At 40.0% G+C, this 144179-nt stretch overlaps 2 protein-coding genes across 4 annotated transcripts; one reads left to right on the top strand and one right to left on the bottom strand.

The window, feature by feature from the left end:
- Positions 1-23849: 23849 nt before the first annotated feature.
- On the top strand, positions 23850-130184 carry SLC22A23 (solute carrier family 22 member 23). 2 transcript variants are annotated; one of them, XM_063298829.1, is made up of 11 exons: positions 23850-25178; positions 49809-49912; positions 53990-54144; positions 99762-99930; positions 104596-104723; positions 107141-107263; positions 110290-110392; positions 113095-113327; positions 118078-118110; positions 119311-119434; positions 124549-130184. In XM_063298829.1, the coding sequence occupies exons 1-11, from the start codon at positions 24603-24605 to the stop codon at positions 124982-124984; spliced, it is 2184 nt and encodes a 727-aa protein (XP_063154899.1). In that variant the 5' UTR covers positions 23850-24602; the 3' UTR covers positions 124985-130184. The 2 variants fall into 2 exon arrangements, with proteins under 2 accessions (XP_063154899.1, XP_063154900.1); XM_063298830.1 differs by lacking the exon at positions 107141-107263.
- On the bottom strand, positions 124631-135323 carry PSMG4 (proteasome assembly chaperone 4). 2 transcript variants are annotated; one of them, XM_063298832.1, is made up of 3 exons: positions 135067-135323; positions 132751-132826; positions 124631-124720 (listed from the first exon to the last, which is right to left on the bottom strand). In XM_063298832.1, exons 1-3 carry the CDS (start codon positions 135286-135288, stop codon positions 124680-124682), a joined length of 339 nt encoding a protein of 112 aa, XP_063154902.1. In that variant the 5' UTR covers positions 135289-135323; the 3' UTR covers positions 124631-124679. The 2 variants fall into 2 exon arrangements, with proteins under 2 accessions (XP_063154902.1, XP_063154901.1); XM_063298831.1 differs by lacking the exon at positions 124631-124720 and adding an exon at positions 132011-132186.
- Between the last annotated feature and the right edge of the window lie 8856 nt (positions 135324-144179).

The following is a 144179-nucleotide window of genomic DNA, read 5'->3' as shown; positions in this document are numbered from 1 at the left end:
GGGGGGGAGGCTAACAAAATTAAAACTCAGTAGAAACTGACTAATAACAGTAACAGAAAAAACCCAATGAAAATAACAAGAAAAATATGCAGAATATACACAGAGTGGCTGCTGAGAGCAACAATAAGCACTACAGTATAATGAGTCAGCCCAAAGCTGAGTCAGCCCGAAAGTTGGCTTTAGTCATTCAGATACAGACTAATATCATGGATTCATCTCTAATCCATCCCTCTGCAATGCCTTAGTATTGTGAGCTGCACCGACACAATCCATCCCCTTGCCCCAGAAGATAGTGTTAAGCCCTGATACTATAGCTGTAATAGTTTATTATAGTATTGCATTACTAATGTACTATGTCTACACTTCCTTTGGTGTTTCTCTTTGCCTGTTTGTGTGGATATTTTCAGCTGAATTATTTCACCAAGCTACTCAGAACATGTCAGCAGGCTGCTGATGGTCATTTCATCCACATTTCCCATCTATATTATATTCTCAGGTTGTTTCTTTCCTTGTACCATTTAAATAACAATAACTAGCTCTTAACATTATTTGTCTTAACAGTCATTTTTATTTACAACATTACATAGCAAATGCAGGCACAAATCTTACTGGCTTGACTTGCTGAGTATTTGAACATTACTGATCAAAAAGGCAGGGCTGAAGTCTATAAAACAAGCAGTAAACAGAGCACCCCACAAATTGGGCCCAGTGTCTTAATGCAATTATGTGACTCTCCCCTATAGTGAAAGCAGCTCATTTCTCCAGCTCATTTAAGATTCTTTATTGTTAAAAACATGGGAGGAAAAAATCAAAAGGGCTCCCACCCTCTGGAACATCCTTCCCTCAGAGATAAGACAGATTCCATCTCTTGTGGCCTTTCAAAAACAACTAAAAACCTGGTTCTGCCACCTTGCCTGGGGCGGGGAGGGAAGTAATCATTCCTGGAGATGGCTGGTGCCCTCAAGTGACCCTTTAGATATACATGAGTAGTATTACAGCTATCATTATCTGGATTTTATACTGTATTTATGTTTTTTATTGTTATACTGTATTTGATATTTATTTGTGTTTATAATGTCTGATGCTTTTACCATTGTTGTAAACTGCCCAGAGTCCCTCCTTTGGGGGGAGATGGGTGGTGGCAAAATTTAATAAATAAATAAATAAATTTTCCTTTCACTGAAAGAGAGGATCCTAAGAAACTGCTTGTACCAAATCAGACTACTAAAACCACAGATTCTAGACATTTCCACATGGGATCATTGCACCATTCCAGAATCAGCTTTGGAACTTAGGGTTGTCTGTATTCAACAGCTGAGCTCATTTAGCTAAAATGGGGGTGGGCAGAGGGGGAATCCTAGTTTTCTGTTTACAGGGGTGAAGTTCTACAGAGCGCTTGGGTGGTCTGTTTCTACATTAGTGGGTATCTTACCCTGCCATCTGGGTTTCAATTTACTTAGCATTATCTTCATAGGTTCTTCAAGGGGCAAGATGACTTGACAGGTCTCCTTTCTAGAACTGCCCAGATTTGTTTTCTGCATACAACAAGATGATGCCCTGGACTGATTTGGCCAGTTTTGACTGTTTGCAGATTTTTACAACTCTTTCCAAGGTAAAGCAAGCAAGAATGAAATCTTCTTTTAAGTAAGATCCATCGACCCAGGCCCGCAACTAGGGTCTGTGTCACCCGGGGCAAACATGGATTCCATGCCCCCCCATGGGTTGGTGAGGGGAGGTGTTAGCAAGTTTTATTATTCTATTATACATTAAATTAATAAAACATTCAGTATACAAATACTACTTTGTCATTTTGGCGCCCACCCCCCCTCAGCGCAGCAACTGGGGCACATGCCCCGCTTGCCCCCCCCCACAGTTGCGGCCCTCCATAGACCTTCTATGTTGGTCAGTTTGAGCACATGTAATTTGCACATCCAATAATCATACCTCACCTCAGTCCACAGAAGATTGTGGGAAACAAACCATTATGTCATGTTACACTAACACTTCTGCCCTATCTTTCTGTACAGGTACAGAATCAAGTCTTAATGGTAAGAAATAAATGAAGATGCCCCACTATTAAAAAGATTTCTCAAGGCAGCAAGAGATGTAAAGAACTTTATAAAACTTCCATTAATAAGAGCTACTGTATTTGATTGCAGCAATATGCCCCAATCAGTACATGTAGCCTTTTATTCCTCCTAGCAACCCGGCCCCAGGTTTTTTTAAGAGAGAAAATCTTGCTGGAACAGACTTATGGTCCATCTTGGCTCCCACAGTGGTGAACAGGATGTTCCTGGGAAGTTTACAGCAGGACATGAGGCAATAGACCTCTGTGTTTAGGGCCAACCAATAGAATACACATTGACATTTGCAAAGAAATCAAAGGATATTTCAAAAATTAAAACCTTCAGCCCTTGGACTGGAGGAGAAAAATAAGAAGGGGCCCATGCCAATAAACAGAAATATTTCAAGTTGTGCAAGAAGTTACCGTAAAGCTTTGGTTTAACAGACCTTGGTTTATAATTGATATCCTTCTTGGCTTCCTAATTTTGTCTTCCTTTCTGCTCTCCTGATTCCATTTCTGCCAGAGCAATTCCTTCCTATTTAGCAAGGACAAAATGTTTGTGAGTAAAGTGTTCCATGGCAAAATAGGGTGATATCAATTGTAGAAAATGTCAGACATCAGCAATGTTTTCTGAACAGGTTTCTTTAGGTTACCACATCGTTTCAAACTTTGATGCAGAGCAGGGGTCTGGAAAACAGCATTTAATGTCAATTCAATAATCACATCTTCCTGATCTTTGGGGTGGACTATCATTTGGAGGTCATTGTGCCAATGGCTATTAGCACTTTGTGCAAAAAATATAAGCAGATATTTCAGCATGAATTCCCTTCTTTCTTCATTTCACTTCTGATTTCACTCCTAACTATTCCTTTACTTTTTCAGTGAAAGAAACTTTCACTAAAAAGTCTCTGCCTTATAGCAATTTTGCAAAAATTAAATTATATCATTTTAAAATGTAAAATGGATGAAATAATCTATGCTCCCATGCATTTTGACTCTTATTATTTGTCTGTGATTGAAAATATCTCCTACCATTAGAATTAAGACTTTGGAGATTTCCATCTTTGGCTCTGAGTGGGATGGCACTGCTCTGCTAGGACTCAGTGCACAGTTGAGGGGACCTTCTGGACTCACAACTCCTGCTTGAGGAGCAGGTGACAGCTATGGCCATGAGGGCCTTTACAAAGCTTTGTGCTGTGTGCCAATTATGTACCTTCCTGTTCTGGGCAGCCCTGCTGATGGTAAGTCATGCCTTAGTCATCTCCCAATGCATTCTGCATGAGGCTGCCCTTGAAGAACATCCAGAAGCTACAATTGGTCCAGAATGCAGCAGCACAAGTAGTTATGCCCATGTGACACCACTTCCAGTTGGCTAGCTGAGAGCACTGGCTATTATGAACAGTGGAGCTACCTCAGGAGATCACCATTCCCTTGAGACCCCCAAGCCTGTTGCCACAGCCAAGTTTTGAGGGATTTCCAGAAGGATGGCAGGGAACGGGCCAATCTCACCTCAGGGGAGATAATGTTCTGCAGGGAGGGTGCCATGGCAGAAAAGGCCCGTCTCCTGGGTCCTGCCAGATGTAACTCCTTAGTAGACAGGACCTGCAATATACCTCTTCTGCCAGATCTGATGGGAAAGGTAGATGTAATTGGGAAGAGACAGTCCTTCAAATAACCCAGCTCCATGCTGTGAAGGGCTTTAAAGGTCAAAAACAGCACCTTGAATTGGACCTGGAAGCAAACTGGCAGCTCATGCAGGTTGTGGAGCAGAGGTGTAAAGGGTGCCATTCTCAGGGCAGACATAACTGCCTGCGCTGCCACATTCTGCACCAGCTGAAGCTTCTGGATACTCTTCAAGGACAGCCCCATGTAGAGCGTGTTACAATAGTCCACCCAGGACTGCAAAGAGAAGGCAAGCAAATAACAGAATAGGACTTCTCTGGATAGTCAGTCCAACCAAGAAAGTGTGCCTTGTAGGTGTTTAAAAAAGCTTGTACCAGGGACAATAATCTTCTTGTGGACAGGGAATGCAGATGATGATGATGATGATGATGATGATGATGATGATGATGATTTTATTATTTTCCCTACTGAGGAGATGCTAGAGAGAATGTTCAGTGATATTACGATGTCACCTGAGGAGCCAGAGCTGGACTTTCAACACATTCCACCCCTTCTCAGGTTTCTTTCGTGGGGAATATGCTTTAAAGGCATTGTAATAGGGCATTTATTCTACAGAAAATTGGTAGCAATCTGACACTGTTATTCAGCGTTCTGCAGCTACATTTGGGTAGAACAGTCTTGGGGAGCTCTAAAATGGCAAAAAAGGGATTATGGAGCTGCATATGATTTGTGAGCCACAAACTGCCTATGCTTGCCCTACAAGTAACTGCATGCTTTGAGGGACAGGAGTTTGAGGACAGGTGATGTAAAGACTTTGCTTTCTCTGACTCTTCTCACTTCAACTGTGTACAAAGGAGGTCCTAGTTGGATGACCAGATGTTGCAAAGAGATGAACAAGCTGGGTATTGTGATGAAGAGGGCACTGAGTTTAATGACTCAGAGTTTGTTGAGTGTACTGCTTTCAATTCATTAGGATGAGCAATTAACCACAAAAATGAACTTCCATTACTCTGTTTTAAAATATGTTTCTCTTCCACTGTCCTGTTTGGCTTCCTTCATGCTACCTAGAAATCAGTGGAAAATTATTTGATTTTGGAACAACAATAGCAGTGAAATAAACATGTCAAACATTATAATTTTTATGGATAATCATTGAGAATAAGATGTTCTTATTCATAAGTGTGACTATGGGCTCTGATGTTAGGATGAGGTGGTGGAGATTGGAGATTGGAGTTTAAGACCAGCACTTGTAACTGAGTTCAGGAGAATCCTGGCAGCCAGTTCTATAGATGTAAGATTAGTGGCATATGTTGCTGCCTTCCAAAATCCATTCCATCATTTGCTTTGCCTAACAGAATGGCAATACCATACCTTCACTGGCTTACTGTAAAAAAAAAAAGTATCTTTCCTCATTCTTGTGAGGGCATGTCAATCTTCAAAACAATGGAATGGTCTGTGATGGCCCCAAATGAAACTCACAAAAGGGATCTTATAGTTAGCCTTTTTCTCTTTTGAAAAAAATATACAATGGGGAGGGAGGAAATCTCTGTAAGCTGAATTTAGCCTTTACTATCTTGCATTTGTACAGCCCAATTTGAAATAATTGTTAAAATTAAACATTGAGGTCCCCTATGAGACCGACATAATCTCACACTTTAGGAAATGAGAGCATTTTACTGAATGCAAAAGACTGTGTGTGTGGTTTTGTGCCTGTGCACACAAACGTGTTTTCCTACTTTCAAAGACTGCTGGTATCATCTGTTACGTTTTGAGAAGGGGTGAAAAGAATAGACAGCAGTCAAAGCATATTTCTCTTTGCAGGGAAAAAAAACCCTTTTTATTTCTATTTTCCTTCTGGCAAAATTAAGCAAAATTAAATGCTATAACGGCTTGAAGCAAGTAGTCGACACATTTTCTTTTAACTGGAAAAAGGATCTGAACTGAAATGCTAATGAACATCAAAATATTGGGAATTTGTTTTATATGCACAGCTAAAATTTCTTGCTTGAGCCATCAATTTTAGAATGAAGAACTTCAAAACCGTATAGGGCGTATTAATGAAAAAACTGAAGGAAGGACAGAGAAAGAAAATTACTCAGTAAGCTGCTGCTTGTGAAGAATATAAGATCATTGTAACATAATTCAGTGCCATTTTCAAGTATTCAGCTATATTATTCACTACAAGGTTCATTTTCTAAAGAATTCTACTGATGTTCAGCAAAATGATTTCTCCCCCCCACTCCCTTATATTAGGTTTCCCTCTCCATTTGAGTTCTCTTTAAAACATCTGTTCTATTGAATTTTTTAAAACTAATCTTATGGAATTTTAGACCAGAATGTTTATTGTGCCATTCGCTATGTGTACTCCAGTCCACTTCATCACAAAAGCAAATTGGTTAGCCTTTAAGGTTGTTTTGTTAATTTTACTGCAACATACTAATGTGGGTGCCCTCCTAGAATCTTGTTGCTTAGGTAATACCTTCCACTGTTAATATTTCACAAGACATCACATTGCTTATATACTTTTAAAACCACCTTAAATGCCATAAGGGCAAGAAATAGCTTAAGAGGAATAACAGTTCATGATACTGAATTATGGGTCCAATAGCATATAGTCTGAGATGTTTGTATCTTAAGGATCATCTTTTGCCCACATGAGCCCAGCTGAAGTTAAAATCTCTGTTGCTCTCTGTTGCATATTTGGTGGAAATTTCCCTGGTAATCATTTAAGGCCATTCGTTCTTGGTGGTAGCAACAAAATTAGCAAAGTTGTTTTTCTTGGAGATCCAACAAGCTCCATGACTTTAAATCCCAGGTGTGTTTTGAGGATTTTTCTGTTCCAGAGGCTTTTAGCTTTGGACTCCACTTATGTTATTGCTTTACTATTTATGGTGGGAGCCAAGTAAGAGATTACAGACCATGTGCACAATTGTAGCTGCTTTATGCACCTTACATACTTGTGTCAGACTTCCTGACTCAAGTATGTACTGATGACATTTGTGTGATTACATGATTTTGGCATCATTTGGTTTGCTGTTGACACTGCTATTATTTTCTGCAAGCTCCTTAAGGGACATGTCTTTTTTCAGCTCTTGACAGTCTTTGTTCATTCAGAATTATTTTTTAGGCATTCCGTTTGACACATGCAAAGGAATCTATGGAAATATACTTTAGACTTTGTATGAGGAGAGCATCCTCAATGTATTTAGGCAGAACTCTATGCCTAGTGAAAATATTCCCATTCCATTCAGTCCATTATAAATGGCTTGAAAACACTGTTGGCATATGACCTATAATTGAGGGAGAGGCTAGCTTCTAGGACAGAGCTACTAATAACTGGCTTTCAAGGAAATACAATTCTGGGACTCTTCATGTTCCTCAGTCATCACAGGCTTCCATCATCCACAATGCTCCTCACGTCAGGTGGCTATAACACATAGTACATCAGCAGTTTTCTGAACCGTCTTCTTCATCGGTCCATTATTTCATTTGGAAATGGAAACTGTGTGGTAATGCAGGAAGGCTCTTCAATTCCCCCAGATTAGCATTGCATATAAGCTACCTTCCAGCAGAATGCAGTGGAAAAAGGAGAAAGATCCTTCAAGGTAGGGGTTTTTTTTAGTTGCTGAAATTTTGCTGCCCTGTATTGAACCATGAAATCTACCATCCAAATCAGGTTATCTCAGCCCATCCTGGAGCAGCTCTAACTCAGAGAGATCCACAGTGCCCTATCTCTTGAATGGCTCTATAGATCACATTGAGCTGTAGACTGTTTTAACCATAATAGGGTGAATAAGCTGCAGTGTTTGGGTTCACATAACAAAGCCAAAATTAAACCAAGTATATTAAGATGTGATACAGTGGATGAATCCAACCACTGTCTTTGCACTTGTTGCCCAGCTTGTAAATTTAGGATCCAGAAATGTTTGTGCTTTTCTTTTTTCAGTCTTAACTTCATTTTGACCCACTTCTGCATCAATTTGTGAATTATTTTTAAAAGTACCAAATAAAAAATATACACCCATTTTTGCATGTTTCATCTAATTCCAGTATTTTCTATGCAATTTTGCCTGTATTATGGATATTTGCAAGTATTTTCACGTGACCCAATGCATTTTACCCGGACCAAGGACAGACGGATTTTTAGCATGGAGTAATCCCAGGTCCAAATGAAATTCCTGCCTGGCTCACTGGAACTTGGTAACTGCCTTATGGGTCCCAAAGCCTGCTGCCTATAACTTAAACACAAGACCACCGCAATCCCTTCTCGGTGGATTATTGAGCTTAAACACTGCTTCACAATTGGCTCAGAAGGAGCTGGCACAGGCAGGGGCTTATCACATATTCAGAGCACAGCTCAGGTAAGAAATTATCTGCATGACATATCCGCAGCTTTGCTCAAGTTCTTTGCAGCAGAGCTCAGCTGAAGCTAGCCATGCCTGATGGGTGATTTACGAATGTTGAAAAGGAAGTGAAGGAGCATGGCAATCCCCTTCTCATACAGATTAGAAGGCTGAGCTGCCTGCACACAGGCACCAAGCAGAGTTCCACTCGCTCCAGCCAATCAGAAGGTTCCCTTGCCCTGAGTTGCTGGGTAGTGCTAACCATTCAAACACTGAATAATTGGAACCAAATAATAACAAGTACAACAAAAACAGGTTGTAGATACTGCAGAGCTCTCCTCTTTGGTTGAGATTTTAGAGGCATTCCCTCTCTTATTGCAGATGGAGGAAAAAGCACTTGGGTTGGGAATGGAATGAAAAGATGGGCTTAGAAGAAGAAAAGTAGGAGGAACAAATCTTGATTTGTTTGTGCATTTTGCAGTAGTCTCTGAGGACTTTTAATTGGAAATGTTAATGAGATGCAGGAGGGGGGGGGAGAACCAAAGGATGTTTGGAAAGGATGAAAAAGATTCCCTCTTTTTCTAGAATTACAGGAAGCTCTGTTGAAGCTGCAGCTGTTCTTACCACTAGCAGTATTATTTCTCAAACTTGTTAAATAAAACTAGCCTTTCATACCAGCAGAAAGTATCTCGTGAAGCCTTCCTCATCCTACAATTCCCTACTAGAATACAAAAAGCTTTCCATGTAGGTTTCTTCTTGTTGCAGAATTTGGCAAGTCTAGATTGCAAACATTAGGAAAATGGTAGCATCAGCAACCTGCTTATTGAAATAAGGAAATTATTTGGTTGATCTATACCAGTGTTTTGCAACCTCAGCAACTTTAAGCTGAGTGGACTTCAATTCCCAGAATTCCTTAGCTAGCATGCTGGCTGGGGAATTCTGGGAGTTGAAGTTCACTCAGCTTAAAGTTGCTGAGGTTGAGAGACGCCGATCTATACTGTAGTGCCCTTTGGATATGTTGAGAGCAACACATACAGAAAAAAAATCCCATCTATTGTAGCCAGGGTTGTAAGCTTTAGAAGTGGATTCTACTGCTATGTAACTGGTTTGAACAACAGAGCTGGTGATAATCTTGGCTCCCTTCCAAGAGAGCTTGATCTCATTTTTGGACATCCAAAGGTACAGTAGCACACATCTTTTCCTAACCAGTTGGCAATCCTATATGCAGCATAGACTGCCAGTCTTTTCTGAACAGAGCTTCCTTCTCTTCCAAAGCTATCCGATATCAAGAAATTCCACAGGGTTATCACTTCTTGGCATGCATATTCTGTATTTTTTTAAGGGAAAAAAATCTCCACCTTTTGAAATTCTGCTCATTATAGACTACTAAAGGAGGCTGGAGGTTAGCATCCCTAATTATAGCTGAACACATGCTAGTGATCAAACTGCAGAGAGGAAATGGAAGCTTGTTAGCTTTGCAATAAGAGCCTAACATGGGATAAATAAAAAGCTGAAATTAACCTGATTCAATTTTATGACTCTAATGAGAGCCTTAGACTGTGTTCAGTTTTCTGCTTACCTCCCAAATAAGCCAGAGAGCTTTGGGAAATGGTAGCACTTGTTGATTTTTAGAACTTGTCCTTGCTAAGCTTGACCAGTCTCATTAGGAAGCTTTGCAGCAATAGCAATAGGTCTAGAGTTCTATTTGAATGAGAAAATCTCTAAGTGCTGATAAAAAAACCTGGAGTTGTTCTAAAAAGCAAACAAAAAAACACCTTCCAGAAAATGAGAATATGTTACCACCTTGCCACCTCTCAGTGTCACAAAGAAATCTCTATGCATTAAATCCCCATGAATGTTAATAAATTTGATTTAGGTTGGTGGGGTGGAGAAGAAAGATTTAATTCTTTCCTCTCTGAGTATCCCTCCAGTACAAATTGGAGGGTCCTGCCTCCAATAAAGCAAACCATAAGGAAAGCAATTGTGGTTTTACTACTGTACGTCTTCTTTGAGTTAGTATCATGTACGCAGAACAGGCTGTAAACTGTGGCTACAATTTTAATAAAACAGGATTAATGACATGTTAAAGAACAGGTGTTGTTTAAAGGAGAAGACTGCCATTTTCTGTAAAATTGGCACTACTTCTTGTTCCTTTTACAAAAACTTGGCACAGAAGGAAGTTATTTTTTACCACTATTTCTCTGTGTCCAGAAAAGCTTCACCTATTAAATTACTGGCCTAAAGGCCTACAAAGAGGGCCCATAAGAATGATGAAGGCTATAGCCACAACTGCAATGTTAGCCTGAAAGAGAGAATTCACACATCACTCAGAGCCAGGACTGTTACTCATACAATACGCTAAGCCATAAATCATGGTTCACAAGCCACAAATCAAGGGTATTAGGACTTAGCATTTTCTTTGATCACAGCTGAATTCTTACATGTAATTTAAAAGAAATATTGGTCAGATTCATACATGATTATTATGATTTATTTGTTTAAATTTGCCATGGATTATTTAATGAACTATAAAGGTCCACATGATACACTAAGAAACAAACTATGGTGAATTTAATTAGATATAGACTACACCAGGAATTATGCCAATCATTCTCACATACACTATTTTATTCCCATCCTCCATCTTTTAATAGTCTGTGGCATGTGCTGTACAAATAGTGTAGCTCAGCTTTCTCCTACAAGGTGCCCCAGATACATTGGAACTATAATTCTTGAAAATCCCAACCAGCATGGCCATGAATTCTGGAAAATGTTGTTCCAGGAAGCGGCATCCATAGCAAGCCACAATGAAAAAAAAAATGATGGCAGGCATGTGGTAATGTTATGATGCAAAACCCGCCCTTACATACTTGTGTCGTAATGTCAGATACAAGTATGTAGATCATGGAATTTGCATCATGGCACATATTTTTTCATTTGCCTCCCTCTCCCTTGCCCCATGGTTCCAGCATATACGGAAGCTATCAGGTTGAAGGAAGTTGGCATAGTGGAACGGCTCAAATACTCATTTTAGTTTCAAATGTCAATGAAATAATTAATTTGCTTATCATAATTCTTAAACTTATGCCTTATTCATGCTTCGTGTTTCCATGCTTGCAATTTACATAAGGACACCAGCTTAACATAAGCAGGAATACTGTTTCACTTGCCTCAATCACAAACCAGTTTTTCCATATGATGAAGGTGCAGTACATCCCAGCACAATGGAGTAACTGATGCAGAGAAATGCTTTCTACTAAAAAGAAAAGGTTTCCTAGCAGTCACTTATGAAGTGATCCTGCTAGGAAAATGACAAGTGGAAACTCCATAGCATCTTTCATGAAGGTGCATGTCAGATCCTTTTTTTTTTTTAAATTAACCTGGTACAGTCTTGTTGCAATTCTAGCTGATCAGCTTTATGCCTGTTGGTTTACTCTGAGCCAAGTAACCAGAAATAACTTTAATTTTGAATGTCAGGATATGAGAGCTTGATTTAAATATGGTGTCAGGCATGTTTTAAAAACAAATCCTCATTGCCTATGTGCTATTCTATGTGGCTGGCCTCTTATTTAAATTAGGTCACTTCACCTACACATGTATGTTCATATGCAAGAAAATTGTAGCTCAGGTGGGCACAGCACTGACTTTCTTAATGACTTTCATCTAATCAGTAATTATTTTCCATATAAATATAAAATCCAAGGGGGCAACAATATTTAAATACAATTTTAAAAGACATTGAGCTAAAAAAAATCATTTTTGCAATAAAATGGATTTCATTGCTCATTTCAATATTGCCTTCGAGGCAGAAGAATTTCAGAGCAGATGTTCAGGGTCTCATTCAGTGGAATGGACAGAAGGGCCTTTAAGTCCAACAGGACTGGCTTACTACATTGCGAAGGAATATACAATTAGCATCTAAAGAACATCCTTCTTCAAAAAGTCTCATGTCCAGATTTTAAAATGACCTGCTAAAAGAAAATCAAAGATGGGATCTTGTTTGGAGCTATGACTGACTCTGTCTTTCAGACCAAGTTAAAGCAGATCAGCTAGCCAGGAATGGTGGAGCACAACCTCCATTATCAGTGTCTGTATTGGGGCAGATTCATATGGGAGGAAATCCTGACCAAGGACCTTGCAGAGCAGCGTTCATCAATTTGATTCTTCAGTCTCATAGTTTGGCTTGGCTCTAGGAAAAGATAGTGTTGCAGGTAGGAAAGGGGGAAAAGAGGAACAACTGACCACTTTAAATAGGGGGCCAGCTCTGTGGATCAATCCATGGGTATTACGTATTCAGCATCACATTTCACTGAAGCGAAGAGGACAGGGGAAAAATAGCCTTCAAGGTCTGCTTTTAAGCAGGCTTATTTTAAGAGCAGGAAGGGATAAATATCCTTTTCTGTTGGAATGAGAGAATATGAGCTTTCCAAAACTGCACAACTCCTGCATTTAACAATCTGATATTAGATAACATTAATATTAATCTTTAACTTCTGTTAAGTATTGGTGAATATGTGTTCAAATAATGGGCCCTGGGTTTCAAAATTTAACTATATTAGTTGATCATACTGAGAAAGAGAGAGGTATACAGTTGGTCATTAATCAGTTTTGCATTCATGTTGAGCAATAAACCACATACTAAATGACATGAAATGTTTCTTAATAGTCTGCTGCTGTGGCTTTTTAAATAACCAGCCATACAAAACATCACCCAATGAAGCTTTTCCTGATGTAACAACAAAGTAAGCCATGCCAAAATCATGAGCTGTTAAGTCAGGTTGCTATCCTAGTCACAAGAGCAGAGTCATGTGAGGTTGAAGATAACAAAATCCAGACTCCTGAAAATGGGTCTCTTTCTTTTCCAGTTGCAGAATCCTGATATTCAGACCCTGACTATATCCATTGACTCATAGACTGATTTACTGCCCTAAAAAGCAAAAAAATATATAATACAGTACACTGAACTTTACTATGCATCTAGCTGCAACTACATCAATTGAAATCAAATGATCAAAAGTGGACCAGGGGATTATTTTTTATTTTTCAAGTTGAATTTCAATAACTATAACTCCCATATGTGCCACTTTATTTGTTTGTTTGTTTCAATGTATGTGACATTCTAGACAGCCAACATTTAAAATAGAAACCCCCAATAAGTAGAAATAAACTTCAAAAGTGCATATTAAAAATAATAAAAATTAGATAATAAAATAATAGAACATCAAAAAGTAGTCAGTTAATCAGTATCTTGAGCATAAAGAACTACTGGTCTAATTAAGACAATAAACTGTGCCTAAATCAAGAATGGAAGCAAAGAAAAGGAGGGAATTTAAAAGCTGGGTGCAGCCACTGACTGATTCTCACATCACCACTTAACCATGGTTTCCTTAATAGTTTGCGACATAATCCATAAATACTAGTTTTACATAGTTTACTAAGCTATGAATTGTGGTTTATAACCCTATGGCTAGGTTCATACAACATGCCATGCCAGAACCAAGCAACCATTATGACTCAGCACAAACTATGTCCCAACTAGTGATGAAAATATATTTCACAAATGATCCCAAAATTTAACATTCCTGAAAAGTCACAAGATTCAGGCTGGCTCAAAGGAAGAAAAGCAATCCCTCAGATAATTTGATCCAAGCTAATTTGTACACATATCCCTTGTCATCTCTTCTTTTAACATTAAAATGTTTGCGCTTAGGGAATAAATTAAAAGACATTTAATTAGCCAATACCACTTCTGCATCTGATAGGTCCAATTTGCCTGTCTGCTTATTTCTTCCACATTTCATCTAAGACTAATAAGATGTATCTTAAACATCAATCATGTTGTTTTTTTCTCTCCTGTCTTCCAGATTTTTTTTGTAGGGGGGAGTAATCATTTTGACAGACGAGTTCTCAGAAATGTGAAAGTTTGCATGCTTTTTGCGAACCTTCTGTTGGTCTAATAAATCTATTGTTGACATATGAGTTCCTCCCCCACCTACCCACCCACCCACCCTCAGAACATAACTGGCTGTTCCTTTGAACTTCTGCTGGAATCATATTACTGTAGTTACTAATCTTTCACCAATACTTGGTTGTTTGCTAAGGATTTATAGGGCAATAAGAATCGGAAGGCCAAGGCAAACATTTGCCCACATAAGGCCCCCACCCCCATAAGATAACTGGCTATAACATGGATTGGATAACTGGCTGGCATGGACTGGATTCATGTTAGTGCTCTCATTATGTGTACAAAATCTATCAAAAAGGGATTTAAAGCCAGTCACTGGTCCTTGAAGGATGAGCAGTACATTATTTCTAACAAAATCTTGTAACCAGTATATAGTGAACAGGCCTACTCCAACCTGCTGCTTTTCCAGATGTAGCACGCTAGGACTTTTGCATTCTCCAGCAGCTGAGGATGGTAGGAACTTTACTGCAATGCATCTGGAGAGCACCCGGTACAGAAAGGCTGACCATCACACATCAGGAATTTTTGCTGTCTATAAGCCTATGCTTTTTTATATTTAAAATACAACTAAAATGTAACTTCCTTTTGCAGAGCACAGTATTTCAAAAGTGCTTTGCAAAGTTACATAACTCTTTCCCCTCCCCTAAAGAGTGGACATCATTCCTTGCATGCAACAGTGCAGGGGTGGCCAAGGGCCACTCTTAACATAGGGAGTCTGGGGACTGCGAAGTATGCAGGGCCACATCACATATGTGGTTAGAGCTGGGCTTGGGGGGGGTTATATGCTCTTAATTTTTTAACTGATTCATGCCTACTTTAGGATTTATGCTGCATGCGTTTTGCATTTCAAAATGGGAAAACTGCAATTTCCAGAGGGGCTCCTGCGGGCCACCAAAGGGGGGTGGGGTGGGGGCTACCTGTGGTTTGGGATTATATATAGCCTACTCTTGCCTGGTGTGACGCAGAGTGGTAGGCGGCAGTACTGCAACCGAAACTCTCCCCACGACCCGAGTTCGATCCCAGCAGAAGCTGGATTCTCTCTCGGGTAGCTGGCTCAGGACTCAGCCTTCCGTCCTCCCAAGGTCGGTAAAATGAGGACCCAGCTTGCTGGGGAAGGTGACGACTGGGGAAGGCAATGGCAAGCAACCCCGCTATAGTCTGCCAAGAAAACGTCACAAAAGCGGCGTCCCCCCAAAGGGTCAGACATGACTCGGTGCTTGCACAGGGGACCTTTCACTATTTTTTATTCACCCTTGCAATAGTTTAGATTTCTAGTTAAATCTGTAAGTTTCAACAGTTCTGCATTACACCATCATTAAGTTCACATCCTATGAATGAATAGTGCTGAGATATTACTTACAATGGCTAATAACAATTAGTCATTAACCATAAAAAATCACATTTTGGTACAGCATGATGTGCCAGACCATCATGGCTTAAGGTATTGCACTGCTTTAAGCCATTATGATGTAGTCTATAAATTATACAATACCAGAATGTGGTTTATTGTGGTTAATGACCAATTTTTTTTAGCCATTGTGACTAATAACCAATACTATTAAAACTTACCTTATTGTGCAAACCCAGCCAATTATTATTCAGCAAATCATGGCTAACAAAATATGGCTTAGTATATGCAAACCAATGATTTACTCTGTGTGTGTTACTTTGGAGTACCCCAAAATTATTGAAAAGCCACATCCCGTTTATATTTATTTACAAGTCCAGAGAGGATTATTACCAAGGCACTATATATAGAACTTGAGTCATTAACTCTACTGTACTCTAAAATTAAAAAAGACAGTTCAGCTGCTTAAACCTTCTTGATTTCATTAGGTTGTGCAAGCCTAGCTGTGGGCAAGGTTGCAGCTTCTCAACTGATGACTTTGCTCATTATTTAGACACCAGGTGCTGAATCACATTCACCTGTGTAAACAACTAACAGGGTTCCCCCCCCCCTTCCCAGATTGTCTGAAAGGGAAATTGCTTTTATACCTGAAATCAGTCTAACCATAGGAATGCAGGGCAAGGAGAGTGAAAACTCCTGTTACCCAAATGTAAATTTATGTTTGAGAAGTGATGGTGCTTCTCCAGAAAGTCCACACTGCTTCTCTATCTGTTGGAATGCTAAGCATATTAATCAAGAGAGGAGCTCTGTAGACTTCCAGGCATTTTTGAGCTAAAACTTTCAACATCTCTCATCATGTACACCACACTGACCAGAATTGTTGCAGGCTTCCAGGTCTGGGCTGAAAAATCTGGATGGCCAGTAGATGGTGGCAAAGAAATATGGTGTTCTATTATCTCTTTGTTGCCACTGAGTCTGCATTTGGACTTTTGCAGCCCAGATCTGGTAGTCCTAGTTGATAGAAATTGAACTTAAACAGCATTTAAGGGTTATTGTTTCACCATCTCTGATTAATAAAACCTGGCCCCCAGATAACCTGGTTCACAGAATGAGTGAAATATATGGTTTGTTTTAAACATGGTTTGTAGAACAAGCCCCAGTTGCTTGGTTCACACACAACAGGCCATAAATAATGGTTTCCAAACCACAGTGGCTGAACTTGCACAGCATGATTATCCAAAAGGAAACACATTACTGTTAAGGAGGCTGTGTCCTAGAAAGCAAAGTATTTTCTACCTTGAGAGGTTAGAAAGACAATGTACAGTATCTTTAACTGTACTTGTGATACAGTTGCAAAAAAAGCAAATGCAATCCTAGGTTGCATCCACAGAATTATAGTATCCAGTTCAAAAGAAGTAATTGTTCCTCTAGCAGTCTGTTCAGAATGACCAGAACATTCTGCGTATGATTCAGACAATATTCCATTCAGTTCTGGGCACCATATTTTAAGAAGTGGAGCATAAAGAGGACAGCAACCAATGTAATAAGGGGCCTGTAATGTCCCTCCAAAGGGTCAGACATGGCTCGGTGCTTGCACAGGGAACCTTCCACACAAAGAACCAGCTAGGAGTAACAATTGGAGGTGCCGAGAAGGTTGCAGGGAGACATCTGAAAGGCTGACGTGTCGATAATGATCAAATTGTTTCAGAAGAAAGAACCAGAAGCAATGGGTTTAAAGTGCAAAGAAGTAGATATTGATTAGACATCAGGAGGACTTTCTTAATGGTAAGAGCTGCTCAACAAGGGAACAGACTGCCTTGGCAGAGGGTAGACTCTCTTTCACCATGGGGATGCTGCAGTAGTAGATTCCTACACTGGGCAGGGAGTTGGACTAGATTGTTTCTGAGGTTCCTTCCAACTCTTACATTCTGTAATTCGATTTTCTGCTGGGAGAATGGGACCAAAGCATATTAGCTCACCAGCCTTGGAAATAACCGTAGAGAATCTGCCTCATACCAATCTTCTCATAATTTTGATTCAAACTGTCAGTCAAGTTGGTGAGACATTTTGTTCTATCGACCAAGTTCATGCAAATATAATAGTTTACAATTATATTTAATTATTTATAATAAATTATGTTTTAATGTATTAAGAACAAGATGATTGCTGAACTTTTAGTATTGATTTTCAAAAAATAATGATTTCTCAACCTTAATGTTATATTAGATTGCACCTTCGTTTCAGAGAATGAAATGACAATTCTTATGCTTTGAGTGGAAGTGATTAAAATAGTTTTACTTTCAGCAAATTTTACACTGCAATCGCATTATTTGTTTTTCTAAGGAGAAATTAAAAGAGTGAATATTGGTTCTATTTTTATTCCTTTAATTACATTTAGTGCATTTTAAATCACCAAAGAACAAAGTTCTCTGGGCAGTGTGTAAATTAAGAACATAAAATACAGGGCAACAATACAACCAGGATGGTAACCCAGGACAGTAACAACTAAGAACACACAATAATGCCAAGCAAGAAAGACAACAGAAAGTTTAAAACAATGCAGAAATTTTAAGAGAGTTCCTAAATGCCTCAGGGAAATAAAAGCAAGGTTGTTTTTTTTAACAATCCCTAATTTGGAACAAGTAGTGAATCTCCCTCTTAACAATTTTGTTCCTGTTCAGTGTTCCATTCCCCCCAGGTGGGTCCCTCTCTTCTCCAGATTTTCCTTTTCTGTTTTAACAGATTATCAGTAATCTGTGGCTACCAGATATGCTCTATCTACTTCCATTGTCCTTGATATGCTCTCCTTGCTTTGTTTTTTTTTAATTATTATTTCGGCCTTAGAAATAACTCCAGAAAAATTATTAGCCATTTAACCAATTATGTCAAGATCACTACATAGGCATACACTGGAAAACAGAAGGCATGGCTGTAAAAAGCGTGGCTTGCAACACTGGTTATACATCTAACTAGACATACGATGGATTTTGCACTGTTTGTCTGCAATGTTACGCATACCTGTCTGAAGGTCAGATATAAAGGAAGTGAGATAAAGAGTATACTGTTTGCCTTTTCTGTTGCTATAGGAGGGTATGGAGAAATGACATCCACCCACTAATAAATCTGAAATCCATCTACTACTGTTTGACCAAGCCAATACTGTCCACTGTTATAGAATTAAAAAGCTACAGGTTTACATCTAATTGCTGTACACTTAGTTGCTCTCATGCTAGCATAAGCCTTACCCAAAGGAATTTGACCGGCTTGTACGACTTGCAGCCTTCTGTTACAAATCCATTCAGATCTCTAGATTGTTACAGTAAGACTACTCTTACCTATTGCCTTAAACTGTGGTTTGTTTTAATGCTGGTTTGTTAAATAGAACAGTCAGTTGGATTGATACAAGACACTAAGCCATAAACAATTTTAAGAAGTCACAGAGTCTGGGCTCACCCAATACATTAACCCAAAAGCAAAGGATCACCTTGTGGCTTAATGTGATGGGTCAACTCAGCCAATAATATCCTAGTGTACATCCTTCTCTCCCAAAGTATATTGTAATGCCCAGTTTAAAGCACAAAAATTGGTGAAGAGCTTTCTCCAACATCAGGTCAGATGGGAAAATGGAGCACTGTATTATGTCTGATCACCCTTTTTCATCTGTGAAATGCAAGGCCTGCTTGAAGGTCTGCCTAGGAAGGTCTTCCTGTTTGAACAGGAGAAGAGGCATGGTCAAGAGCATCCATCAGGAAATCAATTATCACTTGAACTTTAAAAAGCAGGTCTGACTGGTTTAGGAATTAGCTTTCAGGTGGTGCTGCAACTACTAGGATGACTTTCAAAAGCAATACTTAGCAGAAATCTTCTGCCCACCTCTTTTGGAGAAGCCTCCAGTGAATTAAATGAGGAGGGATGAATTAGACTGTGCCACAATGGGAAGTGTACAGTTCAATCTCATTCATTTCCTTAGAAGTGAGTTCCGCTGTGAGTTGCACTGTGCCCAGTGGATTTTGTTTCTAGGCAAATGGTTATTGCACAAGGGAATTAATTTACACATGTATAAATAGCTACAAATAAGCAACTATCCATTTATTATTTTCCCTCTCTAGATGGGATTGTTATTTTATATTAATCTTCCTCCTGCAGAAAACGAAGTGGTGTACACAAGAACAATACATAAATTCACCAATCATAAAAGGCATTAAACTATAACAATTTTAAACAGAGTCCAGTTTAAAAAGCTGTCCAAAATTGCCATCTGGTTCAGGACAAACTGTAATCCAAAAGTGCCAAATACAACTGGCTTACCTTTAATTGTCTTTTAAAACAAGAGGAAGCAGTTGTAATTTCTTTGGGATAGAGTTCCATAATTGGACTGCTACCACTGAGAAGGTTCAATTCCAGGTCACTGCATTGTGAGTTGAACTCACTGGTGGACCACTTTGTATATTTATTTGATTTATATCAGGAGCTCAAGGTGGCATATGTAGTGTTCCTCCTTTTGTTTTCCCCCACAATAATGGCTCTGTGAGAGCCAGTTTGGTCTAGCGGTTAAGGTTCTGGGCTAGAAACCAGGAGTCTCTGAGTTCTAGTCCCCTTTAGGCATGAAAGCTGGCTGGGTGACCTTGGGCCAGTCACTCTCTCTCAGCACAACTTGGTGCAATGTAGACTGGCCTCCTCATGGTGCACCCCGGGCAACATGACTTGTCACAGCTGAATAGTCTACACATCTGGCTGCTGGACCTCACAAAGATTTCCCAGCAAGAAAAAGCAGCATGAACACCGAACTGCTATGACATACGATTTTTTAAAAAAAATGGCTCTGTGAGGTAGGTTAATCAGAGAGAACATGAGTAGCCCAGAGTCATCCAGTGAGCTTCCATGGCTGAGGGTGGACTGAAACCTAGATCCAACACCTGAACCACTGCACCATACTGGCTTTCTACAAAAGCAGCATCTTCGCAGCTGACATTAGAATATAGATTGGATGGTGTGGGCAGTGATCTTTTAAATAGTTGATCCCAAGCCATTTAGGACTTTACAGATTAATGTTGACACCTTAATTTGAGATTGGTATCTGACAGATTACAGCTACAGTGATTTCATGATTGTGCTATTTGGTCTGATTTACCTGTCCCAATTAACAATCAGTAGTTGTGTTATACATCAGTTGAAACTTCCAGACTATCTCCAGGGTAGCTCCATTACAGAGCATTACTGTAATCCAGCTGAGAGGTTTTTAAGTCATGGATCACCAAGACTAGGACACCACCAAAGTTGAAGATAGGCCCATCTAACCACTGAAGCTATTGTGTTGATAGACTAGAATCAAAAGGAGCCAGGAAGCTGTGCCCCAGTTCTTTTTGGAGGGAGTGTTAGGTTGCCGGACAGGTCTTTCCTAGACCTGAGTCTAAAACCTTGCTTGAGACCCAACAACTCAAGCAGCATGGGGCTAAACAGGAATCTCCTCTTGTGACTCTCTGATAGTATATTGAGAGTATAAAAAGAACCAGTGTCGTATATGCCTCCAATTCCCAACCCAACCAAGCTTCTTCAGCAGTATCTCATGATCAATAGCCTATGATCAAAGGCAGCTGAAACCTCAGAAGAACCAACATGGTAGCACTCCCCTGTCCCTTGTGTTCATACTGGTAAAGTTCATCAGTCAAATTCAGGGCAACTAAATCCGCTTCAATTTCCAGACCAAAAGTGATGCTAAAATAGATCTAGATAATCAGTTTCTTCCAAACATGCCTGTACTTGGATGGGCACTCCTCTCTCCATTACTTTGCCCAGTAAATTAGCACCTGGATAATAGTTGTCCAAAACTAAGTGCGCACACACACACACACACACAGAGTGTTGCAGAGACAGATCTAAATTAAAACATTCAGCATAAATATCACCTGATACTGTAAGAAATAATATGATCAGATTTATAAGAATTAATTTTAATCTTTTGTTGTTCAATATCTATGAATTATACAAGATAGCTAGATTCTGAAAAAATAACTTAATCTATCATCACCTTTTAAAAGACAGTGTTTACTATCTTCTTTCTGATTGTCCCAACTCTGTCCTTTGCTATCTTGTTCAGCTACAGTTCCCAGCACACTTAGTTTTTCATATTTATTTTGTGGCATCTCATGCAATTTCTCCAAACTCATTCCACCCATAAATTCAGTGTTAATGTATTAGCAGACAAAGTTAGTTTATATAAGCATTTACAAGGAGAGTCCTGCTATCAAGAGGCTGGGTTCACACATCCTGCTAACTTTAACGAGGTTTGTTTGGTTTGGTTTTTGGATATTGGATATTGCCAATGTGTTTGGTGAAGCATTGTTTAGAGATGCAATGTGCATTGTGGCTTATTCAACAAATCATAGTTTAAACATTCTGGCCTAATGTAATGTGTGAATCAAGCAAATGAAATTTTCTTTTCAGCAAGCATGTAGAGAAGTGCACTGTATAAGACCTCTCTGCATATTTTCCTGAGAGTTAATCCCATCAAAACAGTATTAGTCAGACTTTAAGGAGGGCTGTGTAATTCTCCGAAGGTGTTTTTTCCTTCCATGAGGTTTCATGCCAAACACCCCTCTGAAGCAGCTTCACGAAGCAACGTGGCTGCTATTTCTAAACCGCAGAGCAACCACATTACCAGAGAAGACACTGACTAAAGAAGCACCTTAGAATGTGTTTCTGGTTATGTACAGCACTTTGAAGAAGGTCTCTCTCCAAGCCTCATCAAGAGAGAGCATATTATCTCTGCAGTATAAATAGCCTCATTAGGTATCACCCACTTTGCACATCCCTATCTCTGGGTTCACTTGTATAAAACCCCAGTGTCATGTTGATATGCATGTCCTTGGAAGTCAAAAGTTGACTTTTTATTCAATTAATGAATCGTCCATTGAACAGGAGGCACAGGTAGTGTTAAAGTTCTTTCATCTATCTAGGCAGCGAAGCAGAATATTTTGCAGTGTCTTTGCTTCATTTCTCTTTTGCTTCTGCTTCAGTAAGGAAGCCAGTGAGTGGTGCTGCCCTTACTATTTTAAGGCAGGACAAGTTAAGGCAGTGTTTCTCAACCTTGGCAACTTGAAGAGGTATGGACTTCAACTCCCAGAAATCCCCAGCCACTTTTGCTGGCTGGGGAATTCTGGGAGTTGAAGTCCACACCTTTTCAAGTTGCCAAGGTTGAGAAACACTGAGTTAAGGATTCTCCCCCAACAGCCATACTTGGAAGTAGCATGCGAAGTAGGTAGAATAACACCATTCTCCCCCAAATAAAAATCCTAAAAAGCCCCTTGTCAGCAGAATAAATAGAAAATGCACTCCAACAACAAAACAACAACATACGGCTGGTAGAATCTAGGAGCTTTTTCCTAGTAGAAATCAATGCAGCAGAAGAGAATGCTAGTGCTGTTTTTTTGTTTTGTTTTAAACAGGCCCAGCACTTTCAAAAGAGCTTTAAACCTGTCTGTACCTCATATGAAGTCTGACAAGTGCTTTGCAAGGTGCTGGGGTCAAGCATTATGCAGGCAGGGGCCTCTGCAGAACCAGGTGCCCTGTCTGGCCCTGCAGCCCAAACAGCCAAGCAGGGCAATGCCTGGAGGGAAGGGGCTGTGCCTGCAGCAGCCTGATGTGGCCAATAGGAGATCCCCTCCCTTGACCACGTCATCTACCACCTATTGATGAAACGTGTTAGACCAGAGCAGGTCCACAGCAAAAAGGCCTCTGGAGAAGAGGGAAATGCTGGTTTAAAACTGACACACCTGAAGATGACTTTAAGCTGTCTCAGCTGTGATCTAGGATGAGACAGAAAGAGGACATGGCATTAAAAAGTGAATGGGGCATGTTCCGGGATGTGAAGATAAACCCCAAGAGGGAATTACTTTAAAACAGATGTGATAGGCTTGAGCTACGCTTATAGATTGGTGCAGACATCACATTGAGCGATGGTGGTCTTAGTCAAGATTTATTCAATATTCCACTATTGGCTAGCTTTCTACATCTTGTTATCCTATACCACGTATACTAACCACAGTCTATGGCTCAGCATGTGGTGTGGGTTGACCCAGATGCTAAGCGATAAACAATGACTTCCAAGTTACAAAGCCTTCGCTTCACAAGGCATTCTGCCTCCGAAAACCCAACCAGCCACACTGCAGCTTAGCGCGCTGGGAGAACCCAAGGAGTTGATACTTGCTGCGACGCCCGACCTATTTTCTGCTCAGACGTTGCCTACCCAAGCCCAGCCATCTCCTTTTTCTGGCACTCGCCCCAAAGCTTCGTGGGCTTGGCTGGAAACTCCCGATGGTCGTGCGAGGCAGCCCGAACTTGGGGGCGTTCCGATCACCTCCTGCAGGGGGAGCCGAGCGGCCGCAGCGGTTCAGTACGGCAGCGGCCGGGAAGGAGCAGAGCAGCAGGTGCGGCGGCTGCAGTTGCTACCTTTACCTCCGGGAAAGGAGGAGACGGGGGCGGGAGCTGGGTCAAGGGGCTGGGCTTGCAGGTTGCGAGCCAAGCGGAGGCAGCGGAGGAGCCGCGGCCGGAGAAAGAGAGGGAGGCAAGACGCCGCGAAACCTCCCAGCCCCCACTCGAGAAAGGAGGCGATCCGCAGCCGCGAGAGGACGGGATCCAGCTCTGGCTGGGCTCAGCGAATGCGGCTCCTTTCTACGCTCCGCCCGCTCGCTCCTCCGACCCTCAGCGAAGGGGAATCCTCCCCCGGGCGAGTTTAATGGGCGGTAGCAGGGGCTGGCGAGGGACTTGGCAGGAGCCGCTCGCCGGATTCTTTTCCTACGGGCCCCCGTCGCAGCACCCGTGACCAGAAGGAGACCTTTTAGATCCGATCGCCAACCGCCCAGTCCCGTCAATAGCCCCTCGGGCGCTCGGCCCGGCCGGCGTCCAGCAGCGGAGGGAACAGCACCCGCGTGTCCGGGAAGAAGCGGCTGCGGCGAAGGAGACGCAGGAAGGTTTTAAGGACAAAGTGGGAAGGGAGGGCTGGGTGTGGCGGCTAAGGAAGGCGGGCGCGCCTTGGAACGAGGGGCGGCGAAGCGAAGGTGGGCGGGCGACCATCGGTCTCCCGGGGATCTCAGTACATCTAGAGCTGTTACACCTATGCGCGAGTTGGCGAAGAATTCCGCAGGCAAGGCTTCCGTCCGTCAGCCCGGCCGGCTTACGAAACCGCGGATCGTGCCCCGGGCGCCGCCTCCCCGGGTCCCCTCTATGTGAGCCTCTTCGGTTGCCTTCACCTCCTGCTGGATGGCGATTGACCGGCGACGAGAGGAGGGTGGCGGGGGGGGGCGGCCCCTCCCCGAGGAAAACGGTTCTTTGCCTGCCGGGGAGGCGGACCCTGCCACTGCAGCTACAGCCGCACCCCCTGCAGGGGGTCTAGCGGCGGAGATCCAGAGCCTGCCTCTTCCCACACCTCCCTCCGGGTCCTGCAGCCCTCTGCTTCTGGACTACGATGGCTCCGTGCTGCCCTTCCTGGGCGGCCTGGGCGGCGGGCACCAGAAAACCCTTATCCTCCTCACCTGGATCCCCGCGCTCTTCATCGGCTTCAGCCAGTTCTCGGACAGTTTCCTCTTGGTACAGCCCATCTCTTGGTGCAAGGGGACCGATGGGCAGAGCAACTGGACCGGGCTCCCCCCACAGCCTGCCAGGAGCCTCGCCACCAGCCCTAGCTACAATCACAGCAGCAGCAGCAGCAGCTATAGTAGGGGGATACTGGCAGCCCCAGAACTGCCCACTCCAGAGGGAAAGAACGACAGTTACTGCCATTGCAGCGAGAGGTACCATCGGATCCCGGCAGGCCTTCAGCAGAATATTGTGAGCAAGGTAAGAGGCATGGAGGTAGGAGAGGGGCCTGATGCAGAGTGGGAAGTGGCCTTGGCTCCCCTAGGTCAGTGTGGGTTGCTGGGACCCTCAGTCTCTTTCCAGCAGCACAGTAAGCAGGAAGGGTGGCCAGTCGTTCTATTTGTATCCCTTGTATGTGTGTCAGGGGCAAGGGGAGTGGACCTTGCAACTTCTCATGAAGTTCTCTGCAGTCCACATAGCTGCAAATGTATGAGATTATGTAGTTTCAGTTCTTGAGTGCAATTCTTGAGTTCAGTTCTTGAGTGAGGTCCTCTCTGGTGGTGCAAGACTCAGTGTATGCCCATGCTTGAGAAGATTCCCCGGTCGCACTGCAGGAAGGGAGGCAGCAAGATATGGCAGAGGAGTAGGGCACTGCATTTCTTAATGCCTCTGCATGGACAAGGATGTGCCATCATGTGTGGAATGGCCATCATGGGAAATTGCTTCAGCAAAGTCTTTGTGGCCACTCTGGCATGTCTGGAGCAGATTATGAGTAGATTATGAGCTATTGAACCACAAATTAGGCAACCACATTTTCACCTAATGAATTGGGTGAATCGAGCCCGTGTAGTTAATGGTTAGTATGTCAGGCGAGCCCAGAACATTGGGTTAATGGAATAACTGTGGCTAAAATGATGGTAATTAAGCTGTACAAAGGCAGACTATTTGTATGGGAATGATGATCATGAGCTGTAGTATTTCTTCAGTTGCTTCTCAAACACAACATTGACATGAACCCAATGAAGAATGTTTGCTTGTTTGGGATGTCTTGTTCTAGGAGATCTTCTGTTGGTTGTAAATGTTTGAACCGTATTCCTATAATACCCTTCAGTTGAATGGTGCGTTGGGAGGACATTCTCCTAGGGGTGTCCTCTGCTGTGCTGACTACAGTGAAAGGATCTCTCTCTGTTACCTCAGAATTCTTTGAATGCTTTACGTCTGTGGGATACGAGCATCTGTTTTCACAGTCCTTTGTGAAAGCTGATCCAGTTTTAGATTTTAACACAAGAAGACACAAAACAAGTACTTACTCTTCCTTTCTTGGCAGAATCAGTAATACATTTCTCTTTAAGTGAATGCTTATTCCTATGAAAAGGAGGTCCTTTTTTAATGCTACTGTGGGACAATTGGGCTGAGCCATTAACAAGGTTTTGGAATCTCAGTGGCAATATTCAGACAAACCAAATGACCTACATTTCAGCTCAGGGCAGCGCCTGGCTCCAGCTTCTAGACAAGGATTCCAGTGGATGCATTTCTCACTTAGGAATTTTGCCTGTCGTGCTTCATAAACACCTTTCTCATGTGATGGTGGTGAGAAGCAGGTTGGCACAAGGCAAGCTTAAAACACATGGGGAATAACAGAACTGATAGCTTAAGAGTGCAATTTATGATTAGCCAGTTGTTGCTAATTTAACAAATCATGGTTAAAGCCAAATACAACTTAACATGACTCAACCTAGTCAATATGTATAGGCAGCCAGTTAGAGATATATTGACTATTTCTGTACAGGTAAAAGGAATGAAGTTTTTTTTCTAAGTCAACAAGAAGGTATATTCCAAAATTACGGCAAAACAATTTCACTATAATCTCTGACATGAATAAAGAGGTACTAAAGCTCATGTAGGATGAAATTGTATGTTGGAATATTCCAGTGAGTAATATTTGGTTTAGATGAGTGCTGTCAAGAATTGCCCTCCAGGTGGTATTGAGAAATCAAGCTCTACTTCTCTTTCTCCAACGTTTTTGGAATAGCTGGCTGCTAATTTTGTTTGGGGCTTTTTAGCACTATGTTATACAGAAGGCTGGAATCACGAACAGGACTGGTGCTATTAAGGCTGGGATTGCAGTATAAAGTTTTGCTGCAGGAACCCATTCTAAATTTTTAGAATGTATTCCTCACTTGCTTCCTTTAACAGGTGATTCTCTGCTTGGGGAAGAGATAGCTATTTTGGTATTTTGTATCTTCTCTAGCTTCACAGTCTAAATTGAGTCGGATCTGGTTAGTACGTGGATGGGGGATTAACCAGGGAATCCCGAAGCTATAGGTTAGAGTAGGAAGTTAAAAAAAAAAAAATTCCAGAAAAAGGCAGTGGCAAACCACTTCCATATTGTTGCTAAGAAAGTTGCATGAAGGTATCCATGAAGTCACCAGGAGTCAAATTCAATTCTAGAGAGAGTTTGTGTGCCTTCCAGCATGACTTGAATAAACAACTATACTGTAAAATGAAACTGTTCATCATGATTGTAGTTCCCTTAATCCCAAACCACCAAAGCTCAGCAAAATTCAGTCCTTCTGGGAACTGTGTTAGAATTAACTGTTCTGTGGTGTGGTTTTTTTAATCTGTTCAATCATGTTCGAGTCTTGGAGGCTACCTGACAAGTCCCTGCAGTTTTCTTGGCAAGGTTTTTCAGAAGTGGTTTGCCATTGCCTCCTTCCTAGGGCTGAGATAAAGTGACTGGCCTAAGGTCACCCAGCTGGCTTGGTGACTAAGGCCGGAGTAGAGCTTGCTGTTTCCTGGTTTCTAGCCTGATGCCTTAACCACTACACCATGCCCTAATCAAATGACTGCGTTCTTGCTTTATTTTGCAACTCTCACTGCCTGGTGATGAGGATTAAATATTGTTTCAGTCCACCTTGAAAGTGATAGAGGACCTATCTTAGTTTTATTTTTAAAAGGAGAAAAGATGGTGAGTAAAACATGGCATCTTGACAGTGTGTGACTTGCTTTAGCTGCCACATTCTTGATCCATTAACTGTGGTTAGGAATTCATTCATTTTTAAAGAATTTATATAGCTGCCCAACTTGAAAAATGAGACTCCAGGCGGTATACAATAATAAAAATGAGATTAGTGTCCCCAGCAACAGAACAACTGAAAGTCAGTAAAGACAACAAATACACAGCTGGGGCTCACCAACATATACTTCACCTCCCAAGATAGATTCATCTAACATCCTGGCTCAACAACTGAGGGAACAGCCAGGTCTTCAAATGCTTTTTAAAAAAAATAAAGTAAGAATTTTATTAAGTTTGAAACAAAAACTACAAAAAAGCAAAAAAAAAACCTACAAAAAGAAAGAAAAAAACTAAAAAAAAAGTGTGAAACACAAGAAAAAAGAATTTTGAAGATTCCATAAAGAGGTGACTTCCAAGTTTCAACAACAAGAATATACAGCAGTTTCCATAATCAATCCCTTACTCTATATCAAACCAAGATCACATTATTTCTATAAATCATTCCAGTAGCACATTATAAAAATCACTAAACACATTTGCTCCTTCTCCTTATATTAGAAGAAAAACATAAACCTCCAAATCAACTCTCCTCAAAAAACATTTATTAAATTATTTCCTTGATTGATAACTGGCAAATAGAGGGAGAAAATGTAGAAGCAGTGAAAGACTTTGTATTCCTAGGTGCAAAGATTACTGCAGATGCTGACTGCAGTCAGGAAATCAGAAGACGCTTAATCCTTGGGAGAAGAGCAATGACAAATCTCGATAAAATAGTTAAGAGCAGAGACATCACACTGACAACAAAGGCCCGCATAGTTAAAGCAATGGTGTTCCCCGTAGTAACATATGGCTGCGAGAGCTGGACCATAAGGAAGGCTGAGAGAAGGAAGATAGATGCTTTTGAACTGTGGTGTTGGAGGAAAATTCTGAGAGTGCCTTGGACTGCAAGAAGATCAAACCAGTCCATCCTCCAGGAAATTAAGCCAGACTGCTCACTTGAGGGAATGGTATTAAAGGCAAAACTGAAATACTTTGGCCACATAATGAGAAGACAGGACACCCTGGAGAAGATGCTGATGCTAGGGAGAGTGGAAGGCAAAAGGAAGAGGGGCCGACCAAGGGCAAGGTGGATGGATGATATTCTAGAGGTGACAGACTCGTCCCTGGGGGAGCTGGGGGTGTTGACGACTGACAGGAAGCTCTGGCGTGGGCTGGTCCATGAAGTCACGAAGAGTTGGAAGCGACTAAACGAATAAACAACAAACAATTATTTCCTTCCTACTACTGTTCTATAGATTTCTGTCAGCTATAATAGAAATCAAATTATAAGAACATTTAAATTGCCTACTCTTATAATTAATACTTCAACAATCTTAACCCTATTAAACCTAAAACCAAGCAATTATGATATCTTACAAATCTTAAAAATGGAACAATCCAATAAATCTTAATCCAAATCATTAAAGAAAAAAGGAATCATACAAGCCTTAATATCAATAAAAAAAATCTTAATTTTTTACCTCAAAATAAAAAGATTTAGTTATCTCCATATTACACACAAGGCATTTTTCATACAGAAATCAAACAGCCCAACTGAGACTTCTCAGCAAAATACCTCCCATAGAACAGAGCTGCTTCTTTCCCATAACATTCCATCAAAAAAACAACTGCATTTGTAATTTGCAAGTCAGACTGTCCCTTTAACCCCTCAATACCAAAATGTAATTGCTGCCTGGCATTTCAACAAAAGCTTCAATCTGTCGGTGGAAATCTCTATCTCTGGTAAAATCTTCATCTTCTTCCACGATGTCTTCAGCCAGATAACACATTTTAAAGCTGATATTTTCTGCAGTGTCCCGAATAGCTTGAAAAATAACTTGATAGGTATCATGAAAGATCTGTTTAAATTCACAGCAAAGCTCACAACAAAACTCTGAGAAAGTCTTCTTGAAATCCTCCATGTTTCAGGCAGTAGATTATGGAGACCCCTGGGTACTTGCACTAATGAGAGTAGGAATTAATGAGTTAATGGAAAATCTCCGAAAGTTGTTGACATAAGAGAAAGTATGGTAACAAGCAGCTCCAGGGAAGGTGAACAGAAAACTGAACATTCAAAACAGCAGTTTCAACATGTAGGAAAATATTAAATCCTTCAAATTTTATTCAAAAATAATAACAGGGAGACAATTATTTATTCTCAGTCTTCATCAATATCCAAATGGGAAAACAAGCCAAAGCTTTAAAAAAAAATTGAAAATTAATCTCAGAAATAACGACAAGCACTAAGAGAGATCGCTTCTCCTTGCTTTAGAAAGTCTCTCTTAGGGTACATAACTTTAAAAAATATAAATTGAGTGATTTAGAAATGGGGTGGATTGATTTAGTATCTCTTTAAGGCTACAGCACAGCTTGGAAATGGTGACATCCCAGCCTCCTGGTGGCTCTTATCAGATTAATGCAGATGCTGTTTGCGGTTCTCCCCCTGCAAGTTGCTGTTCTGGAGGGCAGATGGGATGATTCCTAGCGTTTTCTTTGTACATGAAAACACTCCGGGCGCTTTGGGAAAGAGCCTGCCTGCACCCAAAGAACCGCCGTGTTGTCGGTTCTGTCTGTGGAGCTTGAGGACAAAGCTATTCTGTCAGCCATGTCCCCCACTGGAAGCTCAGGTCTTCAAATTCTTCTTGAAGACTAACAGAGTTGGGGACAGTTGAATCTTGGAACAGGAGGTGGGAGAGATTTTCCATAGGGCAGGCACCACAGCAGAAAAGGCACACCTCCTAAATCCCATCAAATGACATCTAAAGGGTGTGCCCATTCGGTTGTACCTTTAGGAGAAGCCTATAAGCTCAAATGGTTACTTCAGCTCTTTCAGGTGCAAATGACCTTTCCATATGCTTTGCTTGTTAACTGCATAGTGCTAGGTTATGACTAGACTCCCACAAGTCATTTTTATCAGCCAGCAGGAATGTGGGAAAATATATTCAGTGTGGGAAGAGAATTGTTCTAAGAGTAACAACGTTTTCTAAGACCCAATTCTGGTCTTCAGGAAGAGTCCACCAATCATGCAAAGTCAAAAAACAGAGAAGCCACACATAGTGTGAAGCCAGCCATGTGGTTTGATTTTGTCATGCATGTTTTGTTTCTAAAGTGTTGTTTATGGCTTAATGTGGTACATGATGAAAACAAACTATGGTTTATTCAATAAAACATGGTTAAGCCATAGGCTAGCAATATGTGTGTGAATTAGCTAGTATAAAATTAATTATATTACTAATACAGATAAAAGCATTATCTACTATATGGTTGGCTTTAACCAGGGTGTGTAAACCATCTTCTCATATATTAGGATTGTGCAATACTTCAAATTTGATCTCCAAAAGATGTTTCAGATTTCCAGAAGTGCAAATGAGGCATTGATCAGCAACTTTTTAATGCAAGTACATCTTTTCCTGGGGTAGTGTGACTGCATTCCAGAAAACCTTTTGGAGATAAAATCCAAAGCATAGCACCGTATATATCTCTTACAATAGGAGCACAATTTTACAGAAGGGCCATATGCATGTCAAAAAGTCAGAATGAAATTTGACAATTGAGAAAGGAGCTAATATTCTTGTTAGAGCTAAGAGAAATAACTGTTCATTTATTTTCTGGCAAACTGCTTTAAGCAAGTGAAAGACGTATAACCTAAAAATGATTATTGGAGAATTAATTTATCAGACTGAAAAGCCAAGAAGCTTTGAAAACCTTCTTGTGAAGAAGAAGTTAAACAACACAAAAATTGAGAAGAAAAGTTAGGCTGCATTTCTGAGTGGCTGGCAGAAATGGGTTTTACAACATTGTTTTATTTCATGCAGAGGTATGGTATACTGTTTTTCTTATAATGTTCTTCATTGTAACCCAGATTTAGTTAAAGATCTCACTGTGATCTGCTGCCTTCCTGAATGTGAATTCACATAGGAAAGTATGTTCTTGCATACTCCCCAGATGCATACAGCCAAGCATTAGTGGGCCAGTCCAAATGCAATGTGCAATTTCTTTTGAAAGATTCAGATTGGTACCTAGCCAATTAGTGGTGATACAGTAGCACAATCTATATTTTGCATGCAGAAAATCCCAGGTTTCATTTTTAGTATCTCTTGAAAACAAGTGCTGTGAAAATCTTCGGCTTTAGACCAAGATGTTGTTGCTAATCAGCTTTCCCCAACTGATGGCCTCCAGGAGTGTTGAGCAAATAGGTTCTAGCAGTACTAGATTGCATGCCAGCTGTGGCTACTGAGTGTTGCAATCCCACGGCAGCGGGATGCCCATTGCAATACTTACCAATATGTTTTTGGATATGTACGGCTGTCATGCCTGGTCATTGGTGTGGGGCTAATACAAGTTGTTACTGGGGATGGCTCTTCTGTGGGGAAAATGTTTGTGGAGAGGCTGCCTGTCTGAGCTAGGAGCTTTGCTACACCTTACTCCTAGATGATTAGTAGCGGGGAGATACTGAGTTTTGTCACCATGGAAAAACCCAGCGGTTGTGGATTGTTCAACAAATCATGGTTAAACAAACCACGGCCTTGCACATTGTGTGAACCTATTCATTTTATTCCGGGTTTCTGCTAGGACTGAGTTCTGACATGAACCCATTGTCAGATTAAGCTGTCAGTTGTAGCAATTAAGGATTTGATAATACAGAACCTGAATTCCTTTATGCAACTCAAACAAATGCAATGGGAAAAGTAGCTGATAGCATAACTCAGAGCTGCCAGTGAGTGCATTTAATCACAGATCTGAGTTGAAGTCTTGACTCTGATCATAATTCAGAGCTTGTAATGTTGTATTTCAGTAAATCTATTTGCTCTAGATTTATCTATCTGAATTCCTTTAGAGAACTCTCTAATTGCATTTACAATGGCTGTTAAAGCTTCATCTGATCCCCAAATAGCACTATAATGCTTATTGGGCATTGATGGTCCTGGGTGTCCAGTTAGGGGAGAAAAACTCTGAAACACCACTGTGCATTAGTGGTAGAGTTTTAATGCTATTAATTAGTTATTTCTGCATATTGTTATTTTTCAGGAGAAAAATAAAGCTACTTAATTGCAAAAAGTTAATAATAACCTCTTACTCTTCCACTTCTTGAACTCAAATAACTAATGGACCAAGGCTGTAATGCTTACAAGTAGCTTTCCCAGCCCCCAGGTTGAGTGAACTACATATTTGATCATAGCTTGCACGCACAGTAATTAGGTGCATTGGTTGAGGATGTTGGGTGTTGGAAGGCACCTGCTTGGGGTACTAGAATGAAACCTGTTGCTCTAAATTGGATTTTGCCTCTGAACAAACAATTGTAGACTGTGATAGAGTTTCACTGTGAAATTCACTGTTTACTGAACCATGACTTAGTGCAACATATGGACTCAGTCCCAAAGATCTTGTTCATACATGGTTTAACCATGATTTTTTGAGAAATCCACAATTGGATGTGCTGAAGCAGAAGCATCAACCACACACAGTATGCTCAGCTGGAACCAAACAAACCACGTTATAGCTTGGTGTGGTGTGTAAGGCCAACCACTGTACATCCTTATATGATCTCAGAAGTTTCCTAGATTTTTAGATTAATGTTAATTCAGGACTTAATTTAACAGCTTTTCCTTTTCCAGAGATTTGAAGTAATATGTATCACTTTCCTTGTGAAAGGTCATTGTGGCATTCTTGAAGTAAGGACATTTCTGTAGTGCAGCTCCTTTCTTTATATGCAGGATAACTGAGAAATGCCAGAACACATGGAAGGACATAAGGCCAAACTCAAAGAGGTTTGTTTGAGGGTTGCTGCTGGAATGGGGAGTTCCTGGATCATGGACATCCCTCACCTAATCCAGGGCTTTTTAGGGTTATGCCAGGGACATAGGAAGTGGTTTATGGGACAAGTTGGGGCTGTTGTTGATCCTCAGAAAGTCTGATGCAGAAATCCCCCTGAAAGATTTAATTTGATTCTCCTGTTTCTCTGGGTATTTAAGATGGTAGCCTTGCCAAGAATGACTGGTTTGTTCATACCACTAGCTCCCAAATAAGCAAACCCCATAGCAGCTTTTGGGTACAGTACGTGTGAGCCAGGTCTCTATGCACACTGAATTAACCAAATCTGCTACCTAGTTGCATCGCTACTACAACATTACACCTGAAGAGTATCCAACAGCTCAGCTGGAGAAAAATGTGGCAGCTACATTGCTGTTGCTAACTAATGAATGATACTGTAGTCATCAATTGTATCATCCCAGTGCTAAAAGCTCTGATTGCCAGTCATTACTGGTTTGAACCTTTAAAACTCTAAACGACTTGGGTAGCTAGCATAGTGAAGTGGCTGAGATACAGACTTTGATCAGGGAGATTCAGAACTAATGTCCACTCAGTCATGGCATTTCCTGGTGACTTTGGCCCAATCAGTGTGTCCCATTGCTACTATATGAATAAAATTAGAGGACAACCTCATGTATATGGCCTTGACCTGTTAGAGAAAAGGCAGGATGTAAGTGAAATAAGTATAGTAAATGTGACTGATTATTGAGGCCTGCTTGGCATATGAGAAAAGACCTTTCTCCTGGGTCAAAGCCATGGTTTATTGAATACATCCCAATTGACTGAGAACAGACAACATATCAAGCTGTAAAGCATGGTTTTATACCACAATGGCTGGTTTGTACAACATACTAAAACAAACCATCCCAGGATTCAGCAAGGTCTGTGGAAATGCTTCCCTTTGGAATATATGAGGCAGGTTGCATAATAGTTTCTGAAATATCCAAAAGTGAAATCTTGCAGCTTTCCTCACCTTGGTTAATATTTGAGATGCCTTTCTAAGATTCAGAGATTTGCCTAAGCTCACCCAGCAGATATATGGCTTGGCAGTGATTTGAACCAGTATGCAACTTGTCCTCTTAAGTACCATGCTACAGTCCACACCTTGGGTTAAATGCAGAATGACCTATTCACTTAAGGGTTCTGGGTCACAGGAAGCTCCACCTGTTGGCCTCTGGGGAGAGTTTGCCAAGCACTTGGAGAACAAAATTGCAAGATAGGTGCAGTCTCATAAGATGACAGGTAATGCCTTGCCACACCATCTGGGCCTCGTTTGAGCTTATGAAGCTAAGGGAGCTGATGGGGTCCTCTGTGGCATATATTTATTTAATTTACTTAAAAAGATTTGCATGGCTGCCCATCTTAAAACAAAACTCTGGGCAACTCACAAACATGAGATGTGGAAGGAGTGTTGTCCAAATACCTGGAGGCTGTGAGGGCCTGGATGGGGCAAAACATGCTAATGAATCCCAGCAAGATGGAGTTACTTTTGATAGCCTCATGGAGGTTCTGCCAACTGCTCTAGTAGGTTGCAATCCCCCTAAAGTAGTTGGTGTGCAATCTGGGAGTTCTCTTGGAGTCACAGCTTCTCTGGAACAGCAGGTGGATGTTGTGGCCAGGAAACCCTTTGGCCAGCTTCAGAGGCTCTGCCAGCCATACCTGGATCAAGAAGTACAGAAGACTCATAGATTGGTCATTTCTCAGACCCAGAGAGTTTAAAACTTTTTTTTTTCATGCTGGGGAACCTGTTAGTTAAAACAAATGAAAAAAAATTGTTAGAACCCTTGATTAAGAGACAAAACCCTAGGAATAGAAAATTGGGAATAAAACTCTTGTGCTAATTGCCACTAATTTCCAGTTGTCTGGAACAGAAGGGCCAATTAGGATTGGCCTGGCCCTGTCCTCCTTTCTGATGACCTTGCTCAAGCAAAGGGCAGAAAGCAAGGTGGCGTGCACAAAATGGCAGCTGTGAGGTTTTTCCACAGGAGAACACTCCACAGCCAAGGCATTTTCCTAGGTAACGATGATGGCCATCATGTTTGCCCTTTCGGCTGTATTTATAAACATTACTATGGATGCATTTATGTGAATTTAGTTTGCCTGTAGTCTTTCCCATCGAGTTCTCACAGAACCCAAGGGTTCTTTGGAGCATAGTCTCAAAAACTGGGGGTCAGACTACTGGAAATGCTTATGTTTTAATGGATGTTTTTAGTTTTAGTATTGTATTGGTAGGCAGTATTCAAACAATGGTAAAGAAATCAGTAAGGAGTAGAGTTATTCCAGGAAATGCCAATAGTGTAAAATAAATCAGATATTTGGGACATTTCTTGATTAAGTTATAATTTCCTGATTAAGTTATAAGTAAGTTATTTTCCTGTTCCTCCTCATCACTGTAGCTGAGACGTATTTCTATTCCTTTCTCAGAAGAAATTGCTTTAGCAACATATTTTTATCTTCTGACTCCATAACTGTAAATGTCCAAGTTAAGGCCTGCTGTTCTTTACACACTGACCTGGAAGTAAATCCCATTAAATCCAGTGGAATGCATTTGTCTGTACCAGTGAAATTTACAGTTGCACAAAGTGGACATTTTTAACTGGATTAGGTTACTAGTCCACAATGTTTCTGGAATGCTGGTGGCTCGAAATAAATACTTCTTATCTGTGTTTTAGACAGGCTTCCCCTTCCTGCTCTTCTGTGGTCAGGGCCAATTATTTATCTTAAGCCCTGGGGTCACTAATTAAGAGTTCTGCTTAGTTGCCTCTGATGGAAATATTGCTGCAAGAAAGGATCACTGAAATCCCACTGGTAATAATGTCATTTATCATCTGTGCACTAATAATGTGCACAGATGATAAATCGCTAATACAGCCAAAAGGCTTGTGTTGTGGCTGGTTCCTGAACTGGAGCTTTTGCAGGTAAGATCTTAGAAGTCATTTCATGTATGTGTAATGTGATGGGTGTTCTTTCCCTCCCCTCCCTAAACAAAAAGTGATAACTATAGAGCAGCATGATGTAGCAGTGTGTGTTTTCAGGGTGCTGGACTGTCACGGTACAATTACTGTCCATTTACATTTCAGTGTGGCACTCGTATATGAACGCTTTGAGGAAAGGCAGTAATTTTGATCTTGCAGAGAGCTCCCTAAGAGGACCTAAATATAGAAAATACTTAAGCCAACGCTTTTTTTCCAACACATCTTTTTACCTTTTTGTCTGACCACTTGGCTGTGGATTTTGGAAAGTTGGCTGTGCTTATTCCCCATGCAGAGCATACGCACAAGCTTTATTCATTTACTGCAGGAGTGCCAGACTCCTGGCATTATTGCAGCTCTTCTGTTTTAAAGACATCACACTTTCTTAGCACTCTAAAATTTGCTTTCTTGGTTAAAAACAATCCACAAGAGCTTTGCACATCTGTTGTGACTACAAGAGCCAGAATGAAAATACTCATTTCCACTGCCAATATATGAATTGTGATGGTCCCTTTATCCAGCCTTTAAATAAGCATCAGAGAGCCAGTTTGGTCTAGTGGTTGAGGCACCAGGCTACAAACTGGGAGACGGTGAGTTCTAGTCCTGCCTTGGTCATCAAGCCAGCTGGGTGAACTTGGGCCAGTCACACATTCTCAGCCCTAGGAAGCAGGCAATGGAAAACCACTTCCAAAATCTTGCCAAGAAAACTGCAGGGGCTAGTCCAGGCAGTCACCAGGAGTCAACACTGACTCGAAGGCACACATGCACACACACAAATAATGGGAACACACAATGTGGTCCCCATACTCAGTGTATTTTTTTAGTTTAGTTTTTTTTTCTTTGTTAAAGCAGCCAATAGTACTATATCTACCATTCCAGTGTTATGCCTAAACTTGATTGTGCTGTCTCAGGTTAGGTAAGTTATTATGTTGCTGGAGCTGGAGCTGGAGCTGGAGACATGTCAGACAAGAATAAGGATAAATAACATGCTAAAGTATCGTACAAAGTAACTCTTTGTTTCACTTCATTACACATTCTGTCCTTGGCGCAATTATCTTTTCTCATCTAATTATTCTTCCTTTGTGCTGGCCATATTTTCTATCTTTCTTTTACTTAAATGTTTCCTGTGGAACAATTACAATTGTTTGATTTCTGATTTCCAAAGTATTGCTGTGGCAAACAGTTGCCTTGTTATAGCTTATAGATAATGGAAGGGCAAAGATAAATTTTGCTTTGATCTTCTATATGTTCTAGTTCTGGTTCTAGCAGGTGGTCTTAAAGAAGGCTAGGCAGAGACTGTGAGGTGGATCCCTTGTAAATTATGGTTAAACTAGTACCTGCTGATTACTAGTCTTATCTTAAGGAAATCTGGACCTTGTTTTAATTTGGCCCAGCATTTAGTGACATGGTTCACACAGCATACTAAATCATAATGTGGCTTGTTTGACATATTGTATGAATCCAGTCCTGGATAGCTTAACGTGTTATTGAAAACTATCCAAGTCTAGTTAATTTGACAAACCATGACTAAGGACAATGTGAATCCTGCCACTGCTTAAGACGGAGCTGGAAGATGTTAAGATACCCTAAGGATGCCTCTTTAAAAACATGTGATGCAAAGATAGAGGCTATAATTAAAACAAATCCAACCATCTAATATTGAAGAAAGGCTATTTTTGATTATTGATCCAGCAAGGGCAATAGGGCAGATCTTTAGTTTTAAATAACCTTTTATGAGCCTGTGGCTGTGATGCTTCTGTCCCACATATTTCTCTCTTGTTAAGGTAGTTTCTAGCCTTTTATTTCTATATTATACTAGATAGAACACACCGCCTCCTGGCTCTTAATCCTAAAGGACAGATCCAAGCAGGGGAGTCAAAAAAAGTCACGATGCACATAAAAAAGGATGAGGCTTTATTGTTGTGGCCACCATCTTGACTTTTTGACCCCTCCTGTGGATACTCCTGAATCCAAGCAAGATATTAGTAATTAGGTCTGAAGCAGCAGTTGCCTCTGTCCCTGTAGACCTGAATCAAGAAATACACCCAAATGATGAGCCTAGAGTTCACAGCCTATTCCAAGCTGAGTCCTGATCAGGGACTTTTCAGTGGGTTTCCCAATATTTTCGGCATCGGCATTGTTTACCGTGGGCATATTTGAAACATAAATGCTAACTAAATGTAGAGAATCTTCAAATATGACAAGTCTTGGGAAGAACCTTTCATCCTTGTCAGAGCTGCCATTTGTGCTCAGTGAAAATTATTATATTTTTAAGGACCAGAAGTTTATGGTAATTGCTTTGAGATGGCACTTTTCTCTTGTCCACTGCAGTGGATGAGATGAATGGCTTTTGTGCATCTGCCTTCAGATTTCTCAGTTATTTTATTGTCTGGAAATATTCTGCCTACCAGCTTACTGAAACTATATTCACCGCAAACGGTAGATTTTGTTACAGTTAAAACCCCCAGAACTCTGAAAATGCCATTCTGTATTCACCATCTAACACTGGATTATATGAAATGAACTAACAGCTCATTGGCATTTGGGATGGTTTTTAATCTTTTAACTTCCGTCATTCTTGACAATGTTTATGTTCCTTTATTCAGGTTGAGAAGAAACATGCACATTTTGCAAAAAGCTTATGCATATCCTTTTTCAGATGGTTTCATAAACCTTTTCTAAAGAATATGAGGAATTGAATGTAGATTGGCAATGATTTTTCTAGGATTTCTGTTTTTATAGAGAAGATGGATGGGTGCTGGCCACCACATCCTCCTCCTGATTGATTGATTGATTACGTGTCGTCATTTTCAACTCCTAGCAAGATAAATAGATAGGTGGATGGATGGATCTTCTCCATGATCATGAATTGATGTCTTTGCCATTGTCACCAAAGTGATCATCTGCCTCCAGCATCTTCCAATATCACTGCTGTCATAGGTGCCTGCTTGCTTTAGCTGGGCAAGTGGGATGGCCTTCACACCTTGGGTGACCCTGCTGGGAATATATACTCTTGGCCTACACTCCCAACGTTCTTCACTTATCCCTTCCAGAAAAAGCCCCCCTTCCCACAGGCAGCACCCCAGAACTTGGGGGGGGGGTCATCCTCCTGAGCTGGGGAATATTTGCTGTCTCGTATGAACCATGTTGAAGGTGTTTGCCAAGTCTGCCCACCAGCTGCTTCCATTGAGTTGACTGGTAGATTTCCTGGGGCAGGTTTATCAAGAAGTTGATCCCCCCAAATTGTGATTTTCCAAGCCAGACTGAATCACTTGGCAGGTATGAAGTTCTTTGCATTCCATGCATGGGACTGCTTGTAGAGGTTAGTTGCATAATTGGAGGCAGTTTGAACTGAAAGCAACAGCTCTCTCTTTCTTACAGACTGGCTTATTTTATCGCCAAATACACTGAAAGGTCTTCCATTTAGTACAGGAAGACCTTTTTGGAACAATGTTTGTGGTAGTCTGAAACCTGAAGCAACTTCTTTTTGCTTTTCTCCATTTAGGTATTCTGTGGAGCATGGCATTTTTATTAATGACCACTTACCCAAACCATGCATGGAATATACGCAATATAACAGATAACTGATTTTTCATAAACTGTCTTGGATTCCCGATTATTGCATTTTGTCATTACCTTGTTCAACTTGGTACAAGCCCTATTTCAATGGCAGTTAGTTCCAGTTAGATGTTAGAAGTCCAGTTAGTTAGTTAGATCTGTGGTGTTTGTAATTTGAATTTTTGTATGGGGTTATTTTATTATAATTTTATTTAGTGTATATGATTGTATGTTATCAATAGAGGATGTTGTCCTATAAAGCATCCTAGGAAATCTTGCAGGAGATAGAGGAAAATATACAAGGAAGAAATGGGGAAAAATCAGGATAAATAAACATATGAAAAAGTGTAAAAAAAGCATGAAATCTTAATATTTCTTTTCCTAGCAATAGACTTCATAAATGGAATGAAATATATGCATGTGTTATAGCCTTGAAAAGATTGCCAGTTTAAGTAAATTTGTTTCCTGAGGTTCCCTTGCATGTGGTAAATCCTTGATAGCCTCAATTCCAAGTATTTTTTTCATTTCTGGGTTGCTGTTACACGCTTTGTCATTTTAAACCTCTGTCATGTGTTTGCTTTTCATGTAGTTCTTTTTCAAAAACATTTTTGCCATGTGAGTTTCATTTGCTGCCATGGCTTTCACTTAAGTGCAAGCCTTAGTGAGCTGTTGTCCATTTTCAGCCTCATCTTATCTTCTTTTTGACCACCACATTCTTGTCTTCTGTGGCATGTTTGAGAAGGGAAACATGTAAGACTGCCTATCTTAGCAACTCAGTCATGTGACTTAGAATTCTGGGAGTTGTAGTTCTAAGTCATTGGAGGAAGTTGGGGAAGGCCATCAGTTTCCCACCCCACCCCCCTTTATTATTAGGCTTAATAAAATAGTAAGATATATGAGAGGCATTTCAGAGAACAAATTTAAGGGTCAGTGCAGAGGATGGACGGGAGGGTGGGTGGATGGATGAATGGAAAGAAGCCGGGAGGGAGGAACCATAGGCTCTAACACTAGAGCAGGAAGGATTCTGATAGGGTGCTATGTAGGTTTTTGCTTAAATAGCTTCTCAGGCCACTTTGGAGAGATTAGCATCACTAGCGTGTCTCATACCATTCTAGAACTATATCTATCACTACTGTCACAGTCAGTTTTGTGGATGGGAAATATCTACTCCTTTTTATCAGAAAAAAAAGCTTGAAGCCAAGCAGGCTTCAACAATCTCTTAGTGTGCACTTGCTTGTATTGACAAATACAGAAACAAAACCAGCAAGTTAGAAATTAGACCTTGGAACTAGGTGATGATGCCAACTGCTATGGTTTGACAGTGGTAAGGCATATCAAGGCCCTGTTGAAAGATAATGCACTCAATCCAAAGTCCACCGGGTTCTCACAATCTGGTTTAAAAGCATCATTCTGCCTTTTAAATGCTGAAGCTTTGTGGTCAGGGAAGTTCCATCAGGTACAGTGCTATGAACTGTAACAGCAGATTATACAGTATTATTAGGAGTGACAGAATGCCAGAGGGGGGAGGTTATCTTGTTAAATTAGTTTGCCTAATTTCTCTGCTGTTCTAAATCAGTAAGTAACCTGAAATGGGAAATGGCTTCAATTTTGGCTCTGCTTTTATATCCACTAGTAACAGTGCCCACTGAAAAACAGGAGAATATATACAAATAGCAATCTTAGGGGCAAGTGGTGCTGCCAGAGATAAAACCCTATTTTTCCTGCCCTTAAAATATATAAAGTAATAATGCAACACGGGTATTTCTTTTTTCCTTAAGGATTAAATGTCCTTTTTGGGGTAAAATATTATGGGATGTGCATAATAGCCACAAACTTCATTCTTGTTTAATCAGAAGTAGCTGTCAAGTTTAATGAGCATACTTTCCAGTGTGTGCATGCACCTCCTGTGTCATAAGCAGAGGCTACAATACCTTGCATATTCTGAAATGTTAAACATTCAGGCATTGATCCGGTGAGTCAAAAGTATTTTTGAATGAGATCTATGAAATTAATAAAGTCGTTATGCACAAACAGGTTTAGATCCGGATTCTCTGCATCAGTTCCTGGCAGTATTAAGGGGCTAGACCTGTGGTTCTTAAACTGGGTCAGGAGTCAAGAATAAATTTGAAGGAGATCCACACAGTTTATGGTTTCTGAGGGTCCTGGCACCACAGTCTGTATTCATGTTCCCACACAATTTATTATTTTAGAGGATTCTGGCACCACATAATTTAAGGATCCCTGGACTAGAAGAATGGACAAGAAGGAAAAAGGGGTCAGGAATGGAGAAGAGGCAGAAAAAGGGGGGGGAAAAAGTACTTAATGATATGAATAGTGATACAAATAATGACATGAATATATGACAAAATCGGCCTCTCTTTTTTTCCACTCCCACCTCTTCACATTTCTATAGCAGCAAAACTACAAAATAGAGAGGCAAGAATTAGAATGCGCAAGTAAATACAGTGATGAAGCCCACGCACTTAAACTTCTCTAGAGAGCATGACCCAAAGTTTGGGTGCTACCACAGAAAAGTCCTGGTTTTCAGAGAAAAGTCATGTCTGATAGCTACATATATGCTTATACAGAGAAGAAAAACTTGGTTCCTACTATACTGTGGCCTGCAACATAATCCCTACCTTAGATTCACTCATACAAAAGTATTATATTTGAGATTCGTGAATACAAAGTGTTATATTTTGAGATGTTTCTGAATTTCAAAGCTCATGGAGTGACTATTCCACAAAAAGGCTGGGAGGACTTTGATGGTTTCCTCCAGGAAGGTGTTACACCTGGAGCAGAGGAACCTTGGAATCATTGGCTCCTGCAGACCAAGTCAGTGAGAAAAGATTGGAGGAATTAGGAATGTTTAGCCTGCAATTAGGACTGAAGTGGTGTGAGATGTATAAACTACATTGAATCAGTGAACATGACAGATGGGAGCTGTCTTCATAAATTGAAAGGGCTGTCATTTAGGTCAGGGATGGGCATCTTGCATCTCCCAAGCTGACATGGCCCACAAACACATAGAAACTGTCATTGCAAGCCTATAAATAAGCTTAACATAGCTTTTTTGGTGACCTTAGCCACCAAAATATCATCTAGGCCTAAGAAACAATGAAGCAAAATAGAAGAAACTCAACTCTTGGGTTCAGATTTTAAGGAAAAAAGGATAACAAAACATTAGGAGCATTTCCAGACAATGCATACTGTTTGAGAGGGGAACTGACTGTCTTGGAAGCTGATGAAATTTCTTCCTTCATGTTTTCAAGCCAAAGTTCATTCTGGCTTATTGGTAGCATTTACCTTCCAAATCTATGATTCTAATTGATGTGGATGTGTTATAGCAACAGCTTCGATTGCTATGCACTCCAAGATGGCCTGGGGGATTCACAGGAGAATCCCAGAAGCATGGCCCTCTGATCCTAGTAACCTCCAGCTGGACAAGCTTCCATCCAAGCTAATGCTCTGCCCTTAAGGATATGAGCAAATGTAGTTACATGTAATTAAGTTTGGTTCCATCTGAGATCATCTTAGCATGATCGAAATAATTCCATTTCTTGTTATCTAGGCATACTTGGGATGGGGTAGAGAATTACTGCCCACACAATGCTATGTAAGGCAGTGGTGTGTGATTTAAAAACAAAGATGTTGGCATCTGCTCATGAATCTGTTCCTTTAGATGAATCCATAAAAAGCCCTTTTCATAGCTTCACATTTCAAAATATTCCACATAGTAGCTGAAGCGTAAATTAACAACTGAGCTCTTCTCACTTAAAAGGTGTAAATGTAAGATTTCACGCTCCTTTGGTGGTAAGAATGACAGAGCGCAGCATGCCTGGGATTCTTATCAAAGGACTGCCTCACCTGACATTCTTGAGGATATTATTTGTCCAAAAGAGTGTAAAGAAAAGAAGAAGAAGAAGAAGAAGAAGAAGAAGAAGAAGAAGAAATAATAATAATAATAATAATAATAATAATAATAATAATAATAATAGATGCTTTGGGTGCAATTCCAAAACATCTGGAGCACCACTTGAACACCATTGGCATTGACAAAAATCACCATCAGTCAATTGCAAAAGGCAGCTTACTTGGAACAGCTTACAGCCTGTGAAGATACCTTTAATATTATTAAACAACAACATCTGCCTATCCCAGGTCTTTGGGAAGGACTCGATAGGTGGACAAAAATGCCAAATCCGGTCTAAACAACTGGTTGACTGTGCAATCAACCATTAGCTATCCTTTAGGCACCATGCACACACAGAGGCTTGCTTTAGGGGCAGTTGAGTCAGACATTTGGGGGAGGTCTTCCTGGGTCAACCACAGGATCAGTGAGGGTATTGGGAGCAGCCCAGAAAAAGGGAGTCATTGCAAACTGTTGTCTGCTAGTATACTGACACACTCAAGATGCATCTCAGAATTATTTAGATTGGCTGATGGATGAGTTCTGAGCCTGATGGTATGACTGCAGAAAGTTTGGATACTGTAGCTGTTGTGCTTTTAATATATGGTAGATAAGTATTGCTTGCAAAAGGAACTACTAACTAGAATGATCACTGTCTATCTTCAAATGCTTCAAAAGTTAAGACTAGCCTTCCTCAACCTGTACTCAACTTATGGCCACAACTGGGACTGGAACTTTGGTTGCTAAGCAATGCAGTCATTGTGAAGCATCACATGACTGCCCCCAGTTTTATGACTTTTTTGCTGTGGTTGTTAAGCAAATCACGTGGTTGTTAAGTGAATCTGGCTTCTGCCATTAATTTTGCTTGTTGGAAGCCAGCTGGGAAGTTTGCAAATGATGGTCATGTGACCCGAGGAAGTTGCAACTGGGATGGTTGCAAATTTTGATCATGTGATGGTAGGGGATGCTGTGGCGGTCATAAATGCGAGGACTGGTTGCAAGTCACTTTTTCTAGCACCATTGTAACTTCAAACAGTCACTAAACAAATGATTGTAAGTCAAGGATTACCTGTACATTCTTTGCCTTTCTGCCTGACCCTTCCCTATGGTTTTCACTTTATCACTTTATTGTATTCACCTGGATGGCATTGATGTCCAAAGATACAACTTCAGTAGATTTGGTCTTTCACTGTGGTGTTCCAGTTGGGACTAAGATCTTTTTTGCAATCCATTCTCTGTCAGCCCCAGGATGTAGATTAGACCAAGAAATCAACTCCACATTAAAACTCATTTCTTTGGTAACAATTCTCTCTTCTCTCCATCAAGGCCATCCTCTTTACTCTCTACATTTTCCATCTTGTAGGAGATCATCAAAGTGGGTGTGTATAATTGTAAGGCCACCACCAGGTCACTTTTTGTGTCTACCTATTGTTAGGTAAATGTACAATGTGTCCTGCCCATTTACTGTATATTTCCATTTTAATGATGTTTTTTGACATCTTTGAAGATACTTCCTTGTTGAATTTCCTTATTTCTGAATTGATCTCTGAGTGAGATCTTTAGCATTCAACTTTCCATTGCACGCTGTATGACTCCAAGCTTTTCTACTTCACATCCACAGACCATTGCTAGAAAGACTATGGTATTGAAGGTGTGTGCTCTTGTCCTGGCATGGGCCGTTTGTTGGAGAATCAATTTTATACAATTAAAGTTGAACCATGTTGCCATTCTATGCAATATTTCTTGGTCAATTTTGTGTATGTTACTGATTTTCTGGTTAAGATAGATGTAAAAATTTACCTCTTCTATCTGCTCTTTTCAGAATTTTATTTCATGGTACTGGCAGAATGAGTTGCATGTGCATTGGTTTTGTATCTATTACAGGTAGACCTTAACTTATGACCATTCATTCAGTGACTGTTTGAAGTTATGATGGTGCTGAACAAATGGTGGTTATGACCGGTCCTTGAAGTTCTGGCCATCTCAGCATCCCAGTGATCATGTGATCACGATCTGGGCACTTGGCAACCGGCTTGCACTTACAAGCGGTTGCAGCACCCCACAATCGCATGATTGCCATTTGCAATCTTCCCTGCCAGCTTCCCCAGAAAGTCACTGGGGTAAGTCTCCCCCATCCGCACACCCTCCCCCAGCTCCTCTGCACTTGTGCCATGCTGGCCACTCGTGCACCCTCTCTGAGCCTCACCATGCCTCCCTTGCACACCCCCTCATGCCCTCCCCCACCCAGCAGCAGCCACTTACCTGCCTCAGCCTGCTTGTGAGCTGCCTGGGACTTGCAACTTCCTGCTGGCTTCCCCACTGACTTGGAAGTTGCCTAATGACTGTGGGATTTGGTTAATGACAGCAACCAGGACTGTAGGGATTGCCATCGCTAAGTGATGCGGTTGCACTTTATGATTCTGCTCCCAGTTGCTGTCGTAAGTTGAGGACTACCTGCAATCTTTAGCCCAATGGCTTTACCTGCTTTGTTGTGCTCATTTAAGCATTTTTCAGCTTCTTCAACCTTGTGATTGTCAATCACAATGTCATTAGCCAACTGAAGGTGAGTGAGCTTTTCACTGTATTGATTTCCTCTGTCTCCTCAATTAAGCCCCCTGAAGATCTTTTTAAGAGCTACTGTGAAAAGCTTTGGGGAGATTATGGCACTTTATCAAACACCTTAGCATATTGGGATATTAATTGGGCGGTAAAATGGTGTAATATTGGTTGAACAGCCTTCATTTATTTTCTCTAATAGTTGGATGCATTTTTTGGCAATGCCTTGATTTCTTGATTTCTGTATAACTACATCCATATTGTCAAGTGCTTTTCATAGTCAACAAACATAAGGCATTGGGGCGAATGGACTTCCCATGTTTGTTCCATGAGCTGGTTGATCATGTGTAAGCAGTTGATGGTCAAATAGCCTTTGTGAAAGCCAGCATGTTCTAGAGGCTGATGTTTATTCAGGTGTTTCTCTGGTCTGTTGACTATCACACACATGAAGTGTTTGTTGCCTCTAGAAAGTTGACAGATCGAGCATAAATGGTAAGCTTTGGGAGTTTTCTTTTTGGGGAGTAAGATTGTTTTTGATGTTTTCCATTGTTCAGGAAGATCTCCTGCATCTAATCAGTTACCGAAGAACCTGGTTTTGCTAGTATTTCTCCACTTGCTTTGTAAACTTCTGAAGTGGTCCTGCCTGGTTTTGATGCTCTTCATGCAATAAGACTAGCATTCGTCTTTTCAATTTTTGGCACTGGGTGACTACTTTTGAGGCAGAGAGATTAGTATAAAAGCACTGCCATTCTTTTTCAATTTCCCTTTGGTTGGTTGTAGTGGCATTACGATCTTTCTAGAGAGCTTTGGTACCTTTGGCCTCTGCTGCTTTTATGAATTAGTATAGTCAATGATTTTCATAGGTTTACTTTAGTTTTCTCCTTATTTTATTGTTTAGCCCACAGAGAGCAATCCCATCAAATGCATTATCCTCTTTCAGCTCCTACTTCTTTGCTAAAAGTTCTCTTGTTGAATCAGTGATGTGTGAGATTTTGTTAGTTTCTTTAACCAACAAATAATGTGACAAGAGTGTTCTATGTATCTCCAATGTCAGCATTATAGTAACAGAATGTAACCCAGTGGAGTCTGCGAGCAACCCATATGCAGAAGTTACAACAATGGCTTGATCTGCAGAGAAGATCCGAGCCAAGCTGCTCTTCCTTTGCATATGGCTTGAATCCTCTCTGCAGAATCTCAAATCTGTAATGAAGTTCCTTCATGCAGAAAACTGTGGTTAGATTGTTTTTGCCATGAAAGAAGCTTTTGTGGAGAAATCTAGGGAACCCGGTTTGTTGTGGTTGAGCCACACTGCCTCATGATGCAGCAGCGAGCATGCCTGCTAGCTAGCAGATATGCCAGGGAAATGTTCTCCCAACAAATGCGTCAGAGAAACAGATGCCGATGCTCTTCTCCATAGGAATATGGTCTTATGCTCAGTCTGCTCGGTCTGCTCATTCTATCTGACAGACCTCTAAACAGTTCATTGAGCAGATTTGGATAATGGGGCAGTTTGTTGTATTTGTTTATTGTGCTGATTTGGTTGAAGAGCTTTCTTGGGTAGCGAAATAAAGATTATAACAGGATCTCCAGCGCCCCATCCTCAAAAGATACTGATGGGTTTTAAAATGAACAATTGTTTTTACTGGCATTTAATAAAGGGTAGGGCAGGGTTGGTGTCTGGTTTGGTTGGCAGTGATGCTACATAAAATTCATTCATTGCAGTGAATTTTGCATGAGATTTCTGCTTATGTTAGTCAATCTAGTTAGTTAGATTTACCTTCCTTTCTGCCTCCATCCTCTTGTAATGTGTGAACACTGAAAATAGATCCTATTGAATTGGGTATTGGAGGTCTGAAGCTCTATCCCTTGCTGCTCAGCTTAAAAACATTGCTTTCATAGTCTAAACAACTAGGATTTGGGAAGCACTGAAGGGAATATGATTAAACAACTTCACTTAAATATGTGTCTTTTCAGTCTTAGCTGACTGTTCTGAAAGAGCTTCCAAGATTAATAATATTGATATAAATCTTCAATGCATTGTGATTAAACTGAGGGTTTGTCTGAGTTAAATATTTAGTCAAAGAAATATCTTTAGATCACTTCCTTTGAGATACTGTAATCTTTATTTAACAGGCCCAAAGATGTGAAACTATCTTTAAAAATCCTTAAGTAGTTAACAGTAGAAACTGAAATTCATCTCATTTTCTTCAAGGTGAACAGTAGCTGTAGAAGATACCATAAGGGACGTTTTATTGAGTCATTTCATGTTACTGGATATATACAAGCTTCCCAGAACTCTAACAGCTTAACAATAACTCTTCCTTCTCTGATTACAGATGATCTGGCCAGACCTCTGCTAATACTTGCTCTGAATACAGAAAAATAATACGGTTGTTTACCATTCACTTACATGACCTTAGATATTGACCTCCACCTAAGAACAAAAATTATTTTAGGATGCTGTTTTAAAGAGCCAGTAAAATATTTTCTTAGGGGAAAGGAAGGAAGGAAGGAGGTAAAGCGAGTGATGGAAATGGATAACCAGTAAAACTGATCAATAGACAAAGGAGATGCTTCTTTATATTAAACATTGCTAGGTCCTTCAATTTTGTGCCAAAAGAAGTTATAATGATAACTAACACCTATTGTTTTTTAAAAATTAGACTAATTTCTTATTGATAGATTTATCACCGAAGACCTCCATATTCAAAGGCAGCACATCTCAAAACTACCAGTTGCTGGACAGAAGGAAGAGTGAATGACCAGCATTATAATGGTCTGGTTATGAGCTTCTGTAAGATTTTAGCTAGTTGCTCTTGGGGAAAGGCCTAATTCAGTAAGAAATAACAATTCTTAGCCTTTTATAAACATGATAACACCAAGATAAAATTATTTGGCACACCAGTTGGTATCCACTGATAGTCACCATAGATAACTATATGTGATTTTGCTTCAGGTATATGAAAATAACCCTATCCACTTTAAATGCATAATCTTTCCTTTCCTTTTTTTGTTTTGTTTTGTTTTAGTGGGATCTTGTCTGTGACTCTGCCTGGAAAGTTCACATTGCGAAATTTTCCCTGCTTGTAGGATTAATCTTTGGCTACCTAATAACAGGATGTATAGCTGATTGGTAAGTTTTAACTTGCTGTTTAAATTTTTTCCATAACGTTGCACTTCAGCGCAGGTATCACAGAAGCCCAGTATTTCACAAATGACTTGCTACTGATGTTGTTGCTGTGCTAAATAAAGTAATTTTAAATAATAAAAGAAGGCATTTGCAATAATATGGATGACTTAAGCTGATGTGCTTGCATTAAAGCTGACTGTCAGCCCCATTTTGTGTTGAAATTTAGCTTCCAGAATCCCCCAGCTATTGAGGAAATTTAGACAGAATGAAAATAGTTCTTACCTGAAATATTCTATCCCTGTATAAAATTTTAATGCACCTACTGTAAATATTTATTTCACTACAGTCATGGAGTTCATTGCTAGTAAGAAAAGAGAGTTGAACTAGGAATTGTAGATACAATTGAACAGAAGCCGGGTTGGGGGGGGGGCGGAATTTGCTTCCAATAATAAAGAATTAGGGAAGGGATCACTTCCATTCTTGAATTTAAAAAAGTACAAAATAAAAATCCTTCATTTTATGCACTTAATATATTTTTCAGCCATTACTTGTTCGGGTATTTAGAGGGAGTTGTGCATTCTTACATGTCTCAGTGCAATTCAAACCCCTTTTATACTACATGCTGATACACAATCAAACACATCACTTATTTACAGATTTAATGCCAGAAGTCCTACCTGTGCAGAAATTTGCCAGCACCAGCTTCATGCATTTCCATTTGCCTTAATTTCATAGCTTGACATTTCCCCGAATATAAGTTCTGTAAGTTCATGTTTTTCTAATTGGTAATTTGGTCAAACACCTTTTCAGTGCGCTTGGTTTGGTTGACAATTTAATGGGCAAGGTAGCAAAGGAAGAAGAAAGAGACACCAGCGTAAAATTACCTGAAGCCAGAAAATGTATTTTATACTTACTTCATTTTATTTAGTCAGAATTGTATATCGCTTTAATCTCTAGTCTCCAGAAAATTATCCAAATTAAATGCCTGTATTTTCTTCTAGTTTTTAAGGATTAAAAACAAAAGCAAAAAAAATGTTTTTCCTAATGATGATTTTGCTTATTTGAACTGGATAAGCAATAAAATGAAATAAAATCATGATCAGAGCTTTGATAGGAGCATCTTACGGTTGCTTGGTAACCAGCCGAGACTGAGACTATATTTTATTAAACATGCTGGGTACTTGAGTCTGGATTAGATGTCAGGGCTTTTTATCTAGATAATGGCTGCAGTCTGTTGCACAATTGTCATAAAAGCAATCTCTACCTGCTTCTGCTTCACCAGCTGGAACTGGCCCATTTGCACAGCAGGCTATTTAGGGACTAGATTTTTTTTTTCTTTCCTTTAAAAAAAGCAATAACTGAAACATTTTTTTTTCTAAAAGTCCCTTTAGCATTGTTGTTCTGTAGGTAGACTGGGGATAGGTAACTTGTGAATGGGCCTTTAAGAAGCTACAATGTTAGGTAGGTTTATTCTAGGATATTTTAAGAAGAATACTCTAAGTTGGTTATGTGAAGTGTACTAACACAGTCCACTGACTGTTTGATGCAATTCCTTTTAGCATATCCCATATGTTTTGGAAGAATGACACAAAAAAAGTATATTACACAGGCACAGTATTTTTTCAGTTTTTATTTTCACCTTCTTGCACTACTTACTAATGCATTTTCTTGTCTTTAATGTTTTCACTAATGTTTTCATCTATCCAGACAAATTCATATTATAGAACAGATTAAAAATATAATATTGTAAATAGTAATCCTAAGAAAAAGAGATTCTTTTTCTTACGGGATTTATCTAATCACCTACAAGTATATCTGCACATTCAACAGGACTTCCTTTGCTTCTCCTTCTCCCCCCCATCCCTCTAGTATACCTCAGATCTGCTCCAAAGGCCTTCCCAAAATTCTGGAGCAAATTTGGTGAGGCTTGGGGTACGTTGAGGGGGAAAATAATTTCTTTTGATGGTAGATTCTGTTCTGCCAGTAGAAAGCCATCATTGGATCCAACCCATAGTCTTTTTCAAAGCCAAGTTTTGATCCAAATGTTGATAACCACCAATTTTGTGCTAGTATCCCCAACATGATGTTTGTGAACACCATACAGCTATGGAAACTTTCCTTTGCACCTTCCAGATCCTCACTCTACTTCTCAGTTGTTTAAAGGCTTATTTTAAATAAAATTAAACAGGAAGCCAGCATGTTCTAAAGCATAGCACCAGCCTCCAATCATCTTTATTCCCAAGAATGCCTTTGGGTTCCACTGATTCTCATAGACACAGGTAGTCCTTGCTTAACAACCACAATTTGGCCTGGCACCTCTGTTGCTAAATGATGTGATTGTTATGTAAAATACCTCGTGACTGCTCCAGACTTATGATGTCACTCCCACTGCAGTCATTAAGTGAATCACCCACAGTCGTTAAGCAAGACATCATGTGACTGCAACTTAAAATTTTACTGCTGGCTTCTCCATTGACTCTGCTTGTTGGAAGCTGGCTGTGAAGCACATAAATGGCGATCGCCTGACTGCAGGATGCTGTGATGGTCGTAAGCGTGAGGACCAATTGTAAAGTTACTTTTTCAGCATCATTGTAACTTTGAACAGTCACTAAACAGGGCACTTTTTAAGCAAAGACTACCTGTATTTCTTAGAAAATAAAAATGTTGAGTGGTTGCTTTATCTGTAAATGTACATACTAGCCTCCCCCCACAAAAAAAGAAAAAGTTGGGAGTTGATAGCATTCACATGGATTGCAGCGGCCATTTAGTGAGTGTCAAGCAACTTTATGGCAGCCATTTTCTATCAATGCCCCACAGCATGATTTCAAAATAAACCAGAAAGACTGGAGACTCCTGGTCTTGATTAGGAGTGGAGAATCTGTGGCTTTCCAGATGCTGCTGAGTTACAATTCCCTAAATCCCTTAGCTTTAACCATGCTGACTAGAGCTCCTGAGAATTACAGTTCAGCACGTAAGGAAGCTCCAGTATTCTCATGCTTGATGCATGAAATGAGGGTGAAGCATCAAATAAAAACAATTGTGTTTTTTAAAAATATTGTTGTTGTAATTATTTGCAAAGAAAGAAAGAAATCCCATCAAACTTACATCTCTTGTACCAAAGAAAACTAGTCCTACTTATATATTCATATGTTTTAGAATTAAATTATTAAGTTTGAGTCAGTCTATTAAACAATAAGGAAAGAAAAGTGGAAAATTAAGTGTACAATGCCTAAATGTTTAAGTAGTCACCTTGGGGAGACTCCCTTTGGTAAAATGGTTGTTTATAGAAGAAGAGGTGGGTTTCTCAGACCATTGTATAATCAGATAAAGAATAGAAGTGCTTTCCCTCTTTCTGTGTCAATTATTTTGCAATTGTAAAAGCAGAGAGTATCCATTTCTATTGTCCTCTTGTTACTTTCCAAAGAGTTAGTATAAAATCCAAAATATTCTAAACTTCTATAAACAAACTAACAAAACCCCACTGATTCTTCCAGAACAAACTGGAGCCTCATGCCTATTGTGAGGAAGGCCACCATATTTATTTATTCCTAACTGTATTTGGTGACATTCATTTTTGTGGGCCAGGAAAGCCTGGTTTTGAAGGGAGGCTTACAAATTTTAAAAATAAATAACCAGAAGCAATAGAATACCAGTGGAAGTATAACATGATTTTATTCAGGGTGAGCATTTTTATGTAGCTTGTTCTAACTTACGGTGCCCTTGCTAAAGGCATTTTCCAAAGGGTATAGGGGGGAATAAAGCTTATTCAGACACATTCTCCCCCCCCTTTTTTTTTGCATGATGCTTATTTTTCATACCACAATTTATATTCTACCTAGAGAATGCTCCAAAACCATCAATTAAGTTAATTGTTTTTAAATACATCCAATCTGAATCATAAATCTCCAATGAGATACTGCTCCCAAAGTGTTTTGACGGAGAGGGTTAACAATCAGGGGTCCTTTGAACATGGCTGGGGAACATTGTATCCAATGCAGAATTCTAATTTGACAAAGGGATAATATGGAACATGTAATACATGAATGCACATTTCCTTTTGTTCCTCTTTTCTTTTGATAGGGTCGGTCGTCGTCCAGTGATGCTCTTTTCGGTGTTGTTCATTTTAATATTTGGACTGACAGTGGCCCTCTCAGTGAATGTGACCATGTTCAGCACACTCAGGTTTTTTGAAGGGTTTTGCCTGGCTGGAATAACCCTTTCCTTGTATGCACTACGTGAGTATTGCCTTCAGAATGCATCTTGGATACCTTTGTAAAAAATGTTTATGGTCTATTATAGGCCGCTTGCCATTGTTGGTTGTGTTTTTGTATGATTATGCTGGGAAGATTGAGTGTCAATTCTATATAAATCTCATTACTCAGTTTCTTCTTGTGTCATATTGCTGAAAAACTGGTCAAACTGGCTGGTGCAGCTATCGAGTTAGACGGTCTAAGAAGCAGGAACAAGTGATGCAGAATGAAGGTAACCTAAGAGGAGAACAGAAACTCTCCTGGGTCACACTTAATCTAGCCAACCAAGTATGGCAAGTAAGGTGCTCTGGGTAGGGCATGATTATATAGACTATGAGATGCCTGTTCCATTTCATACTTTAAAAATAATTATGCATCAAAGCTAAATGCCTTCTTCATTGGCTGCTGCACCAAAACATATTTGATTGCAACTAGGCTCAAGGCCAACATTTCCCAATAAAGTTTCTCTTCTCCTTGCCAACCTGCTTCCAGACTTGCTCTGGAAGATGCTGCTCCCCAGATCTCCAAGCAGACTTTAGACAGTATGTTCAAAGATCAGAGAAGGCCATTTTTCTGGTGGTTGTTAATCTGTCCAGAGAAAACACTGTTTGGAAACCACCCCAATCGATCCCATTGAAATCAGTAGAATGTTCATTAAATCAGATTATGGTTATGTCCAGATAACATACTAAATACAGTTTACTGTACCTGGGTTTTATAATTCTTAATTTTTTCTCTCTTTCTCCATCTTATGGAGTAAAATTAAAGATCCCCTCAAATAGAGTTTGATCTTGGTAATTACATGGACATATATACTACTGTACATGTTTCTTGGCAATGATACATTAATGGTTGGTTTATCGTTTCCTTATTCTGGGGTGTTTCTTTAACCTCTCAAACTAACAACAAGAAAAAAAACAACCAGGATTTCCTGGTGTCCTCCCATATAAGTACTATCCAGGTCTAACCCTGCTTAGTTTTTTCAAGATCAGCCAAGGTTGCCTAGGGACTGCCACCTTATAGTGAGCTTGAGTTTTCTTGGCAACAATCAGAATTAGATTCCTATGGTCCTCTTTTTCCTTGGTTTCCTAGTTTAGCCAAATATTCTTTAATTTTTTGCAAGATTGGCTAAGGTCAGTTAGATGGCCTTTGAAGGAATACAAACAGGATGGCTTTCATGCAATGGTGCGGTCTTCTGTGGTTTGTTCTGCAAACCCACCCCCATTTTTTCTGAATCTTTTTCCTTTCATTTTCCTTTCATTGTTTTCATTATGGTTACCTGAGGATCAGTGAGTTATGTAAAGTTAATAATGTAAGTTCATGTGGCAGTTATGATAAGGAGATGTAGTTGATCCATCAGTATTGTTCTTACCTTCATATTTCCATAGAATAGGAAGAGGATTTGCCATGTAGCCATGCTTTATTAACTTGTTTTACAAGTTTTGTTAAACACCCACTCCTTTTCTAGATCAGAGAGGGAAGCCTGCAAGGGGCTCACTTCAAAAGAATTCAGAGAACTTTGTGTATGTGAATCAATTCTAGCAGTTACACCTGCAAATTAAGTACAGAATGTATTGTGCAGCCTGAAAGGTCATAATAATGGCTTGTGTCCAAAGTTCTCTAAGCAAAAGGAAAAAGTGTCTTAGAACTGTTCTGTGAAGTCTTACAGGAAGTAGAGAGATGAGGCAATTGATGTATGCCTCAGCTGCTATCTTTATTTTCCTACTGGTAAACCTATTCTGTCTCATTTCTTCCATATTTGTAACTTAAGCCCACATTAATGTTTATATGCATATTTGCTTAAAAGATGAATGTAAATCTGTTTAATTGTTGTCGGCTTTTTGCAAGCAGTGCCCTTAAAACAAAACTTTTTGTAGATTTCTTTTCACTAATGTAAACATTGGGTCACACATTCCTCTAATGGTTGCATTGTCATGTACATTTTTTGTTTGAAGAACTGTATTACAATGTTCTGAAAAGTGCAAATATTGAAAGGTTTGCAAATTGGTATAGGAAGAGATCTCAAGTTCACTTCCTATCATTCAGGTAGGTCTAGAAATATTCCCTGAAACCATTGTTAAGGTATGATTTATTTAAGGATAGTTTATTGGAAAACACTTTCTCAAACAAACACAGTTGACTGAGTTTGTGAAATGCGCTGAGCTTTAAGGCAAGATTAACAAACCACAGTGACTGGGTTTATACACCCCACCCCAAATCACACTGTGCCTTAGTGAGTTGGATGAACCAGGAGATGGTTGATAGCTTTGAATCTGGATGGACCTATGTCCTGATTTAGTACCCAAGGTAGCTTCCTTTGATTTCTGTGTGAAGTGAACAAAATTCTTTTAATATGTCTTGGGAACATAGTAATGGAATGTATGTCACAAGATACGATACCACATAAGAAAATACAGGCATGTCATTTTAACATGAGACACATGACACAAAGGATTGTTAGAGATGATCTTGAACAATTAGAAAGCCTCAGGATTTGTGGTCCTTGCTTTTACAGAGTGTTACTTCACCTGGTCACAAATAGCTCTTCTATGAACAGAATAATCTTTCTGCTAGCTAAACAATGTTGTTGGAACCAAGCCTTTTTCAATACAATATTGCTTCTTTGTTTAAAGATGCATACTCTGCTTTTTCACCATGAAAGCCCTTGAGGCGACCTTCAAAAGCAGTATTACATCATGTTTAAAGCATTATACCCAATAGAGAAATCTAATGAATTGTGCTTGCCAAGTTGAAATGGGGGTTGGGGTGGGCAGGGAATGTTTAATCATTAAAAACCATGCAATTAATCTAGATTACAAATACAAAATGAGTTATGAGATTATATCATCTTTAGAATCCATCATTTAACTCCTCAAAAATGGAATTTTCTTTACAATTTTAATCTTGAGTACATACTTTGCAAAGCTGGATTCCTCACTCAGTAGAAATAGATACTGAAATTTCATGGCCCCAGGGACTACAAATTGATTGATGTTTGTGTTGAGTAATGTGCAATCCCTTTGGTACATAGCACTCCTTTATAAAATGTGAGAAGTGTTAAAAATTGTAATTTATGGCATGAGTTGCAAGGAAAGAGAAGGAGAGGCAACCCAAACGACATAGATTGACTCAATTACAGTTATTGTGCATGTACCATTGGAAGGCTGGAAGGACCAAGTTGGGTAGTATTTGTCTTGCAGAAAAGCTGTGTGGTCACTAAGAATCAGTATTGACTTAGTGGCACATAATCAGTTAAATCAATCAGGGCATGAGCTGGTTTAAAAAAATGCCTTTATATGGATATAATTCTTTAGATCTTTGGGATGTGCTTTGCTCAGAATCAGAAGTATTTTTCAAATAATTTCAGTTCAGTCTGAGACAAACCAAATACTTCTTTCTGAAAGTTTGTGGTGCAGTAGTGGTTATGCACCCCTGGAAAGAACAGATACAGGATGCTTTTTTCCCCCTGGCTTTGCTTTATTTTTAAGAGTCTAAATGGCAGTAATCCTGTTACCATGAATCCAAAACACTTGTCAATCCTAGCTTTCCAACAAGAGCACGTGTCTGATAAAGCCTTCTCTCTTATGAAAAAGTGCACATCTAGGTGTGATCTTTCGGGGGGAGGGATGTATAAAGCAGTTCTGAATACGTTATGGGCCAACTAGGTTCCCTTAATTATCAGAGATAATGTCCAAACTATTTCCAAAGCACTTAATGGAACCTGAGTTTTTTCATCCCAAACAAAAGTAAAAACATACACAACCATAGCAAACTTTTATTTAGATTCAGATGACATCTCCATGGCTAACTTGAGTAATACAGGTAGCCCTTGTTTAGCAACTGCCTCGTTTAGTGACCATTCACAGTTACAACAGTGATGAAAAAGTAACTTTGCAACCAATCCTTGCATTTATGACTTCACAGGTCTGTAAAACAAAGGAAAGCTGAAGTAAGATCATAAGCAAAGTTGTGGTTTCACTTAACCACTTCACTTAATGACTGGGTTGCTGGTTCCAATTGCGGTAGCTAAACGAGGACTACCTGTATGGGCAAATAGCCCAAGAAGGAAGGTAGTATTCCCAGAAAGCTTTGGGATCTTCTAAGTAATGTCTATCCATCCTTCCTTCCTCCCTTCCTTCTTGTAGTAATGTAACCATATAAGAAAGTAATGCAGTTAAATAGGTTGAAAAGTACTGGCTAGCTGCATTTATATTCTGGATTATTGTGCAACAATTGCTCATTTCTCATAGGCTTTTTTACCAAAAGATATTTGGCTGTGGCTGTAACAGGCATTAAATTAGTTGTAATTGAAAATGAATCCATGTCAGAATGAGGTGAAATCCTATGAGCTGGAAGAAACCATTTAGGGCATTGAATCCAACCCCCTGCTCAATGCAGGGGTCAAAATCAAAACGTTTCTGCTGTGTGGCTGTCTAGTGTCCACTTAAAAAAATCTCTGGTGAAGGGAACCTACTATACCTATGGGGAATTGGTTCTACTGCTGAACTACTAAGCAGTGAGCAACTCCAGAACTATGTCCAAGGTTAGGGATTTCCCCTTCTGTTCAGCTTTTACCTGACTGTATTTGCCAGTACTATGATTTAACAATTATGACTTAGCCATTATTTTCATTTTGTGCACCATATCACCACTGAACAGAGTTTAGACCCACCCCTTCAATTGCATCCTGCCAATCTATAGTAATTAAGCTTTCACCTCTGACATAGTGCTTCTTGGTATTTTCAGACTGTATGTATTCTTTTTAGTCCTTTTTGATCAGCTCCTACCACAGTAGGACTCTTTAAATCTCCACAAGCTATCATTATGGGTATGCACACATTTTGCTTAGTACCTCTTTCCAGCTAAAATCCCATGATCACTTCTTTGGGCCTAAGCACCACTTCAGAGATAAACTGATCAGTCTCTTTATAGTCCATGTCAGTTTCACATATGCTCATCTATAAATCCATTCCAACTTATTTCTGGATTGATCAGCAATTTTTTAAAAATTCCACACAATATTGTATTTCTCTATAGATGTATTCACATCTCACAAGTTGCCAAATGTATTTTTTGTCAAAATTTATAAGTCTATATATTTTATCCCCAGACATTCAATTTTATAAACATTTGTATTTTTCACACAGAATTTCCTCACAAAATAGGAGGCATTGACAATCAAAGAATAGCGATGTTCTTTGTTAGTCCAGGAAATGTGGACCATTAAAAACATAGACTGAATAAAATCCTCAAACATTCTTCTTTCTGAGTAGGCAAATGTAAGATTACCCTGTCTGTTAGTTACTGTGATTGAAGTAAAAATTGATATTCTTCAGTAATTAAGCAGTCAGTAAGACTGGAGGCAATAACATTTTATTATTTTCAGTGCTGACTGAAGCCTCATATCTTACATTGGTCACAGCCATTCTATTAGTAGTAAGGAGGACAAATTGAATACCCAGACTTGAATACTGACTTCCTGTAAGTCAGAGTTAAGGAAACTTTGGCCTTCCAAATGTTCTTCAAAAATAGCTCTCCTAATTCCTAATCAGTTAGTAAGCTGCCTGGGACTGATGGGAGTTGGAGTCCAGTAACACCTGGAAGTTCACAACTGTTCTCCACTGTTTTGCATCAGTGAATGTTTCTTCTCTTCTCTCCTTTACTTTTTTATTGTTTCCAAAATTTTGAAATCTAAGTAGCAGTAGTTGCTAGTGAAAAAAAATCATCTCATATGTATGTGAAAATTCCATTTTGGTGGAGATGCTCCTGTCAGCTGTAATAGCTATCTGGTTAAAATGGCAATGTTCTATCTCTAATATGGCTTTAACCTTAGTGTACAAGACATAAAAAGCAATGGCACAGATTACCACACAATTACAGAGGGTCCAGAAATTTCATGGATGGCTGTGCTAAAAATTACCCTGCAGAATGATGAAGCACAGGGAAGGATAAGCAGGTGACTGGGCTCCAAAAATAGTTTTGTTTGTGTAGAGAATAAGTCTTTGCCTGTTGGCAGAAAATAACTGGTGTGTAATCTCTGTGCACTGAAATACACCCAAGGGAAAATGAAAGACAAGGTAGACTTGGTCTCAGTTGCAGTGGTGACGTTCACATTGCTGTGAACTCTCTAGTAAATGAGATAAAGGAAGATACACAAGGCTAATCCTATTCCTGAACTCAGAATGTAGTAAAAACAAAGGGCCAGACTTGTCAGACCTTGGCATTAGTAGCCTAATTCTTTCTTCTTCACTGTTTGTAAGTTAAGACTGACAACAAGGCAGAAAGATAGACATACATCCGTGGAGAGACACACACACAGAGAGAGGGGAGGGGGACAGGAATGAGTCAGTGTCCCTGGCACATTTTTCAAGTTTTCTTTTTCAAGGAAGATACAAGAATATTGCAGTCTGCACAAAGATATATTTTAGTGATACTCTTCCACTGGTTTTTAAAGAATCTTGTTTGGATGTAGACAGTAATGCTAGACAGGTGAACCTCTCACATTTCAGTATTCATTCAACATAATATTTATAAGGTTGCCATTTTATGAGGCTGTTTAACTGATATTTTAATTAGTGCTAAAATGTTAATGTGTATTATTTTTAAAAGAAACATTATGAAGACAATTGTTAAATGAAACAGAGTTATAATACTATGATAGAATGGCTGTAATTCAACATTTTAACAGGGCAGTGTTTGTCTAACTCAGCCAGAAGAGACATTAAATTCTGTGACTTTTGTTTTTTCACAGGTATTGTCGAACAATCAAACAAGAAGCGCAGCAACCCTGATAGTCTGGAATGCCAACTGCAGGTCCTTTTATGGAGTCCTTGACATTCCATACCATCAGGGATGCTGCCTTGCACAGCTACCTGTAGCTGTGACTTTCGATGAGTCACACTTGTTCCATTTTATGTGGAATGTGTGTGCGCGAAATGGTCAGGAAGTTTCTTCAGCTCCTCTTTCTCCCAGCCAGCAAATATCATGGGCCTTTTGCTAGCCTAGAATAAACACCAGCTGCATAGTGCTGCATTAGCATTCTTTTCAGAACAAAGTTCATGATTTTCAGGTTTGCCTCTGTTTTTTACAATTAGCACCTACTTCCTGCTGGGTTTCCATTGTTACTATCCAAGAAAATACATTATATTACAGATAGACACTTTCAGCGGGGTTCTCATTTGATGTCACTCAGAACACATTCAGGAATGTAGGGCTATGAATCGCTGACAAATCTCAGATTCCGTTTTAAGGCCGTATATTAGATCAATTCAAAAGTAAAAAATAATTGACCTTTTTGAGTTCTTCATAACTTTTTATCCAATATGAAGCAAGCCAGCAAGCAAATACATTTTAGATCATTTTAAAACTCAAGAGACAGCATTTAGTCGCAAGTGAAGTGAAGGCTGCATGTATTAACTTTAGACTGTCCTTTTTAGATTACATGTTAAAAGATGGATATGTAGAAAGGAAAGAAATAAAGAATGAATACTTTTTAATTGTTGCTGTCTTAGAATTGTAGTGCAAAAGGTAATGTGTCTGTCAGTCTAAAAGACAGTGATGTGAATTCTAGCTTAGAGAACAAGTCTGTGATAACTTAATACAATTCTGGAATAAAATAATGTAACCTTTGGGGTTACCTCCTGCCAACCTAGCAGTTCGAAAACATGCAAATGTGAGTAGATTAATAGGGACCGCTTCGGCAGGCAGGTAACAGCGTTCCTTGTAGTCATGCCGGCCACATGACCACGGAAGTGTCTACGGACAAACTGTCCTAACTACCAGGAAACACACTGAGACAATGAACTGGTCTCTAATATTTATTACTAGTACTTAACAAGAATCCTAACAAACTGAAGAAGCGTGGGAAAAACCCAGACATATAACCCCCAAGGGTTAAGGCGGTCCCGATCTGTGTCTCTTTGAATGGCTGAACAGTTCCTCAGTGCTACGCATGCGCTTGACAGTCTGGATGGGAGCCCCCTGCTCGCCATCCTTACTCATGACACAAACGCTGGCTCTTCGGCTTTGAAACGGAGATGAGCACCACCCCCTAGAGTCAGACACAACTGGACTTAATGTCAAGGGAAACCATTACCTTTGCCTTTAACCTTTGGGGCAGATAACATTTGTCAAAGATTGAGTCACTTTTCATTCTCATCAGCCAGACTCAGTACTGTAAATGAGGAAAGCCATGTACTTAGAAACACAGATAAGATGACAACAGTTGTCTGAACTGTACAGTTTCAAATGGTAAGGCTTAAGTTCCCATGTGTCCTAACAGTCAGGAATCACGCTGAGACGAGGAATAGGTCTCTAGTGTTTATTACTGCTACATAAGACAGAAAATTCTAACAAACTGAAGAAGCGTGGGAAAAACCCAGACAGATAAACCCCAAAAGTTAAGGCCGGTCTGATCTGTATCTCTTTGAATGGCTGCTTAATTCCTCAGTACTACGCATGCGTTTTCCCCCCTGGATAGAGGCCCCCTCCTGCTCACCATCAGTACTCATGACATCATGATTGGATGCTTCATAATATATAAAATTGATACGTCAGGGGAAAGGCTACCTTCAGAAATGCTAGTTTCTAGGAAATGTTTTATGTGAACTCTCCATCTGTGTAATGGTATGTGGGAATGACCTTGGGAGACAGGAGGAAGAGCCGCAGCCTAGACAACAGTCTGATAAATGAAATCAGAATCCAAAGGAGGGGTGAGGGTGGAGAAAGCATCTCAGAAGGGACCCTGCCTAGTTTTCTGGAGAGTAAAAGCTTGGGAGGGGAGAGGTGCTTTCAGACTTGTACGATTGTTACCTTCTGTTACTTTCTATTAACACTACCTTACAATAAAGGTAGTGTTAGTACTAATGGTTTTGGTTTCCTGTCTGGATTAGCAGTTAGTGTTTCTTGTCTAGATTACCTCAAAGGGCTGACAGTCTGCATCTTGAAGTTTTACACCTAGAGTTTGTGATAATTAGACCCACATCTCAAGTCCCTAGTACTGGGACTTATCTGCCACAGTTGCGCCACTGCATATTTCCTAGGTGGAACAGGAATTCCACCTAGGATCCATCAGTTAGTATATTATAGGTATGTCACCCCTCCCAGTTAGAATCTTTGAAAAACAATTTAATTAAGAGGTAGCATATTATGGTGATATGGCCAGAGCCTTTGACATAAATGCATCTATATAATTTTTCTATTTTGGGGATGCTTCCAGACAAGGTTTTTATTTGTTTGCTTGTTTATTTGTTTTAGAAATTTATAAGGCTGTCCAACTCTACAATTCTGAGTGGTGTACAATAAAAACTATTGTAGAATATAATTAGGGACGCAGTGGCACTGCGGGTTAAACCGCTGAGCTGTCAATCGGAAGGTCAGCGGTTCGAAACCGCGCGGCGGGGTGAGCTCCCGTTGTTAATCCCAGCTCCTGCTCACCTAGCAGTTCGAAAACATGCAAATGTGAGTAGATCAATAGGTACCGCTTCGGCGGGAAGGTAACGGCGTTCCGAGTCGTCATGCTGGCCACATGACCCGGAAGTGTCTATGACAACACCGGCTCCAAGGCTTAGAAACGGAGATGAGCACCGACCCCTAGAGTCGGATTCGACTGGACTTTACGTCAAGGGAAACCTTTACCTTTAGAATATAATTAAAACATCCCAAATGCTGGACAGGACCTATCACCCACTCAGTCCAAGGCCTGGGGAAAGAGTCAGGTTTTCAATGCTCTTTTAAACAGAGCCAGTGTAAGTGCCAGAAGTGAACAATTTCTCTTATTCATGAAATGTTAGAGGGGTCCAAAGAACATTCTCTGCAACCGTTTCCCTGTATTGTTTTTACTTCTCTACTTTTTTAAAATTTCCCACCAAAAAGTTTTTTTAAAAAAAGTGGGGGTGAGGCATTAGTAGCACTAAGAGGCCTATCTGTGGAACAGCCTGATCAGATAGGAAGCAAATATTGTGAGTTGGGCGGCTATATAGATTAGATTAGATTAGATTAGATTAGATTAGATTAGATTAGATTAGATTAGATTCCTTGGTGTAAATAATATGTTTGGGCAAAAGCAACCCTAATTTGGTATAAATAGTCCAACTCAAGCTCAGAAAATAGTATGCAGGCTTTTGCATTCTCAACATTGCTTTACCTGGAAACAACCATCTCCTCCCTCCCTCTCTCTTTGCTACACTCACAGTATACAAATACAGACTGGATCTAAATCAGCCTAAAAGAGATCTTGAAATAAGGGAGATAGTGCAAAGGAAACATCAGTGCCAATATGTAACATCCATGGAAAATCCCTTCTAGGAATATGGGAAATGATGGAAATAGCAACAGCCAGCATCTCTTATAAAGTTTAAATAAATGTGGTAATATGGAAATACTATGTGCAGTTCTGGCTGCCTAGGGTAGGCAGAAAGAAAAAAATAAACACATTTTAATTCATTTTCCTTCTTGCCCCTTGATCTTGCTTGATTAGTGATACTATCAGACATGGTTCCCGCTTTTGGTATAGCTTTCATCAGGCTTCCAAAACAAGGGAAGATCAGTCCTGTTCATCAGGCTAAGGTACAACTTTCTAGATGGTCTCAGGATTGTGCCACAAATTTAGATAAGCATTTACTGATTCTAAATAAACAAGATTTTCTAATTAAGATGACAGTAACCTAGTAAATCAGGTTATTAAAGAAGGAAAGGGAAAAAGTGATGGCTTTGAGATGGGAAGGAATCTAGCAATTCATGGAAAATATGGAGATTTCTCTATTTCAGCAACGTATAGCTTGTGTAACTACCAAGATATTTTCCATTGTATGCAACACAACAAATTGTTACTGTCCTTATAATAAGGTTGGAACTGAGCAGATTCATAAATTTCTAATGCCACAGGAAATATTAGAGAGGTTCCCTTGGAGCTTTCAATAAAGATTTCCTCTCACAATTTTATGAAGGAAAAGAGGTTCCCTGAAGAATTTTCAGTGGCTGCAAGTAGCAGCTTTTGAAGTAATATGCTTGACTATCCTTTGATTCTGAAGTTCAGTGGGGCCTCAATGTGGACATAGAATTTCAAGCATAATGCTGCTGGGTTTTTTGCTTTACCATTCCATTGTTTATTTAATTGGCTTTAATTGTTGCTACTGTTTTAGCTGCTGTGATTTTATTGACATTTTTAGACCATTGATGACCTTTGTAAATCTGTAGAATGAAGAATTGATTCATATATCACGATTTTGCTTCAAATCAACTTGCTCTGAATTTCTGTGTAGAAATTTCAGATATAGATCCTTCTGACTTACCAAAGCCTTGCAATTCTATCTGAATAATGGCGTAACCATCCATTTTCCGTATCTCCTAGCCATTTTGGAAGCAAACATATGTTTGGTCTATAGCAAGAATAGAGAAGCAAAGCTAAACCAGCTAATGGCAAGGGATTGTGCAAGTTGTAGTAAAAAAAAGTCTGTAGTCTAGATCACTGTTGATGACATATGAGTCTTTTTGACCACTAGAGATAGATGAGCGAAAGGGTCTTCACACATGCTTGTTTCTTATCCAGTTTAGATAGAGGTGAGGCTTTGCTATCCTCATATATTTCTTAATAAATGTAACTTTTACTTCACTATAGCCGCCTATTTCAACATGATGACTTGGGTGTCTAATAATGCATAAAATCATAGCAAAACACAATATAAAGGAAAGGAAGGGGGAAAAGGAATTTATTAATTTGAATATCTATAACCAGAAAAAAATATCTTAATAATAACACACACAAACAATACAATGCAATCAACACTCCTACTGGACTATCTGAAAAGAAACTAGACCAACTTTACATACAGGACTCAACAGATGTCCTGGCTCAGAGCTTGAGGGAAAAGCCAAGTCTTCAAGGTCTATGGAAGACTAACCAGGTCAGGGTCATCTGGATCTCTGGGGAAGGCTGTCCATAGGGCAGGTGTGGCAACAAATATGATGAATGTATTGATAGCTAGGCTAAATGCTTACTCTGCTTTCAAGACAACTATAAGAGGAGAATTATTTTTTAATGGGATATTATGCTCTTAATTACTCAGCATTCTTTCAGCTCCCTGCTCATGATCAGAAGCATATCTTTTAACAAGGGCTGCTGCTAAATTCTGATCTCCAGAAATAATGTAGTACCCACATGTTCAAGAAAAGAGACAGCTGCCAAGAAAAGTGTAGCACATATACATAGAGGCATTCAGTCACAGAAATCTGCCACTTGTAGGGCTTGTTCATTAGGGAAATATTTTTATTTTATTTATTTTATTTCTATCTTGCCTTTATTATTTTCATAAATAACTCAAGGTGGCGAACATACCAAATACTCCTTCCTCCTCCTATTTTCCCCACAACAACAACCCTGTGAGGTGAGTTGGGCTGAGAGAAACTGACTGGCCCAAGGTCACGCAGCTGACTTTCATGCCTAAGGCGGGACTAGAACTCTCAGTCTCCTGGTTTCTAGCCCATTGCCTTAACCACTAGACCAAACTGGCTCCCATGCATACTTTTTGTCAGGTGATGTAAAAATGTACATTGAAGATGGATATGCATGCGTTATGGAATGGTGGTGCGAACAGAACACTTAATAGTATGAACCAGTTACAGATTTGAAATATTTGCTGCTTTATTATTTTTGTTTTACCTTTTCACTGGTTTTGAAATGCAGCATGATTCAAATGAACAAACCTGAAACTTATTCTTGAAAGTCATGTCAGATTTTGGGATGGGAAAACTCCCAAATGCAAAAGTTGGTGTTGAGCACAAGGCAGATGTTTATAGGGGAACATGTAGAGATTGGTTTGGTTTCACCTAAGATTTCTGAAGTGGAGTTCCACTGTGAGGTGAGCATTAGACTCAGGAAGAATGAGAAGCTGCTGGTGGGGCCTTTGAGATGCCAGCCCTCTTTTTGAAACAGTTTATAAGAGCAAAAAAGGATTTTCCCAGTGTGGCATCCAGGGCACTACCTTTATATTCTGAAAGAGTATAATAACAGCATTAAGCTGCTTTTCTCCCGCATTTAAGGAGGACTTGATCTTTTCTTGTTATAAACTTTTGTCCTCACTGCCCCCCCCCAGCTCTCTTTTTGCGTATATACTGTACATCTGTAGCATCATATGGGTGATCATGAAGCTAGGCAGTAAATGGAGTAGGCATGTGCAAAAGGGGAAGACATCATTGATGTTCAAACTGTAATTCTGGTTGGTAGATCTTAGAAGTGCAAGTAAAAACAAACAAAGCAGCCTCCAGCTCATCCGTGGATTGCAGAATAAAATTATACAGGCAATGTATTCTGGCATGCTGCTCTGTGCTGTGTTATAAGTGGCCAAGACTTTTGCCAATGATATCTATCTTCCAGGACGTTTTAGCTAAGATTTGTGTATGTATCTTGTTAATGTTAACTGGATGTGGGATGACATACTTCTTAAAATATCTGAAATAAGATATATGTTTGGTTATCTTAGATGGTGACCTCTTATTCCCTTTGATGACTTTCCATAACAGCCTATCCTCAAGAGCTGTTGAGATGATTGATGACTGAGAAATTCAAGACGGATGTGGTTCATCTTTCTTAAGTCCAATTTCCTTAATAGTGAAACTGAAGTAAGATATGGTACAGGCATGGGGGAAATGAGGTCATTTATACTAACTTTCACTTCAGCTTTTCAGGCCAAGAGTGAAATACCAAGCTCCCATGCCACCCCAACCCCCAGAAAAAAATAGATGGGACAAGGAGAAAAATATTTTTGATTTAACTAAAATTTAATGAATTATATTCAGTTAATATAATTACTTCTGTCACCTTGAAAAATACAGTTTAGTACACAGTTGGAGAAAAGGGAGCCATGCAGCAACTATCAACATATGGTTCCCAGTTGAACACCTCTGAAGTAAATTATCATGTCAGTAAATCTCACATTTAGTTAATCCAGAATGGAGATAATCTTAACTCCAAAGAAGTCTAGATGTGTGTTTCCTATCTTGTATGTAAGCTTGATTATTTGTTTAAAAATTAGTGAACTGAGCTTTTAGGGAATAAATTTGAGATACAAATGATCTAACCACAGATTGGACTAGGTCTCATTAAAACTAGGTTTCATGGAAAGCAATGAAGCTTGAATAATTCCATTGGTTCCTTTTTATTAAAATAAAAATGCTGTGCTCTGCATGTTAACCCAGACTACTACTTTTAAAGGAAAGGCAAGATTCCATAGTAAGGATATGCATATTGAAAGTGATATATCCAAATGAATAGTTTCCCTGAAAGCTTACCCTCATTATTCTTTCTGGCTTGCAAGATTGTTTGCATTACATGCCATAATAAAAGGCATTAGGTTCATAATTTTTACTGACACATTTACGAAGACATACTGGAAAGGGCTTTTAAAAGAACAAACTCAAGACTTCATGCCTTACAGAGCTTATTTGCTTGTCTTGTATTATGTAATAACATGCAGCCAAGTGGTTAATCAATTATGGATTGAGTGGGTTTATTTCCATGTAAATGAAAATCTGTGTCTTCTTTCTGGTGGCTAGAACCTAAGGCAGATGGAAGCAATGGAATCTGATGATACAATAATTTGAACTATAAAGCAAAAGTGTACTCATGCTATACTGTTGGAATGGCCTATAACTCTACTAAGATAAACAACCACTTTCACGGTGCTCAGAGCAGCATTTAACTCTGTATAATTACCTGGAAGCTGCTAATCCCAATTCATCTGGATGATGTCAGGGGCAGGAGCCTGGTTTAAAGAGTCAGACTTTGTTGGGTACGTCTCATACTGATTAAACCAAGATGCATTGTATTTGATATAGACATAAATGTTAGACATTGTGCCATTTCCAGTTGGTGAAATCAGACATTCACTGTTGATGTTATGATGTCACATAATCCTTCTGTGAGCAAGCAATTATTTTTCATGTTACGGTGTCTGGTTTGATATTTTCTCCTATAGGAACATTGCATATCATTTTAAAGTAAACTATCTTGGAGCAAAGGCTTTTATCTGAGGTAAATAAAAGCCTTTATTTGAATTTCTGTTACTTTCAGCCACATGAAAATAGACATGTACAACTGTGTGTAAAGCTCACCAGATCTGGATAGTAAATATTTCAATAGATGCTCATAAAATTTAGGATGGTCCTTTTATGTACCTCATTCTAAGCCAAAATTTAGAATATATCCTGTTGTTTGACAGTGACCCTCTTATGCCCACTTCATTTCTGAACTTGATTTTTTTTTTTAAAAATGTGATCAGCTCTTAAGTACTGGCCTGTGATCTAAGTGTGCGATAGAGTGAGCTTTTACTAACAGCCATTGAGGAAACACAGCTAAAAATAAATAGAAGCCTGAGGTGTGCAGGTATTAGTAAATAATATGTCTCCTGGAAGAAATCATTTTGTCCAGAGACTTGTGTAATGGTTGCCTATCCCAAACACTCAGACTCACAAGAGGTTACTTAAATGAAATCTGATTTATTAGGGAAATTATGGCAGATACAGAGAAAGCTGAGAATGACTAAAAGCGCGCCAAATACAAACTAAAAACCCTTGGCTCCAAACGTAATCCCTCCCCCCTACCGGCCATAGCAACCACCCCCCGCCCAGGTGCTGGTAACCATTTTCCACACATCCTGGGAAAGCAACCTTGAACACATGAGATAACCCAAACACATTCCAACCCAGCGGCCAACAGATAACAACGCCTTGACGAGGAATCCTCCTCTCTCCCGAGATCAAACACGTATCCGGCAAATGACATGCGAAACGTTACGATGTATCAAGCACACTGAAACGGTGAACATGACATACTGCCCCCCCCCCAAAAAAATCAATTTACGGACCAGGTTTGGAGGGGTAAGCATTATGGAAACGACGAACAAGAATAGGGGAAGCCACATCGTGAGTGGCCACCCATTCCAGGTGGGGGAAATGCTTCCAGCGAACTAAGTACTGCAGTGTGTTGCGAAGCCGGCAAGAGTCAAGAATTTCTTTTACTTCAAAATGCTATTGCCCGTCAATCATGATGGGAGGAGGTGGCGGAGGTTGATCATGCCAGCGGTCAGAGCGAGTAAGGGGCTTGAGCAAACTGCAATGAAAGACAGGGTGTAAGCATTTCAAATTATGTGGCAAATCAAGTTTAGAAGTCACCGGGTTAATTCGTGCCACAATAGGAAATGGACCCACAAATTTAGGAGCCAATTTTCTCGATGGTTGAGAGGACTTGATGAATTTGGTAGACAGGTACACCATGTCACCCACTTGAAACGAAGGGTGAGGGGCACGCTTTTTATCAGCGTGCTGTTTGTAAGCAGACTGTGCATCCGCTAGTGCCTGCTGGATGACCGGCCAAGAGTCCGCCAGCTGTGTCGCCCATTCGGACGGTGAAGCAGGCAGGATAGATGGCTGCGGCAAGTCAGGGATTGGGACAAAATCCCTGCCGTGAACGGTGCGAAAAGGGGTTTGACCGGTGCTTTGATGAACAGCGTTGTTGTAGGCAACCTCAGCAAAGGGAAGGAGGTCAACCCAGTCGTCTTGTTGATAATTCACGAAAGCACGCAAATATTGTTCCAGTGTTGAATTTAGCGCCTCTGTGGCCCCGTCAGTCTCAGGATGCCACGCCGTGGACAATGCCTGTTTGGTGCCCAACAGTTTTAAAAATGCCTGCCAAAATTGAGAGGTGAATTGTGTGCCCCTGTCAGAAATTAAGCGGGAGGGACATCCGTGTAACCTGTACACGTGTACAAGGAATAGGTGGGCCAATTGTGCTGAAGGAATGGAGACGCATGGGATAAAATGAGCTTGCTTGGAGAAATAGTCTTTTACTACCCAAATTACAGTTTTTCGTTGGCTGGGAGGCAACTCCACTATGAAATCCATGGAAACCTCCTCCCAGGGGCAAGCAGGGCTGGCCACTGGTTGTAACAAACCTTGAGGCTTTCCCACCTTACGTTTAGACATAGCACAAACAGAACAAGACGCCACATAATCCTTCACATCTTTGCGCAATGTGGGCCACCAAAACTGTCTGCGAACCAGGTGCAAAGTTTTTACAAAGCCAAAATGCCCAGTAACCTTATCATCGTGCGAACGGAGTAAAACCTCCTTTCGCAAGCTGTCAGGGACATAGAGACGGTTGGATTTCCAAGCGAATCCCCGGTCAAAAGTAACATTGTCTCTATTGGCTAGCAACCAAGTTTTTTGCTCCTTTAGAAACTTTTGTTGCAATTGAGATGAAATGGACAAGGTGCCTTGCGGAGCGGAATCACTGCCGGCAGGCTGCTGCGCATGGGCTTGGCTGCGGGTCACAGCCGGCATTCCCAGTTGCGGCTGTGTCCACAGCGTGCTGACCACCTCTGGTGCTGAGCTGGAGTCCTGGGGTTGCCGGGACAGCGCGTCTGCTAAAAAGTTCTTTTTCCCTGGGATAAACTTCAGTTTGAAGTTGAACCGGTTAAAGAATTGAGCCCAGCGGACTTGTTTAGGGCTCAGCTTGCGAGGGGTACTAAGGGCTTCCAAGTTCTTATGGTCAGTCCACACCTCAAAGGGATGGTTAGCCCCTTCCAGCAAGTGGCGCCAAGAGTCCAAAGCCGCTTTGACTGCAAAAGCCTCCTTTTCCCACACATGCCAACGTCTCTCCATCTCAGAGAATTTGCGGGACAGGTAGGCACATGGCTTTAAACAACCCGCCCCATCTGCTTGCAACAACAGGGCTCCAATAGAATAATCAGAGGCATCCACCTGAACAACAAAAGGCTTGGAGGGGTCAGGATGTTGTAAAATAGGCTCCTGTGTAAAAGACTCCTTCAGCTTATCGAACGCCACCTGACAAGCCGGAGTCCATCTAAGCAGTGCGCCTGGGTTTTTTACCCAGTGGGTTTCTCCCACCCCCTTCGTCTGAAGCAAATCTGTCAGGGGCAAAGTTATTTCTGCGAACCCCTTTATGAACAACCTGTAGTAATTGCTGAACCCCAGGAAACTTTGAAGTTGCCTGCGGGTGCGGGGTCTCTCCCATTCCAGGATGGCCTGGATCTTAGCAGGATCCATCTCTATGCCTTTATCTGAGATCCTGTACCCCAGATAATCAATTTGTGTTTGATGGAATGCATATTTTGACAGTTTGGCATACAACTCAGCTTTCCTTAGCTTGCGAAGCACCTGCTTAACCAACTGTACATGTTCTTCCCGAGTTTCAGTATAAATCAATACATCATCCAAGTAGACCAATACCCCTTTAAACAGATGTTCATGTAATACTTCATTGATCAATTGCATAAACACCCCAGGAGCCCCAGCCAAACCAAACGGTAAAACCTTATATTGAAAAGCTCCCAACGGGCAATTGAATGCTGTTTTCCATTCATCCCCCTCCCGGATCCTCACACGGTAATAGGCTTCCCTTAAATCCAGTTTCGAGAAGATTTTCCCCTTAGCCAGATGTGATAACATATCTTTTATCAAAGGCAAGGGATATTTATTTGATATTGAGACTGCATTGAGCCCACGGAAATCGGTACAGAGTCTTAATGTCCCATCTTTCTTCGGGTGGAAGAGAACCGGTGCCCCCACTGGCGAGCTAGCTGGTTCAATGAACCCTCTTGCCAAGTTTTTGTCCACAAACTCCCATAACAAAGTTAGCTCCTTCTGAGTCATTGAGTAAATCTTTGGCTTAGGCAATTGGGTGTTAGGCACCAGCTCAATGGCACAGTCAGTTTTCCGATGAGGGGGAAGTTGATCCACTTCTTTCTCCCCAAACACATCAGCAAACGCCTGGTATTCCTCCGGTAGACCCTCAAGAGGAGGGGTTGGGTACTGCGGAGTTGCAGCTGCCGCTACCCCCACCACCTCCTCTGGGGCTTCGTTTCCCTCTGGTGCTTGATAAAATCCGTCCCTAAAGGTTACAGTTCGATAGACCCAATTTATCTGAGGATTTTGTTGGACCAACCATGGGACACCCAAAACCACCAAAGTACCCCCCACCGGAGCCACTACAAATGACAACCCTTCCCGGTGGCTACCCATTTGCAAAGCTACCAAACCGGTGAAATGTGTGACCGGTTTGCCCCCTGCCATGGATCCGTCCAATTGAGTGAAAGCTATGGGTCGTTGCAACGAAAAGGTGGGCAACTCCAAGGCAGCTACCATGTCAGGATGCGTTAAGCACCGTGAGCACCCAGAATCGATCATCGCCCACACTTCTATCGTCTTCGAGCGGGATCCCAACTTTACTTTCACAGTGAGAATGCGATAGTTGCCACTCACCGACACAGGCTCGCGCCCCTCCTCTACCACCTGCCCTGCGGTGCCCTTTAGAGCAGGTGGCTGGCGTTTCCCGCCAGCTGCAGCAATTCCGGTTCACCCTCGTCCCCGTAGAACGGCACGCTTTCCAGCTCGCTGTCAGCCACTGCTGCTTTCATTTTCCTCAGCAAAGAGGGGGACTTCGCGGTCGACTTTCCCTGCTGGTCCTCGCCCTTCGCCCTCGGGCATGCCGCCGCGCGGTGCCCCTCCTTGCCGCAGCGCAGGCACTGCCCCTTCGCGTAACGGCGCTCCTTCTCCTCTTCCCACGAACATTTTCCGGATCGTCCAGAGGAGCCCGAAGGGCGGGTGGGTTTTCCATCTCGCCCCGAATTCATCGCCCATCTCTGCGCAAACACCTCGTGGGCATGCTCAGCCTTTCCAGCGAGCTGGATCCACCCGTACAAGCTGTCAGGGTCATCTCGCCCCAGCGACCAACGCAGCACTTTGGTGTTTAAACCATCCTTGAACAACTCTATTACAGTTGCCTGCGACCAATCTTCCACCTTCCCCACTAGCGCTTTAAACTCCAGCGCATAGTCAGCCACGGTTCTCGATCCCTGCTTGAGTTCTTTCAAGGCACGCTTTGCTCGCTCCTTCGCTAGTGGATCTTCGAAATGGTGCTGCAGGGCCCAGAGGAATTCGTCAAATTTCTCCAGTTCAGGGGCTTCCGACTGGCACATCTGTACATACCAGTCCGCTGCCCTCCCCTTAAGCTTGGTGGCAATGGTGATGATTTTCACTTTTTCCGAGCGAAAAAGCGACCCCCACTCTTCCATGTACGCCTTGGCATTCGTCAGGAAGAATGAGAGTTTGGTTGGGTCCCCGTCGAACTTGACAGAGAAGTCCCTCAGTCTTCCGCCCGGTGGGCCGCACCCCCCCCCCCACTGGCGGTTCAGCTGCTTTGACAGCTCCCGGCCGCCTCCGCTCAGGGACGGGCGGTGACGCTAGTTCCACCCTGGGAGCCCGTTCCCTCTCTCTCGGGTGAGCTCCCCTTCTCCGTTCCGGGGACTGTGCCTGGGAGGAAGGGGTCGAATGCCGCTGGCTTGACCCCTCCCGCACCTCTTTCAGCAAACTCAGGTCCATGCTCATTTTCTGCAAAATGAGCTCCAGGGAGTCCATGTTCGTCTCTAGCACCCGAATTCGGTCTGGAGTGGAGGAGTCCCCCCTCGGCGGCACCTGTACCACCGTTGGGGACAGTGGGTATCTCTGCCTCCAGGACGAGCCCCTCGCCTCCGAGAAGTCCCCACGACTGTCGTCCCAGGTGACCAGTTCGCCCGGGGTCGTGACCGTGGTCTCTGGCGCGGTCTTCATGCCCGTAGCTTCGCCTTCAGACCCCGAACTCACTTCCTCCCGGATCGCTGAGAGTTCTCCCAGGGGGGCTCTGTCGGGGCACATCATGGTAGAGTCGGGCTCTCCCTCACTCAACCCATCACTCTCCACGAGTAGCACATTTGGATCGGTCATCGCCAGCACTCTCCCTCACAGGATCTGAAGAACCTGTCTTTTCCTGGATAGGGGCCAGCGGGATTTGAAGTTTTGGATTCTCAGCTTTATGTAATGGTTGCCTATCCCAAACACTCAGACTCACAAGAGGTTACTTAAATGAAATCTGATTTATTAGGGAAATTATGGCAGATACAGAGAAAGCTGAAAATGACTAAAAGCACGCCAAATACAAACTAAAAACCCTCGGCTCCAAACGTAATCCCTCCCCCCTACCGGCCATAGCAACCACCCCCCTCCCAGGTGCTGGTAACCATTTTCCACACATCCTGGGAAAGCAACCTTGAACACATGAGATAACCCAAACACATTCCAACCCAGCAGCCAACAGATAACGACGCCTTGACGAGGAATCCTCCTCTCTCCCGAGATCAAACACGTATCCGGCAAATGACATGCGAAACGTTACGATGTATCAAGCACATTGAAACGGTGAACATGACAACTTGGCAGTAGTCCTACTCTTGGGAAGGATAACATTAACTCACCAGTTTAACAATACAGCACTAAAGAAAAACTTCGTTAAGTAGAAATTTAGAAACAGGTAATTTCATTTCACTGGAGCTGGTTACATGCTATAAAAAAAACTTACCTTGGTAAATGTGCATTGAGTAAAAGATACATAACATTGCTTTTATTACTCTAGAGGTGAAAGCAGATCAAGATCTAGATAAGCCACGGGGCCTTTATCTGGGGTCATCATTGTCTCAGAGTACACTAGTTGGTGTAATGCTATACAGAGAAAAAAACGTTGGTAACATTACTGGAATGAACATACACTTTTTTTTTTTTTTTTGCCTTTGAGTCAAACTTGTCTTCTGCTGATTACCTGGACAAGTCTATACAGTTTTCTAGGTAGCATTTTCAGAAGTGGTTTGCCATTGCCTTCTTAAGGACGGAGAGGGAATGACTGGCCCAAGATCTCCCAGCTGGCTTTTGTACTAAGGTAGGAGTAGAACTCAGGCTGTCGAACTCCTAGTCCAGCACCTTAACTACTAAACCAAACTGGCTCTCAGTGCTACAACCACATACAGATTGTTTGTTGTTTATTCATTTAGTCGCTTCCGACTCTTCGTGACTTCATGGACCAGCCCACGCCAGACCTTCCTGTCGGTCGTCAACACCCCCAGCTCCCCCAGGGACGAGTCCGTCACCTCTAGAATATCATCCATCCATCTTGCCTTTGGTCGGCCCCTCTTCCTTTTGCCTTCCACTCTCCCTAGCATCAGCATCTTCTCCAGGGTGTCCTGTCTTCTCATTATGTGGCCAAAGTATTTCCGTTTTGCCTTTAATATCATTCCCTCAAGTGAGCAGTCTGGCTTGATTTCCTGGAGGATGGACTGGTTTGATCTTCTTGCAGTCCAAGGCACTCTCAGAATTTTCCTCCAGCACCACAGTTCAAAAGCATCGATCTTCCTTCTCTCAGCCTTCCTTATGGTCCAGCTCTCGCAGCCATATGTTATTATAGGAAACACCATTGCTTTAACTATGCGGACCTTTGTTGTCAGTGTGATGTCTCTGCTCTTAACTATTTTATCGAGATTTGTCATTGCTCTTCTCCCAAGGATTAAGCGTCTTCTGATTTCCTGACTGCAGTCAGCATCTGCAGTAATCTTTGCACCTAGGAATACAAAGTCTTTCACTGCTTCTACATTTTCTCCCTCTATTTGCCAGTTATCAATCAAACATACAGATTATTCAGTGTTATAACTACCTAGCCTACCTCAATCTGTTGACCTCCAGCATGTTGAACCCCAGTGCACGTGGCTGCCAGCCAGTATCCATACAGTGCTGCTGACTGAGGATTATGGATGAGGCCATTCAACACATCTGGTATTTGGAAACAATAGCAGTCAGTATTTGTTGGAGAGGCAGCCTGTTAGATAATGCATGGGACTTCATTCACGTATGAGCTTAGGCTTCAAGTGTTGCTAGTACTGGCTGAATGGAGTTTTCAGTGACTGTACTTTAAATTGATTGAACTTTTATGCCTAGATAATAGTTGATGCTCTAGTCTATAGAATAGGGATGTGGGGCTGGAAAGTGAAAAAATTGTGTCATCTTTTCATAGGTTGACTGTAGTGAGAGGATGTTGGGGGCTTGTACTTCATATCCCCCACCTTTGTTATACAGTAATTTGAATGGACTTGTATTTTTCAGAACCACTTCCAGAAGGCCCAAGAAGAAAATTACAGAAAGCACATTTAAGTTCCCAGCATTATATGATAGTTTACAGGCATAGTAATTCAAACACTTGGATTTCAGCACTGCATGGGGGAGGCATTGTTTTTGTTACATGTCCAGACATTTGGTCTGTGTTTTCAAAAGCCTTAAAGCTACACTGCTCTAATATTTTCCAGGAAAGCTGCTCTCACTCTCACTATCAAATTGAATAATATGTAAATGTTATATGAGCCTTAATATTATCTGCTCCTGTAAAGTAACAAAGTACTTTGGGAGTGCAGGTGTCTGTGTGCTGTATTAACATTTGTTCTTTGCCCACAGTCATGGCTCATAAATTCGCTTTGTTCTGACACACCATTTACAACATTAGGTTACGCAAACAAACGTCACTGAAACCAAATAATAATTTAGTTACATAGGTCATTTGAGGCTTCATCTGGAGTCAAAGAAAGGTAGAGGTCTTCCCTGGGATGTATTAAACACAGAGAAAGCAATCAGACCAGTTTCTTCAGAAACCTTCAACCTTGAAGATCGTCACGTTACCTTAAGCTCTATTGATCTCCTGCCAGCGTGGCAGAAATGAGAAAATATTTCGCTTTGTCACTACCCCACCCCCACTACTTCCCCTTTAGAAGGAGGCCTGCATAATTTGTGATCTACCATACTGAAGAAAGCACATAATGTGCTCCAGCTTGTTAAAATATAAATTGTGCCAGACGATTCTAAACTCTTGCTTGTTCGTATATTTTAAATGCTGACCATCTGGATTTTTGCAAATTTGATTCCCCATCCCAAATTAATTTCAGCCACTTTAACTGCATGGTTGCCATTTTTGCAGATAGTCTAGCAAAATTTCTGAATGTAATGATTATTCCCTAAGAAAATGATTCCAAGAAAGAGATCTGTAATGGTTACCAGTCCTGTTTGTGCAGTCATGTATATGTTTCATTGATACTAATTCTTGATAATTTACTCAGTGCTTTTTGCTATCTTCAACTAAGAAATCCATATATTTAAGAATTAACTCAGAGTAACATTCGCTTTCTGTAATACTGTCGATCTTCTCAAAAGATTATGCTGTTGGAAGAATAGCATCTGCTTCACTCCCTCTAAATCGTTAAGTGCCCTACTGATGTGGCTCATAGCACCTGACATTGGCCATTAGTATGGACATCTGTTAGGGAGATGTTGTTGTATATACATTGACTTCCTTGCAAACAAGAATTCTGAAAGTGCAAGAACCTTGTGTGTACAAGGCTAAATGTCCAGGCTAAATGTCATTTAAATAGTGTTGGTAGGAGCAGGGCTGATTAGGGTCCCCAGTAATTTTAACTATCTTGCCATTTAAACCCTTCACAAAAGACATCCAAGTTAAATTGCTGGGCAAATATGGAGGCCCACTGTCAGTCCCTAGAATCTCTTCACCATGCTGTTTCTCCTTGCTGTTGTCATATTTTCACTTGCCCTTCTCTTTATTTAGAATAATCTCTACACAGAGATGATTTGTCATGACAAGAACAAAGTATGTAACTCAGATGGCAACTCATGTGTCTTTAAGAACTTTGAATAAGTAGGTGGGAATGATTGCTTTTCAGACCCAAGTGTCATATATTGTATTATATAATCATATAATATGATAATCTAATAAATATGATAAATTAATACCATCTGGGCAGGATTGGTTATGATCCCAAACATGAATGAACTAATAAATACATTGCTATTCCTTTAGTGAAGGTAGCTCTTCAAGGTTATTTATGTTTCAACTGCTGTGTTTTATAGATAAAATCTCAGTTTCTTGTTTCGTCTTGATTGCTATGCTACTGAAAACCGAAAGAAGCAAACCAGTATATGGCTGTCTTTTTGGTCCTAGGAGGCCTGAAGACGGACTTAAATGTTATCAAGGAGAAATGTGTAGCATTGTTCATTTTTGCCCATTTCACAATCATCTTAAAAATGTCAGGTGCTTCAGGCCTATGACAGCATGAGAAAGCTAGAATTTTATGTGATTTAATATACCCTCCTGTTAGGCTCAGTCTTCAATGAGGAAATTGAATAACCCTTGCCACGGGCTACCTAAACTAGCCTGCTAGCTCAGGCTAGTGTATCCCATTGCCATTCTTGAACTAAGATTCAATCACTAGTTAGTTTCAGTTTCTGTAGCTATAGTGGCTTTGGGCTAGCTCTTAAAGAAGGAGCCAATTTGCGACAGAGCCTCCTTGATATAAAGTCACTCGAAAGTTGGATATATCTAATTAGGCTTAAGTTCTTTAAGATACACTTTAGCAATCTGGCAGCACCTTAAGTGTCCATCCTTGATACTTGAGTGTAACAAAAAATATTTCAAAAATAAACAAACCAAATCTGGCTTTTGATACCTTCTCAACTGTACTTGCTTATCATCTTAGGGCCAGGCTCCTGATGGAAGTGCTGCTATGCATTCTGGCATGTCAAACAGCTGCTGGGCCTGGAATTAGAGGCAATGTAATTTTTGTGCCAGTAACCTGAATGACAAAGGCCTGGTCTCGGATTTTTGCAGCAGCAGTGAGACTATGTAATTAACTGAGGCGTATCAGAGAAGATGAGCAGGGTAGAATGGATTGTTGTAATTCCCAAAAGTGTGGAAAGTTTATACAGTGGTAATACTTTATATGCTACATAGAGAAGGGTCAAAGAACGGGCTGAAATCTTCTGTTGGCTTTATAAGCTATGCTGCTGGATCTCATCTAGGGTATTTCAGCTGAAAGTTGTGAAAGGTACAGCGGGGGTGGGAAGTGTCCTCCTTTTGTTTTCCCTTCTGGATTTTTGCATCTCTGTTTTATCCCTAGAACTATTTAACTATACCAGGATGAACATAAAAAGTATTGGACTTGAGTTTGGGATGTTACTTTAAAAAAAAACAAACTACTGAAGTGTGTGTGTGTGTTTGTGTGTGTACATACACACATTATTTTTCAGTTCCTTCTATAGAAGCTTAAATCCTTATCCCCTCACAGGGAGGTAGAGAAGGAGAAAGGCAGAATCTTCTGTCAGTGACTGTTGTGTTTATTCATTTAAAAGACTCGTCTTATGTATCATACCCCTGGGCAGCTCAAAGAAAAACAATAAAAACGTAACTATAAAAACCACAACAAAAACTCCTGGCATCCCAAAGGTAACACCTCCCCACACATCTGCATTCAACTATACTGGGCTCCAGCCTCACTCTACTCATGGGAAGAGCCAGGTCTTCAAGGCCTTCTGGAAGGTTGAGAGGGTGAGGGCCTGTTGCATCTCAGGGCAAAGGGTGTTCCATAGTGTAGGGGCTGCCATGGAGAAGGCAGGCTTTCTAGGTCCTGTGAGATGACAGCATTTAAAGCAAGGACCTGTAGCGCACCCACCTATTAAATCTGATAGAATGGGCAGATTCCCTCCAGAAGAGGCAGTGCCACACTTAACCTGGCCCCGTGTCATTCAAGGCTTTAAAGGTGATAACCAACACCTTGAATTGCATTTGGAAAGAAACTGGGAGCCAGTGCAGCTTGCACAGTGGAGATATAATATGGGCAAGCTGTGGAACACCCAGAATTTCATATGCCTCTGCATTCTGAACCAGTTGTAATTTCTGGATGGTCTTCAAGGGTAGCCCCATGTAGAGCACATTGCAGTAATTCAGCTGGGAAGTGACCAGGGCTTGAGCAACTGTGAGCATGGCCTCCCAGTCCAGGAATGGGCACAGTTGGGACACAAGACAAATCTGTGCAAAAGTCCCCTGGCCACCGCTGTCACTTGCTCCTCAAGCAGGAGTCACATTTCCAGGAGAACCCCAAGATTGTGTACCATCTCTGTCCAGGGCAGTGCTATTCCAACCAGAGCCAGAGATAACACATCACCAGAACTAGGGGGACCAAAAGACTCAGAGTCACTCTGCCTTGCTAGGGTTGAATTGGAATGGATTCCTCCCAATCCAAGCCCCTACAGCCTCCAGACACAGGGCCACACCAGGCCAGCATCACTTGGTTGGCCAGGGGTAGAGTTCTACGACTGACAATACTGCACCCTGTGCTGCCAGATGGCCTTTGCCATGTAGATGTTGAAAAGAAAGGGCAAGAGACACAAGCCCTGAGGCACCCCACATTCCAGGTCACTACAAGAGTGAGAGAGGTGTGGCTTCTTTTTATTCATATTTATAGGGCCACCCATCCCACAAAAAGTGACTCTGGACGGCGTACAATAATTTTTATATGTGTGTGCATGTGCAACTATGCTACAGAATATGTTCACAGATCTATGAAGCAAATTGGAGTCTGCTATGTACATACCTTCAGAAGGCAGCTACAGTCATGAGTAGTTTCTCAGCGAGTGCACCTGCATTACACCAAGCATGTATGTCAGGAATGTGTATCCATGGTTTTCTCAGTTTGCTGGGATTGTATGATGCACTGAAACATAAACTGGAGCTGGGTTTATACTGCATGCTAGGCTAAAATGCAGTTTGCTAGTTGCTGGTTCAGGATAATTATATTTTACATATTTAGAAATACAGTTAAAGATTATGAGATAGGTCATCAAGAGCCATGAGTGAAGTCTGGGTTAACTAGTTACCACTGGAACCATGGAGCCGCTGCCTGCTGTTTGGGACCTTGGTTGGTGCTTTTTGCTTGGTATGCTGGCAGAAACCTCCCCTGGAATTCTTCAGGGTCTGTTCCCTACTTGACCTTTCAAAAATATGGTTTTCATTGACAAAAATTAACTATGCATGCTGTGGAAGCATGCTGTGGAAGAAAGCTGTTAGATCATCCGTTTGTACATGTTGCTTTCTCCAGCTTTACAAAGGAGATGAGGTTTTATGAACTGTCCTTGAAATTATTTATCAGAGTTTTAAAATAGAAACATGCCCGATAGGAAATATGTCCGGTAGCTTGATAGCTTGTAATGAACTAAAAGTAGGCCTCCAGCTGCTATAGATTATAGAATATTAATTAGTTCCCCAATTCTTCTTGGAGGTGATGCTGTCCCCTGTGTAGTAGTAGTATTTTAATTTCAAGTATTCTAACAAAATGAAAACCTCATTCCTGATTGACTGTTCTTGAGTCCTGAAGTTTGAAGGCAACTTTGCAGTGAAATCCTCCTCAGTCCTTATTGTTATACCACGCTCATAGAAAATTTGGAATATAAGATTCTCTCTTACTATAGGAGAGGTGAAAAGATGGTGATGGAGACAGCAATAAGCAAAATGCTCTATTTATACCTTATCTTAATGTTTGCTCTGTGGACTGTGTTTCGGTTATCTTTAATTCTAAGATGGCAAATGCCAGCAGAAATAAGCAGTTGGAAAAGGATAAGATCACAGAGAAAAGCAAGTTGAAAACTAAACCTCTTATTATCAGATTGAAAAACTTAGAAAAATGAGGAAATTAAGCTTTTTCTAGAAGTTAGTGTGGGTAGAATCAGGTCAGCGAGTGCTTGTTCCTTTAAAATGTTTCTGCTTTGCCTTCACATAATTGAACTATCAACACTGAAGCAGTTAATTGATCCAAGCAATATCCCACGTAGAAGCTTTCAAGAGTCTGACCACAGTCCAATCAAACAGATACACGCATCTGTATAGTTATGCTTTAGCTGTGTAACTCTCAAATCCAAACTTTCACAATAGCTAGTAGCATAAATTGATATGTCTCGTTGGGATCAGTGCAACCCATGATTTAGTACTATATTATTTGGGCTGGGGCAATGTTACATTGGAGTTTTGTACACAATGTTTTTATCGGTATATGATCGGAAGAGAAACCAGATTATGTGCTGTTATTGGTGTTCTATAAATAATTGCTATGTATAATAACAATTTGTTGGCTGCATTTTCAAATAATTCATTTTAATTTTGATGGTTTGTTGGCCTTATATTATTTTTGTAGTATGTATACAGATTGCTTGGTTGCATGGATATACTGTGTCTGCAGTTCTGGCATAATGTATGACTGAAAAAAATAATACTGCGGGCTACAATTCCTAATAAACTGTGATGATGTCAGAATGAAGGTAGGTGAGTGGTGACACAATCATACAAAGACTGCAAGTACTTGCTTGTGTTGTGACATTTGATGCAAATACATAAGTTGCAACATTTGTGTGATATTTTCACATGTTGTCATTTGCCTGCCTGCCCCCTCACTTTGTTGTACATCCAGTTCAGATTAAGGGCAGTTAACATATCTCTGAATTTGAATTGTCTCTATTATATTTTGATGCAACTAGAATTTTGCCAAACAGCTTTCTGACATGATCACTTTCGCCGCATGATTACCAGTCATCTGGATTCATAATAGATATGAAGAGGCATTAAAAGAGAAAATAGCGCTACAGGTCCAGACAGGGAAATCTGCAGGTACCAGTGACAAGATAATAGAAGTAATCTTCACAGGAGACTATCAAATGCAGCTGTACTGTGTGCAGTTGAATTTTGCTGAAGCCCACTTTATTATTATTTTCTAATGCATTAGTGGTTAATACAAAATTAACAAACATGCAGAGTGCTGGGAGGCTGCAGTTCTGAACGCAACCTAGAATTATTTTTCTAGCATTTTCACAGTGCTTAATTAACTGAAATAATAAGAAAAAGTCTTATTAACTTTTTCCTGCAAGAGCAAGGATTAGATTTCCCTGACTTAACTATATAAAATGCACAGAACTCTGATGGATTAGACAGAAGTCCTAATCCAGAATCCTGTTTGTATGTTGAAAACTTACAAACAGGATATGAGGGCAACAATCCTTTTTCTGAATGATTGCTATTCCCCTCTCTCATAATCCCATCCTCCATTTTTAGAATTTTCCCTATAATATCTTGCTTTGCACTGATCAAGCCTTCCACTTTCCCGTTCTTCTCACATGAACACACATCATACACAAATTAAAATGTGATGTTTTGGCTTCAGTGCACGGAGAAATAGCATGTTTCTCAGGGATGCAACAAAATAATGTGTTGTGACTTCGCTAGTGTTTGGCTATGAAATGGGAGACATCCAGGTTTATATTTTTCATGCATTATTCTGTTTCTGAAAACTTGAAGGAGGGATGAAATGTGCTGTAAATTAGTAATTCAGTCAAGATGGGGGTGTAGACACAGCTTTTTAGGGTACCCTTAAAATTATTTTGTTAGGGCAGTTAGGTGCTAAAACAGAAACAGCATTTCAATTTGCTTGTGCCTCTTCTAGTCTCTGCCAAGCACCAAGAAAATACATCCTGATTGATTATTGGCTCATTGAGTTGCTTGGTGAGTTATACCTTTGCTTCTCACATCCCAGTTTTCTTTCTTGAATAGCCAATACACTTCAGAAGGGGTACGGGAGCAATCTAATCCTCTGTCCTTATTAAGCTGTAGGAAACAATATTTTAGTAAAGTTTATAGGCCATGCTGGTGAAAAATTCTAGCAGCTGGTGTTCTAAAATATCTGTAGAGGCACCAGATTTGTAAAGACAACTTTAGGACATAGGCACTGCTATCAAGATATGATGGAAAGATTTTGAGTATTGAAGAATATTTATTTTTTCATATGGACCAGTGTTTTCATTGTTCTAGCTGATCCCATGGATTTTTCCTTTAGAGTTTCAAATATGAATACATGTAGTTCTAAATTTATACCTTATCCAAATTAGATAAGCAATATAATTAATCTTGGTTCTTTTAAGAAACAATACAGTATCTCTCTGTTTGATCTATGCTTATCTTGGTTAGTAGTTGCTTCTTATTGAAAAGAACTGTGTGACTTCATCAGCTTTGGGGCAGTATTGAACTTTTCATGGCATGCATCCCAAAAGTGGATGTGATTGGGATCCCAGTCAAGTGGATTTGATTTTCTGAAGGTCAGGATTTTTAACAGTAAAATTATGGCCTGAGTCTCTGCCAAACATAAAGCATCCAATTTGCCATCTAAAATCTTTCCTGAATGCAGAAAATCTGGCTGGTATTTTTTATTCCACAAATAGTAAGAGACCTCAAGAGCTGCGAAAGGTATATGAGCCCTACGTTTTGTGCCCCTAGAACAAGACCTGTTGCTTAGAACTAGAAGTTGACAGACACTTCCTTAAGTGAGGTCATAATTCTTTCAGTGTTAAAAGAAGCTATGATTAAAGCCCTGCTATTTAGTTCAGTTTCAACTACTTAATGCAGCCTTTCCCAATCTTGTGCCATCAAGATACATTGCTGGCTGGGCATTCAAGGTATTGTAATTCAGACACACCTGGAAGTCTGGTGTGTTTGAAGTCTGCAGCGGGCTGTCTTAAACCCCTGGGCTGTTGGAGCCCTCAGAGACTGGGAGTAAATTTTACCAAGTTTTTGGTTTTCATTGCCACTTGCTTTATAATGGTATATAATTCTGAAGAACAGACACTGGTTTCAATTCTTGTTATGAGATTAATAAGCCAGGCATACAGCTATGATGCTAAATAATGAAAGATATAGATTTGATTTGTGCTGCATGCTAAAATGTATAACATAGTAGCTACAGTGTGGGATGCTAGGTCTACCATAACATCTAAACATCTTAAAATGCAGCACTTTAGCCAAACTTTACATCTATAATTTGCAGAAATTACTTCCTTAACCAAGGCTCCATGAGTCTACCAACTCCCTAGGCAGGCTGTTAATCATGTGAACATTCTTCCTGATGTCTTGCTGAAATCTGCTTTCTTACCCTGTTTTAGGGACCAGCACTGAACAGGTCATCTTTTATATGGCAGCCTTCAAGTACTTGAATATGGCTGTCATGTCTATACCCAACATCTCCAACCATTTGTCATAAACTTTTCCTCCTAGGCTCTGATCATGTTGCCATATACTTTTTTAAAACTAAAATGTTTAAAACTAAAATAATATAAGGTAGCCAGGTTAACAGCTAAGTGAAGGACTATTTAAAAAGTGTGGCTGATGGTTATTGAGTGTGTTGTGATGAACAACTTCCACGTCATGCAAACACTCTCAGAGATTCTGTAGCTTGTTCAGCAGCTTGCTTTGAGATGTTCATAGTAAACTTATTGTAGTAGCTGAATTAGTATTTAAATTCAGTACCTGAATTTGATCTGCTAAGCCAAAGTCCCCCAAGGTATATCTGAGATGTTAATTGACTACATGAAGGAAAATAAGCTGTTGTTCAGTACTGACAAGAAAGATGGAATTACTTATGGTGAAACTAGCTGTGAGATATTAGAAGTTGAGGATCTACCTTTTTTTTATGGGTTCACACTCACCAAAGTTAAATTCACCATTCTCTTAGATTAAATCTTGTTCCTAGATTGTCAGATGACTGCTATGGCGGGAATGTTTTGATCAGTTTTGAATGATACAGTTTGGTACTTCTAGGCTGCATACCCAGCAACCTTTTGATGGCCACAGGTATGAACTTGACATGGGGCTTTTCTTGAAGCCCTTGGGGATCTCTAGCTGTTCCAGAATGTCAGAAAACTGGCTTTTTGTTTACTTTGATCCTTTATGCTGTTGATTTATATTATCTTTTGCTAGTCACATTTTTATTTGCTCATGGTTTTAGTAATTCTGCTAAATAGACCTGAGCTCATGTTCAACGTTGCACATAGGAGGTGGGCTGATGATGCCATGGGAGACAATGGAAAGCCTCTTCTTTGCAAGTAGAACTTGATTAGTGCATACACTGCTAGAGCAAGAGGGAGAGAGAAGAGAAACTGAGGGAGAGGGAGGGAGAGAAGCTGAGCTCTGTTGTGTCTCTGTAGGCTTTTGCTGGGCCTGCAGTGAAGTCAGGAATGATTATCCATATCTTAGTGATTTGTTGAGCTTCCCATCTTCCAGATAGGTTGATTCCCTTTTAAGAGAAACATTTCTAACCTTTGATTCTAAAGGTACAGTATCTGGGTTTTACAATGAAAACAATAAGTTTAACTTTACTCCTGCTAAAGCAGTTTATGAGGTGGTCCGTTAACCTGGCAAAGTTTCAAAATGCCTTTAACAAGCAATGCTCTGCTGTAATTTATCAGCTCAGGCTGATAAAGACAGGGATGCAAGTTCACTGAGCTGGAGAATATACAAATTATCCACCAGAGACCACCTTTCAGATCACACTAGTCCTTCCTAGTAGTAAGTCCCTGACTCTAGAAGGTCCTGCCTACTGATGCCTACTTAATTATCTCTGTGTGCCATTCAAAGACATTTTTGTTTTCCCAGCCCTTTTAATTGGCATTTAATAGAAGCACTTAAGCCAATGAGTGCCTCCTGTGGATGTTTTTATGGTGGATTTTTTATAGTTTTTATAATAATTCAGGATTTTTAAATTAACATGTAATTTTAGAATATAGTCAGATGCTCTAGAAAAGCTGTCTGAAGGGCAGCATACTTTTTTAAACCAATAATGTAAATTCCTGTCCAGCTACGGGAAGCTAACCCAAAGTATGCTCTGATTACATGCTGTAAGCCAGTAATATGTTGGAGGAGCTCCATAATTATGATGGCATCCATAAAGTGTTGAGCCATTTCGGATCTCTCTCAGCTGGTTAGCAGAACATCCAGTACGGCAGTTGAAAACACTATAGGTTGAGACTAGGCTGAATGGGATAGGAGCCATTGGGATAGAGAGGAAGTAGAACATAATTCCACTTTGCTTCCCATCCAGCCTAGGCTGTAATGTGCACCAAATATCAGATATGTACAACTTCCTGGTTCTCTCTGGTATAAACTAGATAATTCCCTCTTACTAGGTTCTAGATTGGAGAAATCTTACTCTGTTGGCATTTATCCACTAGAGCAAAGAGCAAGGTGATAAAACATTCAAGACTTTTCCAAATGCTCCTCTTCTCAGCTGGCTCATATAAACCTCATAATTCCTCTACCTATACTAGTTACAGGGCCATACCATCCGTCTCCAACATCACAGAGTTACAAATTCCGAATAAAATGGAATTCTGCTTCCACCAACTGAGGAGGAGCAGCAGTTAGAGACCATTTAAAGTTTTCAGTTGTGCCTCATTTTCTCAATTGCATTGCTCAGTCTTAGATGCTGTTTGATTATATAATGGTCACCCATGTAATTCAACGCTACGACAGATGTTGTTTCCCAATTGGGAGGCAGGGTGTCTTTCTTGGATTTTTAGCTCAGTTTATGTTTTCTAATTTATGCATGTATCTCTCTACTCTTTTGCACGAAGTATTTCTAAGGTGGTTTACAAAATTATCTTGAAGACACTTTATATTACTTCTCCAGATAGTTAATACTCAAGCTGAAATTGTGTAATAGATTCACCATACATTTGATAGATAGACTGCATTTATCTCTAAATCATGGCTTTTCCTTTTAAAATATTGGAGTATAGCCTTGTGTGTTCCTGCTTATAAGTATTTCAAAATACAATTTTGTAAAGTGCTTGCAGTAGCCAGTTTGGTGTAGTGGTTAAGGCTAGAAACCAGGAGACTATGAGTTCTAGTCTTACCTTGGGGTGACTTTGGGCCAATTATTCTTTCTCAGCACTAGGAAGAAGGCAGTGGCAAGCCACTTCCAAGAACCTCACCAAGAAAACTGCAGGGACTAGTCTAGGCAGTTGCCAGGAATCGAGATTAACTCAAAAGTCCCCTAAAACATGATTGTATGTTGTGTTATAGCATGCTTTAGGCTTTGGTCCTAAGTACATTAATTTGCATATCAATTCCTTTTACTTGTAGATATCTTGTACTACTTTTTAAAAGGAAGGAGTCTGCAAATGAGTGTGTTTTATTGATAATTCTAAAAATGGGTAGAATAGTGAGGATCATTAGCAGAAAATAATGCTTTGAGATTACTATTTATTGATACCATATGAGGGTGTTTATTTCTGCTTTTCCAGAAATAAACACCCTCATATGGGTGTTTTCCAGCCAGGAATTCAGTGCTGCCAAGAAGGATTATAGGATAAGCCCTTCATTCCTGTTATGATTCAACCGTAAACAGGAATAGAATCTATAGGAAACTCAAGTTGGACATAATTGTACCAGATGGAATAAAAACCTCTCACCTGTCTGCAGCTATAATGATTGTATAACATCACAAAAATGATACTTTTTTTTTCAAGATTTCAGTCAAAAGTCTTTTTATAGCTTTCAGCAGCCTTCTCCAGTCTGGCACTGTCCAGAACCTCCATTTTTTAATTCTCTTTCTAGATCCAGACTTCAGATATGATGAGACCACTGCTGGAGCAACCTGAGCTGGGCTCTGCTGCTTCCAGGACTTTAGATCTTACCCTTGAACAGGCGGTTTTGGTACAACTCTAATTTTAGCTGTTTTTTTGAATGTTTTGTTACGACTCTAATTTTAGCTAATTTTTAAATGAATTCTCATTTCCAGAGAAACTGCCAATTGTAGATGAAGACCATTGCTTTGTTTGTAAGCTTCTCAGAAACAATACATATTTAATCCCACAAAGACTCGCAAAAGATTTTGCTTGAAAAAAGACAAACTTCAGAATTTATTTATTTATTTATTTTCTATAGCCATATAAACATTTCTGTAGAGTGCTTATGTACATGTTCCAATATCCTGAATAAAGCATATACAGTACATCATGAAAAATCCTTCTAAAAGCAAACTAAGACACGCTTTAAAATCCAACAGGTGAGAGAATACTTGTGTAAACAACATAAGAAAAATACCAATACCAATGTCCACTATCCCCTTTAGCATTCCTCTGAGATGCTCACTATCCATCCCCAGTTTACCTTTTGTGTGTGTGTGTGTGTGTGTGTGTTTTCCAACAAAGCATTGCACTGCAACTACCCATCATTTTTATTTTATAAGATGGCTTTTAGAGCCAGTTTGGGGGTAAGGGATATTATTGGAAACAGCAGTGCTGTTGAGGGTTGATGAGGTATTTTCTATCTTGTTGGGAGTCCAGTTCTTTTGTTTGACTCAACAAGACTCCTACATTCCTACAAGGTTGGCATTCAATGAAATAAAAATACCTTTTGGGCCATACTTTATTGAAGTACTTTTATTCAACTTTATTGAAGACACTGAAGTTTAGTTCATCTAGTTTATTTCCTGAAGGTTGAGATGATTCAGGTAATGGAGAAAGTCACCTTAATTCTCTCATCAGCCTCCTAATGACATTTCACCTAGCATAATCAACCAGATTTCATTGAATTAACTATCTCCAGGTCCCGTCCCTGCAGGATTGTCATCTGATGGAGCCACAGAGGCAGGGTTTTTTCACTGGAGCCCCCATTCTTTGGAACTCCTTCCCAGGAGAGCTTCACTTTACTTCACTTCATCCTTCTTATGCTTTAGAAAACTTGTCAAAAGTTTGCTGTTCTGTCTGCTACAGGAGGAGGCTGTTTTGTAATATGTAGGTAGGGTCTCTGGCACACGTGTTTTATTTATATGGGTTTTGTTTTTGTTTGTAATTGGTGCGTTAACATTATTTATTGTTAACAGTCTCTGGGAATGGGCAGCCTACAAGTAAATAAGTAAATAAGTAAATAAGATCAGTTACATTGAACCTATCTTGTTAAGAAGTTAGAAAGCAGAGAACATAGCTATTGATTTAGAAGTTCTGGCCCAGTATCTGAGAACATATATGAATGTTCATCCTCTGTCTATATAATACTGATTTACAGTAAAACATAAAATCAAAATTTAAACTTAGATATTAAAAGCAATTAAAATGAATGGTGGCAAGGTTTGTTCTAGTTTTTTTTTAAGACGGCCAAGGAAGAAAAGGAATTCTCCACAGATGGACAAGGATGCCAAGCTAAACTGGATCTAGAATAAAAAGGCAAATGATATGATGAGTCAGATGGCTTATTTCTTGTTGTCTGTTGTACTTCATAACAGGCGTAGAATATCAAAAACTATGTATGGATATTTGAAGGGTTTGGGTGTTTCTCCCTGCAAATTTGTTGTTTACCTGTTCTGGAACTATGATTCCCTACCCCACATAATCACAAACACTGTCCTGCTCAAACTCCCTCTTCAGGTGCTTAAATGCTGTAAGAACTTATTTATATTCTATTGAAATGTCATAGGTGCAAGACATGATTCCAATTAAGTGTGTACTCAGAAGGAAGTCCCAGTGAGGCTTACTGAATACTTTGAATTGAGGTGCACTTGCACTTAGTTGTTTACTATACACACACCAAAGTTGTAATATGGATTTATTTGGTTTTGGCTTAGCATTTGTGTAAACCCAGTCAGCTGTGGTTTATTAAGTAACCTATGGTTTATTAAAACAAATGGGAATAAAAAGTAAATGTCCTTAATATCCTGTGAATATTAGAAAAGGATTGGTAAAATGAGAAAATGTTCATTAAAAGAAGGGATATTCCTTTAATAATGAGGAACAGAATCTTTAGAATAAAAAATTGCAGCACAGCCTTATTTTCCAGTACTGAGTTGTAACTACCTGTAGGAGCTGATCTTGCCCAGTTGATCAGTTGTGGACTTAAATTACTGGTGCTCAAAATTAGCAACTTCTTCAACTCAAAAGTTTATTCAAATTGCTACTGTCCATAAATGCAAGGTAGATCCAAGCGTGGGCTCCAAATCCTGTAGGTCAGTGGTTTTCAGTGGTCTGGGGGTCCCCAAGACCCTTTCAGAGGGTCCACAAAGTCAAATAAATACTTTAACATTTCTCAATTTTAATTTCTAATACACTACATATTGATAGATAAAACCCACATAAACCAAAGCTCTTTGGGGTCCTCAATCATTTTTAAGAATATAAAGGGGTTCTGGGACCAAAATGTTTGAGGACCACTGCTGTAGGTTCATTAACAAGGATTTAGGTATTAGGAGTCACTGCAAAAATGGAGAAACTGAAGGAAAGAAGTTCAGTTTGTTGTCCTAATTTTAAAAAATGAAAGTTCCTGTGCTTCTTGGAGAAAGTGGGTTTTTTTCCATACATTGAATTTTCTACACTCACTGCTTAGGCCATGAATTTTGTTCTGTGAAACACTTGGCAGGACCTGGGGTATCATTGAGACAGACATTAGTTTTTATTGACTTTTTCCATATGCAAGAACCTCAGGCAAGAATGCTCCAAAGTTCTATTTTGGAACAGTGATTTAGGTGCTATCTACATTGGAATAATTCCTCTAGTTTTTCACAGTAACCTTACATCAAAATGGCTTTGTTGTCCCTGCAAGCAAATATTTAACTGAGATAACACCTACCTGTTTTTTTTTTCTTACTAAAAATGTAAAGGACAAGATGGAATAAAACACAAGATGTTCCAGCAGAAGGTGTATATCAAAAAGGGAACTGAGAATGGCAGATAAAGCAAGAGGAAGCAGTTTGTCTTATAAGATTCATATTCTGCTTGTCTTTTGTAAGAGGTAGAGTCATTTGCCAGAGGTGCTTCAGAGTTATCTTCAAAAGGTGTTTTCTCTTTGCCTATGTTCACAAATATTGCTAATCCATGGTTTGCTTTATTATGGTTTGATGAATAAACCACAGTGGTTTGGGTTCACACCATACATTGAACCCTAAATCAAATCTGCTTCCTCAAGGATGCCCAAATTTTTTCAGTGGAGAAGAGGATTGTGGAACATTTCCATAGGCAGCCCATACAGGGGAGAGGACTGATGAAGGATACTCACTCAGACACCGTTCAGTCAGTGATGTGTGATGAATGGAATTAGATTAATCCCATGCTGGAGCTGTAGAACAGCCTTCCCTGACCTGTAACAAAACCCAAACATTGGATCTTTGCAATATGACTAAGAATGAACATTTTGTAAGTCACTGGTCATGTTTTCATGACATTGCTATTGAGTCACCTCCTCTCCATTCCGGATGATCTACCTTCATGCACCAAATGGCACGAGCAGGATAGCTTGATCAGTTTTCTGCCAGCCATTTTTTTTAGACTCCCAGCTGGTGCAAAACAGGCCCAAAGGGTGTCATTTCCTTTCTGCTTCCCCCCCCTCACAAAAATGTGAGTCACACACACACACACACACACACACACACACACACACATATGTGAACATGTGACACAGGGTCATCACCACCATGGATGTAGGTGGAGGACCATACTAACCCATCCATTTCTGCCACGTTTTCACCCTTCTTGTGTCCAGAGGAGTAGATTAAAACAAAACTATCTAGTGTCAGGGCAAACAATAGATATTTCTGAATTTTTCTGAAGTGTGTTTCCTTCACTCAGGACCTTTAAATCTATTGCAAGCTAAGCACTGCCATTCTTTTAAAATACGTTTAATCTTAACTTGCATGGTGAATTTACTAACACACTCTGCTCCAGTATCCAATGCTGGACAGACTGAAAAAAACAGTAGCAACATTTGACATAACTGGGGCAAAGGATTCATACGTGGTTTCCTTGGGCAGATCAGGGAGCAGGCGTTCTTTAAAACTATACCAGAATCCCTATTTACATTTAAGAAAATGTTGGAGAGTGCCCTTACCCAATCACAGGAAAAGCAATCTTATTTGACACTATTTTTAAAGACAGGATCAAGTTCTCTCACCTGATCCTTACCAGAAACTGGGAGACGGGAAGAGGGCATGTTCAAACTAGAAAGCTGCTGATACAGTTAAATTATAAATTATTTTGTCCCTCAAGTGACCTTATTTATTGCACAGATTAGAAGCACAGAAAAATAAGCTATTTTTCAGTAGGTTAGCTTGCATCCATAGGTGTGAGATCTGTCTGTGTTTGGTATTCTGAGTTTATAGCTAGCTGTCTTTTTCACTGTTCTTTTTGTATGCAAATCGATGTAGCAGAAGGCAACAGCCAGTGAACTACTGTTATCTCAAATGCTTGATCAAATAGCCTTGTTTCAGAATAACTATACTGTATTTTGCTTCCCAGAGTGACAGTCTGGGCTGCAGAAATCCAGTTGACCACCATGCAACAGCAAAGAGATGCCAAAATGCTAACACTTTGCTGCCACCTACTGATTGTCCATATTTTTGCAGCCAATAAATACTTGCCCTACCTCTGTTAGTGATAGATCTACCCATAAGTAGGTTTAATTGATTCCCTCCTTTGTTTTATTGCTTGAATTTGCTTTTGTTTTTGTGGCAGGAACCAAGACTTCTGTTTTCATAAAAGGTTTCTGATTCAGCTGCTGTGTTCTCCTTCTGTGCATGTGGACTATAGAAAAGGAAGGAACTTCAGACTACTAGCATTTTGGTCTAAAATTCAAATGCTCCAATTAATGACCCTGTATTTAGAACCTCTTATACCTGCACGCTTGCTAGACACAATTTTATTTTGCTGGCAAGAATGGAAATTTGGGGGGGGGATTTTTTTGAACGTGGCAAAGCATGTGCCTAATAGCTTGAATATTATTTCCTCTTGGAATAAAATCAGAAAGCTCTGATTAAGGTATGGATGGAGAAGGGGGCCTGTTTAGTAGCTTGCTGCTAAAAATAGTGGGTATTATTGTAAGAATGAAAATGTGACTAGAAATGGAACATAAAATGTTGGAGGGAAAATTGCAGTGAGAAATTAATACTGCTGATGATAATCCAGGTCTATTTTGAGGAACATTTCATTATAATTACCTTCCATTTGCTGTGCAACATCTAGCATGGTTTTATTTGGCTAATTTGCCTACTAATAAGTCTATGGTTTCTGATACCTCCTTTCCATCTTTTCCTCTCTTGCTTTCTTACCACAAGCCATTTTAAATAAAGCCCTAATTCTCTTCAGGCATTTCAGAATTGTAGCTGGGAATATCCGCCTATACTCCTTCTTCTACCTTGACTATTCTGTATTGCCCAAATGATCCAAAGTCGGGTAGATCTATGTTTAGCAGAGTATGATCATAGAGTCTAGATTCCTGGATGCATTAAATCTTGCAACCAAGTTCAGCCAAACCTGCTTACAGTGTGATATCAGACCTCCCCTGTCAGCACAGAATAGATAAAATTGAGGAGGTGGAGCTGTAGCGATTTTGTAACCCCTAAAGACGGTTTATGTTTCCCAGGATTCAGAAAGCAGCTGTTGTATTTCATCCGAGACAAACTGAAATGTTGAAAAACAGGATCTTGGTTGCTCCCGTGATATGTTTAACAGGTTTATGCTTTCCTGTCCTTGCGATTTGCTGGAGGTTGTTTGTTTAAAATGTGGCAGTGAGAAAATGAGGTCCTGCAAAGGAAAGTGTGATGGCTCAGCTCCATGGTTTCCCTGGAGCAGGGTTTCTCAACCAGGGTTCCATGGAACCCTAGGGTTCTGCAAAAGGCCACTAGGGGTTCCCTGGGAGATCACGATTTATTTAAAAAAATATTTCAAATTTGGGCAACTTCGCATTAAAGAGGTAGGTTTCATTCTTTATTTTTAGTTTAAGAACACTTTTAATGCATATACTGTATACAGGCCTATACATGAAATGGACATAATAATTTTGTAACTTCTGGCCTATATGTGCAGGGGTTCCCCAAGGCCTTAAAAATATTTCAAGGGTTCCTCCAGGGTCGAAAAGTTGAGAAACGCTGCCCTAGAGCAACCCAACTCACCATATTATGTTTATGATGGGATCTGAATCCAGAAACCTTTTTGCTTCAGATTTTGATGACTTTTACTATTATCATTAGATGAAACTTCCTGAGGTCTTTCACATCATAAAATTCCTTGAAACTCATACCCTCGCTTGGCAGAACCTCATTTCATCTTCTTGAGGTGTTCTCTAGTCTTGATGGTCTCCCAGTGGAAAGCTTGTGCTTAAACTCCGTCAGTCTGGTAGATTGCCTCCTGAATGTCATTCAACATCCATCTGTCTTGCTTCTTGACCATTTCTCTCTATGGAATTCTGATTCTCTACAAAATATTTCTCGCTGCCCCAAACTGGTCAGTTTGAGATTGATAGTTTACTAATTTAGTAAATTAGTCTGTTTTGTGATGTACACATTGGTTTTCTTTTGTTTTCAACTTTTTATTATAAACATTAATTTGGAAGCTGAGCTTCACTGGATTCCTATACCATGCAAAGAAATATGTTCTTTCCATACTGTGCAAACCATTTAAGTTAAACTATGGGCTTTAACAATGTGGGATAAGAGGAAATTAGTCTAATTTGACCAGTGAAGATTGGGAATTTAGTTTATGATCCTGCTATTACTAAGTAAATAACTTCAGGTTGTGGAAATGTCAGACTGGCCAAAGTGGATGATGGCAGTAATAAGAAAGAGGAAATGTTATCAGTGATGTGCACTGTAAGATTCACACTGGGATGGCAGTCTTCTTCCTTCCCAAAAGTGAACAATAGAGGATAATATCAGCTAGGTCTTCCCCACTGAAATCATATATGGCCAGAGACACTATCCTGTACAAAATAGGTAAGGCTTGTTTCAGTAGGCATAGATTTTGAGCCCAACTTCTATTTGCTCACAGACTCTGTTGCTGTCAGCCCTCCCAGGTAAACCAGACAAGAAACATGACCAGATGAACTAATTCTACTTTATTGTATGGCTACATTAACAGATTATTGCAAGTCTGAAAGTAGAAATATCCTGCCATCTCTTTTTATAGCCTGATTAGGGCAGATCCTTCCTAAGTTTCTTTCTCTGACCCTTAAGCAGCTATGGGGTCCTCCCCCTTTTATCTAATCTTTCCCTAGGCAGCATGTCTTCCCCTCATCCCTCAAGGTCATTCCCACATACCATTACAGTTGCTGCTGTTTTGTGAAGTGAGATTCTACTTAAATGTAAGAGATGGAAAGTTCCCAGGTCAAATCTCATCTCATTATGAACTAGATGGCCATAGGCAAGCTACTTTTCATCACCCTCCATTTTTACACAATAGTTGTTCTAAGCATTGGTGAGATAACCTTTTGGGAAGTGCTTTGAACATTTGAAAATGCAAAATGTCACCTTGGAGTCCTTGGTGCTCTCTGAGCCTTGTTGTTTTCTTGCATATGTTTCATTGCCAGACTAGGCAACATCTTCAGAGCAAAGAGGGAGTGGGCCTTGCTCTCAGTTTATATACCGTGGCTTGCCCTGCTTGTGTTGGTAGGGGTGTTGTTCTCTCCTTGGGAGTTCTTTGATTGGGCTGTTGTTTGCTGCTTGGTTGATTGCCTGAGCTTATAGTTCCTTGATTAGGGTGTATTGTGCTGTTTGATGGTTCATCTGGTGTTAATCCTAGTGTTGATTAATCCTAGTGTTAATGTCACCTTCCTGAAGCTAGTGCCTAGAGTTCCCAAGCAACATGACAACAAAGGGCACATCAAGAAGATCCAAGGCATAGCCAACATCTGGAAGACACCAAGTTGGAGAAGGCTGTTTTACATAATGTTCAGTGTCAGCATTACTGTTATGGCCACTACTTTGGGCCACAAATAAATAAACCTGCAATAATGGATATTTGCATGTACATTTGCCTATGCGACATTTATCAGTTGTGCAGATAAACTGAAAATTGTGTCTACTATGAATACAATCTCTTAAGACATAATTCTGTCCTGCACTTCTTCGCTTCCAGATTCCTTCATCCTCACCTGAAGCTTGAAATCTCCATTCATGTTTCCATAAGATAATTGCATTGCAACCTAAACCTGAAAGAGCCAATAATTAGTTACAAGGGCAAAAGAGTATCAGATCTTTTCCCTGTTATTTCTTTTCTCATCTGTAACATTGAGAGCTGTCTGAAGGAGGCAGAAGCCAAGGACAATAAGGTTGCATTATTGTTTTGATGAAAACACTTAGTTTCACAGATGAATGAATACATATTAGGATTAGGGTTCATCTTCCTTTAATTATGATGCTCCATGTTACTTGTTTTATAAAATTAGTTTTCCAAACATATGATTTATGAATTACTGTATATCACTAGTTACCTTTTTAGGAGAGATAGCCTCCAGTGCCTTGTTCATGGGCTACAAGATGCATTTTGTTTTTGTAACCTTTAAAATGTTCATCCTGATTTATTTGGGTTGAGAGTACAACAAGAACAAAAATGTTCACCCAGCCCATTTTACAAATGACCAAGTGTCAATTACTGTGTTCTTCCTCCTAATTCACATTCCTTTGAAGTAAGGTAATGTTTCTTCTCAGTTTGAATCTGCTTAATGATGTCATATTTAGCCACCCTGATCGATCTGGCTTTATTGTATCATATAACCAATCATATTGGCTACAAGACAACATCACCAAGCCAATTAATATCAAAGGCTGAAAGCTCTGCCCACAATATGAATATTGCCATCATATGACACCAAGTTTGATGGCACTTCCAAGAAATATTTTGGGTGCCTCAAATTTTGGGTGCCTCCAATCTGTACCCTTGTAGTAAAATTGACGTAAAACATATTAAATATAGGCTGGGTTTTTAGCCCCTATCGGAGATGTATACATCAAGATTGTGCCAAACTGTATTGCCTTTTGAAAGTATATGCTGTTAACTTCTATTTGATATAAAGCAAGTTTGAATTCATTTCTAGATACAAGTAGGGAGTTTGGAGCCTCAGGTTTTGGTAGGTAACAGAAATGTACAATTTTTAGGTGAGTATCCCAATTGTAAATAAACAGCTCTTGCCTTCATATCTACGCAAACACATCGTATGGTATTGTATTGTAAAGCACAGTCCAATTTTACTGCCACATCAAGTTATTATAAATTAAACTAATTTGGAATAATTTACTCAAAACTATTACATTCCTGATGTGTTTTTGTTGTAAGGCAGCATGGGAGTGGTTGGCATTCTTTGATTTCATTTTTTTTCTTTTGCAATTCTTTCTCTTTTTTTATATATATATATATATGAACGTTGCTTTGCAGAATGTGTGAGCAACCTTTTCCACCCAAGACCAGGGACATACATCTATTATAAGCAGAATGGACAATACAGCTCTTTCTTTTTGTTCCCTGCTGGTAGCAGAGACAACTGTGTGCATATATTTGTGGATTTTTTTCCCCCTTTTGGGGAGAATAAATACAGTATTGCCAAACTGAACAACAGTTGCACTTGTAAGAATGTTATGAACTGGAAACAATGGTTTTGCAGAAGCCATTGTTATCTTTTAATACAGTCTGACTGATAAGGTCTAGATCAACAGTATTTTCAACTGTGTTTCCAAAACACAGATTACAATTGGTTTCTAAATATGGTTGATGCCATTTAATTTGGTAACATTTGGCATATCCGAGTGTTCACTGTGTTGACAGTCAAATATTCAGGCCACCAAAGATTTTCTGGGATGTTCAATTGGGAATAGGTATTTTATGATGCCAAGTGAATATTCATTATTTGTGGTGGCTATTAAAAAAACAAGAAGATGCCACTCTCCAACGATAAAGATGATCTGGATCCAAGTGAGATTGATTATGACTAATTTGGTTGAAAACCACGAGGCTTGAATTAGTCAAGTCTAACTGGATTTGATGTGATTCACAGAATGTAGAATGCAGCCTTAACCATAACTTACTCCTATATTCACACAAATACATTGTAAAATGTAGACTGTCACAGGAGAGAGGCTCAGAGAGCAGCTGGGTAACTCTACAGTTCACGTTTATGCCCTAAAACAAAAGTTAGCTATGTGGCATATTTCCAGTTGAATTATCCTGTTTGTGTGTAGTTATTTTTATAAGTTCTTGAGAGCAACCATTGCAAAGATTTCATATTTTTCGTTTTTGATTGCCATCATTCCCAGAACTTCCTTTGTATTTTTCAGGGATAGAGCTCTGTCCTCCTAGACACCGTTTTATGATCACAATGATAGCAAGCTTTGTAGCAATGGCAGGACAATTCCTCATGCCAGGGTTGGCTGCCCTCTGCAGGGACTGGCAAGTTCTCCAAGCTGTGATCATCTGCCCTTTTCTGCTGATGTTACTCTACTGGTTGTAAGTATCTGTGGTTCTTTATTTTCAGAAGTGGTTCATTAGTAACAGGTGAATGCTTGGAGCCAAACAAGATGTTATAGGAGAAATGAGGCATTTGATCCTGAATTTCCATGGCACTATTTATGTAGAAACTGGGAGAAATAGTGGGAGGAGTTAGTGCTTCACCTTTTTCCTCTCTGCCATTTCTCCTCCAACCAGTGGTCTTTAACTCAGTTGATTTTAATTGATAGATCAAAAATCAGAAGTCAATTAGCTGGTAAGGGGAATCAGGTTTGGTGGGGTGGAAAGAAATTTAAAAAAAACCACAAGAAGATGTAACTACCTTATCCCTTTTCCCTCTGTTTCCTTTTAGCATGGATCTTAAATTATTTGGGTATTTTGCTTAAAACCTTAAGATGTTCTACTGTTTTGCTAGTTGAAAACTCTCTTTTACACCTCTACCCTCTTCTCTAATTGAGAATCCTAAGAATAAAATCTGACACTAGATTCAGAGAAACTGCTTAATATAAATCACTGGTTCCAGTTTTCTTAAAATGAAGGTCTTCAACTACCACAGACTCCAACTGCTTGAAGAAACATTCCTGATTCCTTTTACCAAGGCACACTGGGCAATGTAGGTTTGGATGAGGGACCTAGGGATCTCAACCTCCCTAAAAATGACAATTCCCAGGATTCTTAACAGTTGACCCAGAGATTTTACATGGTGGTAGTGGGGAATGGCAGTGTCCATGGTAAATAATAAAATAATAAATTATATTTAAAATATAGCAAAACCACCAAAAGAAAAAATACAGATGAGTTATCTCACTTAAATGCTCCAGTGCTGTCCATAAATCTTTACCAATTGCCTGAAGGCTACCAAGGAAGGGGTTAATCTAACTTCTGTGGGGACAGCTGCCATTACAGAAAAACAGCATTGTTGGAACTCAGCCCCCCTCACTTCACAAAAATGGGGATCCCACAATAAATTTTCTCAAGAAGAATGTATCAGATGGGTTGATTCTGGATGGAGAAGATGGTCCTGCAATGATCTAGATGCAGAGTCATATACAGGTAGTCCTCACTTTGGGATCACAATTGGGACCAGCAACTATGTCGCTAAGTGCTGCAGTTGCTAAGCAGAAAATCATGTGACCACACTGGGCTTATGACCTCACTTCTCCTTGAGTTGTTACGCAAAGCTCCACAGTCGTTAAGTACAACATCAGTGACTATGACTTAACGATTTTACTTCCACCTTCTCTATTAACTCTGCTTGTCTCAAGCCAGTTACAAAGCACACAAATGGCAATCACATGGCCACAGGATGCTGTGACAGTCATAAATGCAAGGATTAGTCACACAGCTTTTTTTTTTACACTGTTGTAACTTTGAACGGTCACTAAACAAGGCAGTTGGTAAGCAAGGACTACCAGTAAGCCTTTATAAGTTAAAATCAGTACTTGGAAGCCAGTGCAGCTCAGGTGTCATACGCTCATGGTGAAAAGCACCACAAAACATGTGGACCCTTGTATTTTCTACTAGTTTCAGTTTCCAAGTGATCAGCAGAGGCAGTCCCATGTAAAAGGCATTACATTAGTCTAGATGAGTAGTGATGAGAGCATATGTCATTGTTGCAAGACCCTCCTATAGATAGGTGTGCATCTGTCATACCAGCTGAAACTAGGCAGAGACCCTCCTGGCCATGGCCTCTGCCTGCCCACCTAAAAGTAGCTGTTAGTCCAGGAGAACACCAAAGTCACAAAACTGTTCCTTTGAGGTGGTGCCTTCCCCACAAGTGACAAGTCCAAGGCTGATGGAGAACAACAGTGAACAAACAGCAACTTTATCTTGCATGGGTTCAACTTCATCTTGTTTTGCCCCATTCATAACTGAACAGCCTCCAGACATGAAGGCAAGACTTGAAGCATCTCTGACGTGAACCTGGCTGGTGATGTATATTTAGCTATCATTTGCATAGCAATGATAATGTACCCAGTATTGATGGGTGGCTTCTCCCAGTGGCTTTAAATAGATTCTAAAAAACAGGGTAGAGGAGTGAGTTTTTTAGGTCTAATTGTATCAGGAATGGTGCATACTCCCCATCCAATTCCCAGGTCATCTCATGCCCAGGTCTGAGCCCTGATTGAACAGGATACAAATAATCTTCTAGGGTGCCCAGGAGCCTTGTCCTCATCCTTCCCCAATAAGGGGAAGTTGGAGACTAGGCAATAGTTGTCAAATATAGCAGGATCTATGGGGGCTTCTTAAGGAGGGCACATCACAGTTTCCTTCAAGGCTGCTACCATCACTCTCTCTCAAAGTGAGACATTGATCACGTCCCAGATCCAGCTTGTCATATCCTGTCCAGCCCCATGGAGAAACCAGGAGAGGCATGAGTCTAGCCTACAGGGGGCAGGGCCAGGGCTGCAACTTGGGGGGGCGGGCAAGTGGGGCATGTGCCCTGGGCTCTGCGCTGGGGGGGGCGCCAAAATGGGTGCAGAATCCATGTTTGCCCTGGGTGACACAGACCTTAGTTGCGGGCCTGCACAGGGCTTATGCTATAGAGCATCCTTTCAATTTCAAGGGAGTCTTCAGGCCAAAAGAAGTTCCAGCTAAAATAAAACATGGCAAGATGCTACTCCAATGATATTGGAGCCAACCTATGTAGAGTCAAGACTTTGGGAAAATTAAATATCAACAAAATGCTGTATAAAACAGTTACAGCAGGCAGCTGGGATATCTACTCAGTCTCTGTAAGTGAAAAGCTTAAGTGAGTAAGGATGGATTCTAAACAGGGACATACCAGTTGAGGATGATGGAGTTGTGTATCATACATACCTCAGAGCAGCTGTGCTGACTAAATGGTATTGTTGGGAAATACGAGCATAAAATTTTGCAGATAGAATCTATACAGTGCTCCCATGAGGCATGTCTGGATGTTGTGTTTATTTTCTGTTTGGTTTTTTTTTTTTAAATGAGTTTAACCCTTGAAACTATCCCCAATGAACCAATGAAATCATTGTTTGGGTCTGGGTGCAATGAAATCATATCCATCTATCTAGTATCTGTTCTTGAGGTCCATTTCTCTCTGATTCTTCAGTAAGAACTTTCAGGCTGATAAATACTTCCCATTTTTTTCTTTATCGCCTTAGAACACTTTCTCAGTGTGATTCATCTGGTCCCTCTCTCTATTGTCTATAGCAGTGTTTCTCAACCTCAGCAACTTTAAGATGTGTGGACTTCAACTCCCAGAAATCCCTAGCCACCTATGCTGCCTGGGGAATTCTGGGAGTTGAAGTCCACACATCTTAAAGTTGCTAAGGTTGAGAAACCCTGGTTTATAGGGTAAACACAAAATACTCCTTTTTTGGTCAGATTTTGCTTTCTAATTTCCTTTTACATTGCGTTATGGCTCTATATGGTTACATATTTTGTAATAAGATGGTTTGGTAACTTGTAATTGGCACTAGTTGCTGTAAGTCAGCGGGTGCGGATAAAATGTTTGAAGAATTAAATTTGTTAAATATGTAAAATTCATAACATTAGAATTCCCCTCTCCCACTCTCATTCACTTTCCAAGGTTCCCTGGACAAAGAGAGTACCAGTTAAGCTGGTTTGTCTGTGTTGTAGAAGTTTCTGCCTGTTCTTGAATTAATCATCTTATTAATAGTTTTTATAGAGAAAGAAAGAAAGAAAGAAAGAAAGAAAAAGCCGGCCAGCCTTCCAAGCTTGATTTGGGAGCAGGTTTCCTCCTTTGATAGAGGCAAGATCATTCAACTCTCTGGAAGGGGAGATATCTCTCTACACAACCCAGACTGTTCCTGTTTAGGATACAGTATCTATATGGAGCTTGGGTCTATTTAATGTTAATGATTTATCTGCCCTCTCCCACCCATCACAGTTTGGTAAGGATTAAGAAGATAATGTACCACACATCTCAAGCCCTTATCCACAGCTTGAGTGAGTAACTCATCTGAGATACTTCCAGGGAATCACAACAAGACACTTCCTGACTTCTCACGTAAAGCCCAGTGTGTGGCTTGTAAAAGATCAAGACACTCTCAGACAATAATATTGGTTCCCTGATTTAAGATAACATTTAGTGAACTTCATTGAGAATCTTTACTTCTTGCAGCATCTTCTGCTAGCTGAAATAACAGTAATTAGACATACATCCTTTAACTTATCCTGGCAACTACTTACTTACTTATTTACAGGACCAAATCCCAAGCTTAAAAATAAGGAACTTATTATCTATAACACTATAACTGAGATGTGGAATAACAAAGTGTCTTCAATTGCCACATTAAAAAAAATCACAAAGTTAAAATAATGAGACTTCAGAGACAGGAATCACAATTCTATCAATTAGATGGATTTTATGGTTTACCTCAATGACAATAGACCATAATATGATAATACTTTATACATGTATGGTAAATTTGTACATGGATAGTACCTGTCTCTTTATTTACTTTTTAGTAGATTTTTTGTATTTTCTGTATCTTTTTTCTTTATGCATCTCGGATTTAGGTTAATTTGGTTATTTGATAACAATTGTTAATCATAGTTCAATTAAAAAAAGAAAACAAAACATATCAAGTAGAAAAAGAAGACTTTCTGTATGTATGCATGCATGCAACCCTTTGGCAGTCTCCACTAACACATTCTCTATTTTCGAAGTATTTTCCCAGAATCTCTTCGGTGGCTGATGGCCACACAACAGTTTGAAGCTGCAAAGGAGCTCATCCTTCGTTTGACTGATGGGAATAGGATGAGCACAGAATGTGATATTAAGGGAGTGATGCCTGGTGAGTGTTTGAAGCTATGAGAAGTAGACAGTGAAAATACACATGAATGATTTTATAGATCACTGATTAAAAATTGCAACTTTACTTTTGGAAAAAAGTTGGATACCAGGCTCATCTGCAATTTTCCTTCAGGTTATTTAACCAACAAAATGGAGAAAACAATTATTTGGCTCACTGGGGAAATTTTGCTCCAGCAATAAAATCTCATATCTGAATACAGGGTAAATAATATTTCATTAATACTAAGAACCAAATTATCTTGGAATATAGAAGTAATGCTTAATATTGATGAGCCAGGTACATTACTTCCAGCCTGCAAGACAGAACAATGAACAGCTTCACAGAACTAAAGGCTTAAACTATCTCTACAGCAGCACACAACATTAGCAGAGAGATACCACTGTCTTACCACTTGCAAATTTTGTTTAGGTATCATTAGAAAACAGGACACATCTGTTTCTGTAGTCTTACCAAATCAGTTGGTGTTTTTTTCCTCTCTCTCTCTCTCATTTGTCCTTATCACAATACTTTTTCTTCTTTAAACAATCTCAAAAGTCCATATGTTAAGTGTTTTCCTGTCTGTACATGAATTTGTCAAGGAAAAAATGTGTCAAGAAAGCACATTTTCACAATAGATTTTACAGAAAATGTGTGCAATGTCTCTCATTCTTCCTAAGTTAATTAAAATAATAAGTACTAAGAAAGAGGGCAACCATTAGGAAAAAATATCTTAGAAAGCTGGAAAGAAACAAGAGAACAAATTAGGAATACAATATTGTGGGAATGGGTACTTGCTCACAAATGATGGCCAAGAGACAATGACCTCAGAATAGGGACTATCTGGGCAATTGCAAGTTGTAGCTTTCTTAATTTTTTCACAACAGAATTTTAAATAGTCCTTGACTGTGCTTTTCATTTATCCCTGAAAGTTACTTGGTCTCTGAATATGTAAACTGAAGAAGGTGTAGCAGATTCATGAATTACAAGAGAACTAACGTCATCCCGTCCAAACCATACTTTGGTTATTTCCCCACAGAATGTCTTACATATCTCAACTTGATATTTTGTTCCATACTGTCAAATATGAAACCAATATACACTGTACTTGCCATTTTAATGGGCTTGTTCTGTGCTGCAATTTGACCCTTGTGTTCTCTTTGCTTCATATTTTGTGTGCTGTCATGAATTGGATTTTGGGGAGAAAGATGCTTGTGAATCAAGTGGCCATCTGGATGTTTGTAGAAGCTGATTTTTAGCCACATTACCATTGGCTGATTTATAATATAAAGGAAAGTTAATACACAATGGACCCCCCTAAATGTAATGGAGTGATTTGGGCTGTGCTCTGATACAATGTATTTGGATAATCCATCTGAACCATTAGACAGATGTCAGTGCTCAACAGCATATGTATACCCTAGATCATCTCTGTATTTTCCTTGTTTATTATATTTGTATCATGCCCTTTTTTATGCAGCAAAGTGACATTAATGATATTCTGTGTGGTCTGTAACATCACTGTATTTTGCTCCAGAGATGAAAATTCACAAGTTTTTACACATTTCCCTGGGTATCCAAATGATTGTTAGATGTAGATCTATTTTCAAGAAGAGTATTATCTTAGTCTTTGCTATTGCAGGGATAGGTTGAGAAAGTTGCAGCAGTATAGATAAAACTTAAATAACTAGCCAAGTTAAATTTAGTCCATGGCTCTGCAGCTTCCTGGATGATTGTTTGTGTTCCTTTTGTTGACTAAACCTTGTATGCTGGCCTTGCAGGTCTATTTTGTCATGCTGACTACCTATAAGAGTGTCCTGTCTATATAAAAACCATTCTTCCATTTCTGTCCTGCTCTTTTGCAAAAATGGGCATCCTACAGAGCCTTTGTATATGTTTGCATGCATGTGGCTGTTAGAGCACAACCCAGATTGCCCTGCCAAAATTCAGGGTTTTTTTTTCTGGAAATAGGAAAGAAAATGTGTGTGTTCAGTACATGGTTGATTTCAATTTTTATTTTACTTGTGGAAAAAAAGGGGGGCAAAATCTTCTCCCAGTGTGCTCTGAGAGACCTGTGCAGTGTGTACATTTACTCCATTAATCATTAAATAGTAAAACTCTGCGGAGGAGAGATAAGGATGGGCCCTGCTTGTAAATGACCCCAGTTGTCCAGAAATCAGCCTAGTTTATGCATGAATGTTCTATGCCTTGAGGACAATAAATGATCTGAACGGGAGAGTCAGAGTTCCTAGGGAAGAAAATCCTTTGCATGGATGTGGCTTATCTAGGGAAATGTACGCTGCTTCTAATGTTCTTTGGCAGATTGTGACTTAGACTAGTAAGGCAATGCTGTTTTCATTTCCTGATACTGTCAGTCAAACCAAGCTTCCTTTACCTGTTTGGTTGGCTCCCTCTCACAGGCCACAGGTGGTTCCCCACAGCTCTGTCAGGAAATGAAGAAAAGGACAGCACGTCACGGAGCTCTAATGGCTTTGTTGTCAGGGAGTGCCAGATGGGGGATGTGGGAAGCAGCCAAGCTGGAGGTAATGTATGAGCAGGCTGCCAGACACAGAAGTTCCATACAAGCCCTACACTAACGCATGCAGGAGCAGGGACTGTGATCAGCAGACTCACATGATTAGTTTGTGGATGAGCTACATCACTTCAGATTGCTCTGCAGGAGAGGACCCAATGCACTTCCATGTTTAAAATACACTTGTGGAAATGGAATTCAGTGGGAAATAGAGCTGCATGATACTGTCCTTTATATATTAGGGATAATGCTGTGGTGGAATCTTTCCCTGTGACACACTGATTTTATGTATGGAAAGCTGTCTTACCTGCAGTTTGAAGACTTAATCCAATAATAGATATTTCATGTCAGACTGCTGGTCTTGTGGTGTAGCTCTCAGGTGCAAAGTGGTATTGGAGAGGGAACTCACTGAAGATTGTATCTGGCCACAGAATAGACACCATGGGCAGTTCAGATTCTCCATCTTCCCTTCACTCTTGAACATCTGCCAGATACTCTCTGAAGGTTTGGAGCACTGTCTGGAACAGATCTGAAGGTGCATGCAGGGGAAAGCAGGAGGGAGAAGAACAGGGAGATTCCTCTTTTGTGGGTAGATGTCTAATCATACAATAATGGACTTAGCCCTAAAGCAGCAACAGTATAGCCTCTATGAGTAAATTGCCTAATTCAGATATACCTCAAACATGCAGGAGAGGGCTTGGAAAAGGATCTAATTTAAGCAAGCTGCATCTCTGACTACATTTCTTTAACATTTGCTGGGATCTCTTTTTTTTTTAGTGTGGTTTCTGAAGTATTACCACAATGATGTGATGCTAGCATCCACGTAAACTTGCTGACCATATTTCATTGTTTGTTGTGACAGAGGCATGATAGAAATTCTTGCCTGATAGATTTTATAGTGCTGGTTTGTTCATGTGTTGAATAAGAACCAGATCCAGCAAGCCATCCTTTATGTTCTAGAGGTATAAATAGAAAGATAACTTTCAAAAAAACTTGCTGAATATATATGGAAAGGATGCAGGTGTCCTTTAGAGGATGACACCATGTTGTTTATGCATTTGTGAGATGATGGATGGAGAATCCATGTTATTGTCAGCAATCCCTTGATGAGCCTAATCAGAGAATGATCAATGTCAAACATCTCTGAAAATAAAGTTATAGATCCTTGTTCGAGCACAAAAGCATCTGTGAAGGGCTGGCACACTGAAAGCCCTACATGTATCCTAATTTCAGTTTTTTCAAGTGTATGTATCCACAAACATAGTTTTTTTCAAAAACCAAGAAGAACCAGTTCTGCAACGGCCTTCTGCCAGATTATTTTGTTGGTTCAACCTTATCGTACCTGTGCTATACAGGAAAGTCAATAATACTGTTTACAAGAAGATGAATAAAACATCTTTTTTCCCCCTTTTGGTCTTTTCTTCACGTTATATGGGATTTCCTGTGTTTGTGAGACGTTTCACTAATTCAGGAGTTTCAGAGAGACTGAACTTTAGAAATATTACAAAGATTCAAGGGGATGGGGAAATAAATCTACAGGCAAACCAGAACAATATCTTTGTTCCACTAGTGTTTATGGCATAGTATAGAAGTTTTCAAGCTACACAGAAGTAGAAGTCGTTTAAACATTAGCTTTAAGAAAACATTAAAGGGAAAACCATATTTCTGGGTAGGTTCAGACTAACAATGATAAAATGGAAAAAAGATGTGAACTTATTAAGTCAGAACTAAGCAAAATAAATTAGGTACGAAAAAAGCACGCTAGAATAATAAATGGAAAAATTCTTACTTCAAAATACAAAATAACAGGAAGGTTTTTTTCTCCCCCTTCCACTGTTTTTTGAGAACATGACTTGGGTGAACATGAAAAGTAATTGTCTGTTAGTGCTTTTATGGTTCCTGTGCTAATTCAGATGATTATTTATCTGTATTTCCTGTTCTGAAAGTTGAATCTCTTTGTTTTTCTTTTCTTGGTCATGAATGGTACTGGGGGAGGGAATTATCCATTTCCAATACGTAGATCCAAATAATTATGCTCCACAGTTGTTTTTTTCCCCCAGCCAACATTACAGTCTCAGAGTAGTGTTTTATTCAGTGATTCCTTATTCAAGGAATATTAATTCCAACTTAAATCTTCCGTTTACATGGACACATTAACATCAGGGAGTTCAACACAGTGACCATATAGTGTCTTGGAACAGAGCCTTGCATGTAAACGTACAAGAAATGCTAAACCTCAGAAAATTTTAATAATCTACCAGTTCTCATCTTCAAATTAATAACAAATACATCAAAGAACCATCTCCCTTTTCTGTCTGGTCAGCTGCAGGGATTTCTAATTTGCCAAAGACAGTGAGGTAATTAACTATCTTTATAAGCCTGCCTTAGTTCCAAATCTGTGTCTATTTCAAAACATTTTTGTGACCTCATTCATTTTTAAAAATATTACAACTCTCTGAAGACAAGATAGAACATTTAATCCAAGGGTAGGCAGAAGGCAATAACAAATAGATATTACACTGCCCAAACTATATTAACTGAAATAAGAAATCAGGAGTAGATTTTTGTCAGGGTGTGATATCCGTTCCATTCTGGTAATCAAACCAAATAATTGGGTTCAGAATTCTTTAATTTTATCTCAGTGTTGCTTCTGCCAGGCTCCAGATGGTGGAAATCAGGATGCTAGAAGAAAAGAAGGTAGGTCACATAAGCCTGAAATACATACCTCCTTAATCTAATCCTAAAGCCCTATATGGCTTTGATAGCTTGAAAAGAAAGGAGGAAGAAGTTCAATTAATTATTAGTTCAGAAATGAGATCAAAGTTAGAGGAAGTGTACTAATTTCCTTTTTCTGTTGCATGGTTCCCAAACCTCAGAAACCATGGCAAATGTGGTTTAAGCACAATTCACTATTTAATGGAACCTTGAAAAAAGGGTCAGGCAACTTTAATTAGAACTTCTTTCTTTCTGCTGGGCTGATCTGCATCGTTCCCAAATGCCTATCTTTTAAATAATGAAATGTTGCTTTTGTTTCAGAACTAGAGAAAGTGCTTGCCAGGAGACCAAAAAAAGTCTGCATTGTTAAAGTGGTGGGAACAAGAAACCTGTGGAAAAACATTGTTGTGCTCTGCATCAATTCGTAAGTATGAAGATGCTTCCCAGATGGATTATTTAGAGTCTCCATAGGCAGTGAGGAAAATAGGGAAAATGCTTTATCTGTTAGCACCAGCAACCCCAGTGGCTTGGATGTTAGAGCTTTGTAAATGAGTAGTAGAAAATCTGCCTGCTTTTTCTCTTGTAAAGGGGACAGCATTGCATATACATCAGGTATCAGAATTGCTAGCTCCCACCATTGTCAAGAGGCAGTTTGCAGCAGAATTTGTTTTAACTGTTTTGTACTTTACCATCCATTCCATGAGAGTGGCTTTTCTTGCCTTTCCTATGATTTCAGCTGAGAGGAGGCAAAGACTAAGACGAGCTGGCAGAAGGTAGACACGGAACCATGACTAGTAAATCACTGGGTGATTTGGAGGAGATTGGCAAAGATTTCCAATTCCAGTTGTTTAACAATAGCAGTAACAAAATTACTCTGCCCTCCACCCTGCTTATATGAATGTTTGTATGCTTATTTGTTTGCAAGTATCATGTAGAAACTTTTTTTAATGACTCTGTTAGTGATATTGTAGTCCCATGATCCTTACCACAAAGTTCACTGAGATCCCATTAAACAATATAACTATCTAACATGAGGAGGAGAGAAATTGGCTAAAACAATTTGTAGATGTAGATGCTTCAGTGAGAAAATGTTCTATACGACTGAAAATAACCAAGCTGATAAAAAGAAATTGTTTCCTATAAATTACAACAAAGCTCATTTATTCTATTTTTCATGAAAGGAAATTTTTTTTGAAGAAAAATAAAGTCATCTCCTATCCTCTGGGTTAAAATTAAATTTCACAAGGAAGACCAGATTGTTATCGTAAATGCATGCTACTGAACTGATTACAAGAGCCAGTTTAGTGTAATGGTTAAAAGCACCAGGCTAGAAACCGGGAGACAGTGAGTTCTAGTCCCTGCTTAGGCATGAAGACAGCTGGGTCTGGCCAGTCATTCTCTCTCAGCCCTAGGAAGCAGGCAATAGCAAACCACTTCTGAAATGTTGCCAAGAAAACTACAGGGACTTGTCCAGGCAGCCACCAGGACTCAAGACTGTTTCGAAGGCACCAAAAAAAAAACCAACTGAATGGATTAGTTTGCCTAATCACTTTTCTTAATGATATCACTCTGAACAACTGTAACAATAAAGAACAACTAAAAACTGGGCGGAGGGGTGTTGGGGTTGGCAGGCTGTCCACTTTGGTGATGAGTTGCCTCCTGGCATAGTATTATTATATAAGGCATCCATATGTCTAACTAGAGAGCATGGTAAAAGAAAAGCTCTTTTGAACCCAAATCAGGAATGATTGCATATGCATGTTCATCCTTTGGTGATTGCAGCATTAAGAGTGCTACCAACATGCCTGATACAGATCTCATATCACTCAGCAGTACCTTAAATCACAGAGTCTTTTTTCAAACATCCAAGTGACTGTGGCTGACTGCTGAACAAACAAGGGAGGGCCATGCATATGTCAACCCACTATGATAAGTGCCTGATTTCAGGAACTCTTCATCACCTATACTGGGCAGAAAATTATGTGGGCTAGTTTTTCAGGCTCCTGTAGCAAACAATTCTTTAACAAAAGTAAATTGTCCAAATCTTTGTTGCTCTTTTGATTGTGTTAACTGATGTGATAATCTAATTTAGAGTTGTTCATTGTAGGAAAAACAAACTGTGAGGCTCATGGCAAGGTTGCTTTTCAGTATCCATATTTTAGTATGAAATGAAATAAGATTCTACACCATCTCTTGACACATCGCTCCATGTTAGCCTTTAGATTCTGCAGACTAGTAGAAAAATGCCTTCAGTTTAGTATTGAACAGAGAATTCATTATTTGAATCTCGGCTTGTTTTTTTAAAAAAAAATATTTAAAAGCAAGTTTTTAATCCCTCTGGGTTATGAACAATGGCTTCAAAGATTTGGACCATGATCAGTGAAACAATGCTGAAGAAGCAGCTCATTTCTTAGGGACAAGGATGTTACTTCCTTATTCTGCATTGTTCCTTGCTCTTTCCCCAGCTAAGGAGGAGTAGATTATGCAAACAAAGCAGTGATGAGCCATTCAGTTTATTTGCTTAACATAAGCATGTCTCAGAATATTTATATTTTTAATATGGGTTTTCACGGCTTTGGATATAATTTTCTTAGTACCAACAGATATCAGACACTAAATGATGGGGGGGAAAAACCTTATCCAAGCTCCTACGATGTATTGCTAATTGCAAATTGCAGCTGCTCCATCCATCTATATCTAACTTGAGCAGAATCATTGCATCATAATGAATCTAAGAAAATCTTTGGGAGCCATCCGTATTCATGTATAGTTTTCTTGTAGCAAGTTGCTTGGACATTGTGGCTGTCCAGAAGAGAGACTTCTCACTGGGGAGTTTGAACTGCATGGCAGTGTAGCTTGTGTGCCAAGTCTTGGCATGTGAAGGTCCAAGCTCTCCTAGATGTTACTAGAAGAATTCTGAGAGACTATGATAAAGGTAAACTTGGCCCTGACATCCCAAGCAAATGGGAGAAATATGTAATTCATTTTTTTTTTCCCCTCTGTGACTCTTATAAAAGAAACCTATTTGGGACTGGGCTAAGTCCAGCCTGCTAGTTCTGAGTAATCATTTGCTGTGTGGTCCTAAACGAATGGTTCCTGTTATTTGTCACATGTTGTCTCTCACAGGCTGACTGGATATGGGATACACCACTGCTTTGCAAAGAGCATGATGGGTCACGAAGATAAGATGTCACTCACCAACAATTTTTATGCGGACTACTACACCATGGCTGGGATCACTCTGGTGTCCTGCCTGGCCATGTGTCCAGTGGTTGGTTTTCTTGGGAGAAGAGGGGGTCTCCTGCTCTTCATGATCCTCACTGCCCTGGCTTCTCTTTTACAACTGGGCCTTCTCAACTGTGAGTGTCAGCACTAGACTACTGCAAAGCTTAGTTCAGATTCACTGGACCCTGACTTTCAGATTACCACAGGGTTTCATGTCTACAACTACCCTTAGTTGTAGGTGGAAAGATAAGGGAACCATTGAAATGGGCAGTTAGAAGCCCTGATTATGAACAAAAGGAGAGAAAGAAGGGACAATGCAAATTTGTACATTTTTTTACACATTTATTTTTCTAAGGCTTGATATAGTCTCTACATATTACCTTGTCTTCTTGATTATAGTTGATTGCCCATCTCCCCAATTTAACTTCTAGCAAGGATGTAGAGGGCTCTGTCATTAAGCAAAGTGAGGCAGCTGACTCTGGTGACAGATGCTGGACGAAGACTTCGGTGGAACAGCAGCAAGATGTTGGAAGTGCTGGGTTTTACACAGTTTTCCTTGCACCCTTTAATTCAGCAAGTTAGCCCTCAGTTGCATGGAGGATGCTGACCCATTGCTTGTATATTGAAGTAAAAAACACATGGCATCTGACTGGCTGCTATATATGGCAATATGCCTCAGGCACTAAATGGTCTTGGGCTATCCCTGCTGCTTTGCCAAATAACTTCCACTACAGGTAGTCCTCGTTTAGTGACTGTTCACAGGTATGATGGTAATGGAATAGTAATGTTATGACCAATCCTCACATTTACAACCTTTGCAGGTCTGTAAAGCAAAGGAAAACAGAAGTAAGATCATAAGCACAGTCACAGTTTTGCTTAGTGACCACTTCACTTAACAACCAAGTTGCCAGTCCCAATTGTGGCCACTAGACAAGGACTACTTGTATAAAGTCTCCTCCAATGGCGACTTTCCTCAACTTGTATTACTGAGGTAGTTATCTACATGGTACAAAGGAGTTACACTGTAACCAGCATTGGATTTTATAATTAAAGGGCAGAAAATTCTAAGCCTTGGAGCGTGAATAACAGATAGACTGGACCTCACTATGACGAAATGAACCATACCCTTTTAGTACTTCTAGTTTCTCCAATTGCTTCCTGTGCAAACACATTTTCAATTATGGAGCCTTTCATATATATCTTAACATTTGAGGGAAAGCAACATTATGCAAAGCTCAGAAAAAGAGTACGAAATATTGAGCAACGTACATTAAAAGTATGAAATAAGTGAAAAGAAAAGGAAACTTATCCAAATGTATTATACATCAATACCATATCTGTTCACTTCTTTTTAAATAAGAATTTTATTAAGTTTAAAACAAAGATAAAAACTACAAAAAAGCAAAGAACTACAAAAAGAAAAATAAAGTGTGAAACACAAGAAAAAAGAATTTTGAAGATTACATAAAGAGATGACTTCCAACTTTCAACAACAAGAATGTACAGCAAATTCCATAATCAATCTCTTACTCTATATCAAACCAAGATCACATTATTTCTGTAAATTATTCCATTAGCACATTGTAAAAATCACTAAACACAATTGCTCCTTCCCCTTATATTAAATAAATATACACACACACACCCCTCCAAATCAACTCTCCCCCAAAACATTTATTTAATTATTTCCTTCCTACCACTGTTCTATATATTTCTGTCCACTATCATAGAAATCAAATTATAAAAATGTTTAAATTGTTTACTTTTATAGTTAATAATACTACAACAATCTTAACCCTATTAAACCTAAAACCAGGCAATTATTATCTTATAAATCTTAAAAAGCAAACAAACCTTAAAGGCAATCCAGTAAATCTTAATCCAAATCATTATAAAGAAAGATGACATTATACAAGCCTTAATATCAATCCAAATAAACATTCTTAATTCTCTACCTCACCTCAAAATAAACCAAAACATTTACTTATCTCCATATTACACACAGGGCATTTTTCATACAGAAATCAAACAGCCCAACTGCCCCCCTTAGAAATTCAGACTTCTCAGTAAAAAAACCTCCCACAGAACAGAGCCTCTTCTTTCCCATAACATTCCATCAAAAAAAGAACTCCGTTTGTGATTTGCAGTTCAGTCTGTTCTTTTAACTCCTTCAGCAACAAAATCTAGTCATTTGGCACAACAGCAGCTTCAATTTGGCTGTCAGTAGAAACATCTCCATCTTCACTAGAATCAACTTCTTCCACAACCTCAGCCAGATGAAACATTTTAAAGCTGATATTTTCTGCAGTGTCCCAAATATCTTTCAGAATATCTTGACAGGTATCATAGAAGATCTGTTTAAACTCACAATGGAACTCTGAGAAAGTCTCCTTGAAATCCTCCAAGTTTCAGGCAGTAGATTATGGTGCTCACTAGATATTTGCACTAGTGAGAGTAGGAGTTAATGAGTTAATAGAAGATCTCCAAAAGTTGTTGACACAAGAGAAAGTATGCTAACAAGCAGCTCTCAGAGAAAGTGAACAGAAAACTGAAGATTCAAAACAGCGGATTCAACATGTAGGAAGGCATTAAATCCTTCAAATTCAATACAAAAATAGTAACGAGACAATTATTTATTCTCAATCCTCCTCAATATCCAGATGGGAAAACAAGCCAAAGCTTAAAAAGATTTTTGAAAATTAATCCCCAAAATAACTACAAGCACCAAGAGAGATTGTTTCTTCTTGCTGTAGAAAGTCTCTCTTAGGGTACATAACTTTAAAAAATATATAAATTGGGTGATTTAGAAATGGGGTGGCTTGACCTAGTGTCCCTTAAGGCTACAGCACGGCTTGGAAATGACGTCCCAACCTCCCGGCAACTCTTACCCAATCGGCACAATTGCTGTTTGTGATTCTCAGGCTGCCATCACCATTCCAGAGGGCAGATGGGATGATTCCGAGCATTTTCTTTGTCCATGAAATCACTCTTGGACTTCAGGAAAAATCCTGCCCAAGCCCTTCCCCCAAAAAATCGCTGCTGTCAGTTCTGTCTACGGAGCTTGGGGACACAGCTGTTCAGTCGGCCATGTCCCCACCAGAAGTCCCCATATCCATTCACTTCTTCTTTTTACTTCTTCTGACAAACTTTCATTCCTCACATCAGAATGCCTACTACCAAATGCTGCTTTTCTACACTTGTACATCACACACTCTTAGCTAATGATGTGGACAGTATCAGTCAGTTTTGATAATTTGGTCAGGGTACCACAAATGCCACCAAAGCCTAATTTTACCCCAGGTATGCCAAACTACTCTATGCAGGTTAGAATCTCTAGACACTACCTTACAAGCCAATATACCATTGTATAGACATCCCACTAGCTAGAAGGTACATGCAGTGTGCTGACACACCCCAGATGCTTCCTTCTAAGAGAAGGAGCAAATTATAACCTGGCAGTTGTGCCCTATGTCATTGTGGCCTGATGTCATGCAAGCTGCTGCTTATATCTGTCCCTTTTTGATTCAAGGTTGTCATTTTCTGTACTTCAGTTGTACAATTTAGAATGCATCACGTATAACCAAAGTTTGGGTCTCTGCAAGATTCATTTTCTAGCATAGTCTGTGTCTGGATAAATTCAGAGACTGGGAAGAAAGAAAATATTGGCTGATGACACATTTCCATCTCTGCTAGAACTATTCTGAGACTTAGAGATTATGCTACTTTTTAATGGAAGATACCTCAACTGCTTCTGCATTAACTTGAATTTGACTGGCAAGAGTAGATGCTGAGACTGTGAGGTACCACAAAATCCCCATCTACAACTAACCATCAGCAGATCATAATGACCCAGTTTCACCTTTACTTTTAGTCCAATACCATTTCTCTTTTCAAAGCCTAAATTAATGTTGGCCTTGTGTGTCTCGTAGCAATTCCTCTGAGATCAAGAACATTATGATCAGATGATTCTGTGGATGACAGAAATAATAAAATATGGTTCCAGGCCTCAGGAAGGCACATCCTAGCAGAAGGTCCCTGCGTGCATCAAACATTGAATATGCCGTACAGTATACAGCTCTTAGCAGGTGGATGACTTTGTCTGGACTCAGAAGCTGAGCAGGATGTGGTCACTGAATACATGGAAGGAAGACCATTAGAGAGTTCCAGCCTGTAGGATAGACCAGGAAACATTTCTTTGGAAAAAGGCAATAGCAAACAACTTCCATCCTGTGTCTCAGCTGCATGGATGTGTCCATGTAGACACCATGAGTCAAGCTTGACTCCAAGGAAATGTTATCTTCATACAAATGCAAATGACAATCTTCAGTAAATAAGCTCTTACTGTGCATAAAATAATATTGAAATAATCCAAAGGTGACCTGAGAAACAGAGAAAGAAATGGAGATCAAGTTTCCATCTTAAGGCATTCACAGTGTTGAGTCCTAAGATTTACAATAACAGGGATTTGTGGGAGCTCCTTCCCAGTAAAGCTAAAATTATCGGATTTTTCCTTTTTAATAGTGCACCTGTTTCTGTCTGTGATTTTCCCTCTCTATTTTCCTTACATTATCAATATAAAAACCTTTGTTGAGTCTCTGCATTAATTCTAGGCCTGGAATTCTTCACCATCATGCAGTTCATTGTTATCATCTCATTAGAATTCTATCTTTTCATTGCGAATTGGAGATAAAACTGCAGGCCAGGAAGTCTGGGGAAAGGGTATATTTCCACTCTACCAAACCATTGAAGAAGAAATGTGCTGGGGTAGTTAGAGGAGTAATTCTACGCTGTAACTTTTAAAAACAACTGCTGTTGGATGTTTGTTTTTCTTGATATGTTCTTTTTTCTTTTTCTGTTTTAATCATCTTATGGTTCTGAATCCAGTGATAGGAAAATACAGTCAACTTCCAGACTCAGGTATAGTTTCCAAATCAGTTTTTGAACATGATTTATTTATTGTAATGAATCTTCTTGCTCTGAGTGTACATTTCCACCACTTTAAGCACTTTGAGGAAGCTCTCCTTCACCCATATCACCCCTCTGTTTCAGCGTAGCCTTGCCCATTGGTCCCATTTAATACTTGTTCTTGCTGCTGCTGTTTTACTTTGCCCAACAAGCATGCTTTTAAATCAGGTGAACAGGCAGAAGTCCTGAGAGTTTTTTATGTTGGCCAGGGCACCTCCCAAAGCTCCCACAAAGTTTCTTGTAACAAAATGGGAAAAGTATCAAATGTATAGCTAATAACTGTAATAGTTGTAATATCTACAGTATGTGTAACTAATTTTAATCAAATGCAAATTTGATTGAATCAAGTTTAGAGTTTGGCCTGGCCGAATCTCCTTTTTGGAGCATAGCCTTGGGCAGCCTCACCTCTTGAATTTGCACAGCTTTGATTTTAACGGCATGGAAATATCTATTTCTTGGTCCCAAAGGCATATTCTATCTGCATGTCATGTTTTTCTTTTTAGACTAATTATAATTGCATAACAATGGGAGATCATTTTTATTTTCAATGCCATACGTTGAAGGCAGATTTTTCTCTCCATACTTCAGATGAGAGTAAGAGAGCCAGTTTGGTGAGTGGTTAAGGCAGCAGGCTAGAAACCAGCAGACCCTGAGTTCTAGTCCTGCCTTAGGCACAAAGCCAACTGGGTGACCTTGGGCCAGTCACACGTTCTCAACCCTAGGAAGCCGGCAGTGGCAAACCACTTCCAAAACCTTGCCAAGAAAACTGCAGGGACTAGTCCAGGCAGTTGCCAGGAGTCAACACTGACTCGAAGGGACCAAAAAAATAACCCAACCTCAGATGAGATTTCAACAACAAAAAAGACATCCTTATGGCTTGTCATTTTAATTCAAATATATAAATAGAAGACATACCCCCTCACTGTCGGATACATTCTGAGTAAGATTTTTTTTCTTGTGCATACCTCTAATTCACAATGACAAAAGGAAGTGCATAATGACCCTCATGTTGCCTTACACTTCCTCTTCACTACACTATCCTGAACATATACAAGGGCCAACTGTTGTAGTTGGTGGAGGGGAACTTTGAACAGGGAGCTGTCAGTCCTTGAGAGCTGAATGCAGCTGACATGTTTGCATGTGTCTAAACAGGTATGAGTGACACTGTAAAGGACAAATTCTCCATTGCATTTTCCATCGTGGGGATGTTTTCATCGCACGCAGTTGGAAGTCTCAGTGTATTCTTCTGTGCAGAGATCGCCCCAACAGTAATAAGGTATTTAAATAAGAGAAGACACTCTGGAATCCCTTACTTTTATAGACGTTGGTCCTCTGATCAGCCAATTTTAGGGTTGGACACTTAAGGCGAACTAAGTATTATGACTGCTAAAAAAATATCCCAAAACTAGTAAGGGCATTGCTTTGTTGTTTCACACACCACAAGTGATTAGTCCATACAGTGGCTTTGACCCATAAAGCTGATGAAAGGGAAGCTGGCTACTGTTTGCTATAATGGGAAATGATTGAGGTTATTCTCCAGTTGTCCTCTGCATTTCTTTTTTATTTCTGTTTATTCTACATTCCAGTTGGTGTACATAGTTCTCCCAATGTCTCTTTGAGCATCATAAAATGGTTTGAGCCTGGGGGACACCAAATGAATCAACAAGCTTAATTCAAAAATAATTAAAATATTCAGGGAGCTTTTTAGTTTAATAAAAGGTTTAATCTGTCTCTCCTTGCTCCTTGTCTTCTAGTCCAATCAAAATGCAGATTTTGGAGGGATTATCACAACTGTCTACTTTTTAAAAGGTCTTATCTGTGCCATAGTGTTCTTCAGTATATTGGCAAACCTACATTTGGCATGTCCTGTTAGCTCATTATTGTTCTTTTTAACCAGGTTGTTTTATTGTTTCTGTTTATACCTTTGTTGTCAACTGTTATAGGAGTATGTAAATGAGAAGCAATATGTACAATTTTAATCAATTCATAATGATGAAAGAAAAATGTTGCATACATTGTCCTAACATTCTCCTATCAGTAGGATTTAAAATCAGGAAACTATTTGAACCAGCCACTCCCTCTCACCATCATGTGATTTGCAGGGTCATGGAAGGGCACGATGCATTGTTTCTTAGAGGGCTTGAGCTCCTTGGACAAACATCTAATGAGTCATGTATAAAATAAAGGTGGATTTCATAATTTTATTGCTAGCTGTTGAATAGTATTTGGTTGCAGCTGCCAGGTACTTTGTGACTACCACCGGTCTTGGTGAGATCTTGCATAGTCTAGTGCAGTATTTCTCAACCTTGGCAACTTTAAGATGTGTGGACTTCTTAAATGTGCATGGCTGACCAGGGAATTCTGGGAGATGAAGTCCACACATCTTAAAGTTGCCAAGGCTGAGAAACACTGGCCTAGTAGTATAATCCGCAAGGGAAGCTTCACTGAAGGAGAGCCAATGTGGTATTGTGGTTGAGGTGCTGGACTAGGCATGGAGAGAGACCCAGGTTCTAGTCCTCCATTAGATATGCAAGCCAGCTGGGTGCCCTTGGGCCAGTCATGCCACTGAGCCCATTTCAGCATCAGGCTCTGTAACCAACCATATTACTACTATTTTGTTGTTGTTGTTATTTACACAGAGTACACCAGATAGCTCTGACTAGATTTAGTACTTTTGACTATCAGATCTTTCTCAAAGATTTAGGATAATTAAAGAAATTGTAATATATGTACTGTTCCAAGTAATACACAACTACTACTGCTCCTGCTGCTACTATTACTATATATTGTTGTTGTTGCTATTATTTGCCTGCATCAATGAGATATTAGTGATTATATTAGACTTTGCATCTGCATTATGATGATCATAAGCACTGCAGGCATAGAGCACTGTAAACATTAGTGAGACAATGGATATACAATTCTTTGCACATTGATATTACATAACTTGTAGTAAGTCAAATCAATATAGGGGACAGAGTTAAGCTGCCTTTAGCTCTGCTGATAAAAGGCAGAAATTGAATAGCATAAAATATTAAAGTACTTTCTTGTTGAAGTTAGTAAGAAAATATCCTTTAGGTTTATTTTTGGATATAAACCCAGTTTGATTTTAAAGAATGACATAACTCAAGTTGAAATAATATAAAATCTTCTCAGTACCCTGTCCTTCCAAACAAACCAGCAACATTAAAATTGTGTTTCTGAGTGTTGATTTCTCCTGTTAAATCTGCATCACCTGTATAATTCATTGGCTCTAAATTTGATGAAGGTAAGTTCATAAAACATTTTTAAACTTTCAAAAAACAAAGTCATTGACTTTGAGGGCAGTTAGTAGCATTTATTAAAACTTGTTTTGTTACAAAGAAAAGTCTGTTGTGAACAGCTCCAAATTGAAGTATAAAGAGAAGAGGAGGTCTTTGATACAACCTCATCCATTCAGATGGATGTTGATCCCCTAATTCTGGCTGGTTCTTCCAGATCCAAGCTGCTAAGCACTTAAACATCACTGAAGAATTCTAATTCCCTGTTGCAAGGGATTGATAATAAACATGCTTTCAAATATTTAGCCAAGCGAAAGCCCTAAATCTCCTGTAGTAGACCTTTTGCACAATAACTGTATGTATTTTGGCTGCTGAAAACAGAATGAGATATTTGTGGGGAAGGAGAAGAGTCCAGTGAGGGCACAGGTGCTAAGAAGCTGGCTTCCTCTGTGTCTTTCCCATTTGAGGCATTTCTCAATCTCGTTGCCCAGTTTGTGACCTTCAGAAAGGAACAAAATCTAGGTTGTCTCAACGAAAGGTCTGTTCTTCTTAGCTTTTGTGTGCTCAGTTGCAGAGTCCACTTGTTTTTGCACTATACTCACCTAGTTCTTACAGTGAAGCTTATCAGTATGTGATGTGACAAGGGTTGTGGTTTTCAGCTGGCTTATCTAGAGCCTAATGCTGATCTGGACTGAGAGAGAGTAATTGGCCCAAGGTCACCCAGCGGGCTTCTGTCCCTTGGGTAGGACCAGAACCTGGGTCTCCCCATTTCTAGTCCGGCACCTTAATCGCTACACCATGCTGACTCTCTTCATTCTGGATAGAAAAACCTGGATTTCTTTTGCCTTTTATTTTGTGGCTTGTGCAAAGAGGAGAACCAGAAATATCAAAGAAAGCTGAAAGAGAATCACTCACAAGTAATTTCAGAGAGAAAGAGAGAGAGAGTGCATTAGTTACTTCTGGGGTGTATATTCCATGGAAGTATAGGGACAGCTTTTGGAAACTCCCTAAAGTGTGAGTGTATGTGTGTGTGTATGTATATATATATATATTTTGAAAACCTATCCTGGAATCCTGACCCAGCCAATGTCTAAGTACAGATTCCTGATTTTAAACCCTACTAGAAGTTACTAGTTTCTCAATTACAGCTCCGTGGAACCCTAGGGTTCTGCAAGAGGTCACTAGGGGTTCCCTGGGAGATCACAATTTATTTAAAAAATTATTTCAAATTTGGGCAACTTCACATTAAAGAGGTAAGTTTCATTCTTCACTTTTAGTTTAAGAACACAGTTAATGCATATATACAGACCTACACATGAAACAAATTTTGTAACTTCTGGCCTATATTTGAGCCTGAATGCGAAGGGGTTCCCCGAGGCCTGAAAAATATTTCAAGGGTTCCTCCAGGGTCAAAAAGTTGAGAAAGGCTGCACTAGATAATAAATTCCACAGACTGAATTTCAGGAGATGAAATAGGTGTGGTCACTTCATCTCAGGAAGAATATTGCAGAACTGAGGAAGATGGAGAAAAGGGTAGCCAGATTTATTTGGTGCCTTCCTTACAAGAAAAACTGTCTTAGATAAAAGATAAGTAAGTATGGACACAACAGAAGTATCTGAAATCATGGATAGTATGGAAAACATGGATAGAAACTGTTCTATCTTCTACTGTTCAATCAAAGGGTAGTTTTCTTCTGAATAATGTGTTAAATCCAGATAGTGATGCTTAGAAAATTTTTGTTGAAATCAGTGGGAGTTTGCTTGTGATTAAAGCCTCTTTTCATTGCATTTGTTGTATTGGGATCCAGGCCAACATGCTCATTGGTCTACACTTTCATACATGCTTAATCCATCTGCTAAAAGAGTTGATCAAGAAAAAAAATTAATATGAAAGTTCCTGAATGGACTTTTCAAATTTACAGTGGATAGAAACTGTGACAATGAAAAGTGAGCAGACATGCTGATTAAGAAGCCTTAACATTAGTATATCTTTTTCAGTAATTGCAGCTCCTTGCTTTTATACTGCTTATAAAATAAATTTGAGGAAAGCTTGCTCTCTAGTGATAACACAAAGAATTACATAAGTCCCAAGTTTCAGTTTTTGATAGGATAGAAAGCAAAGATTTATCAATGCAATAGAAAGAAGAATATTTAATACATTCACACACACAAATACACAGAAGGTGGTTATTTATTTGTAAGGTTCTAGCAGTTTTAAAAAAAATATTTTACCTATTTTTGGATTGATATATAAATGCAGATTTAAGGCAGAGAGTATAACACTTTATTATGAGACTTCCTCATTTCTGTTGATTTTTAAGTGCTAGAACTGAGTTATGAAGTAATTTTCACTCATATGCAGCCATTTCATTTTTAATGTGTATTTTACTCAAAGCAAAAGGTGTGTGCAGAGTGCATATATAATGAATTACAGGGATAGGGCAGATTAAAAATCTGAGCAACATCCTTGGCTCAGTAAGACTTTATTGATAAAGAGAATTCCTTCAATTTCTCAAAAGATTTCTTGAAGTACATTTTTCAGATTTCATGACTGTTGTTGTTGTCATGGTGCTACCACTTACTAGCCAATCAGCTACCCCTTTTGCTTTTATAATGCACGCCAACCCTGGCAGAAGGAGACCAGCTACTGTGTATGAGTCCTCAACCTGGGTTAAGGTCCATCTTCTGTTCTCTCATGCCCTGTGTAACTGAATATAAACAAAAGTTGATAGGTAAGAGGACTGATTTCTTGGCTTCTATTGGGGCCAAGGACATAATTAGGGGACTTTCATTTTCCAGGCAGATACTGGCAGAATTTGTTTGGGGCTACTAATTGCCATCATTATAGTTCAATTAAGTAATTTATGTGATCTGTTCCCTACAAGTGTTCCTCTTATAGTTGTGTTGCAATCCTTCAATGGTTGCAAATTATCTTGAGGTTTTTGGTGTGTTAAAAAACCAATAAATTGGGTTTTTAAAAATATTTGGTGTTAAATAAAAGCATTAGATAAAGTGGCCCATTTCAGAAATGAGGGACTATACCATGTACACACAAGTGGATCTGTTCTACATTATTACCACATTGCTTGGACAGTTGGCCTACAGTGAAAAATTATGCTTGCTTCTACAGGGGTGGTGGCCTTGGCCTCGTCCTGGCTAGTGCAGGCTTCGGGATGCTGACAGCACCCATCATGGAACTTCACAACCAGAAAGGCTACTTCCTTCACCATGTGATTTTTGCTTGTTGCACCCTCATCTGCATCATCTGCATTCTCCTCTTGCCAGAGAGCAAAAACCAGAACCTGCCAGAGAACATTCCAGATGGTGAACATTATACCCGGCAGCCTCTCCTACCCCATAAGAAGGGGGAACAGCCCCTTCTGCTGACGAACTCCGAACTCAAAGATTACTCTGGCCTCCATGATTCAGCAGCCGTGAATGACGGGGTGACCGAGACTGTCACTGCTAATGGGACGAAAGCTATGTACCTGGCGGCGGGAGGAGGAGGAGGAGGAGGAGCACTTAGCTGTGGAATTGCTTCTCGTCCAAGATTTACAAACCAGTGAGAAGAAGGGATGGATACACAGGGGAATTAGATCTGCTGCTAAAGCCACTTCTTGTAGGAATCTGTGATGGGGGTACAAATTGCTTTGGGCACAGTTATGGGGGGAAATGCATCTTCAGAGAAAAACTGGCTGGGGATCACTGTCCATCTATTTTCTTCCTGCCATGAAATGGTTCTATTTATTTTTATGATTTTTCCACCATGAAGCACTTTATTGTTCTTCTTCTCTTGTTGACCATAAACACGAAGCCATGTTACTTTCAAGAAGAGCAGCCATTCCAAGAAAGAAGTCATGAGATGTATTTTGTGGTATGGTTTTGGTTTCATTTTATTGTTTATTTTGTGTTTTTACTGGAGGTATGAGGCATCTCTTGCTGCAACAATGAATTCATTGGCTACTGACATTTTGATTCAAACTTTTTTTTCTTGATCTCTCCAAATAATCCAATATTTCCTCCTTCCAACCCTCCTCATCATCCTTACTGTGACAGTGTGCACATAAAGCTAAATCCCAACTGTGTTTAAGTAGCAGAAATAAAAGTTTGGATCACAAGCCCTAGGGTATATTTAACAGCTCTTAATTTAGAAGTTGAGGAATCCACATGTAAATTGCTGTTCACAGTCAAAAACAAGGAGGTAATTTTTTTCAAAAGGAGGTCAAACAGCTAGGCTTTTAAAATGAGAGACATATTTATTAATGATTCTTTTAAATGTTTGCTAATTAAGAAGCAGCAGCAATTTCAAAAGGCCCTACTCAGTAGTAAACAGTATCAAGAATGATTTTTAACTTTGAAAGAAGGAGGTAGTGCTTTTTAGAAAAGTATCTCCAAGCTGATAGGAGGAAAATGATGGCAAAATAGTTACTGGTTGTTCCAGAAGCCATGGGCTGGGATTCTAGCCAGTCCCAACATCATTATCACTTGTGCCCTTGTCCTAATGAATGTTTGATTTTGATGGATGAGAGCAGTGACTTAAAGGACAAGTTTAGGGGAAAAGATATGGGGAAAAATGGGAAGCAAGCAGTTGAAAGGGCCCCTTTAAGAAGAGATTGGAGCACTCTTCATCTGAGATCTGGAATAGAGTTTTTCTAGGTTGCGTATGGTCAACCAGCTGCCCTTTTTACTATTGAAACCTATAGAAAATGGCCACCATAAGTGCACCAACACAAAATCCCAAGTGCTCTTGTAGGATTCTTCATTTTTACCCTACAATAAATAAAAGCCAAGACCCATATGATCACTGGGGCTAAAAACAGATTCTTAACTCCCTGATCCTAAATAAACCTGAAGGTAACTGCTCTTGAAACTCAGCAGGATCTGCTTCTGCATAAACTGTGTTTAAGAGCACCGTGTTAATGAAAGAGAATATCTCTTCCTTCCTCTTCCCCCAAGAGTCATCAGTAATTTATGCTGGCAATTTAAATCTCTGCTCTTGCTCAAGGGTTGGCTATTTCAGCATTGCTGCTTATGCAAGAGTCACACAAAGCCAGCTTCACGCAAGATCTGAACTTGTGGCTAGTTTGCATCTAAACTGTTTGTACTCCCTTTCCACTAACACCATGCATTTGAGATTGATTGCCGAACCGGACTGCCATTTAAATGAACACAGCAGCCAATGTGGTGATGTGTATTGCTCTTCACATGCTGGTCATTTTGTTTGATGTATATCTTGCATTTGTGAGTAAAGCGATAAGGACCCACTTTTGTGCACCCCTCCTTGTTATGCCCCTTTCTTTCTGTATATTGTCTGTTGACTTCTGTGTATCTTTTTCCTTCTCCTGTCAGGCTTGTTTTGTGTGGATAGGCCTGCACCCAGTAGCAAGTGTCACACAGCCTCCAATGTTGACTGGCTACTTGATGGGCAAAATGGCTCTGCAGAAGAGATGAGATTTTGATATACTTGAAGAGAAATAATGTCATAAAGCTGCTAACTTTCATTCACAGGATGAAATGCTTGGGGAAATCCTTTGTAAACACTTTGGGGGTGGGGAGGCAAAGATAAAGCAATTGGGTTGTTCAGTGTCATTATTATGGATTTCCCCCTCAGTTGCTACTGCTGTGTTCACCTCAGTAGGACTTGCTTTTAAAAATGTGAGCCCAGTCTATTTTGCACATTCTGGTTACCTGTCTGGTTTTAACAACATGACCACCTCTCCTCCATTATTAGTTAATATCCCGTACATCACATTGAGAAAATAAGGCCCTTTGAATTGTGCAGTATTCATGTGCCAAATTTGTGTGACGCCTTTTGCCTTTTATATGATGCTTGTTATAAGCGATACATCAGGAACAGCAAGTTTCTAGTATAAATTTATTTTTCAGTGGAGTGGGGCCTTGTGTTTTTTGGGGGAGGGATTTATTATTGACATCCAGGCTCCAAGTTGACACCGAGCACTTTTGCAATCTGTATGCTATGGAGTGTCTTTTTTAATTCCCCACTTCTGTACATATAGTCTTTACTACAAACCCTGTTGACCATGCACCAATATAGGGAATTTCTTGCATTTTACCATGGTTAAAAGTCCCTGTTGTGTTCATTCTGTCACCTGCAACGCTCACCACTTTCTGATGTGATGCTCCTTAACTTTACAGACAAGCAGAGAAAGAGGTAACATATTTAAATAATGTATACTGTAAGGTGAGAGGAGCACTTGGTGATTTTTTTTTTAAAAAGGTTTGTTTTAAGAATTTGCTTTTTTATTATTTTGGTCTGAATCCGATATTTGGAATTAATGTGTTGTTATTCGTGCCCAACTTACCTTGCAATTTGTCTCACTGAAAACCATCAGTTGAGTCCTCTCAGCACTTTTGTTGAAGGTAGTTTTGTAGAACATTTTTCTAACAAATCATATTGCACACCTAACTCAAATTACTTCTTGATGAATTAGGCAGGCATAAAATTATCTGCGGGGCCAGAGGACTCTCCTGAATGTGCTCAAGTGCAGTCCTAGATAAATTGTGAAGGCTACTCATAGAGCTTGACCTGCCTGAGCCTTGATCCATTTTCAGGGACCCTCAGATGTTTGTTACAGTTGTGGTGGGCCTCTGTTGTTATCTCCTCCGATAATTAGTTGCATGTTGCTGGAGGCTTGCTCACAGCAAACCAAAGGCAAGATTTTTCCATAGCATCCCATTCAAGCATTCTTGTTAAGACTAGACCACTAGATGCTTGGCCCCTGGGTTGTTTCTGCTACATCAACTACATATTGCAGCCTATCAAGCATTTGGGCAGGTCTTCTGTTTTTACATCTCTAGCATCATCCATAGATGTTGGTGGTCCCTGTTAGACCCTGATGTAGAGCTGATTGCATGCACACACACCAGAGGTCTGTAGCTTTGACAAACTCAGTCAGGCAGCCACACAGGACTTGGCTATATTTATTTTATCAGGGTTTATTCTAGTCACAATAAATTACAAGGCAAACTGGAAGCATTCAGATGTTTTATTCTTTCCAGTGTGTGAAAAGTTGCAGGTATGTGGTGTACAGTTTCATTCCTCTTGTTAACTCTGAAAAACGGGTGTTACAGTCTTTCTGTTCTTCAAAACTGAACAGAGGCCAGCAAGAATGAGTCATATACCACAAGAATCCATTCTCCGTCATACCTTTCTAGCACTGCACTGTCTCCAACTGGGTGGTATTTCTATCTTTTTCTCCTGTCCTTTCGAACTGTAAGCCAGCTTGAATGTTCAGTTGGAACAGAATGGCAATACATGTATTAAAATAGAGTAAAAAAAAACATTAAAAATATTTCCCTTTAATAGGAAAAGATTGATGAAATGGAACACTGTCACCCATTGAAGATGGGAATGGGAGTGTGTTGTTTGGCCATTCCTTTCAATGGGTCTAGGTTCAGCAGAAGTGGTAGGGGACCTCTGTCCGCACATATACTGCAGCATGGATATGGTTTTGGCATGATTCTACTGTTACTGCCATACCCATTGTACACTGTGAGAATGGTTTGAATTCTCCATTAAAAATAATCATTTGACACTTATCATGTATCTGATGCCATTTTTTCCTGTGGTGACTAAGCAACGATACATCAGTGCTACAGAAAAGTGCCACTACGGCCTTTCCCTGCAGCAGCCATGAAGCTTGACAATCTGCAGAACAACAGAATGTGCTCAGGCAGATCAGCTTCGGCTGTATCACCACAAGCTGTTGCAACAGGGATATGCAAAAGGGGATGGACACACTCTAGTTGCAGATTTCAAGACCAGCTTTAGCACAAGAATGCCTGGAAACTGACTGCTACAGAACATGGATCAAATCCTTGGTTCTTGCCAGGTAATTCTAAATGGCATGCAATGTTTGGCAATTTCATAGAAAACCAAAGGATAGATCTTGAGAACCAAGGCAGCAGACCTTCCAGCTCGGAAGCTCAAGCAGGCTGCCTGGCCCTGGGAGAGAGAGATAAGTCTTCATATCTATCCTAACAGGGAGAGCATCAGTATCTGTTCTGTCCACTTCAGTTTTTCTAGTTATGCTTCTGGTAACTCAAGTTCGGCTATTTTTTGTAGGTACATTTGTAGCCTTGAAAATAATTTATTGGAAACCTTTTTAATAGCAAGACAGCTCAGATCAAAACGGAACATTAAAAGACTTTCTGTGCCATTTGTACCAAAACGCTCTGAAAATGGTGTGGAAAGCCTTGTTATGGATGATTGTAGGAATGAATTCTTATGAGTATTCTGAATTGTTGGCTCTTTTTTTTATTATTATTACAACTATTTATGTTGCCAGATCCTAAAGCCAAACGAAAGAGAAAAAAAGTCACCAAACTCAGAAGTGCAATTAAAATGAACTCTGAATGTCATATCAAGTTGCATCTGTAGCTGGGACAGAAAGACAGCAAGTGTGGAGGATGGTTCACACTTGATTTTTAAAAAAATAAAGTTAACAAAACCTCATTTTTCAATGTACTGTGTGAAAACTTTTTGGAACAGAGTACTGTGCTATGTCTGTAGTGGGTGAGATTCCCGCCCTTTCCCTCAATTTCTGATGAAGTTTTCTTGACTAATTGTTGTTACTGTACTTTTTTTTTATCATGAGTAGTTGGTGCTTCTTCATAGCACAAGCTTAACAATCAACTACTGAAGAACAGTCTTAAAAGCTAAATGTCTGCATGATGTTACATCCGTTGTACCTACTGAACAACTTTGTATGTAAATGTACAGGAATAAAAGACGTTGCTCCATTATGTTTGGACTCAGTGCTCATCTGTCTTGTCAGCATTGCCCCATTTTGCACTGTTGCAGATGCTGCTTTACCCAAAGCTGCTTTTGGCTTTTCCACAAGACAACTATCATCTGAAATACAACATTTCTTAAGATCTATGCAAGACCGGGCAGCTGTAACTGCCCTACAACCCTTTTTCTGCCTTCCACAGAGACCTCCCTGCCCCTTGCCTTGCCAAGAATGCCCTGCTGAAATTCAGCCTGAAGGATTATTTAAAAATGAAGGAAAACAGCCATGTGAAGCCTTCAGTAGCTTTAATATACCTATTATACCTCTAAAGAGAATTCCTAAGAGCCAAACAAAAGAGTCAGGTATGATCTAGAGAAACTTATTGGGAGCTTTAGGCAAAGAATACTGGATTAAGTAGGCTTTGCTATTATCTAGCAGGGTGGATTTGAGTTTCTTAAGGTTTTGAGTACAGGTATTAGAGATTTGGAAAACAAAACACACACACTCTCCCTGCAGTATTAAATCCTGTCCCAAAACAGTAAAATGCCTCCAGAAATTATGCAACCATTCCGTGAAAATATTTATTATCCTGCCTTTATTGTTTTTACAAATAACTCAAGGTGGCAAACATACCTAATACTCCTTTCTCCTCCTATTTTCCCCACAACAACAATCCTGTGAGGTGAGTTGGGCTGAGAGAGTGACTGGCCCAAGGTCACTCAGCCGGCTTTCATGTCTAAGGTGGGACTAGAACTCTCAGTCTCCTGGTTTCTAGCCCAGCACCTTAACCACTAGACCAAACTGGCTCTGAAATAGATCTCTCTCTCCTAGAAGCTGTGAAAGTTAACTAATGGCATAAAGGGCACAATTTCCTTACAAGCCTGTGTTGTGTCAATCAGATTAGCTAGTGCGTTTCTACGAACATTTTCTCCACTCTTCAGTCTGAAAAAAAGGTCCCTGCAATAAGAATAACACCTGCCACCTGTACTCCTTTCACTGAAGCTACTATAAACTAAGGAGTTCCTAACCTGGGGTCCACGGGCCCTTGGAGGTCTGTGGATACATTTTAGACTTGGATGGGCAAAACATTCCAACTTCATTTTCACCAATTTTAACTGAAATTTAGCTTGTCTTGTTATTGATTCAGTAGATGAATAACGAAGCACATACATTATTACATATCTGTTATTTTTTAATTTGGTAACTGTACCTGAGCACAAGTGTTTTCCTTTGTAATACAATCTATCTTTATGCACCGAAATAGTTTTCTGAGAAGGAGCCTGTGACTCAAATATCATTTCTGCCTCACCTCACAGATGTGCTTCTAGATGTGTCCCCCTTTCCTGGAAAAATGTAGGCCTGCTCACTGCTGGTGCTCATAAAATGTGAAAGTAGCCAATCAAATTGCACACCGTACCATTAAAAATTGCTAGGGAGGCTCATAAGACTGTACACTTACTAAGTTTTAAGACTTTCTCCTTGACTATGTTTGCTAGGGGTATTTATTCTACAATGAATCGGCTTCAAATTTGATACTTTCCACTGAACAGATTCACTTTACCATTGGCTGGATGTAAGAGAACTAGATCACTTATGGATTAGAAAGCTCAAAACAGAGCTATGCCAGATCAGGCAGAAACAGTAGGTGGCATCATCTGCCAAATGTTGCTGCACTTACTCCAGTTCTATACTCCCCCAGCAGGTATGTCCAAAGAGCTGGACACTTCTTTCCATTATATGTTTAGATTCACACTCTACATGGGTTCAAACAAAGCTAAATTAATGCATTTTGCTATCCCAAATACATGACTCAGTGACAAAAAGATCATGACATTGTTTTTTTATTTTCTTTAAAAAAAACAAAAGCATGAACAAAAATGTAACTATGCCAAGCTAAAATCTGTCTGGGAAAGTTACCATTTCCTCCTTGATCCGATTTTCTACAAGTAGTATGAAGCGGCTGTCAGTATTTTGAATGTTATAGCTGACAAAAATCTGTTTTTTAGTCTTGCTGGCTAAAATATAAACAAAGCACAAGTCCATCAACCTTTGAGGGAAGACATAGCAGAAATCAAATGCTATCATATGTGTCTCCCAGTTCCAAGCCCACAGTAGCTGACAAAACCTGGTCTGAGATCCTTACATTGGGGACGATTTCTCTACATAATGCTTTGAGAGTTCTTCAGGATAAAAAGTATATTTTGACGAAGAACTGATTTGCTTTAAATACCCCCAAGTGTTATCTGGGAAGCACCAATGTTATTTATAATAATAATGATAATAATATAATTTATTTTGTTTAATTTTTATCCCTTTATTATTTTTATAAATAACTCAAGGTGGCGAACATACCTAATACTCCTTCCTTCTCCTATTTTATATAATAAAACATGCTAAAAGATTGCTGGAAGCTCACACAGTTTATGAGGTTCTCATAGGATTTGGACCCTTAATTTTATTTTTGTAACTTTTATATCATGGTGTCCAGCACATAAAAAGGTTGTCAAGCCCAACCTATGTTATCATAGGTTTTTTCCACTTGCTTGTGTTAAGTTTTAAAATCCCATGCACATACATACCTAGTCTTTGAGCTAAAGAATTTGAGGTGTTGTCAGAAGCATTGCCAAAAAGTAAGGTAGATGCTGGAATGGAGTCCTGGAACGAAGAAGAGATTTTAGGAGCAATCCTGTGCACTCACACCTACACAGATCCTTTACTCAGAACAAAAGATGACCATAATTAAGGAGTTTTCCCCATTGGAGATACAATTTTTGCTTGAACCTTTTATTTAATGTTTTTTTTTCTAAAAATCTCACTCACTAAGTCCAAAGATGTATGAAAATAATAGAAGTGCTAAAACGAAGGGTCAGAGAACAGAAGGCTCACATCCAAGTTGCTTTGATGTCATTAATTTAAGAGCATGGGGTGCAAGTAGGGCCATACTATTTAACCAGATTAAACTTTGAGTGTGCCTACATACATACTCATAATTACCTTTCAGGCTAAGCAGTGTTATGCAGCAATAATAACCCATTTTCACTGTATTGAACTTTTACGTTTCTCCTGACATAATTCTTACTTCCATGTAACAAAGTGGACAGAAGCTTAGTTTTATAGATAGCTATTTCTGCTTCTTTCAACAAGCATTCCCACAGACTACTTTCTACCTACAACTATTCTCCCAACCTTTTCTATCTTACAAAGCATACTATCATGATGCATACATTCATCTGCGTGCCCTGGTTTTTCACTCTTTTTGTATTACTTGCACTTCTTCGCTCCATTTTCCCTGTCAACAACCACCTTGGTTTTTGATACATTAACCATGTTCCTGATTGCATCACACAATCTAGCTAATATTATCTGCAAGTCATTCAGATTCTGCCAATAACTAGGAATCATCTGCAGTTAAAGAGACACATACATTCACATCCTTTACCAATACACCTCTGCTGTCTGTCAGTGTGTGCTGGGGGAGCGAGGGGCAAGTAATGAAATGTGTGTTGCAAACCTTAGTATGTGTCTGCAATGTCACAATGCAAATACAAAAGGCTTTCAACAATCATTTTGGCACCATCATCGTTTAGGAACAGATGCCTATGCCATTGTCACAGCAAGCATTCCTTACACATTTATCTATGAATACTTTTACTGTATTCCTAGGCATAATCTGCTTCCGTCATGCATGTATGCCAACAATCTTTAGAAGCTCCTGTTAAAAAACTACAAAATAATTGGTACTTAATGTGATATAAAGCCTTCTGTGACATCAATACCAGTCTTCCTGAACGGCCCAAACCTGTGGCCCCTTGGTTTCGGAACCTAAGATACATTTGTCTTTTTTCCCTGTTCAAATGTTTTTGATAGAAATGTTTCCTGACATACAATGAACATAGCCTGGAAATTAGGATTGCATCAGAGTTACAGATCTTAATTGATAAGCATGCAAACCTATCATGTTATGGCTCCACTGAGATGAGAAAATGCATGTCTTGCATTCCCAAATAAGACAGAGTTGTAATTCTGTTTTCCGAATTTCCGGCACCAAAATGGGGGGGGGGGGTGTTCCCCCTTTGAGTGTAGCCTTCAGTGATGTACAAACCCACCTCCTAGCCTCCATAATGACTGCTGAGGCTGTCAAAGCAAGCTATCTCAGTGATCAAACCCAGGGTCCCATCCTGGAAGGGGAAAAAAAAAACCCACATTTTGGTGCCAGAAATTCGGAAAACAGATTTCCTGAAGAATCCAGCAAATGATTCCATTCACACAAACCACAGTGCAAGAAGCAGGGAGAAGGAAATGCAAAGGTATAGATCAGTGTTTCTCAACCTTGGCAACTTTAAGATGTGTGGACTTCAACTCCTAGAATTCCCCAGCCAGCAAGGCTGATGAGGAATTCTGGGAGTTGAAGTCCACACATCTTAAAGTTGCCAAAGTTGAGAAACACTGGTATAGATGACAACACCCTGGAGTCGACAACCAGGCCTGGTTCATGTCCATTTTTTGACAATTCGGAAGCGGGCTGTCTCTGCTCATTCATACAAAAATGATCCCAAGGGTTGTACCCCTCCTCGGGACCTTTCTGGGGTCTTTAAAGAATAAGAGGAGGGTGCGCTTTTCTTACAAGAACATTTTAAGGCCAAGATGTCCTACTCCTACCTACTTTAAGTAAGGACTAAGCCCGGAGGAAACACGCACAAAACTGAGCTGCGGCATGAGTTCCTTTCCACACAGCTCTGCAAAAAAGCCACGGATTCCACCTGCGGCGAAAATGGTCGCTAGGTGTGTGGGGAGCCAACCGGCAGCTACCCCACTTTTCAATATGACGGGCATCGTCTGCAGCTTCCCTTACCCCCGGGCTGCAACCCAACAGGAGAAACAGACCCGGAACTCACGCGGGGGGTGCACATGGCCACGGCCAAGTTGCTGAGCTCCGGGCCGTCCCCGACCCAAAGGAAGAGCGAGTCCTGCAGGCGCATGGCGTGGAAGTGCACGAGGTGTTCCGCTAAACGTCCGCAAAAATTGTGCAGCGAGATGCCACCTTCCCCGGCCGGCGCGGCGGGAGCCGAGACCCGCTCGGCAGCATCTCCTCTTCCCGACTCCTGCGCTTCCTCCATCGCCGCTCAGCCGCCGATGGCGATAGTAGGCGAAAGCAAGCGATCCCCGATCGCGCCGGTACCTCCCCTCAGCTTCTCGGTTTCAGTTGGCCAGAAGCGGGCGCCCACCCCGCCTTTTGCCTTTATTCCAAGCTACGGGTTTGACTTCCGTGGACGCCTTTATTTTCTAGATTTTTCATAATACCCTGAACCATAAAGGAATCACATGGTTTGGATTCACGCATCTCTAGCCACAACCACAGTTTAGCCCATCATGTTGTGCAAACCTAGCTTAAGGGATAGCAGCTAGCTCAAATGAGTTTTGGCATTTAAGTTGCAATCCTGTCCATACTTACTGCAGAAGAAATCTATGATTAACTTTTTTAACGCAATGTTCTGGGCATTTGGGATCATTAAAAGGACAGACAAGCAGATCATAGAAGAATTGGAGAAACCATTATTATTAAGAAAAGGGTGAGAACTCAGCTGATGAAATGATCTTAATCTCAGTAAAGGCTAGGGTTACCTGATGTCCAGTAAAAGGAGAACATATCCTCCTTTTTGTTTTCATGTCCCCCATCTGGCAGGCATAGTCTTAAAATCAAATGTCTGGCTTTTTGAGAATTTTGTTTTTTTCAAATTTTGGACTGTTTTCACAATGATAGTCATTCAAACTTTCATGTATTGTGACCTTGTAAATTGTCTGCTGCTTTCTTTCCCTTGTCTGTCAACAGACTTGACAGCCTAGATTTATGTTATTTAATTTATTTCCTGATTTCAGCAATCAGCTAAAATCCAGCCCCTTCAAATCTATGGTCACTTTAGTCTACATGACTTGCCATATGTTTCTGCGGTAAACTTTGGAAAGTGTGATGTCATCGATTCTATATAATCACTTGAAAATAAAGCTTTGCTGGAAAAATACTGCAATTGAAAAACCAGTCTTTCTGATGCTGGAAAAAATAATTTCATATAATATAGGCCTAAGTACATTTTTGCTGTAATTTTTGTCATAGATGTCAAGAAAGTAAACAATGCGTCCTCCTTTCCAGTTGTGTGGATCCTCCATTGCCTGTTCAGGTATCTGGTAATCCTAGTCAAGGCAAGTGATACCAACAGAAGAGAATATCTGTAGCTCAGAGTTGAACTGTGGAGTCCCTGGTGCCCTCCAAGCTTGGTTGTTTGCTTGCAGACATTTCATCACCCAACAAGATAACATCATCAGTGCAAGTGCGTGTGGGCTTTGCTCCCAGTTTATATACAGTAGCTTGCCCTGCCAGCATTGGTGGGGGTGTGGTTTTCTCCTTGGTAGTTCCTTGATTAGGGTATTGTTTTTTGTTTGATTTTTTGTCTGCTTGACTGTTTCCTTGGTAGGATCAAGGCAAGTGATCCTAGTCTATGTTCCAATTACAGATGCAGAGGAAATGGAAGTTTAACTTTTTTGTAGTGATTTGCAAGACCTTGTTAACACCCACAAAATGTTATGCTGATTATAAGACACTGGGATGCTAAAACTGGAATTAAAATAGCATCAAAAATAACTGGAAAAATGGCCACAGTGCATGAAACAAAGCAGGAGACAGAATAATAAAAGTTCTCTCAAGAAAATTGAGTGTTTATAACATATATTTTCTTCCAACCACCTAAAAGATGACTCCACACATGGACATTGCTGGAAGAACAAAATCATATTGATTATATACACAGGCAAGCAAAGATGGAGATGCTCTATTCAGTCAGTGAAACCAAGACCTTGTAGTGACTGCAGTTCAGATCACAAACTCCTTCTTGCATAATTATAATTAAAGGAAATGAATAGAATCATCAGACCAATAAGATATGATGTCAACAGTATTCCATATTACAGTATTATGCAATGACAAAAAAGGTTAGATTTAGTGGATTAGGTTTGTTAAACAGAGTGCCTGAAGAACTTGGGACTGTTATTTGTGATGTCACTGAAGATGAAGCAAATAAAATATCCAAAATGTAAAACAGAAAAGAAGGCAAAATAACTCTCTGATGGTATATTGAAAATATATCCCCTGCCCTGTGGAATATTTTACCCCCAGAGGTGAGGCAGGCCCCCACTCTCCCGGCCTTCCGAAAGGGAGTAAAGACTTGGCTTTGCCACCTCACTTGGGGTGGGAGGGGGGATAGTCAATCATGGGGCTAGTTGGCACCTTGATGAAGCCCTGGGAAATTTTATTGAGATTGTTGTTTCACCATCTTGGATTTTATTTTTATTTTTATATTTTTATTTTTATAATGAATCTGTTTTTATGATATTTTAATCTTTCATTATTTTAATCTAATTGTAAACTGCCCAGAGTCGCTTGCTGAGATGGGCAGTGAAGAAATGTGAGAAATAAATAAAATTGCTGATAAAAGGCAGAAAGCAAAAGGTACTAGAGCCAGACAGAAATCTGCCCCAATAAATGCTGTTTTGGGGAAGAACAAGAAGAAACAAGAGTTCTATAAATAATGCAAAGGACAATCAAATGGGGAGTATGAGAGACTTCCTGAAGAAAATTAGAGAAATCTAGGAACATCTTTGGGCAAAGATAAGCATGATAAAAGATAAAGAAGGCAAAGAGTTACCAGAGAAAGAAGATGTTGTGCAAATACATGGAATAACTATACACAAATAATCTCCCAATCACTGGTACATACAAAGTTTGATCACTGAACTAGAGCCAAACATTTTGCAAAGTGTAATCAAAGTAGGCTGACCATATGTACCGTTTTGAATGGGACAGTCCCGTTTTTTTAACATTTCCTGACCGTCCCATAGTTTTAATTTAAATGTCAATTTTGTCTCATTTTTTTAATAACGTTGGAGCTGTTATTGGGAAAAGCGGGAAAAAATTGAAATTGAAATTGAAAAGGAGGCTGACTTACCAACTGGCAGTAGTTCTCAATCCGGCGGGAAACCTAGAGCGGGAACTGCAGGAACAGCTGATCAGCAGTGAGCAAAAGGAAGAGTCGCTGCCTCCAATCAGTGCAGTGGAAGACGGTCGGAAAAGCGCGCCCAGCAGAAAAGAAGCCAGTTGGCTCTCAGGCCAAAAGGGTGGGAAGAAAATAAAATAAAATAAAAGGGTGCGCCAGAGAGGAACAGGGACAACCGTTCACTAGACTCTTCCATTCCTGTCCTCCCGTCCCAGCTCTCCACCCAACCCCACCCCTGCACCAGCCTCTCCGGACCCAACCACTGCCGCACCTCCCCCTCCTGCACCTTCCCAGCTTACCGTCACCTCCAAACCTGTCTCACCCTTCCAGCCACCGTCAACCTTCATTCCTCTGCCCTGGCCCGTTTTGCCAGCCCAATGTCCCGTTTTTGTCTCAAGGAAATATGGTCAGCCTAAATCAAAGGGGTCCTATAAAATATTACGAATAACAAAGCTGCAGGTGCTGAAGAAATACCAGCTGTACCTTTGTAACCCTGCAAGATGATGCAGTTAAAGTGCTACTTGTGATTTGTAAGCAGGAATAGAAAACACAGCAGTGGCCAAGGAGTGGTAAAAGATCAGTTTATAGTCCAGTGTCAGAAAAGGACAGTGCTAAATAATGTTCATACTACCAACAGTTATCTCATCAGCTAGTAGGATAATGCTTTTGCAATCCAAATTTCAATAATAGATGGAATGAGAACTGCCAGATGTACAAGCTAGATTTAAAAGAGGCAGAGGCACCTGAGATCACATTGTTAACATCTGGTGCATAGAAAAGGCAAGGGAGTTTCAAAAAGGTATCTAATGTGCTTTATTGATTATATTAAGGCTTTTGACTATGTAGACCATAGTAGATTGTAGGTAGTCTTTAAAAACATAGCTACTGTATACCAGCCACAAAACCTTTTTTTTTAAGAATAAGTATCATGACCAAAAGCCACAGTTAGAATGGCATATGGAACAACTGAATGGGAAAAAAGTGTGCCAAGGTTGTATATGATAATCTTATCTAATTAACTTATATATAAAAATACATCATGATAAATCCTGGACTAGAAGAAACCAGGCTGCTCATGAGGCACAAATAATGAAGGGGAAGTTTAAATATTTTAGACATATAATGTGAAGACAAGAGTTATTGGAAAAGACACTGTTTATTGGGAAAAATAATCAGTTGAAAAGGAGGCTGACAGAAGACGAGATGGCTAGTCACTGGTGGAACAAACATGAGCTTTCGAAAATTCGAAGTTCAGATTACATCTGTCAGGTCACAGAGAATCAGAAACAACTGACTACCAATAACATTAGAGATCTACTAGTGGACCTCTGTCTGCTTATGCCCATCCCAATTTACAGTTAGGCCAGCAATTCTTTTACCTATCCCATTAATGGCTGTACTCACGTAGCATACTAACCCTAACAGAACCATGATTTACTGAGAGTACCTAGTTGCCTGTGTTTGCTGAGGACAGTGAGCCATAAGCAGTCCAGTCACATCCTCAACCTACGTCTTCTTATTTACTAGTTGAATCATTAGGGGAAATTATATGAAAGCACAGAGATTTATGAATACATGCATTGACATGGTCGTGTTTACTATTTTAGGCTTAACATGTTGCATACATGCCAAAAACCTGGTTTTGGGGGGGAAAAGGAGCTGGGATGAACCAATATGTAATGCTGAATCTTTGTTGTTGTTTATTCGTTTAGTCGCTTCCGACTCTTCGTGACTTCATGGACCAGCCCACGCCAGAGCTTCCTGTCGGTCGTCAACACCCCCAGCTCCCCCAGGGACGCGTCCGTCACCTCTAGAATATCATCCATCCATCTTGCCCTTGGTCGGCCCCTCTTCCTTTTGCCCTCCACTCTCCCTAGCATCAACATCGTCTCCAGGCTGTCCTGTCTTCTCATTATGTGGCCAAAGTATTTCAGTTTTGCCTTTAATATCATTCCCTCAAGTGAGCAGTCTGGCTTTATTTCCTGGAGGATGGACTGGTTTGATCTTCTTGCAGTCCAAGACACTCTCAGGATTTTCCTCCAACACCACAGTTCCAAAGCATCTATCTTCCTTCTCTCAGCCTTCCTTATGGTCCAGCTCTCGCAGCCATATGTTATTATAGGAAACACCATTGCTTTAACTATGCGGACCTTTGTTGTCAGTGTGATGTCTCTGCTCTTAACTATTTTATCGAGATTTATCATTGCTCTTCTCCCAAGGATTAAGCGTCTTCTGATTTCCTGACTGCAGTCAGCATCTGCAGTAATCTTTGCACCTAGAAATACAAAGTCTTTCACTGCTTCTACATTTTCTCCCTCTATTTGCCAGTTATCAATCAAGCTGGTTGCCATAATCTTGGTTTTTTTGAGGTTTAGCTGCAACCCAGCTTTTGCACTTTCTTCTTTCACCTTCATCATAAGGCTCCTCAGTTCCTCTTCGCTTTCAGCCATCAAAGTGGTATCATCTGCATATCTGAGATTGTTAATGTTTCTTCCAGCGATTTTAACTCCAGCCTTGGATTCCTCAAGCCCAGCACGTCGCATGATGTGTCCTGCATACAAGTTGAATAGCTAGGGTGAGAGTATACAGCCCTGCCGTACTCCTTTCCCAATCTTAAACCAGTCCGTTGTTCCGTGGTCTGTTCTTACTGTTGCTACTTGGTCGTTATACAGATTCTTCAGGAGGCAGACAAGATGACTTGGTATCCCCATAACACTAAGAACTTGCCACAATTTGTTATGGTCCACACAGTCAAAGGCTTTAGAATAGTCAATAAAACAGAAATAGATGTTTTTCTGAAACTCCCTGGCTTTTTCCATTATCCAGCGGATATTGGCAATTTGGTCACTAGTTCCTCTGCCTTTTCTAAACCCAGCTTGTACATCTGGCAATTCTCGCTCCATGAATTGCTGAAGTCTACCTTGCAGGATCTTGAGCATTACCTTACTGGCATGTGAAATGAGTGCCACTGTTCAATAGTTTGAACATTCTTTAGTGTTTCCCTTTTTTGGTATGGGGATATAAGTTGATTTTTTCCAATCTGATGGCAATTCTTGTGTTTTCCAAATTTGCTGGCATATAGCATGCATTACCTTGACAGCATCATCTTGCAAGATTTTGAACAGTTCAGCTGGGATGCCATCGTCTCCTACTGCCTTGTTATTAGCAATGCTTCTTAAGGCCCACTCAACCTCACTCTTCAGGATGTCTGGCTCTAGCTCACTGACCACACCATCAAAGCTATCCCCGATATTGTTATCCTTCCTATGCTATTAAACCTCCGATGTTTCTAATTTTCTGGAAGAGGTCTCTTGTCCTTCCTATTCTATTGTCTTCCTCCACTTCCGCGCATTGCTTGTTTAAAAATAATTCCTTATCTCTTCTGGCTAACCTCTGGAATTTTGCATTTAATTGGGCATATCTCCCCCTATCACTGTTGCCTTTTGCTTCCCTTCTTTCTTGGGCTACTTCTAGTGTCTCAGCAGACATCCATTTTGCCTTCTTGGTTTTCTCTTTCTTTGGGATGTATTTTGTTGCCGCCTCTTGAGCAATGTTGCGGACTTCTGTCCATAGTTCTTCTGGGACCCTATCTACTAAGTCCAGTCCCTTAAATCTATTCTTCACCTCCACTGCATATTCCTTAGGAATATTAGTGAGCTCATATCTAGCTGATCCGTGGGTCTTCCCTAATCTCTTTAGTCTGATCCTAAATTGTGCAATAAGAAGTTCATGATCTGAGCTACAGTCAGCTCCAGGTCTTGTTTTTACCGACTGTATAGATGTCCGCCACCTTTGGCTGCAAAGGATGTAGTCAATCTGGTTTCGGTGTTGTCCATCTGGGGAAGTCCATATATAAAGCCGTCTCTTAGGTTGCTGGAAGAGAGTGTTTGTTATGCACATTGAGTTGTCTTGGCAAAATTCTATCAGCCTATGTCCTGCTTCGTTTTGTTCTCCCAGGCCATGCTTACCTGTAATTCCAGGTGTCATTTCACTGCCCACCTTAGCATTCCAGTCTCCCGTGATGAAAATAACATCTCTTTTAGGCGTGTTGTCCAGTAGGTGCTGCAGATCCTCATAGAACTGCTCTACTTCAGTTTCAGCCTCTGTGGTTGGGGCGTATATTTGGATCACTGTGGTGTTAGATGGCTTGCCCTGAATTCGAATTGAGATCATTCTGTCGTTTTTTGGATTGTATCCAGGCACTGCTTTAGCCACTTTACTATTAATTATGAAGGCTACTCCATTTCTTCTGTGGTCCTCTTGTCCACAGTAGTAGATCTGGTGGTCATTTGATGTGAAGTGGCCCATTCCAGTCCATTTCAGTTCACTGATGCCCAGAATGTCTATCTTTAATCTTGACATCTCACCAATAACCACATCCAATTTGCCCTGGCTCATAGATCTTACATTCCAGGTTCCAATGGTGTGTTGATCCTTAGAACATCGGATTCACCGTTCACCACCAGCACCTTCGGCTGCTAGCCGTCCTTTCGGCTTTGAGCTAGCTGCGTCATCACGTCTGGGGCTAGTTGAACTCATCCTCTGTTCCTCCCCAGTAGCATTTTGACCACCTTCCAACCTGAGGGTCTCATCTTCCGATGGTATACCGACATATCTCTGGTTGTACTGATCCATTTAGTTTTCACGGCAAGAATACTGGGGTGGGTTGCCATTACCTTCCTCAGGGATCGCATTTAGTCTGACCTCTCTGTCATGACCTTCCTGTCTTGGGTGGCCCTTCACGGTTTAGCTCATGGCATCATTGAGTTGCTCAAGCTCCAGCACCATGACAAGGTAACGATCCTTTGCTGAAGAATGCTGAATCTTAGGGTTACTAAAATCCTACAAAAAAGTTTTTTATGTTTATCTGCAAAACCCCAAAAAACCCCATGGCAGACTATGCATGCTACAGCCTACTTTGCTGTTATTACTGCCTTTGAGGCCTTTCATTTGTTAAAAATCTTCAATAAATCATTGATGCTTTGAGTTACTACAATGTAAATGTCAGCCTTCCACGAAAGACCCAGAGAAGTGATAGCTCATCTGTCCACTAGATGGAGAATTTTTATTATTCCTGTCTGGAGTCTCTGCCTGTTATAAACATTCATGAGGCATCCATGGTTTGCTGATACTGTTTTTTATTATCTGGAAAACGTATGCTGAATTTAAATGGGAAATGTACATATTTAGGAAATCACACTTGCATGGCAAAACAATAGTATAAATTAAGCAGTTATAAATATCAGCTATTCCCACAATGTCAGTCAGCATTGTCCAGAGGTTGTGATTGCGGAAACTGCTTGATCCATATATAGTCTCATTCATAAAACAGAATAATGGAGCTAAATGATCTTGTTCAATCTCACTGCTAATGTAGGAACTCCATTACATCTCAGGGACAGCTGGCATCAAGCCTTCCCTTAACATTTACAAATGAAGGAGAATCTACCAGTTTCCATGCAACAAGCAGCTTGTATCATTGGAAAGTTATTTGTAAACTCTAGATGAAATGTATTTTGCAATTTTCTAATTTGCACCCATTGAGCCAACTCATTTTTGGAGTAACAACAACAAAAACCAAATTGCTCCATCATCTTGTGACAACCCCACATATATTTTAAGGCAACTATTATATTACTTTTAATGGTCTCTTCTCCAAGCTAAACATCCACTTGCTTCAGTTCCAGAAGAATGGGAGTGGGACCACTGGAGTACCCTGAAATGGAACTTAATTTGCTGATAAATAGTGAAGGCTGGAGGCAAAGGGGGGTTTTGTATTACCTAATGGATTACTGACATATCTGGAATCTATCAGAGTCATGCACCAATGGATATATGTCAGGGGGGAGAGTGACAAAACATACATAAGGGTGGAGCTGCATCATGATGTCACCACACACATCATTTTGACAACATCTTGATTTGCTGGGAGCAAATCAAATCTATGTACCCAAGACAACAGT

The sequence above is a fragment of the Candoia aspera genome, chromosome 3 (assembly GCF_035149785.1).
Source record: "Candoia aspera isolate rCanAsp1 chromosome 3, rCanAsp1.hap2, whole genome shotgun sequence".
In the NCBI taxonomy this organism is placed as follows: domain Eukaryota; kingdom Metazoa; phylum Chordata; class Lepidosauria; order Squamata; family Boidae; genus Candoia; species Candoia aspera.
This window is presented reverse-complemented; position numbering and strand designations above follow the sequence as displayed.

Bases quoted from the DNA above. Each gene is read 5' to 3' on its own strand.
- PSMG4 (XM_063298831.1), bottom strand. From the start codon at position 135,288: ATGGAGGAAGCGCAGGAGTCGGGAAGAGGAGATGCTGCCGAGCGGGTC. The intron at 132,827-135,066 runs GTGAGTTCCGGG...TCTTCGTTCCAG, and splicing joins TGGCCATGTGCACCCCCCGC to GACTCCATTCCAGCATCTAC. The intron at 132,187-132,750 runs GTATGTATGTGC...TTTATATTTTAG, and splicing joins TTCTTTAGCTCAAAGACTAG to CCAGCAAGACTAAAAAACAG.
- SLC22A23 (XM_063298829.1), top strand. From the start codon at position 24,603: ATGGCGATTGACCGGCGACGAGAGGAGGGTGGCGGGGGGGGGCGGCCC. The intron at 25,179-49,808 runs GTAAGAGGCATG...GTTTTGTTTTAG, and splicing joins AGCAGAATATTGTGAGCAAG to TGGGATCTTGTCTGTGACTC. The intron at 49,913-53,989 runs GTAAGTTTTAAC...TTCTTTTGATAG, and splicing joins ACAGGATGTATAGCTGATTG to GGTCGGTCGTCGTCCAGTGA.